Raw genomic sequence first — 135,793 nt, forward strand, 5'->3', positions numbered from 1 at the left:
ATCCCTAAAGCTTCATAAGACACACAGTGGGTACCACCATGATGAAGAGATCCTGTGGTTTTTCTCACCTGCGGCACAAGCAGCAAAGTGCCGACAAAGTCATGGACAATCTTCTGATTAACCCAGTAGCTGCATTCCTGGAGCATCAGTGTCTATTAACACACTTTACATTTACATGCAAGCTGGAATTGGGTTCTAGACTCAGATTCACAGGATTTCCTCCTACATGGAAACATACGGAACTTTGACTAGGAGGAGGAATCCAGGACCATTCTCCCCCAGGTGGCCCTCTCCTAGGCACAGCTTCCAAATAGCATCCCATTACTGTGACACCAAAATGCACCCACAACTTTCCCCAAAGGCCCCTGGGGTGCTTTGTACACCCTCCACTCCTGGGAACCATTATCCTCTAATTGTTATCTGCTAGGTGGTAAGCCCTTTTGAAATCCAATTATATTTGTTTTTCCTTTTAATCAGAGTACAGCTTTGGATATAATCCCAAGAATTAACAGAGATTGTCTCTGAGAAGGAAATTGAAGAATGGAAAGGAAAATCACTTGTCAGTATCTGCCCTTTTATCCTACTTGAGGTTTTTTAAACTATTTTTGAACTCATAGTTGGGTCACAGTCAATTTCCATAATCTCATTATCAAACAGATTCCCACAGCTTTCACATTACATTAAAAATAAACTATTGCTATGGACAGAACGGTGTGATTTCTGAGATTTGTTTCAAATTCCCTAGGGGAGCAAATAGAGGGGAGTAGACATGAAGGTAGATTGGTCTGGAGTGAACTGTTGGAGCCAGTGCTCTTACCCTGTTCTACTTTGGGATCTGGTTGAAAACCTCAATAGTAAACATTTTCTTGAAAATCCATGTATTGAAAAAAAAAATTAGGCCCATATAATTGTCAATTCATCTCTGGGAATTCAGGGTCTCCCCACCCAGACTGCTTACCCCCCATTCCCTTCCCTGCTCCACTTTTCCACAGCACTGATTCCCTTTCAACACAGGACATAATTTACATGTGACGTCTACTGCTCACCATGACTGTGTGCATTACAGTCAGATTCAACACTTCAATAATAAAACTGTTTCATCTTTTCTATGTTTGTGGAGAGGATTCTGGGGAGAGGGTGTTGGCAGGAGATTTTATTTTTAATGATTTCCCCAACAGCGTATAATTGGTTTTCTCTGCCTCCTATTTACCATGTCTCTCCCCTAGAAGGTAAGTCACATGTAGGCAGGAATCCACGTCTAGTTTTACTTCCTGATACTTAAAATTGTATGTATAGCTCACATTTTACTTTTATTGGGTAGAGTTTGTATAGAGGTTAAAAGCAAGGATTTTAGAGGCAGCCTGGCTAGGTCTGAATCCCAGCTGTGTCAGCTACTAGCTGTGTGATCTTGGGTAGGTCACTTGGCTTCAGTTTTCTCACCTGTGAAGTGGGTACATACCATTGTCTACTACCGGATGTTGCTACCCTCACTGGTAGAATAAATGCTCGCTGAAGGTTGGCTGGGGTTATCACTGGTTAGAGCACTCAATCAGAGAATCAAATAGAAATGCATTTGGTTCCTGCTGGAGCCTGCTTTCTCCTGTGAAGTGATCTCAGGGATAGTGATGCCCGTCCCTTAAAGGTGACGGGAATTTTTACAGGCATTAATGGATATGAGGCCTCCTGCCCGGATACCTGACCAAAGTAACAGTAGTTGTTCAGCGCCAAGAGCCTTACAGCTGAGTTAGGGACACTCCAAGGCACTACTGGTGGGGAGTAAGAAGGGTCAACTCTGGAACCTGGCCATCCCTGGAATCTGGCCATCCCCACCTCCACCCTAGTCTATGCGGTTAGATTTACCCTGTAGGCCAAATACAGCCTGAAGGAAGGGGTGTCTGGAGAATAGGAGGATGGGTCTGGGAGGGGCTGGCTTGGTAGTCTGGGCAGTGTAGGGGAGTGGATGGCAGGACAGTAAGAAGGGAGGGGCAGGCAAATAAAAAGGGCTGCGGATGTCATGGGAGCAAGTGAGGCAAAGTGAAGGCCCACCAACGAGGAGATCTGGCTGAGATGCAGGGTTAGGACTTGGGGGTCCGCGAGGCCGCAGAGGGGGTTGGCCGCTGCCTGCGGTGGTGCGCGTGGCGGAGAGGGGCTGAGATAGTCCGCCCGACAAGGATGGGTTGGGAATCTGGGGACTTTAGGGACTTGAGGACCGGGCTGGGGGTGGTGAGGATGGGGAGGCAGCTGGCGGGGTTAAGGCTGACAGTCTTGGGGAGTGAACGGCAAGGGCGGGACTGGCTGTGGCTGCAGGTCCCTGACACCTGGACTCTGAATCTCTCCCACTGGCAGCAGGGGCTGGTGAAGAGAACACGGACGCCTCGGCCTTCACGGGCCATCCCGTCGGGGTCCCCGCGCCAGAGCCGGAACCGGAGGAAGTGATGGGCCTGAGCCAACTGCCCCCGGAGCTGCTCCTGGTGGTGCTGAGCCTCCTGCCCCCGCGCACGCTGCTCGGCCGCTGCCGCCAGGTGTGCCGGCGCTGGCGCGCCCTGGTGGACGCCCCGGGCCTGTGGCTGAAGATCCTGGCCCGGGACCACCGCGCTCTGCGGCCGGTCGTCCGCAGCTGCCTACCGCGCGCTGACGCCGCCAGTGCCTGCCTCCTGGGCCGCTTCTGCGCACGCGGACCCATAGGACGCAATCTCCTCCGAAATCCCAAGAGCAAAAGTGGGGAGCCAGGGAAAGGGGTCCCTCACGGGAGCCGGCGGGAGAGGCTGGAGGGGCGGGGCTGCACGGAACACCCATGAGACTTATTCCTGCTCTGGCAGGATTGGGGGGAGCTCGGACATAAACCTTTTTTATTTAACAGAAGGCTTCCAGAAATGGACTGTACCGGGCGTTCAGGATGGCTGGTCCCTGCAGGATAAAGCCGGGCTCACGTATGTGTTCCCTTTTTTGAGCACCTTTGTGCCCTCCTACAGGGAATGCCCCTACTCCCCAAGGGCCAGGGCGTTGTGAATCCTTGCCTGTTCTCATTCTATCTCTCTCCATCATTCTTAGGTATTGTTACCGGAAGAAAGTGTTGGACCTGGAGGAGGAGGGTCTGTGGCCCGAACTCCTGGATAGTGGCAAGGTTGAGATTTCTGTCTATGACTGGTGAGTGTGATGACAAAAACAGCCCTTTTGCTGAGCGCTGCCCTTTCACAGGTGACTCCATTCAGGCCTCCTAACAACCCCTTAGGATAAAGCAGGTCAGGAAATGACTTAACCACCATCAGAGCTTTAGGAGTTAGCAGAGTGCACTCCCTGAACCCCTCTCCTAGCCCCCAGAGGGAACTGCATTGGAAGATGTCAGATGGGGTCCAATACAGAGCACTTGGGCCCAACTTAGACTTGTCTGTGGATGCTCCTTGCTTTAGGAGGGGGCAATACCAGATCATGGGGTAAGCATTCAGATTCTGGAGCCAGAACTCCCAGGTTCACACCCCAGCTTTGCAGCTTTGTGGCCCTGGGCAAGTCAGTGTGCCTCAGTTTCCCTGTCTTCGTAAGACGGGGTTACATGACAAGCACACAGCCAGTGCTTTGAAGTGTGACTGTTTTAGGAAACCCTCATGATCCATGATCCTGTGGGAAAGTGTCTTTGAAGACCTTGAATTGACAAGCTCAGGAAGGGGAGGCGACTTTCCCTGGTGGCACAGCTAGGGCTTGGCAGGACCTGGCATTAGGTTCATAGCTGTCTGACTCCAGGGCTTGTGGTCTGAAGGGATGGTCTTGAAACTGGGGTCCATTGATGACCGTCCAAGGGATACATGATCCAGATGATTTTAAGGGAGGCAAATTCCAATTCTTCCACAGTTTTATGTTCCCTGTTATAAACTGATCGTCTACCGATGCAGTCTTTGTTGGGAGAATGAAATCATTATGCTTTCCCAATTCCTATGTCACAGTCCTCCTCTAGTTTTATAGAAATAAAGCCCCTCACTATTGCATACAGGCTGTAAAGAGTACTGGTGACACAGGCCAACTGACCATGTGAAATTTTGGCCTTACCAGATTCACTTTCAATCAAGACTTCATAAACTTCCTCTCTCTGAAAGCCCATCTCATTAGGAGATGTATTTATAATCAACTTGTTTTTAACTTAATCCTTTTAGCAAAGAATTATAGCATGTTTGTGTTGCTTTGAGCAATGGTGTGTCTTTTGTAATAGTGATTCCCAAATTTTACCATATATCACCCAGGGCCATTTAAAACTCCCAATGCCTGGGTCACATTCCACACCCATTAAATCTGGGGTGAGAGAGCCAGCCATCAACATCTTTCAGAATTTTACAGCCAACTACAAAGTCAGAGGGCACAATCCCAAGACCACCTTCCAATGGCCAATGTGGGGGGTTCCTGCAACCACCCTCAGGTGTAGTAATTGACTAGAAAGACATAGAACTCACGGAAAACTAGTATACATGTAGTTTATTACAGGGAAAAGGTAGATGAAAATTATCCAAGGGGAAGGTCACTGGGAAGCAAGTCATACTGGTCTTCCTGGAGTAGCTAGCCCCTGTTGTAAGATCATCTGTGTGGGTGTAGCCAGCCACCACCAAATCACATTGGCATGCTCTTCAGTATGACCCAAAGTCCCCAGGCAAACAAAGATACTCCTGTCAGCATAACATTCCAAGGGTCCAGACATTACCTTCAAGAAGCAAGGAGGACAAAGACCATACCTTTGGACAAGGCTAAATCCTTTCCTAAATATTTTCAAGATTCCTGATTATTCCAATCTGCAGCAATCTCTGGGAACCAATAGTAGGTAATAATTCAAACCAAAAGTTTTAACATTTGAGTTTTATGGTCTCGGGAAAATTTTTTTGTGTGTGTGGTGTTGTTGGCAGAGAAAACTGAAGTCAAGGCAGAATATGAGTAAAATATTACATTAGGACAAAGTCCTGTGTGAGAAGTAGAGTGGACGTCCAATACTAAGAAGTGGAGTGATATGAAGTCTCTGTAAAAGAAGATACTTGTTTGTGTATTTGCAGCCCATTACGTATGTTACATCCACAAAGCCCACCCTCAGCATCCGTCATGCCCTTTCCCCATCATTACGGACCCAAGGCTAGGACTATCTGAATTCTGTTACCATAGATGGGTTTTGTCCATTTTCCTTAATATATATGGAGCTGTACAGTAGATAGTTTGTATCTGGCTTGTTTTACCCAATAACATGTTTGTAAATTTAACCATAATTGTAGCTGTAGTTAATTTACTTTCATGGCTGTATAATATTTCATTATGTGAATATTCTATAATTTATCCATTTACCATTGATGAATGTTGACTGGGTGTTTCTTTGAATGTTCTTTTTTTTTTTTCTTTGAATGTTCTTGAATGAACATTCTTTGAATGTTGCTGGGTATCCCATCACCAATTTAGATTCCCCTGGATGCTTTTAAAGGACTGATAAGAAAAATGTATCTTGAAACATCAACATTGCACTTGTTGGAAATGACACCATTTGCCACCACTGAAACATAGAAAGAGAAGTAATATGGGAGGAGGACCCGTGAAGAGCACTGCTCTAGGTCATCACTTTTGAAGAGACTGTGCCTGCAGACCAGCAGGGGAGCTTGTTTAATGCAGATTCATTTTGTATGCAGTGGAGCCAAGCTCCCAAGTGACACTGATGTCGCTAGTCTGGGAACCACAGTATCATTTTGGATTTGTATACATGGGGAGGCCAATCAGGTGGAGGAGGCAAACACCCAAAGAGATGGGGCAGCAGGTCCAGCCTTCAAGGTCTCCCTTCTCCCGCAGGCAGATAGGTCGACAATGGGGCAATAGCTGTACCTATGACCTAAGTATCCAACTTCTAGATGCCAACCAGGCCATTCTGGATCAATTTTCTACTATGCTTTTTCCCATCTGGAATGGGAGACACACTTCCTTCTTTGAGGTGAGTCTCTGATAGGGGTGAGGGGAAAGGAATGTGGGGCTTACAAGGATCAATTTATTGCTCCATAAAAAATTGCCGTAAAATTTAGTGGCTTAATACCAACAGCTGTGATTCTATCACCTCTCCTGGTTTCTGAGTGGGGCTCTGCTGGGAGCTTCTGGCTCCAACTCTCACATGGTTGCATACAGAGACTGGCTGGAGCTGGGGGCAGGGTGGGGTGCAGTGTGCACACAGCAGCTGGTGGTTGGCCAGCATCTCCTGGTTTAGTCTCAGAGCTTGGCCGTGGGACCTCTGTCCGTGGCCTAGTTTGGGCTTCCTCACAGCATGGCGGCTTCAGGCCAGTCAGACTGCTTCCTGGGGGCTCAGGGCTCCCCCATGAGGGTTCTGGAGAAACCAGCAGAAGCTGCATTGCCTTTCTGACCCAGCCTTGGAGGTCACTAGGTGAAAGTTACTCAGCATCATGTCTATCACACTGTTGGTTACAAGCAAACCCGCCCAGATTCAAGGGGAGTGGGGATTAGACACCAACCCTGGATGAGGAGTGGTCTGATTCTAGAAGTACAGGGGGCACTGGAGGAGCTGTCGCAGCCGTCTGTGGAAAATTCCACCTGCCAGAAGGCCCCAACCTCAGCTTTTGAGGGCAAGGCCATGGCACAATGGGACTTACCTCTTTCTCTGCCTACAGGTCAGCCATGTGTTCTCCAACCTCAAGACAGGTGTCCGCTTTGTGTCTTTTGAACATTGGGCCTGTAACTTGGAGGTCTGGCCTGATGAATGTGGAATCTCTGTATTCAGCTCCACTGTGATTGTTCGGTTCTGTGGCTGACTGTGCCTTCCAGGAACTGGTACCATCGGTTGGCCATCTCATTCAATCAAGGGCTTGTACTTTCCTGGCATCCTGGGATCTCCTGGGTCCAGTTGAGGGTGCTACTGGGCCTGTCTTCAGGTTCTGGAAGTTACTAGAAGGGTTCCTCCATCAGATTTAACTGCTGCTGTTTCTCTAAGGCAGCCCCTTGTTCTAGAGTGGAGACCCCCGGGTGAGCACAGGGAAATTCTGGAACTGGAGAGGACTCCTCACCCTCCCTCCAAGGCCCTTCTGGTTCAGCCCCAGTCCCCTCTGCCCTTGTCTCCTCTGTTTCTGCTCAAGAGGCTTTATCGCTGCCTCCCGGGAAGCCTCCTCCTCTCTGACTGGAACCTCCTCCCTATGGCTGAGAGAATTCCCGCCCCCGTGGATGGTGAACTTAACCTCCTGAGGTTTCAAGACTGGGACCAGGACTCACAGCTGAAAGTCACCTACCTCAAAAAATATTTAGAGACAGATGTTTCTGCCCACTCTGTGAAAAGTGAAGTGCTCCCTGAGCCCAGCTGTACCCTGAATTGTATGGTGTATAAAATTCTTTTGTTATTTTGAAATTCTTTTGAAATATGGAGAGAATAAATGAGCAATATTTCTGCCAACCATAGGCATAAATGTATTATTTTGCCAAAAGAGTCAGATCTTTTTAATAGACACACAATGTTACTGCCTTGATGAATACTTGGTTCAGAGTAAGTAGTGTCCCAGTTGAGGAAGAAAAACTCTTACAGAAGAAAGCACGAACAGAAGGTCTTCTCCAGTGGAAAGAGTGAAAGAGAGCCCTATTTCCCAACCCTAAGGGAAGCATCCCACCAAAGGTTATCAATCAGGGTTAAAAGCATTTGGCAGGCGGCAGGTGTGGGTACAGTGTCACAGCGACACCACGTTGTGAGTTTCTAGTCCTGAAGGTGAGAGAACCAGGCACTGGCAGGATCAGCCTGTCCCCACCGTAGTCCAGGGCCATGACCTCACTGCTGCTGGATCCCTAAGAAGTTCCAGGTCTCCTGATGTGATGCAAATGAGGTGTGCTGTGAGGTCCCCACCCTGAACTGCCTTCCCACCTTGCAGACACACCCAGAGGGGGCTGTGTTCTGCCAGGACCATCCAAGGGGACTGTGACAATTGAAACAGACCTAACAGTCATGACCACATGTGATATGTGGTCCTGGAGTAGATACTGGTTTGGACAATTCAGCTCTGGAGGATGTTTTGGGGCCACATGTATGAATTTGAATATGAAGAATGAGATAGGTATTTATAGGAAGCGAAGGGTATAGACCATTGCCAGGAAAAAAAGCCATCATATAATTTTTTTTGATATATATGTACTGTTGTGTGTTATATTGTACAGTATGCATATATGTAGGGGTGTGTATATATATGCCAAATTAAACTCTCCATATATTTATTTAAATATATTTATGTATTTCTTTGTTTCGTATTCCGGATATATGTATTTAGAAGAATAAGAAATAAAGTGTTACGGGGTTACTGCAATGCTGATGGGTGGATAGTGGTGACTTTTGTCCTTCCTGGTTTTGTTTATCTGAATTTCTCATTTTCTACCTGTGTGTTGCTCATAGCTGGATTGGCTGCAGGGTCTTTGAGGTTGTTAAGGACTTGAGCCCAGCTGCTCCCCCGACACCCAAGCTGGTCAATTCCAGGCTGGTGGCACCCTCCGCACATCCCACTGACATAATAGTGAGAGTTGATCCATCCCAGGGACAATCTACAGATCACTGATCTCCCATCCCTGCAGGACCCTCCAAGACATCCCTGTTCATCTCTGGGTCATAATTCTGACTTCAGCCTGGCCAGGAGCAGAGAGGCAAAGAGATGCTAAGTGAAGGCATTAACACACTGGATGTCATTTAACTATCTCCAGAGGTTGTGGCCAAGCCCAACAGCGAGATTCAGGAAAGAATGCAGAATAGAGCTGGGCCATAGACAGATGAGCTGATGCCAATCCAGCTGTGAGCAACCCAGGTAGCGTCACAGACTTCCTCTGATTTCACTGGGGAAATGGTACACGTGTGAGGTGACGTTGCACCCTACCTGGGATGCAGGCCAGGGGACCAGAACTTGGTAGCCTGTGAAGCCACTTTGTTTTGGTAACTATTTTAAAAGGGCCCAGTGGATCTTTTCATAACCAGCAAGTCAGAGCTCCTGTTCCAGACCCAAATCTCTGGCCAAGAATTAACCTCCCCTCACTAGTAACATTTTCCTTTTGAGCATTTTTTAAATATTCAATGGTAAGAAGGCTTACACTAGAGAAAGTTAATTGAACCCACCGAATTAATACATTTGTGTTATGTTTAAGAATCCTCTGGGATAATTGGCAATTAAAACATTTGAAATGTTTAAGAGAATTTGGCATGGGGGAAGTGTGACAAATTTGTCCTATAAATGTAAGCCTTCCAACATAAAGTGCATAATTGAGTAATTCATTATTTTAGACTTGTAATTTTTCACTTAGATGCGAAAGAGAATTTTTTGAAGTGAGTAAACGGTACTAGAATATTTAAAAGATCTTGATAGTCTTGTAATTTATTAGGACAGTGAAGTATGTGAGGTTTGCTTTTTAGAAACTTCTGTTGAGCATCTGAAGAAAATTGAACAATTGAAATTTTTGAAAGCAGAACATTTAAGGAAATTTAATTAACAGATTTTTTTTTCTTTTACTGTTCTCTTTTTTATAATATAAAGGGGTTTTTTTTTGGTTTTGTTTTTGTTTTTTAGTGGAGGTACTGGAGATTGAATCCAGGATCTCATGCATGCTAGGCATGCATTCTACCTCTGAGCTATACCCTCCCCCTTAATTGACTGAGATTCTAAATGGGATGTGAAGCTGTTAAAACTGGAGTTGGTTGAACATTAATCAAAGATCTCCCAGAAAGTGACTGTTAAATTTTACTGGATTTATAAATAGACTAATATTTGGAAGTGGCGGTTTGAAGCTTAAAGAAGACAATATTTTTAATTGGTAGCTTTAACACATTGAAGAATAATTTATTTTGTTTTATTTGTTTGTTTGTTTTTATCTTTTTTCTATTGAAGAATAGTTTAAAACATGAAGTAAATCAGTCTTTTCCATGCACAAATGTCTCCCCAATGACACCAGAACACATGCATGAACACTCTGTCCTTATTTGGTACCTAGAAGCCATCCCCCTCACTGATATAAGTTACTGCCTTCCCCTTTGAGAAACAGTGCTAGACACAGCTAATTGTCCCCCAAATCCACCACCTCTTGGTCCACAGTTGTAGGACAGTCCCCAAAGATCCCTGCCTCCTCGTGTTTATCCTCTGCACAGTCTCCTCTGGAGGATGGGCTGGACCAAGTGACTGGCTTTGAACAAATAGAAAATGGCAAAAGTGATGGGATGTCATTTCTGAGATTAAGCTACAAAAAGACTGTAATTTCTCACTTGTGTGCCCTCTCTCACCCTCTTTCTTGCTTTCTTGCTCAGAGGGAAGCCAAGCTATGAGCTGCCTGGTGAACAGGCCCACATGGCAAGGAACTGGTGTCACTGGCCAGCAGCCAGTGAGTACTGGGGGCTTGACAGCAACCATACCAGGAAGCTTGGAAAAGGATCCTCCCTCTGTTGCTCTGAGATGACTGCAGCTCTGGCCAACACCTTACTTGTAGTTTGGGGAGATACCCTGAGCCAGAGGCACCAGCTTCCTGACCCTATAAAATGTAAGTGTTATTGTTTAAGTCACTATGGTTTTTTTTTTTTTTTGGAGGGGATGACTTGTTACACAGCAGTAGCTAACAAATACAATAGTAATTGACTCTTATTGGGCATAAGACCCTCCAGAAAGAAAACCTATATTTCCCACACTCCCTTGCAGCCAGGCATGGTTATGTAGGGAGTGGTAGTGGTGACAAGCCACCTGACCATACAGACAAGACCAACTCCTGGCAGGAAACAATATCCCTGTCCCTGACTGACTTCATGGGGGCAGAGCTATTTTATCAGCCTGGAGATAAATGAGAACAAAATAAACTTCTTTTGGGGGGGTGGGATGGGGGGAGGTAACTAGGTTTATTTTTATTTGGTTATTATTATTATTTCTTTAATGGAGGTACTGGGGATTGAACCCAGGAGCTCATGCATACTAAGCATGAGCTCTACCATTTGAGCTATACCCTCCCCCCAAAACAAACTTCTGACTTGGATCTCTGTTAGAACAGCTAACTCTCAGCTTTTCCCAACCTCTCACATCACCTTTTTTTTTTTCTAAGTTTTTTTTTAACTGAAGTATAGTTGATTTACAAAATTGTGTTGGTTTCAGGTGTACAGCAGAGTGATTCAGTTATACATCTTTTAATCAATCTTTAATTTTTTTTAATTTTATTTAATTCATTTATTTTTAATGGAGGTACTGGGGATGGAACCCAGGACCTTGTGCATGCTAGGCACATGGCTCTACCACCGAGTTAGACCTTTCCCCTTTCTCTCTCTCTTCAAATTAGCCTCACTCTCATCAATGATAACTAAGACCTTATAGTTCAGTGTGCTTGATATCTGTTTTTAGTTTTTTCTCCCCAAAACTTTACAGTTGTTAATAAATACATATTCTCTCCCATGAGTCATTGGGCAACTCATCACTAGCACACATGTCATTTGTCATATAAATGCTGCTTGTCTCTTTCTTTGCCCCAGGGAGGTATTGCTTATGAAGGAGAGATTCATTCGTTTCTTTTCAAATTCTCTTCTTATGGGTCAGCAACTCTCTGGTAACCCCAGGGCTCCTGGTGCCTCAGCTGGCCAGCATGACAAAAGCTACTGGCTGCCTTTCTTCCTAAGCCTGGATCTTCAAAAGTGATCCAGGTTACAGACAGTTGATACCTGGCAAACGCTGCCTTAGAGAAAACCATGCCCAGCAATCCCCGAGAAGTACGACTTGTGTAGGTGTGACCTGAGCCCAGGGCTCTCAGAGATTCCCCATGGTATGCCTGGCACCAACAGGTAAACCCACTGGCCTTAGTTCTCTGATTCAGCAGGGCCTCTCCTGCTAGGGGCTGGGGGTAGAGGTGGGGGGACAACTTCACATAATTATGGCAGGAAGCGTTTGTGGAGAGGCCACCACAACGAATCAGTTTGCAAGATTCAGTGTACACAAGGCCTTAGGAAACCTCTGCCCAGGGAAGGAGGCATCTGAGGGTAACTGTGGTTCTCATGCTCGGAGACGGGTCAGCCCAGTATGGTGATGAGAATGATGGGCTCCTGGGTCAGATCCCGGCTCCCCCTGCTCTGTGTTGTCTCCACCTGTATCTTAAGGACAGCAATGGTACCTGCCTCCGGGGGTTGCTGGGAGGATTAGATGAGATGTCATTCCTAAAGCCCTTAGCCCAGCACCTGACACAAAAAAGTCATAATTACAGAATGTTATGGTGTGATATCGATTGAAATGATGACTACTATTATAATAAAAGAGCCGTGGGTAAGGCAGAGCCGTGATGTTCTGAAACGAGGTCCTTGCCACGGAAGCTGGACCCCAAGGAGATGAAACCGAAGATGTGAGAGGATGAGGTCTCCTCCATAGGGAACTTCCCCATCTATGTGGTCCTGCTGTGAGTCACTCCTTTTATTTTAGAGAAATTGGATCGCCTATGAAGAGTGGGCATCACGTGTGAATGCTTATGATATGAAAGCACCTGGTTACAGTTTCCACTCCCCGTGTGTAAATAAATAGGCCCAGAAAGATGTAAAAAGACTCTTTGATTGAATGGGACATAAAAATTCTACTTATTAAGAACAAGTTTGGCTCTGGTAACTGACATTTATAGCTAAAAGGCAAAACTACTTGGGAAGTGTGAAAAGACATTTTGTGGAAATAATAGACCTTCATGCCTGTAATAGTCAGCCTCTGTGAATGCTGGTGTCACTGTAAATGATGTCAAACTCTGTTGTCTAGCAAGCAGTAATTATAAGGGAATGATGTCTCCCCAAAATTAAATTAATTAGTGAATTAATAAAAGAACTGTGGCTTGTGGTAGTCCGAATAAATGGCTCCCAAATTATTTAGGTCCTCATGCCTGGAATTTGTAAATGTTATTTACAAACATGGCAAAAGGGGCTTTACGGGGTCTTGAGATGGGAAGATTATCCTCAATTATCCAAGAGGGCCCTCAAAGTGTCCTTATAAGGAGGGAGGCAGAGGGAGATTAGACTGCAGAAAAGTAGAAGGCAGTACGATGAAGGAAACTGAGGTTGGAGTGATGCGACCACAAGCCAAAGGGTGCTGGCAGCTGCTAGAAGCTGGAAGAGGCAAAAAACCCCAGATTCTCCCCTAGAGCCTCCAGAAGGAAGGCAGCCCTGCCAACGTCTTGACTCTAGCCCAATGAAGATGACATTGGACTTCTGACCTCCAGAACTCTAGGAGAAGAAATATGTGTTGTTTTATTTTATTTTTTTATCATTGTTATGCAATTTTATTTTATTTTATTCCCTTTAATCAGTATGTACATATGTATGTATATATGTATTTATTTTATTTTTTAAACTTTTTTATTGAATAATAGTCATTTTACAATGTTGTGTCAAATTCCAGTGTAGAGCACAATTTTTCAGTTATATATGAACATACATATACTCATTGTCACTTTTTTCCCCTGTGAGCTACCACAAGATCTTGTATATATGTCCCTGTGCTATGCAGTATAATCTTGTTTATCTATTCTACATTTTGAAATCCCAGTCTGGCCCTTCCCACCCCCCACCCCCTTGGCAACCACAAGTTTGTTTTCTATGTCTATGAGTCTGTTTCTGTTTTGTATTTATGTTCTCTATTTTTTCTTTTTTAGATTCCACATATGAGAGATCTCATATGGTATTTTTCTTTATCTTTCTGGCTTACTTCACTTAGAATATCATTCTCCAGGAACATCCATGTTGCTGCAAATGGCGTTATGTTGTCGGTTTTTATGGCTGAATAGTATTCCATTGTATAAATATACCACATCTTCTTTATCCAGTCATCTGTTGATGGACATTTAGGCTGTTTCCATGTCTTGGCTATTGTAAATAGTGCTGCTATGAACTTTGGGGTGCAGGTGTCTTTTTGAATTAGGGTTCCTTCTGGATATATGCCCAGGAGCGGGATTCCTGGGTCATGTGGTAAGTCTATTCCTAGTCTTTTGAGGAATCTCCATACTGTTTTCCACTGTGGCTGCACCAAACTGCATTCCCACCAGCAGTGTAGGAGGGTTCCCTTCTCTCCACAGCCTCTCCAGCATTTGTCATTTGTGGACTTTTGAATGATGGCCATAATATGTGTTGTTTTAAACCACTAAATTTGTGGCAGTTTGTTCCAGCGGCCATAGATGATCCTCCAGGGAGATGACGTTGGGGGATTTGCGTGGGGCAGAGGGAGGGAGAGGATGGACACTTGATACTTTGGCGGCCTTACAAACTCCAGGGCCAACTACCCACAGCAATGACGTGGGCACCCACACTTCTACCAGTAAAGAAGCCAACCCGGCCCAGGCTCTGCAGACGCGTTCTCTCTGGGTGGTGTGTGCACTGAGATTACTTTCTTGGTGTTTACTCCATGTGTGTACCCACAGATCTGTGTGTGTGTTTCTGTCTGTATCTGCACCTGAGCACGTGTGCCTATACTTACACCTACATCTTTACCTACCCCTAGACTTATCCTTTTACCTCTGTCTATATTTTTTGTGCCCCACGTTCCCCAAAATGGGTTTTCTGTGTCAGGGAGGAAAAAGTTTTCCTTGACCCTAAGAGGGTCCCCAGCTGGGTCTGAAAATTAAACTGACAAGGACAAGTCAACAGGAGAAAAGCCCATAGCTGATTTAAGTTTTCTGTGACCCAGCCGCCTTCATAAGGAAATGATGCCCCAGAGAGACAAAGATGGGTGGATTCTTATACTCAGTGTGACGAGGAGAGGGTGGGCATGGAGGAACGGAACGGGCTCAGGAGTGTGAGGTGATTGGAGTAAACTTGGGAGAATTAGCAAGTTCTGCTTGTTAGGGTTCTTCTTGTCTCCCTTTGTCCTCAGACATAAGGATGCTCCTTTCCTAAGGTGCGGGGAGGGCACCTCTCACAGAAGGGCTTTATGACGTGTTTTGGGGAAGAAGGGCAAAGCGGGGAGGAGGTCAGGGTGATCACCCTGCTTCTGTTTTCTCAGACTCCTTCAGCTTAAACTATTCAGTCTGCCAAGGGGTTGTATTTGGGGGTAGTGTGTCCTGATCCCCCTCACCTGCAACTTTCCTTTCCCGCTCCGATCTTCCTCTATCTGAAATGTGCTTTCATTTTAACTCTTTGCCATCTAAATCGGCACATCATCCCCATGAAGATGTGTTTCTAAAAACACATTTATTAACTGGTCTCTTAGCCGGCATCACTAAGACGAAGCTGGCCAGGCTTGTTTTTGAGATTTCGTTCCTCCTCCAACAGTTGTCTGCAGTGCCAGGCTCTGGGCTGTGTGCTTGGAAAGGATGATCTCAGGAGCTGTCATCGCACATGCCCACGGGGCCAGGCAGGTCATGTGACAGGTGATGGTTCCAGGCAGAGCAGAATGCGGGTGGGGGACCGTGTAGCCCTCAGAGCAGCCTCTCTGACAGCCCCTCCCTGCATCTGAGAGTGCAGGCCGGGAAATGGAAGCCTTTCCATTTCTAAGAGAAGCTGGGAAATTAGGTTCTTCTGTGACATCACCCCTGCAGTTTTCCAGTGTTTGCAACAAATGCACCATTTTTAAAACACACCACGTGACCAGTAACCACAGGAAAGTGGGCAAAGGTCGATGAACAGACAAATCATGGGAGAAAAGAAATGTAAGTGACTCTTAAACAGAAGAAATGATGATCGACTTTCTCATCAGAAGAGAAATGCAAAGTTAAGACTGGGTGACTTACCATTTTTCACGTCTTAGGCAAAGATTTAAAGCATTAATCTTATTTTATTTTATTTTGGCAGAGCGGGGCAGGTAATCAAGTTTACTCATTTATTTGCTTACTTTTCAAATGGCGGTACTGGGGATTGAACCCAGGACCTCATGCATGCTAAGCATGCGGTCTAGCTCCACCCCAGATTTAAAACATTTGATGACACACTGAACTGGCAAACATGTAGGGGTTGAACATCTCACATCTTGATGGTTGAGAATAAAAGCTGGGGCTGTATAGCACTTCACACCTACTAGGGTGGCCATAATAATAGTAAAAAATGGAAAAGATGTGTTGGCGAGGATGTAGAGAAATTGGAACCGTCATACATTGCTGGTGGGAATGTAAAATGGTGCAGCCACTGTAGGAAACTGATTGGTTGGTTCTCAAAGCATTAAATGTAGAATTACTATAACTGTATGACCCAGCAATTCCATTCCTAGGTTCATACCCCAAAGAACTGGAAACAGGGACTCAAGCAGATACTTGTAGGTGAATGTTCATAGCAACTTTATCTACAATAGCCAAAAAGCAGATACAAACCAAATATCCATTAACTGATGAAGGGATAACCAAAAGGAATTATATCCAGCCAGTGGAATACTATTCAGCCATGAAAAGAATGAAGTATGGATGCACTCTCTTCAAGATGAACTTTGAAAACAGTATGCAGAGTGAAATAAGCCAGACACAAAAGAACAAATACTGTATGATTCTACTATTTCATATGAAATACATAGAATAGGCAAATTCATAGAGACAGAAAGGAGATTAGAGGTCCCCAGCGACTTGGGGTAGGAGGGAGGAAGAATTACTGCTTAATGGGTACAGAGTTTCTGTTTGAAGTGATGAAAAATTGGGGAAATAGAGAACAGTGATGGTTGCAAAGCATTAGGACTGCAACTAATGCCACTTAAAGGGGGCTAAATTGGCAGATTTTGTGTTATATATTTTTTAACACAATAAAAAAATTGGCACAACATTGTAAAATGACTATAACTCAGTAAAAAAAAGTTTAAAAAAAAAAGCTGGGGTTTTATTAAGCCATACTGACAAAAGGCTTCAAATTTAACTGGATAGAAACAGGCCTGCTCAGAACAAAGAGTGACAGCCTGCACTGCCTAAGAAGATGCTCAAAACACATGACTCTGTGGGGGTGGGAGCGTGACCAGGGCCATCAATGAAACCTGTCTGCTAGTTCAGAACCTATCCCGTGGACAGTTCTGAGGAACAACCACTTTGGTGGGCTGCCGTGGTGGGTGTTCCCCCATCTCCTCACTGGTCCTGAATCATTGGCCATCCTGAAACTGACTCCACCTACACCCCAAACCTCAGTAGCCTTGAGGCAGTAACCCTGACTCTTTACGCTGGGTGAGTAAAATCTTACTCCCAGCGGGAAAGAAAACAAATTGCAACAACCATCATAAACAAATTCAAACCCATGGTGTCAGCACATTTGTGACGTGTGTCATCACAAGTAATTAGTTTTATAATCATTATCATATCACACGACTGCCTTGTCTATTTGTCACAGTATTTACAACATTTGCAATCATCTGATATCAGACTTGTGATGGGCTTAAGTGACTGCGTTTGGAAGGAGTGTTCAAATTCAAACGGTTAGGGAAATCTGATATATGAGAATAACTGTTTAACAATTTTATCAAAGAACAAGTTATAACATAGTTAGTATTCTTGTCCATACACAAGCCCCACAGATGTTGGCAAATCCAGCAGCGTGGAAAAATGTCTGCTCGAATATATTACTGGTGAGTCATGGGTAATTCTGCAGTCACTGACGAAATCTTATGCTCATACCTTTTTTTAAGTAGTGTGTTTTTTATTGAGATATAATTTACATAACAAAACAATGAATCATTTTAAAGGGTGTGACTCTGGGATTTCTAGGATATTGACAATGTTGTGTAATCACCACCACTATCTAATTCCAGAATATTATCATCACCCCATTGTCTGCAGTTCCCCCAGCCCCTGGCAACCACTAGTCTACTGTCTGCCTCTGTAAATTTGCTTATTCTGGTCATTCCCAAATAAATGGAATCAGTACAGCATGTGGCCTTAAGTGTGTGGCTCCTTTGACTTATAGTGATTTCAAGGTCCATCCATGTGGTAGAATATATCAGTACTTCATTCCTTTTTCTGGCGAAATAATCCCATTCCAATAATTCCATTGTACAGATACATCATATTCTGTTTATCTGTTCATTCTTTTATGGACATTGAGCTTGTTTCCATCTTTTGGATGCTATGAATAATCCCGCTATAAACACTTGTGTACAAGTTTTTGCATCGACATACATTTTCATTTCCCTATAGTGTCTACCTAGGAGTGGAACTGCAGGTCTTATGGGAACTCTACGTTCAACTTTTTGAGAAACAGGCTGTTGTCCAAAGCAGCTGCACCATTTTACATTTTCCCCAGCAGCAGTGTAGGAGGGTTTCAATTTCCCCCACACCCTCAGCCACATTTGTTATCATTCCTTTTTAAAATTATAGCCGTGCACATATCTTGTGACCCGGCCGAGCCACTTTTAGAAATGTCTACTATGATGACACACATGGTGCACGGCAGTGCTGTTTGAAATAACAAAATATTAGAAATACCGTATAGTTTCATCAGTAAAGGACAAGAGAAAAACATCAGGTACAACCATACAAAAAATAAATAAATAAGGAAGCTCTCTGTAATAATATGGAAAAATCCTCAAAAATATATTAAATGAAAAAAAACATATTTTAAATGATAAAAGCAAAGTGTCAGGGGAAGGGTGTAGCTCAGTGGTAGAGCACATGCTTAGCATGCATGAGTCCTGGGTTCAATCCCCAATACTTCCATTAAACAAACAAACAAACAAACAAACAAACCTTAAAAAAATCTGTTTCACTGGGCTAAAGTCTAGGTGTTGGCAGGACTGATTCCTTCTGGAGGTGCTGAGTGGAGAATCTGTGTCCTTGCCTTTTGCAGCTACTAGTAGGCTTACGGTCCCGTTATTCTGGGTTTGTGGCCCCTTCCTCCATCTTCAGAGCTCCTCACTCGCATCTCTGTTTCTGCCATCACACTGCCCTCCCTCTGACTGACTCCTCCGATCTCCCTTTTATAAGGACCATGGGGACCGTTATTCACAACCCATCCAGATAATGCTGGCTAGTTTCTCCAGCTCAAGGTCCTTAACTCAATCACATCTGCAAAATATTTTTTGGCCACCTTAGATAACATTCACATGTTCCAAGGATAAAGGGTATGGGCATCTTTCAGGGGTCCTTATTCAGCCTACCACAGAGACATCCACACCTGAGAGATTCCAACACGCTTCTGGCAGACAAACCGGGTAGAAGCCTAGGGGCATGAAGCGGGGTGAAGAGGTCACTGCATTCAGGAGAGGGCGGCAGGGAAGAGGGAGCCCAGCACCACCCGGATTGTAGGGAGCAGGCAGGAGTGAGAAAAGATAGCCAAGGCTCCCATAACAGTCTGTCCTTGCTTCCTGCACCTTCACCTCCCCTGTCCCCTAGGGCACAGGCCATCCAAAATTCATGGGCAATAAAACAAGAATCAAAGGGTGGTTCCCTAAAGAGATCCAGCTCTCTGCCAGCCTGCAGTACTAACTAGGCTAGGTGCCGGCTTCTGGAAAAAGCCAGCAGTATTCTGGCACTTGTGGAAGAGGGGAGGGGGAGGGGCAGCCGGAAGTGGGGCTCCTGGCCCCGCCCCCACTCACACGGGAGGCCCGCGGGGCGGCAAGCCCCACACCCGGACACAGAGCTCCCATTCAGGCCGAGGCCGGCGGGGAGAGCAGGCCAATATTTATAACAGGAAGCACGCTCCCCTCACCTCCAGACACCAGCCTCGTCTCTCAGTTGAGAATGGCGAGGAACAAGCAAGCTCACCAGCCGGGAAAAGAAAATCGGCCTCAAGCAAGACAGCGCCCAAAAGAAATGGCCAGATCGGGCCCCAGTCAAGGTGGACACCCTGTGTCTGGTTGTTAGGCCTCTTTGGTCTCTTTTTTGGTTTTTCATGTTGGCTTTTTTGAAGAGTCCCGGTCAGTTATCTTAGGTATAGCCCCAGTGTTCAATACTGATGATTTTATCATTAATAAATAGGTTTAACTCTTTTTTTTTTTTTACAAGAATTCTGCACAGGCAGTTTTGCGGACTTCCTGTAGTGTCACATTAAGAGACCCTTGGAGTCACTCTGCCCCACTACTGGGGATATTGTTTGATCACTTGGTTAAGAGAGTGTCTGCCAAAACCCACCTCCGCCCTCTAGGTAGGTACATTCTTCCCGTCTGTAATGAGTAAGTCATCTGTTGGGTAACAATTCTGGACTGTTCTCCGGCAAACTTTTATCAATGGTTTTAACATCCTTTGATCATCCAAGTATTTTATTGGGGACACCCTGTGTTCTTTCTTGATTCTTTTTTCTTTTAACTTTTCTTTCTTTCTTTCTCTCTCTCTCATTTTTTTTTTTTTGGTGTTCTTTCTAATTTATCTGTAATAAACTGGTATTATGCGTTGAAATAAATTGTTTAGTGCCTGTAAACCTACATAATCTATGCAGTCTGCATCTGGTTCACTGTATCTATTTTGATAACGGTATCAAAAAAAAAAGCATTGCTACAGTTTCCTATCCAGAAACTTTATTCACAAATTAGGCCCCAAACTCTTCAAGCAGTAAGATCTGCCTGAATCGACATCAAGTATTTATAACCATTCCACTAAGTATGTTTTTCTCTCTACACATGCTTTGAAGCAGAGATACCGTGATCATGGAGTGCTGCCCTGACCCTGGCTCGGAGTACTGCGGAACACTATATATAGTGTTACGCATTCTACTGCCTTCTAAAATTAAAAAAAATAAAATAAAAATCCGGAATCCAAGTCATCTAGTCCCAAGCCTTTCAGATAAGAGACTTTGTGTGGGCCTATACTAAAAATGCTACCAATAATACAATAATTTTACAACGTCCAACAGAAAATGCTTCGAAAGGTGGATGGTACCAAAAATGAGAGGTAACATTTGCTGGGCGCTACATGCGCAGGATCTCATGCCGTCCTCACGATGGCGCTGTGGTGCCTTTCTGAGGTTTCCAGCGGAGGGGACCTGGGGAAGCCATGCTGAAACCCTTTCTTGTCTGACCCCCAAGCAAGAACTTGCACCTCGTGCATAGACTCCGTATCTCTGGGCCTCAGTTTCTCAGGAGAGGCATCCATGGAGTAACGCATATAAAGCATTTAGCACAGTGCCTGCGATAAGTGAGAGCTGGGGTAACTGGGACTGGCAACTATTTCCTAGGGTGTGGGAGGCCTGGAGTGCAGAAGACTGGCTCTGGGATGTCTAAGGTCTCAGTCCTTGAGGTCCGTTGGGCAGTCTAGGGCAATCAGAAAAACAAAAACCAAAAAACCAAAAATAACTGTGAAGGCCTAAGGGCGAGGGTCAAGGGAGAAATGGATCGTGGCCCCATCCTTACTATGAATCTCGGATTAATTTCCTGTCTGTAATTTAGGGGAGGGGCGGATTTCTAATGCAGGAGCGCCCAGCGCCGCAAGGGATTACAGGTGGCAGAGAAAGTCGACTTAAGAACAGGCCTGGGCCTCTAAGACACTACTCTGGGGACACAATGTAAATTCGAGAGAATCCCTGTAGACTGAAACTTCTAGTGTTTCACACCAGGCCCAGGGTCAGAGTCACCGCTCAGTCGTTTACTAGTGGTGGACAGATGGTGGGAGATGTTTTGAACGGCGCAGGCGACTGTAGGCAGGTGGCTGCAATAAGAAGGAATGACGGGATTTGGGGGGAGGGGGCAGCTAGGACCGGTCCCAGGGCAGGAGGTGGAACTTGCCCTTTGGAGGTGCCTGCGGTGAGCACCGGGGGACGTGGGTCTCCTGACCCAGGCGGGGCGCCTGAGCAGCAAGTAACTACGTGGAGAAAGCGTAGACTCTCCGAGGAGCGGGCCCCAGATCCCAGAGCTCGGGGGCTGGGTCCCCTCCGCGTCAGCCTTGGGCAGCTGGGCCCTCCCCCCGCCGCCTGCAGCCTCCCAGACCCCGCCCCTCCCTGCCTCTGGCCCGGCGCTGCCGCCCGCCCGCCGGATCTCCCAGCCGCCCGCCCCCGGCGCCAGACTTCAGCCACCACCCCCGGGAGAGGACAGCCTGCCCAGAGCGCCCGTCCCGGGGCTCCCTGGGCCGGGCGGATCCTGGGGAGCCCCCCGACTGCCTCCCAGAGCAGGGTGGGAAGAGGATCCTAGCCCGCTGCCGCCTCCAAGTAGGCCTCCAGGTGAGCGCCGGGACAGGTAGGGACCCAGGCGGACCCGCGCCCTGTTCCCACTCGCAGCTGGGGCGCCCCGGGAACGATTTCCGCCCCATGCCCTGCCGGGAGGGGCATGTCCCGGGAGTCCTGTGCCCCAGAGCCCCTTCGCCAGCCCTCCTCCAGTCGTAGGCTGCTCCAGCCAACTTCTGCCCCTTTAAGTCCATAGTTAAACAAATGAACATTTGAAAGCCTCAGATCGTACGGAGGGGCTTTGGTAAAACTGATCTTCTAAAGCCCACCCACGCCTCTCCGCCCGGCTGCTGGTGCGTGGAGGCCACCATTAATAAATCCCCCTCCAATACGTACCCGATCAACACGTGTTCACAGCAGCGGGTGAAAGGCCAGATTCCTTTTTACCAGTTCTGGATTTTGTTTCCTCTGGCTGGCAGGAAAAAAAAAAAATATGTGAATCAGAAGATCTTAGGGCACCGTTTCTTAATTTAGCAACTTGGGCACAGTATGTTTTTAGCGGCCAATTTCAGTTTTGTTCTAAGTTAACTTTTGCAATGTTCTGTAAAATTTGTTACCGCTCCGTATCTTGTTCCTTCAACATTAGACAGCAGCTCTTTACCCCCTATTTTGAAAACTGCAGTATTACCAATCTACTTTTAAAAGAAATAACACTTTTTTTAATGTCCCAGTAACATAAGAATAAGACACAAATAGGACAAAGACTTGCATGAAATACAACAGTTCTTTAAACAGCGCCTCCCCTAACGCAGCCAATTAAAAATTACGTAATTAAATTACTCTTCAAAAATGGCAAAAGTAACTTGTGATCCGTGGTGCATCATTTTAATCCTTTTTCTGCTTTTTATTCCACTGGTAGTTGCAAATCTTTAAAGCAAACTCTTCCATTGTTACGTCTTAGTTTATCAACTTTTAGACCATGTCTGTTAATCCTTTGCTAAAAATAGTTGGAGACAGCTTTCATCATTTCCACAGTTTCCGTCCTTCCTATATGATCACAACATTCCTTTTCGTTTCTGTAGGCACTTTTGTAACATAAAATAATTTTTGTATACTTGTTTCTTGTTCCATTAAATATATATATATATATATATATATATATATATATATATATATATATATATATATATATATATATATATATATATGTATTATAATCTGCTGATCCCTTTTTGTAAGGCCTGGCTGAGGAATCTGCTTAAAAATAGTCTCAATAAGGGGGGAGGGTATAGCTCAAGTGGTAGAGTGCATGCTTAGCATGCAGGAGGTCCTGGGTTCAATCCCTGGTACCTCCTCTAAAAATAAATAGACATAATTACCTCCCCCCACCAAAAAAATTTCTTAATAAAGGTTTTATATTTTTTAAATGCTAATTTTTCAATCCAATCAAGTTATACATATAGTTCACAAATCAAATAGAAATGAGTCTATCTAATTTTTTTCCTGTGATAAAAGTAATATAATTCCAGGGGGGAGGATCTAGCTCAGTGGTAGAGCATCTGCTTATGAGATCCTGGGTTCAATCCCCAGTACCTCCGTTAAAAATTAAAAAATAAATAAATATAGAAATCGAACTACCTCCCCCCACCAAAAAAAGATTTTAAAAAAGTAATATAATCTCTTTAAGAAAAATGGAAAAGGCAGGGGCAGTGTTTTAGATTAAAAGTGTTTAAAGAGACATGAGCACCCCCAGAAGTGTGTAAGCCCCAACTTTGTTAGGAAGAAACAGCTCCAGAAGACCTTGGGATGATGGGGAAAAGTGTCCATGGACTGAATACTAGAGAGCAGAGTGGATTTCTCTTGGTAGGTTAAGCGGTAGTGTAGACCTATAGAGGTGTCATATGGAACATACACTCATTTAAACTATTTTCTCAACTTTTCTATATGGTGACATTTTTATGGTAAAATCTGAGGAAAATAAACTAAGACAATTTAGAAACTAAGGTTGAAGACTTGCACCGTGGCACAAACCCTGGAGTCCAACACACCAAGGTTCAAATCCCCAGTCTGCCATTTGCTTGCTGGGTAACCTTGGGTTCGTTGCTTCCCTTTTCCAAGCCTCAGTTTCCCCAGCTGAAAAACAGCGCCTACCCCATGGGGTTGCTGGTAAGACTTGTGTGAGATCTTGTACAACACTTCCCACAGGCATAGAGCAGTTAGTGTGTGTTAACAGTAGCTGTTAATATTTTGTGAAGGATTTTTCTTAACTATATAGTCTGCTCACCGGGAATAACTGTTCTTAACATCATAACTGCTACTGGGCCCTTCCTTCTACCTCTTTTTGTCTAGAGGTAGATTTTGAAGTTGGCCTTTTCTTTTCCTATTTTGAATTCGCCCAGTGGCTCTGATCTGGCCAGTGGTGAAATTTTGTGTCCTACTGTGTTTCATCCCATTACTTCCGCAGCACGTCTGCCCTGGGCACACATTCCTGCAGTCGTGGTTTCAGTGGCTGTTTAATTCTGACCGAAGGAGGTATGGGCACAGACTCCCTGTAGCTGGATGTTAACTGCTAATCATTGTCACAAAGTTCACAGTAACAGCTAACACTTGTTGAGGACCAAGCCTTGATCGTGTTTCATTTCCCCATCACCATGAGAGGTGGGAGTTACAAGTCTGCAGTATCTTAGCTAAAACTTTTGGCGTCTGATGCGTTTGGGAGTCCAGACTTTTTGAATATGAGGCAAGCCCTAGGGAACCCATCCTGTACATTACATGAGACCCCCTAGTGGGCTAGGGAGCATCGTGTAATCAGACACACGGATATTTCTTCAGTGAAATGCATGTTCATACCCAGTGGGATAAACAAAACGTTACATCAGCTCCAGTCAGCTCCACCACCAAACAGGTCTGGGAAAGACTTGGTTTTCAGAGCTTTTGGATTTGGGGATTGTGGAGAGGAAACGTGGACCTGCGCACTTCTCCTTTTCTGGAGGGGAAATCTATGCTCAGAGACGGAAAGCCATTTGCCCAAGTTCATGAAGAAGTTGGAGTTAGGGGGGCTGGGGCTATCCCAGGCTGACTGATGTAGAACTGGCAATGTGTCACCTCTCCCCAGTGCCACCTCCTCCACAGGCTGTCACCAGCAGTTCCCCAGACCAATGTCCCTTGCCAGCCTTGTGATGCCCCAGAAATGTCAACACTGCCTCCAGGGAATGAGATGATGCACACAGAGGATCTTCCAGGGCACCTTACACAAAGAAAGCGTTGATAAGTTTGAATTATTAGTTGCATTAAGATGCCGTCAGACTATTTCCGTCTTGGACTTAAATAATCGTGGTGTTCATTGATAGCATTAAGAATTTTTAAATTGCGAGATATAACAATCATACAGAAAAGTACATGAAAAATATATGTACAGTTTAACAAATAATTATAAAGCATGTCACGAGCACACAGGTCAGCAAGGAAAACATTGCCAGCCCCCAGATCTTTCTCTGATTAATAGCCCTCTCCCTCCCCACAGCAGGAACCAGCATTCTGACTTTTTTGATGCTCATGTCCCTGCTTTGCTTTTTTTTTAAATATGGTGTTAGTATCCTGTGTACATTTGTAGATAATATTATTTTAGCCTGTTTATGAACTTTCTAAGAGTAGAACCACTGGTATGAGTATATAACTTATCATCCAAACTAGGAAATTTTGGAAGGAATAGGGGTCACTATTAATAATTACCTTAATTATGCTGGAACACAAAATGTAGACAAGGACTGCCCCTGGCAACCCAGGATGTCAGGTTGTCCTGGGACTCAGTCTAGGTGACTTGTTATAACTGGCATCTTTCACCCAAAACTCCGATTCAGTTTCCTCAGGGCTGTTGTGTTTACTTGTAGTTAAATCCTTCTTATTGCTACGTGGCATTCCATTCTGTGACTGCTTTAATTTATTTATACAACCTACAGCGGATGGGCACCTAGATTCTTTCCAGGCTGGAGCTTTTAGGAGAAAAGCTGTCGTGAATATTCTAGTCTGTGTGTCCTGGCTCTGGGGTCTGAGATGTTGGGTTATAAGAAAAGCACATTTCTGTTTTTCTTTTTTAATTACTTTATTTTGGCAGAGGGGGAGGGGGAGGTAATTAGGTTTATTTATTTTTAGAGGAGGTACTGGGGATTGAACCCAGGACCTTGTGCCTGCACTCACTCGACCACTTGAGCTATACCCCTACCTGCTGCCAAAGGCACAGTTCTAACTTGAGTTAAAAAAAAGCCCAACTAGTTTCCAAAGTGGTGAGACTAATTTATACTTCCCTTAGGAGCGTGTGGGAGTTCTCACTGATGGCATTTTAAGTAAATTATGGTGATATTGCACTGGCTGGTCGATTTTTTTTAAAGTATATTCTTTAATATACATGATGTTCATGATGTTTAAACTAGAATATCCCCCAAATTGAAGTAACTTTGCCTCCTACTTCACCCATGATGTGGCCCAGAAGGCCGCTGAGTGACTGTGAGTGTGATGACAGTGAAATAATAGAGAAATAAGGAAATTCAGTATCATCTGTTACTGTCTGCCATGAAAGATGGTCTTTAATCTACTGTGTGTGTGCGCCATCGATTTTTTAATAATTGTACTTTTTAAAGATCATTTCTTACTTGCCTTGGTAGCTTTAAATTTTATGCTTCGCTTGTATTTTTTTATTCTGGCAACTTCGGATTCCCATGATACTGAGTAAGTGAGAGAAGTTTCAGCTCCCCCTCCCCGCCCCCCACCTTTCATTTCCCATCTTTTGTCAGCTGTACATTTGCTTTCACACTGTCAAGGTTGATTACATCCACAGTCTGTTCTGTTACCATATTTAAGTCTTCCATGCTTTAACTGTAATGTTTGCAGGGTTTTTGGAGGGTTTTTTTTTTTTTTGACAGCTTTATTGTGGTGTAATTTACATACCGTAAAATTCAGCTCTTTTAAGGGTACAATTCAGTGATTTCGTGAGTTTACAGAGTTGTCCAGCCATCACCCCAATTTTAGAGCATTTCTATCACCTCCAAAATATCCCTTCTGCCTATTTGTAGTCATTCCTGTTAACACCCATCCCCAGTCCCAGGGAACTACTAATCTCTCTGTATCTTGAGATATGCCTTTTCTGGATATTGCCTATGAATACATCATACAGTATGTGGTCCTTTGTGTCTGGCGATTTCACTTAGCATACTGTTTTGGGGGGGTCATTCATATTGTAGCATATACAATGCTTCATTCCTTTTATTGTTGAACCGTATTCCATCGTATGGATGTACCACATTGTGTTTATCCACTCAGCCGCTGATGGGCATTTGGATTGTTTCCAAGTATATCACGCTGCTATGCACTTTTGCAGTCAAGTGTTTGTGTGGAAGGATGTTTTCTTTTCTCTTGGGTAGGTAGCCTAGTAATAGAATTGCTGGATTTTATGGAAAGTTTCTGTTTAACTTTTTTTTTAATGTTCAACTTGTAAAGAAATAGCCTGTTTTCCAAAGTGGCTGTACCATTTTACATTCCCACCAGCAACGCGTGAGGATTCCAGTTCCTCCGTGTCCTCTCCAACCTTTTGAATAATAGCTATTCTAGTGGCCATGAAATGGTGTCTTGTTGCGATTTTAATTTGCATGTCCTTAATGACTAATGATGTTGAGCATCTTTTTGTGTACTTATCAATCATTTGTATATCTTCTCTGGTGAAATGTCTAGTCAAAGCTTTTGTCCATTTTTTAATTGGTTTGTTAGTCTTGTTATTGAATTTTAAGTGTTTTTTTCTTTAATATTCTGGATAGAAGTCCTTTATCAGATATATGATCTGCAAATACTTGCTGCCAATCTAAGCTTGTCTTTCCATTTTATTAATGGTGTCTTTAAAAGTGCAAAAGTTTTAAATTTTGATGATGTTTAATTAATCCATTTTTTTATTTTATGAGTCATACTTTTGGTGCTATAGCTAAGAAATCTTTGCCTAACCCAAGATCATGAGATGTTCTCCTATTTTCTTCTAAAATGTTTATAGTTCTAATGCTTAGATTTAGGTCTGTGATTCATTTTGAGTTGATGTCTGTGTATGGTGTGACGTAAAGGCCTAAATTCATCTTTTTGCATGTAGATTTCCCAGCACCATTTGTTGAAAAGACAGCCTTTATGCTAAGAGATCAGATCCTAAATGTTCTCATCACAAAAATAAATGAAAAGATACAAATGCACTTATTTACAAAACAGAAACAGGCTCACAGACATAGAAAACAAACTTATGGCTACTAGCAGGGAAAGGGGGTAAGAAGGAATAAACTGGGAGTTCGAGATCTGCAGATACTAACTATATAAAATAGATAAACAGCAAGTTTCTACTGTATAGCACAGGGAAGTATATTCAATATCTCATAGCAACCTATAATGAAAAAGAATGTGAAAAGGAATATATGTAGATATATATATATGTATGACTGAAACATTATTCTATACACCAGGAATTGATGCAATATTGTAAACTAACTATACTTCAATAAAAAAGGAAAAAAAAGAGAAATGGAGGGGAGGAAGGTACCATTAAATTAAAAGGCATTAGTTCTTGAAAAAAAAGAAATGATAATTCTGTGACATGATAGAAGTGTTAGCTAATGCTAGGGTGGTAATCATATTACAATATATAGATGTATCAAATCAACACATTGTATACTTTAAACTTACATGATGTTATATGCCAATTATATCTCAAAAAGTCTTTTTCCCATGAAAACCAATAAACAGGACTAATGTAAGAAAAATACCTCTAGCCTCCAGGTCAAACAGATTCCTTATACTTTGTCAAATGGACATAATATGGATACAGTTTAGTGCATATCATGTTTGGACCATGACTTTCTTAAACAGTTTTTTGTTTCTTTATTTCTCATAGCTTTATTTTTTCCCTTTTAAAAGAAGGATTTTCCTGTTTCTAACCCATCCAATATATTTCTTGGAATTTTTTTTTCTTCTTGAAGACATTCCTCCTTTTATAGTCTCTTGTTTTGTTTTTTTGTTTTGTTTTGTTTTGGTTTTGGTGGGAGGAGGTAATTGGGTTTTTATTTATTTATTTTTAATGGAGGTACTAGGGATTGAACCCAGGACCTTGTACATGCTGGGCATGCACTCTACCACTGAACTATTCCTCCCCACCTCCTGTTCTTGTTTTGTTTTCAATTTCTTCTCAAATCTAAGCGTACCCAGGACCAGCTGTATAATTTTCAGGGCTCAGTGCAAAATGAAAATATAGGCCCCTTGCCTAAAAACAATTAAGAATTTCAAGATGATGACAGCAGAGCATTAAAACAGGCTTGGAGCCCTTCTAAGTGTGGGACCATGTGTGCCTGCCCAGGTCACAGGTCCATGAAGCCTGAAGCCAGCCCTGAGTGTACTAATTAGGGTTTTTCTTTTCCTTTGTGTTCTTTTGGCCATCTGAGTTGTCTCTGTTTCCTCTGGGGTCAATTCCTTCTTGCTCTGCCCGTTTACCTTAATGCTTCTCTTTCAGGCTGCTAGTTTCCTTCAAGCGTCTAATGATCCTTGCTTGTCCAATCACATTTTCCAACCAACAAGGGTCTGGGTGACTTTTTTTAAAGCAACTGGTATGAGATTTGGGGCTGCCATTAATATAGTGCTGCTTTCCCTCTGGCCTCTTTGTCCTGTTGAAGGGGTGACTGAGAACCTTGTGTTTTGGGGAGGCAGCACTTGTTCATGATGACATGGAGGAAGCCAGTCTTTGCCGGGAGCTCACTCCCAGGTGCCAGAGCGGGGAGGGCTATACTCAGGACCACTCGAAGCCTGCACACCTCCCAGACACACCATGCCATTTTTTCATAGAACAATTATCCAGTATAGTTTTGTTTTTCCTGTGTGTGTTGGGCAGCCAGAGATCTGTGTGGCAAAGCATCGGGGAGGAAAGTGAGGGAGCAGGGTGCAAATAGGCATTGATTTTTCAAAGATGGACTGACCTCTGTCCTCACTCTGCCCTCTCAACTCCTAATCTGTACTTCTACCCTTGACTCTGGGCACAGAGCCTCTGGGGGTCCTTGAGGCTCTGTTGTCCCCACCTTGGGTTCTATCCTAGCCCCTCCACTTCAGTCTGCTTTCTCTTTCAGAAATTTATCGACGTTTCTTTTTTTGGTGGTGGTGTCCCTCCTGTTGACTTTGCTTTTTACTTTCTTTGCTGTACATCGAGAGGATGCCCTTGGAGAGGGAGATCAGACTGCCCAGATCCCCACTGCCACTCCACTTCTGACTGCTGTGTGACCTCGTGTGAGTGGTTTTGCCTCTCTTGGCCTCAGTTTCCTCATGGTGTGAAGATCACCTGGGATAAGACAGAAGCCACAAAAGGCCACCCTCCGTCAGTTCCTGGGGGCTGCAGATCTGTCTCATCTGATCCACACTGTGCTTTAATTTTTTTTTCTTTAAGTGCATTGCTAACATTTAAAAATTGGGTGACTGCATATGAAAAATGCAGATTTCCAGTCTCTTGACAAACTGGAAAATGAGGCCAAACTGGGCCCACCTTCCTCCTTGGCAGTTAATCAGCCCGAGTAAGCACGGGCCCGCGGTCTTGGCCTGGGCTGTTCTCTCCGGTTTGCCCGAGGCTCCACCTCTCCCTGTTTCCTTCCACCCAATCGGCCTCATTTAGGATATGGCCCGTCTCTTGTAGGCGTTTGAACTTGGAATTCCTGGGATTCTGTTTTGAGAGCATCTAGCACAGAACCAGCTGTTATTATTACAAGGCCAGCCAGGGTGTGGTATGGGTGGCCACTCACATCCTGCCCTTTCTCTAATCACCAGGCTTGCATTCACCCAGAAAGAGTCCCTTTAAAAAAAAAAAAATCTACTTGAAGGTTCTTACAGTCTAGTACAGGCCCTGGTTATCAATAGCTCAGTCTGCCTTCTTGAAGGGGAAGGCACACCGAATCTTCGCACATGCAAATAATTCTAAAGAGCAAAGAATGTAGAAGCTTGTCTTATCAATGATTTTTCTTAACCATTTGTTGCAGGTTAGAAACAACACTGGCACCATAGTTCAAGAGTAAAGAATTAAAATTAGTAAGGGAGAATGTCAGTAGAGGGAACTCTCCCAAAGGCATGAAAAGGAAGCCACTCTGTCTAAAATTTTAAAAGACGAACAGTACAAGGTGCTGGCAACTGCAACTCTTGTATGTTATTGATGGGAAGGCAAATGGCACAATCTTGCAGAGAAGACGATTGGCTGTTTTCTTGTAAAGTGAAACACACACTTACCATGTGATCCAAGACTTCCACTCCTAGGTATTTCCTCATGAGAAATGAAAACATACATCCATGCAAACACTTGTACATGAATGTTCACCGACGCTTTATTCATAATAGCCTCAAGCTGGAAACAACCCAAGTGTCCATCACGGTGAGTGGGTAAACAGATTGTGGTTTATCTATTCAACAGAATACCACTCAGCAATAAAAACGAGTGAACTCTTGATGATCCAGGCGACAATGTGGATGAATCACGCAGTGTAGATGCTGAAGGAAAGAAGACACAGGGAGCACATACCATATGCATCCATCAGGGTCCAGTCGGGAGATTGAAACTATCAGTAATTTGAAGGGAGGATGTTTAAGATACAGAATTATTAATCATACATTTTTTACTGTGATAAAGAAGGAGTAAGGTTGATCCGAATTTTGTAACCTTGTTAATTTTCAGGGGAATATTTTTGCAGGGCCAAAAAAAAAAAAAAAAAGAATTAGTAACCATAGCAGGGAATTAGAGTTAGATGGATTAGCTAGTAAGAAATAAAGAGAAAGCTAATGAACATATAAATAGCAAATATAAGGAGCAGCCACTACCCCTAAGATCTAAGAGAGAGAACTTGAGAAAGATGACAGTCCTAGGCTGTCCTTGACAGTCCCAGAAACCCTGATGTGTTTGGAGAACACTTGGACATGGCTCACTAAAGGGTAAAGGAGTCCCTTTGGTGCCGCACCTGTGGAACTTCCTGGAAATCCACCCTCTGGAACCTGCCAGAAATTGGTCCTCTAGAATGCGGAGGGAAAGCCATTCACAAGGGAGTACCTCACTAGAGGCACTCAGCTAGGAAATCCCCTGCGACAGGTGCCAGGGGAAGGTGCTGGCTGAGGGATGCCAGCCACTGGAGAGGCAGGCACACCCCGGGAGCGTGGGGAGAAGCTGCCTGCCAGGAACGAAGACTGGAAGCTGGAAACAAACCCCCTTCCTTCTGCCACGCCTCTCTGGCTCCCTCTACTGGAAAAATTTAACCTATCAGCAGGCAAAAGAAAGACTTAAAGGATCAAACTTCAATTTAACAACTTAGAGCTGTGAGGCAGTAAATTGATAACTATATGATTCCATTTATATGAAACTCTGAAAATGAAAACTCAAATTTATAGTGACAGGAAGCAGATTAGTGGTTGGGGTTCAGGTGAAGGTTGACTGAAGAGGGGTAAACCTTTTAGAGTGACAGAAATGCCCCCTGTCTTGGTTGTGGTGATGGTTGCACAGATGTATACAGTTGTTAAAATTCAAATTGTAAGGGGGGAGTGTATAGCTCAGTGGTAGAGCATGTGCTTAGCATGCATGAGGTCCTGGGTTCAGTCCCCAGAACCTCCATTAAAATTAATAAATACATAAAACCTAATTACTCCTCCCCTCCAAAAAAAATGAAATTATGTTATTTTTTATTTATCAAGAATGACTACTCTGGGGAAAGTGTACTCTAGCGGGAGAGACCACGTGGAGATAGAGAAATGGGGGAGCCCCCAGGAGTTAGACCGAGAGCCGCTGAGAACTGCTCAGCTGAGCCATCAGGGGATGCGGTGCAGGTGCCCATGGGCAGTGGTTGGGGAGGGCTCATTCGCTCCTCCACCTCACACCTGAGATGGGGAGACACATAGCTGGGGCTCCCCAAGCATTTCTACCTTCATGTGGTCTCTCCACCGTGATGACTTCAGGGCAGCCAGTCTTACATGGTGACTCGGGCGGTGGTGTCCTGGAGTGGGCTCGCAACCAGCTGCTGAGAGCAGATGGTGGACTGCTCTTTCCAGCTCCAAGGTTCAGGGTCGTCCTTTTGGTAGCTTGCTCTCAGCCGTTGTAGGTGTATTTACACCACAGAAATCAGCAAATGCTGCAAACTCAGATTCTTTTCCTTTTTTCCCCTGGAGAGCCAGTTGTCAAACGTTTAGAAGCACAGCACTGAAGTGGGGGCTCCTGCATCCCCATAGAGTCAGGCAGAGGCTGTATCCTTTTTGATGACCCAGCCTCCGAAATCCCTTACTGATGTCACTTCTGCGGTGCTCTGAGAGGTGAAGCAGTCCCAAAAGCCTGCCTATGTCAAAGAGAGAGGTATGGACTCCACTTAATGGAGAATGGTCAAGTCCCAGAAGAGCATGTCAGTTGGATATGTTGTTCTAGCCATTTTGGGAAGATACGGTCTGCCATGCATCATGGGTCCCTGGAATTGAATACCAGTAGCATCTCCCAGTCACTGTGACAACCAATAAATACAATAGCCTCCAAACACACACACCCTCCCAGACACCCTGGCAGCAGGCAGTGCCATGCCGTCTGTGTTCCAGTCTGACCCAGCCAGTAGTTGGCATTCAGCCATGTGGACATGGTGGCTACAAGGCACCTCATGGCCCTCAGCAGAGCATCGCAAATAAATGCTTTGTATACCCAGGGCTCATCGGTACATCACTTAAAGGTCCTTGCTCCTCAGTGAAGTCTGGCTGCCTTCACTGTGTGAGGGGACCACCCCCCAGCTCCGGAGATCCCCTGTTCACCAGTGACCGGCACATTCCCAAGGAGAGCCAACCCAGGGGACTACACTCTGGTGAGTGTCACATCCATGCCTGGCAAGCTGGCGAGCTTGCTTGTAAATCACAGCTAATTATTAATGCAACTAACAACCTCCTGGGGCAAAGCACACCTGGTCTCTAAAGCCTGTCTCTACAACTTCAGTCCTCTGTAGTAGGGTCAACAGGGAGTCAAATTTTTTATCATATCCATAGATCACTTGCCTGATTCGTGCTTAATTCTTAACAAGACCTTAATCAATTTGTTTAAAAATAGTAACAGCTGGCATGAACCAAGCACTTACTGGCATTAGATAGCATAGCAAGCATTAGATCATTGAAGCCTCTTAACCCAGGGCAGCCTTGGAGGATGTTTGCTCCATTAAAACACATTGATGGGAATCAGTGCGATGATCAGCTTAAATGCTCAGCACAGCGGTTTAGTAAGGACTCAATAAATGTCACCAGATAAAATATCATAGCTAAATGGTTGCTCGTGATCTTTTTATGATGTATAATAATAATAGCAACTAACATGATTTAGTGTCTAATTTTATATTAATACCACTTTTATTTATGAGACACCAGTGGTTTTTCTTAAGTGCTTTACAAATATTACCTTGTTTCATCTCCCTGTGAAGTAGGTATGGTTAACATCTTCATTTTCAGAAGAGGAAACTGAGGCAGAGAGAGATCAAATGACTTGCCCTTGGTCATATGACTAGCAAGAGACACAGCAGGGACCTGAACCCAGGCTGGCTGGCTCCAGGCACAAAAACTTCCCCTACTTAGGCTGTTGCTGCTGGATGGGAAAATGAAATAAGTTTCTCACTAGGTCTTGAACTAATCCCTGAGTTCTTGTTAAGTAAAGGTGTTTCCCCTTCCCATGCCTCGATTTCTTCATCTGTGCAGCAGGTTTCTGTCGTGGTGATGCATTCGAGTTTGTTCACTTAGCATCTCTTTATTGAACACTTACTATGGGTCAGGCACTGGTGTGGACACTGTAGTGCGCCATATGCAGAAGCAACAACAATTCTTCCCTCTTGGTGATTACTGTGTGGTTGGGGGACAGACAATAAGGAAGATTTACTTAGGTAATTATAGATATTTCTGTGGGGGGAAGTATGTAAGAAGATAATAGGAGTTTTAGAGAAGAATATAGTAAGGAAAGAGGGAAGGAGGAGTAGGGGATGATCATGAGGCCCTGATATTGTAAATAAGGTGACCAGGGAAAGTCTCAGGGAGAAGTTGACACTTTGAGTAAAAATTTGAAGGGAAGTATGGAGGTGAGCAAAGAAATTCTCTGGATCCAGGTGGAGGAAATAGCCTGTGCAAAGGCCCTGAGGTATGGAGACTGGTGTTGCTGGGGCAGAGTGAGTGAGGGAGAGAAGAGGGCAAGGAGGTGATGAGCACAGACTGTATGGGGCTTGTTGGCTGCAGTGAGGACCCTGCCCTGACCCTGAGTGAGGTGGAGCCACAGGAGAGCTCAGCACGGCAGGGACAGCACCTGACTCAGGTGTTCACACCTGACCTGGCTGCTAGTGGGGAATAGATAACTGGGGAATGGAGCAGGGAGACAATGAGGGTCCAGATGAGAGGTGATAAGAGTGGACGAGATCCCCAAGGGAGGGAGTATGGATGGAGAATAGGGGAGGTTCGAAGACTGATCCCTGACACTGTGACATCAGAGGGAGGTAAAAGGAACAGCTGAGGAGCCTGACTAGGAGCCATCAGGCAGATGGGAGTGCTCCAGAGGAGTGTGGTGGCCCAGAGCCAAGTGAAGAGGGGGTCACCCCGCTGTGTCAGGTGCTACTGACAGAGGACTGAACAGTGGCTGTTGGCTCAGCACTGAGCAGAGGTGGAGGAGGTGGTTGTAGGGGGAGGGAGGGGATCATTGGTGACCTTGACATTTCTGGATGGGGAAGGGAAGCAAAGCCTGATTAGAGAAGATTTAAGGGAGAACGGGAGTAGAAAATATGGAGGCAGTGAGTGTAGACAACTTTTTTGAGAAGTTTTACTATAAAGAAGAGCGAAGAGATGGGGCCATAGCTGGAGGTGGGGAGCGGAGTCAAGAAAATTTTCTTTTGTTTTCAGATGAGAGATGGCTCTGTGAGGCTGGAGGATGATCAGGGGACACTGACGGTGCCGCGGAGGGAGTGGAGAACTATGAGACCATTGCCAAGGGTGGGCAGGACGGGTGGGAGCAGTCACAATGGGAAAGAAAGCACGGGGCACAGAGGTGGTAGATGGGGCAGTGGGGAGAAGTTCACCTCTCATCAGTTTTATTTTTTCTGCAAAATAAGAAGCAAGAGGGAGAGCGAAGAGGTGGAAAGAGATGTGATGTATTAGAGGACAGAGAAGAAGGGTGAAGTTGTTATCTACAGAGAGGAAGAGCAAGTAGTTAAGAGAAATGTAATCTGATTGACAGGCAGCGTTAGCGGCATGTTTGAGGGTGAAGTTCACAAACTTGAATTGAGACCAGCCAGTGGAGTTGTGTTGTTTTTAGCTGCTTTATACCGTGTAGGTACAAAGAGGAGGGTATAGCTCAGTGGTAGAGCACATGTTTAACATGCACGAGATCCTGGGTTCAATCCCCAGTACCGCCGATAAAAATAAATAAATAAAACGAATCCACCCCCACCCACCCCCTAAAAAACCCCCAAAATTGTGTGGTAACAGGCCCAGGTAGGTGGAGGGCTAGCTTTAACCAGAGTCATGTGTAGGAGGAAGCCAGAGGAGGCCAAGTGTATGCAAAGAATGTTTTTAATGATTAACCAAGGAATTAAGGCTGGATAGGAAAGAAATGAGGACTCCAGGGGGTGTGGGGCAGTGAAAAAGAGGTAGGGACAAAGGGGAGGTCATAGTGGGTTGGAAGGATTGGTGGGGGGAGGTCTAGGGCACTGGAGGGAGAGAGCTGGAAAGAAGACATGTTGGGAGAAGAATGAGAAGCCTGAGATTGAGGCTCTAAAGGAGGCAGTGGTTGTTGAGACAGGTGTAGCTGTGACTATGGGAGGAAAGGGCCAAGAGGACACACAGCAGGTCAGGGAACAGAGAAGTCGGGTGGCAGAAGGAAGGATCACCCATCTGGATATGGAAATCACTAAGAATGAGTGGTAGTGAGCCTGGAGCTGAAATCATGGCGAAGTGAGGAGTACCGATCTGGGTCAGCAGATGATGCACAAGGTGGCAAATGATCTACTCTGATAATGAAATTGATAGCTGGGAATTTGGGGGAGGAGGAAGGGAGAATGGTCTGGAAGCAGCACCATGGAGCAAGGAGATTTACCCACTTGGAAGGGCCACAGGAGAGCTAGATTCTGGTTAAAAGCAAGAAGGTGACAAGAATGTTTAGTGAAGAGGTTGAGGAAACAGATTTTGCTGAAGACACGTCATGGATTCCAAAGGCCCGAGAGTTGGGACAGGTTGGGGGATGCGGTGGAAATGGTTTCCTCCTGGGTGGGTTTTTTTTTTTTTTTTTTTTTTTTTTTGCAAGTCTTCAGTGTGCATGTAGTCATATATAAAGTGCTTACCCTGACACAAGTGCACCGGCCAGGGATGGAGGCCCTGGTTAGCAGTCCTGGTAAGGTCGTGATCAGGCCAGGGGGAAAGGTGCAGAGAAGCCGGTCGCCTCCGGAGCCAAGTGGCAGGAAGTAGATGCCAGATTTTCGTGGCGTGGCAGTCCCCTTGGATGCTCGTGTGCCTGGTGAGGTCACGGTGAAGCCGCAGGGCACTTGCGTCCTGGGAGGAGAGGAGGAGGGAAGCCAGACTGCCCTGACCCGCCGAACCCTCTCGACCTGCAGGACTCCGGCGGCGGGAGATGGGCGCCCTGCCTTCGCGACAGCGGCTGCCCGCGGACCCGCCCATAGCCTTGGACGCGCTGCCCCCGGAGCTGCTCGTACAGGTGCTGAGCCACGTGCCACCGCGCGCGTTAGTGACGCGCTGCCGCCCAGTGTGCCGCGCCTGGCGCGACGTGGTGGACGGGCCCACCGTGTGGCTGCTACAGCTGGCCCGCGACCGCAGCGCGGAGGGCCGCGCACTCTATGCGGTGGCCCAGCGCTGCCCGCCCAACAGCGAGGACGAGGAGGAGTTCCCGCTCTGCGCACTGGCGCGCTACTGCCTCCGTGCGCCCCTCGGCCGCAACCTCATCTTCAATTCGTGTGGAGAGCGTGGGTGCTGGGGCGGGGCCTAACCGCACGGGGCGGGGGCGGGGCGGGGCCCAGAGCCAAAGGATGGGCAGCGAGGGGGCCAGGAGAGGCAGAGTGAGTGGAGGTGTCCAGGACGGAGGACACAGGGGCGGGGCCGGGGTACTTGGAGGAAAGGGGCCGTGGGCAGTGGAGGGAGTCGAAATGGATGCTCGGGACAGAACAGAGGTAGCCAAGTGGCAGAGCCATGGCAGGAATGACTTTCGCAGCAGCTGTAGACTCCGTGGGCGTGGCTAAAGGGAGGAGCGAGGGGAGGGCTGAGGGAAGCCGATTGGGTGATGGCGGGGGCGGGGCTTGCCTAGCAATATAAGGCTGCCTTGAGCGGCTGTGAGGAGGGGAACTGAGTGAATCGGCGGGACCAGGGTGGGAGGAGCCCCGAGGCTTTGGTAGGAGGGAGTATGGCCTTGGTGGAAGGAGCCCGGGGAGGGGCCAGAATTGAAGCCCAGTAGTTTCAGAGAACTAAGGGAAGAGAACCGGGAACGGGGCTGAGTGAAGCTGAGGAGAAGCTGAGTACATAGGCAGGCCTGAGTGACACGGTCGTTGGGTGGGACCAAAAATGCAGGCTGCTAAATGGGAGGAACTGGGGGCAGGACAGATTAGGTGGTGGCGGGATCTCTGCTGGGCGAGCTGGCAGGTGAATCCCTTGTGTTCAACTCTGTTATATTCCACAGAGGGCTTCAGAGGCTGGGAGGTGGAGCATGGCGGAAATGGCTGGGCGGTGGAAAAGAACCTAACACTGGTGCCCGGCGCTCCTTCCCAGACCTGCTTCGTGACTTCTTTCGAGTGAGTGGCTCTTGATCGCTGGGGCAAGGGCCACGAGTAAGAAAGGGGACCCTACGCCACCGTCTTCACCCTCACCCACCTTCCCCCTCTTCTATCCTCATTCATTTACTCAGTCAGTCAATCAACTAATATTTGCTGAGGACCTGCCAGGTACCAGTCACTGTTTTATATGCCAGAGATACAAGAAAAATTTAGGAAGATCAGGAACCTGCTCTTTTTTATTTCCCTTTTAGATGTAGGGTTAACAGTAAAATAAAAACAACAACATAGCAAACATTTAGAGGGCTTACTGTATGCCAGTGCTTTACATATAATTCCTTTAATCCTGACAACAACCGTATAACACAAATACTATTATTATCTACACCTTTTAATAGGAAATTGAGGCACAGAGGGTAACTAACATCTAGTAAATGGTGGAACTGGGATTTGAACCCAGGTGATCTGACTTTAGAGCTGGTTATGATAAATGCTATGAAGATAGCAAAACAGTCTGAATGATCGGTTGATTCTTTAATCCTCATACCCCATGCCCATTTTCCTTGTCCCCTCCCCCCACAGTCAATTATTCTCATGTGGCATTATCCAGCTTTCTAGTAGTTACCAGTGTGTTTGGCGTGAGGTAATAGATATCTTGTTGCTATTTTAATTTGCATGTTTCAGTTTACTAATAATTAAGCATCTCTTCATGTGTTTGTTAGCTTTTTCATTTCCCTCTTTTGTAAATTGCCTGTTCATATTTTCTATTAAGGTTGAGCTCTTATTCTCATCGATACACAAGAATTCCTTGTATATTCTAGATGTCAGTGCCCTGTCCATCCTGGACATTGCCAAAATCTCCCCGTCTACTATCTGACTGTGGCACGTCTTGACTGTGTCCCTGGTGTTATGTTATTTTCCATGTGATCAAATTCAACTTTTTGCTTTAGAATTCATTTTTGAAATGCTGTTTAAAAAATCCTTCCCTACCCTTAGATCCTAACAGTATTCTCCTATATACTCTCTTCTAGTCAACTCGTAGTTTAATCTTTCACATTTAGAGCTTTAATCTACCTTTGAATGTGATGTTCAGTAAGGATCCAGTTCCCCTCCTCCCCCAATATATTGAGCCAATTTTCCCAACACTATCTACTAAAGAATCCATCCCTTCCTCATGGAATGGCAGTGCCACATTTATTAATTTATGATGTTCCCATATATACGTTGGTCTATCTGTCCTTGTGCACTCTGTTCTGTTCTAGTCAGTTTATCAGTTCTTCTGAAAAAACACTATTTCTGTTATAATGGCACATTGAGATTAGAGGAGATGGACTCTTTACAAAGGTGTAGGCAGAACACGAGATACTGCAGGACCAGGCTAGTAACAGTATGGGGAAGGGACATTACCATCCTAGGCTTGGCAGGGGTAAGAGGAGGAAACAGTTACTGAAACGTGAAGACAGAGAAAGCTGTGAGGAGAGGGCACTATGGGGTTGTGCCTTTTTGTTGAGAGACACAACAGTTCCCTGATGATTCCCTTGGGAGGGAGCCAGCAGAATAAATGTCCTGATCTCACATTCTTCTTCTTCCATCTCCTGCTGGAGCTTCTCATTGGCTGACCCAACAGGAAGCAGAGGGTGAGGGAGACCTGCCCACACAGGCAATGCAAACTTGTTGTCAGAGACCCCAGAGTTCCCTGCTCAGATGTCTAGTGTGTGGCCCTCCGTTTGTACTCATGTCCCGGTCCCCACATATTAGGGGCAGGCCTGCATACGGTCACCTTTCTGGAGCCCAGAGCAGGGTGGAGAATGGTGGAGAGGATCTGAGAGGCCAGTGGGGATGCCCAGCTCATCATACATCTTGTCTGGTAGAGCAACCCTGAGGGGCTGCTTTAGACAAGGTGATCAGGGGAGGCTTCTGGGAGGAGGTGATTTCTGGGCTGTGACTTGAAATATGGGACTCTGCCGCCCTGCCTCCTCCCACCATCCGTCCTTCCCAGATGGTGCTTCAAGAGGCAGCTTGTGGACTTGGTGATGGAGGGGATGTGGCAGGAACTGCTGGACAGCGCCCAGATAGAGATCTGTGTGGCCGACTGGTAAGTGGAGAATGGCGACCTGCCCCCAAGCATCAACGGTGGTAGCAGCAGTTCAGCAGAAGGGGTTCATTTCATGTCCCCACCAACCCCACAGGCTGGCTGGCATTGCTACTGTGCCCCCTTCATAGTGAGGCTGAGAGCAGGGAAAGTGATGATCTCACAGTAGCAGAGCCAGGGAGGGGCGGCGCCTTGGTGAGCCCAGAGTCCCCACTCTGCTCTCTTCCCCACCTTCTTTGCAGCAGGCCCCAGGGTTGTCGGCATAGGGGCCACTGACTGGCTTGACTCAAGTCTGAAACAAGCATCCCCCTCTCCCAGGACAACTCAGCCCTGACCCTAGACCCAAGGCCTGAGAGAGGTTGGGAGCATTGTGCCCTGAGAGTTGAGATGCGGCACTGGCTAGTTTCAGAGCCTGTGGGCTCACGATGAGCCCCCTCCTTTCAAGAGCACCCAGGTTGTTTCCCAAAGTGTTTGGGTGCTTCCTTCAAGATCTTGTTCCTCCACAGAAAATCCAGTTTCTTCTGTGGGGCTCTGGCTCCTCCCCAGAGCTGTGGCCACCCTAGAGCATCCAGATTCCCACACCCACAGGCTCCTCCCCCAGGTTGTGGTTCCTCCTCAGATGTCGTATTCCCACAACACACACCTGACCCAAAGCCTACAGAATCTGACCCAGGAGCACCCAGGCTCCTTCCCCTAGGTTCCCAGGCCTGACCTCATCCTTTTGGGGAAGCCCAGCCCTCAGCCTCCCTCCCTCCCACTGAGAGACCTGAGTAGGTGGCGGGGGCATCAAGGCTCACCACCACCTGGCAGGTGGGGCGCCCGGGAGAACTGTGGCTGCATCTACCGACTCCGGGTCCGCCTCCTGGATGTGTACGAAAACGAAGTGGTCAAGTTTTCGGCCTCGCCCAACCCAGTCCTTCAGTGGACTGAGAGAGGCTGCCGCCAGGTGGGTCCAGACCCTCTTCCACACCACCCCTGACCTGCCCCAAGGCACACCCACCTCCCACCCTGCTCAGATTCTGTTCAATCACTGAGCCCTTATTACAGACCTGTCCCAAGAGTTTCACCCATTAATTCATTTCATTAGCCCAACAGCCTAGTTGTTCAACATACATTTATTGAGCACCTACTGTGTGCTGAGCCTTGCTCTGGTTGCTGGGAATGCAGTGGTAAATCTAAGTCCCTGTTCCATCCCCCTACTTGAGTCGAAGAAACTAAAGCAGGGAGGTTTGGTGACTCGCCCAAAGTCACACTGAAGCGTGCAGGGCCCAAAGCAAGCCCAGGCTGGGTCTTGAGCATAAGTTGTCACCATAATCATACCTCATTTATCAAAGTAACCTTTTTTTGGGGGGGGTCTTCCGGTTTCCACTTCTGATCTCCTCCCACCCACCCCCAGCCCAACACACAGACTCAGCATCTAGAAAGATCCCATTAAAAAGTGAGTCAGATGACACACACACCCCTGCTTGTAGCCCTCCCGTGGCTACATCTCAGAGCAAAAGCCAATGTCCCGTCCTGCCGCTGTCAAAAGGATGGAAGTACAGATTCACGCTGCAACACTAGTGAGGCTTGGAAACACTGTGCTAAGTGGAAAGAGGCCATACACAAAAGCCACATATTGTATGATTCCACCTATATGAAAAGTCCAGAATAAGCAAAGCCATAAAGACAGAAAGCAGACAGATTAGTGGTTGCCAGGGGAGAGGGGAGGGAGGAATTGGAAGTGACAGCTAATGGATTCAAGGTTTTCTTCTGGGGTGATGACAATGTTCCAGAATTAGACAGTGGTGATGGTTGCATAACATTTCAAAAATACCAAAAAACCCACTGAATTGTAGTTTTAAGTGATACATTTTACAGTGAGGTGAATTTTCTCTCTCTCAATTAAAAATAATTGCAAAAGATAAAAAACCCGGAAGTCAAAGCCCTTCCATGGCCCAAAGGGCCCCACATGATCTGCCCCTTACCTCCCAGACCCCATCTCCTACTTCTCCCCTCACCCTGCTCCAGGCACACTGTCACCACGGGACCTTTGCACTGTTTATCTCCCTGAACACTTTTCCTCCAGATCCCCAAAAGGCTCCCCCACTCCAAGTCTCTGCTCAGATGTTATCTCGGTGCAGCTCTTACTGTACAACCCCACCCTCCTGCAGACTTCCCTCTGCCCTTCCCCCATCTGTTTTCAGGGTCCGAGTCTCCTACTAGATGGTCAGCTTCACCAAGGCAGGACCTTTTTGCTGCTTTCTTCACTGCTGTATCCCCCGTACCCAGAGTAGAGCCGGGTACCACTTACTCGGTGTTGGGGAGTATCTGTCGAGGAGCCCTCAGGACCTCAGCCTCTTGCTCTCCTTCCCGACCCAGGTCTCCCACGTCTTCACCAACTTCGGCAAGGGAATCCGCTATGTGTCTTTTGAGCAGTATGGGAGAGACACGCGATCCTGGGTGGGACACTACGGCGCCCTCGTGACCCACTCCAGCGTCAAGGTCAGGATCCGCCTGTCCTAGCTAACCAGCCTGATCTGGCCTCTGGGGACATGCTGCCACCTGCCAGTCACTGATGTCAATCAAGTGCAGCTTTGCAGCCAGGATCCAGAGGATGCCAGGGGACAGTGGCGGTCCCACGTGGACTGTTGCTGGCACACCTCCAGGGAACCCCACTCTCTGCTGCTTCAGCATAGTGACCCACATGCTGTTCAAGAAACCAAGGATCAAACCCAGCTGGCCACTGCTTCCCCAGCTTCTGGGGGTGGGGCTGCAGGGGGCATCAAAGAATAATTTAGAGACCTGTACTTTACCTGCACATTTTTTCTCATGTGTGGATATCAGTTGATAGACTGAGTCAAAAACAAAGGCCAGACCAGGATTTCTAATAGAGGGGGAAAGCTGCCGACAGTCTGGGCCAGTCACTCGTCAGCATGTTTTGGGGGTAAGGCGATTGCTGGCAGGGTGCAGAGGTCAATCGGGGCAATCTGTCCTTGAGGGGACCAACAGGGGCATCAAAGGGAACTCTGTTGCTTTGGGGTTCAGCTGCAGGGCCGCACAACCTCCCCCAGCACTGCCCATCAGCCCCTGGGTCCCATGGCCAGTAAGTAGGGGAGGCCGGACTTGTACCACAATTGGGTTCCAGGGCCTGGTGATAATAGCACAGCTCCCAAACCTTAAAAATCTAACATGGCCAAGCAGGGGATGGCGTGAGGTCAGCATTACCCTCAGTCCCATTTTCCAAGGTAGGAAACTGCAGCCTGAACGGGGAACAAATATACCCAGAGTCATAGAACAACGAAGAGGTGGAGTCAGGATTTGAAGCCAAGTGTGTGTGTCTGAGAATAACGGAGAAGAGTCACACACCCCATCCAATCCTTTCAACACCCTTTCCTTGCCAGCATTACAATTACTGCCACTTTTCTGATGAGGAAGCCTGACAGCGGGGCCTTCTTGCCCAGGCCCTCCCTCCACCTGCAGGAAGGGGAACTGGGCCTCGGTGCTGCCCACCTGAACAGAGTAGCCATCGCACGTGTTAATGCACATAAAGCGTCTAGTTTACTCTTCATCAAATTCAACAAAGGGGATACTGCAGGTGGGACTGTTTTTCCTGGAGGAGGAAACTGAGGCCAGAGGGGATGTCAGTTGCCAAGACCACACGGAGAACGAATACCATACAAGGAGGGTCCAGTCGCAACCATGGGGGTGGTCTGTTTATTAGAACCCCTCGCCAGCAGATGGCAATAAAGCGTCTTGTCCAAGGGTGTTGGGAGAGGGGCGCCTTTTTCTGATTCACACCCAAGACTACTATGGGGTTAAGGGTGGCTCTGACGGAAGAGGTGGCCGAGGTTTGAGCCAGGACCAGCTACTTCTAGAGCTGGGCCAGCTCCCCGAGGATGCTGCCGTTCTGCGTGAACACCCACCCGCCGTGTCCCTCGCAGTCACTTCTTCTTCTGCACGTGGCCGCAGTCGTACTTGCCGCGCACGATAGTGAGCTTGACGCCGGGCAGGTCCTGCGTGCGGCCGCCCTGCACCAGCACGACGTGGTGCTCCTGCAGGTTGTGGCCCTCTCCCGGGATGAAGCAGACGGCCTCACGGCCCGTGCTGAGCCGCACGCGGCAGCACTTGCGGTTGGCCGAGTTGGGCTTCTTGGGCTTGCGGATGAAAGTGCGCAGGACCACGCCCTTCAGCTGCGGACGGCCCTCCGTGGGGCCCAATTTCCGAGGAGGAAACTTCGGAGGCCCCTTGCGGTGTATCTGGTTCAGGGTGGCCATGGGGCGCGTGGCCCAGGTCTGGGGGACCAGGGCTAGTCCTGGAGAGACACAACCGGAGAGCAGAGTGGGGTCCGTTATCCCAGTGAATAGATAATAGCATCAGCCACTCCGTTTTGGTGTTCTGCGGACCGGTGCAGGCACATCGCGAGGATGCATGTGTGTACATCTAGCGGTACTCACGGGTAAGAGTAATAACAGTTCCCTCACGTGTCAGGTTCTATTTTAAGCATTTTACATGGATTAACTCATTTTATTCTGCAGAGAACATTTATTTATTTTAATGTTATTTAAACATAATAAACACAAACAGGCTCACACTGCGCGCTGTACTGTTCTATGCACCATACCTGCATTAACTCATGCCGCCCCACAGTGCCCCTAGGGGGTATCCCTGGGTCTCCTACTATCGCACCTCACCCCACTCCCATCCCCGTGAGCAGATCCTGTCAACGGAACCTTCAAAACTGATCAGAATCCCTCTTTTCTTCCCCCGCTCCCCCACTAGATCCACCCTGGTCCTGTCCACCCTCGTCTCCCAAGCCTTCCTCCTCCTACTGTGTGCTCCCCACATGCAGCCAGAGGGGCCCTGTGGACACCTGGGTCAGATCACACACCCCCCACCCCCCTGCTCAGAGCCCTCCTGTGGCTCCATCTCAGTCAGGGCAAGAGCCAAATCCCCATGCCCACCCCCTGCCCCAGCCAGGGGCCCATGAGGCCCCACAGGGTCCGCCCCTTACTTCTCTGACCTCATCTCCCCACTCACCTCCTTGCTCTCCTGGCTCTAGCCTGTGTCCACAAACACACCAACAGAAAAGGAGAGCAGTGTGGCTGCTGGTTGGGGAAAGGGGACGGAATAGGTTTCTACGGCAGACGACAGCACTTGCTTGTGGACAGTAAGTAGGATGTAAGAAAGCTCAGAGATAACTGAATTCTCTTCCAGACATTCATGGAGCACTTACTGAGTCCTGGCCCCAGAAACGGAGGCACAGTGGTGATTGAGACAGCCCTGGGCTGTACCCCCGTGGAGATCCCAGACCAGGGCCTTGATTTCTTTCTTTTTTCAATGGAGGTACTGGGAATTAAACCCAGAACTTTGTGCATGCTAAGCATGCGCTCTACCACTGAGCTATATCCTCCCCCCAGAGAGCTGGGCTTTGAGGTGCATCCTCTCTCTCTGCCACTAGCACGGATGCCCTCTCCCACCCAAACTTCACATTCCCCTCCATATCCAGGGCAGGTCCTGGCTTTGCTCTCCATTTCCATGTGTCTTTATGCCTCAAGTTACAGCAGAATCCTCAAAGGGAAGGAGATGTTCCTAGAAGTGTCTTCCTAGTGGTGTGCCCTCGAGCAAGACTGTTCATGTCTCAGTGCCTCAGTGTCCTCATCTGTCTGGTGGGCACCATAATCACATCTCCCTCCTGTGTGAGGCTCCCATGAGATATGCATGTCAAGCTAGCCCAGATCCCCCAAGCAGGGCGCAGGTCTGTCTTGTCCAGCCCTGTGACCCTTGGTGAGTGTCAAAAAGAAGATGTTTGATAAAGGTTTCCAGAGTGACTAAGTGAGTGGAATATTTCACAAAGGGCATGGCCCATGAAAAGCATTTGATGTTTGTGGGGGAAAAAATAGGTTCATAAAGTGTCCCACGCAATGCCTGGCATGTACTAGGCTCTCGAAAAATATCAGTTGAATGAACGACTCCAACGTCTTGCCTGGATGTCTCACCCACAGGAAGTATTTAACATTATTTGCTGAAGATATAACCTACCCAAACTCCTGATACCCACCTGACGCACAGTAGCCCTCAATAAAACTACTTCCCACCTCTTGCACTTGCAACCCCAGCTCCGCCAAAACCCACTGTGTATCCATTCCCGATTTAAAACCCTGATTCCCTCGGGGCCATGGCAGAGGGACACAAGTCCGGTGGGGGGGGGAGGTTAACCCTCACCCAGCCTCGTCTCTGCCGTCCAAGCCCTCCACTTACCATAATTTAGGGACGTGCTGAGGCCACGGAGAAGGCCGGACCATGACATCCCGCCGTCCGCAGCGTCCCTGCGTTAGGGGTAAGAGACTCAGAAAGGAGCAGGAGGGAAAAGCGGCTGTCGTTGGGGAAGGGTCCAGATTCTCCCCATCCCGCTCTCGGAGCCTTCTGGTTACATCTAAGGAATTTCCTGACCGCGTCACCACAACCCCTAACGCTGCCTACAGAAAGTCCCTCTGTAAGTTTAGCCTCGCTAAGTAGGCTCTCGGGAACCCAACCGCCCCCGCCCACGTACAGGAGGTACAAGGAAACTGAGGGGAGGCCGGGGAAAGTTTAGAGAAGGCAAGAGCACTGTCGACCTCACCGACCCCAGCAGGGTCCGTAGACACGCGGAATTGGGCCTCTAGCCGGGTGTGGGGATTATCCCGGCAGGGATTGGCTGGTTCTGCCTCTCGCGTACACTAAAGGGGCGGGGAACAGGCGACGATTGGGCAAGTATAGTGTCAATCTCGAACAACTGTTCTCACTGAACTGGCTTTTTTTTTTTTTTTTTTTAATGCATAGAAGGGGATCACCCCCTTCCAGGGTCTGATTGGCTCTTTCCGAGCACAATAGCGGCTTTGCAACTGGTCTAAACGCGTAGTGGGCGGGACGAAGGGTGCGTAACTCTTTGTCCCCCTTCCAAGATGGCTGCATCCGTAGTGCGGCGCTTGTGTCTTCTGGTGGCTGGTCGAGGCCTGCAGTTCCGGGGAGGCTGCACCTGCAACCAGAGCCCAAGGAGGAGTTTCGCTACGGAGAGAAGAGACCGGAACCTCCTGTACGAGCACGCGCGCGAAGGCTACAGCGCGCTCCCTCAGCTAGACATGGAGCCGTTGTGCGCATACCCGGAAGAGGCCGCGCGCGCCCTGGAGCACCGGAAGGGGGAGCTACGGGCAGAAGATCTGCCCGCTATCGTGAGTGCGCTTGCGCCGGCCGGCGGTCGCGGGGTCGGGTAGCTTTGCCTATTGGCTGGTTGCTTCACCAACAGAGTAGGCTTGTAAGATACTCTTCAGCAGGGGGCGGTCTTACCGCAGGAATTTTTGCTCCTTCCCAGGTTTACCAATGCGTTGTCCTTGACACCCATGTACGTGCCCGTTATCCACGGAGTGCTAAGGCCGTAGTGTCTAGAAACCCATAATGCTCCTGTTCCATAAAGTTTGCTGGGTACCCATTCTGCGCTAGGATCTGCCAATGTCCTATGTCCTTCAACCTCATGCCAGGCGTACCCTAAGGCCACAAAGGAAAACGGGGAACAGGCATGTGAATCAGAGGTGAGGGGGGCCTCTTGCCTTTGGAGAGTGAGAGGTGGAGTTCTGCACCTACCCCACAGGTAGCAGGCAGGTAAATTGTGTTATTTAATGAATGAATGTTCTACTGAACAGATATTTAGGGAGCGTCTATATTATGTTCCAGGTGGCCTCTGGTGGCTGGTTGAAAATAAGGCAGTGAATAGTAATAATAGTAGTAGGGGGCAGTAGGGTGAGGATCCAGCCAGAAGATGTAGGGGACAGTGGCCACCTCATACCTTTCCTCTGGTGTCTACCCCCAGATCTCTACGTGGCAGGAGCTGAGGCAGCTGCGGGAGCAGATCCGGAGCCTGGAGGAGGAGAAGGGGGCTGTGACTGAGGCAGTGCGGGCCTTGCTGGTGAACAGGGGTCCTGGGGTGGGAGGGGTTGGCGGTGGGATGCCCCTGGCTGCAGGTAACAGGAAACCCAATTTCAGGAATTTGAAGGATGGGGACGCTTATTATCTCACAAAACAAGCCATTCAGGGTCCCCTCCAGCATCCCCAGCCCTGGTTCTTTCCCTCTGTCTCCACCTGGGACTTCACTGTGCTGACCTGTTTCCCCTCTTGCAGTTCTAAGGTGGCTGCTGTGGTTCGCCATCTCTTGGCATGACTGCTGGAGACAGAAAAGGAAACTTATTCAGCTTGAGTGCCTTTTCCAAGAGCAGGGAGACCTTTCCTGAGGCATCCAGCACAGTCCCCTCATGTCTCATGGGCTCAGACACCCCACACCCACACCAGTCAAGGGCAGGAGGCAGGGCCCGTGTTCCCTGAAATACAGGAGGGTGAACTGAGTCAGAGGTCTTAGGTTAGAAGGAGGAAAGAGGGCAGACGGTCTGGAGTTGGACAGCCAACTGCTTTTGCCACAGAGGGCTGACAGACAATCGTCCTCATCCCCTCAGACGTTTATACAGCCGTCACTGTGTGCCAGGTGCTGTTCCAGGTGCCCTCCTTACTCTCAGGCTCACAGCTCTGTAAGGAACAGTACCGACCCGGATCTACAGCCGAGGAAACTGAGGCCTCAGGACGTTAAAACATGCCTAAGTCTCACAGCTGGGAAGTAGGAGAGGTGGGGTTTGCACCCAGACATTTGGGCTGCTTTTCACCACTCTGCCCGAAGGCCTCCCCCCACCCCCTAATTACACCTCCCAGTGACCTACTGTGTCTTGCCAGGCCCTAGGCTACACACATCACAGGCGGGCAGGCGGCAAAAACAACAGAATTGATCACAGTGAATGTTCAGTGAGCACTGGCTCATCTTCTCGGGGAAGCCATGCAGCAGCCCTGCTGGGGAGCTCCTATTATCAGCGCATTTCACAGACTGGGATACTGAGGCTCAGAGAAAGGAAGAGGTTTGCCTAAGGGCACACAGCCAGTAGACACCCAACATTCAAACCCAGATCTGTCTGATTCCCTCTGGTACTCAGGACCGTAGAAGGTTCCAAGTATCAGAGGTCCTTAGTCTCAGGCGTCCAAATACTTGCTCAGACTTTACCTTTCCCGGCCTCAGTTTTCTCATCTACAAAACGGGGATCACAGTGATGCCAACCTCACGGAGTGATGAAGAAATAGGATGAGTGAGAGCCTTCTACACAGGGCCAGGCAGGATATTTGGAGCTGCAGGCGTGATTATCTTATCTCCTGTTAGCTTTGCTGACAGAGAAACTGAGGCACAGAGTGGAAGAGGGTCTAGCCAGGTACTGGCAGAGCAAGGAATTCAGATCCCCTGGCCGTGACCTTTCATCCTTCCTTTTTCTCCCCCATCTCACCCCAACTTCATCAACCTAATCACCCTTCATTCTCTTTTCCACCAGGTGAATCAGGACAACAGTCAAGTGGAGCAGGTACTACAGGGAGTTGATATCCTGTCCCAGTGGGGGGTGGGCAGTGAGGATACCATATCAGTCATGAATTCTCCATTGTATGTGGTAGAAAACATAGCTCAAATAGGATTAAGGAAAAAAACAACAGGCTCTATTGATTCATGAAACTAAAAATGCTGGCTTCAGGTACAGCTGGATCTAGGTGCTAGCTTCATATTTGGTTCTTCTTATTCCCAGACCAGCTTTCTCCCATTGGGAGAAGGGCAGGCAGGGTTTGGTGCAGAAAGAACCGTTCACATAAGTTCGGCTTGGGTCTTCTGTCTGTGTTTGAGCCAATCACGATGGCCAAGGCAAGGGAATGTTCTAGGAGGCCAGGCCAGAGACATATACCCATGGACATGCCACATGGTGATAAGGGGAGGTTCCCAAAAGGAAATTCAGTATGTTGAGCCAAAAGAAGAAGCAGTGAACATCCACCCCAAAGGCTGTGGTAGCCAGGATCAAGGTCAAACTGGCCGAGGGAACCCACTCTCTCCTGAGCTGAGCGCACTTGCCCCACTCCCAGGACCCGCAATATCAGAGTCTGCGGGCACACGGCCGGGAGATCCGGAAGCAGCTCACGCTCCTGTACCCCAAGGAGGCCCAGCTTGAGGAGCAGTTCTACCTGCGGGCGCTGAGGCTGCCCAACCAAACCCACCCAGATGTGGTGAGTGCCGTGCTGGGCGGCCGGGGAGGCCAGGAGCCCGCCTAGTGCCACCTTCGCGGTGACGCCCGGCCCACTGTCTCCCTGCAGCCCGTCGGGGATGAGAGCCAGGCCCGAGTGCTCCATGTAGTCGGAGACAAGCCAGGTGGGCCATAGCTCAGGTGCCAGGGGGGTGGAGGGGAGGGGAAGGGTGCAGGCTGGGGTCTGGACAGAAGCTGGAGCCCAGAGAGCTCCTAGTGCTGCAGGAGGCGGCCTGGCTGGGCTTTAGCTGTCTCTGCAGGCAGTTCTCAGTTTTCATTCTCTCTCCCCTCACCTCATCCCCTCATCAGGCTTTCTTACTTGTCTTTGTGTATGTGTGTGTGTGTGTTTCATGGGCATGTGCAACCACACACTTGTAAGTATCTGTCTCTTCCTCTCCCCTCTCTACCTCCCTGTATCTACTCTCTCTCCTTTCTTTGTCTCTCTAATCCTCTTCCTCTCTGTCCCTGTTCCCTGTCTCTCTCTCCCTCTTACCCTGTTGCTTTCCATCCACATACAGCTTTCTCTTTCCAACCCCGGGGCCACCTGGAAATAGCCGAGAAACTCGACATCATCCGTCAGAAGTGAGCCCCCCTCCTGGCCCCCACTGCCCAGCCCCCCACCCCCACCCCAACAGCTGGCTGCCGGCTCTGCCTCACCGGGCTCTGCATGGGATATGGAACTGCCAAGGCCTCGCCCGGCATGAATGTTTGATGCCTGGCCCCTCGCCTGGCAGCTGGGCCTCTGCCCTGGGGTGCTTGGGTCTCCCCTCCCCCCACCAGTCCTGGCCCACGTGCCCTACCCTGTCTTCCCCTGTCTCTCAGGCGTCTGTCCCATGTGTCTGGCCACCGCTCCTATTACCTGCGAGGGGCTGGGGCCCTCCTGCAGCACGGCCTGGTCAACTTCACACTCAACAAGCTCATCCGCCGGGTATGGGCCAGGATTGGAGGGCTGCCTGGTGGGGGTGGCATGGAAGCTGCGCTCTGAAGGCTCAAGGTGGAGAGGAGGGGGTGACCTCCACTCCAGTCACTGTTTTCAGAGCTTTACATGTATTATTGGCATATTGAATTCTTAGGGCGATTTTCTGAGCTGAGTGCTGTTATTGCCTCTTTTAGGGATGGAGACATTGAGGCCTGGAGAAGGGAGTATCTAGCCAGGGTCTCCCAGCTAGTATGTGGAGCTGGCCCTGGAGCCTGAGTTTGTAACCACCGTCTCTCACTGTCTGCCTGCGGTGTAGAGGGAGTGTTGGGGAAATACAGCATCTGTTGAAACTGGAGGGGTGGACAAGGGCCAGATGCACGTGACATTGTCCATGGTGAGGGACACAGGCATTTCCTGAGGGCACTGGGGAGCTACAGGCAGCTTTCAGCAGGGGAGGGACATGTTCAGATCTATACTTTGGATCTACACCTCTGGCTGCCTGTAGTATGTGTGAGTGAGGAAACCATGAAGAACCAGCAGAGAGGGCCCCAGTGACAGGGACACCAGGACTCTGGGGCCAGCTTCAAGCCCACTACTTGGGCCTGCCTCAATTTCCTGGGAAGTGAAATGGACTTTGGAGTGACAAGGGGGAGCCAGCATCCTTTCTTCAGGCCTGAGCTTGGGATCCGGTGGGGGTCCTGGCTGTTTTCTTTACCCCTTCCCTCCTTCCTCACAGGGCTTCACCCCCATGACAGTGCCAGACCTTCTGCGAGGAGCCGTGTTTGTGAGTGAGGATTCTGTTCCCCACGTCCCGCTGTTTGTCAGGCCCCAGTCTGGGGGCCTCACACAGGGACACCAGGCTGTCTTCCCTTAGGAAACTGCCCTGGGGCTGGGTTGAGGGGGTCAGGCCATAATAGGGAGCCTAGGGTGATTCCAGAGGCTTCCAGGGGAGGAGCAGGGGTTGTGACTGCAAAATGGGGGCCACCAAAGTTACCTGCCCTCTGACCTCTGTGGCCTGGCCTCTTCCCCAGGAAGGCTGTGGGATGACACCAAATGCCAACCCATCCCAAATTTATAACATCGACCCCTCCCGCTTTGAGGACCTCAACCTGGCCGGGACAGCAGAAGTAGGGCTTGCAGGTGAGTGCCTACCTGGGGGCAAGACCCGGGTGAGGATACCTCCAGTGTCTGCAGAGCAGGATGGATTGGAAGGGGACAGCCAGAGCATCCTGGGAGATGACAGCTCCCTGCCCAGGATAGCTCAGCGACCCCAGGGCCAACATGTACAGTTGTGTAGGTTGTTTACTGCACAACAGTACAGTGAGGATCCAGCCATATATCCTGACATGAGGTGTGTCCACCAGAGGGGATACCTTTTCTAATTCTCACAAAGGTTTCCTGTGGATGGATGATGGCCCTGGCTGACCCATCTTGTCTCCCTCTGCTTGTCCCCAGGCTACTTCATGGACCACTCTGTGGCCTTCAGGGACCTGCCAATCAGGTGATGCCCAGTTCCTTTAGACCTTGTCCCCACTTGTGACATTCCCTCTCCCCTCACTGACCCCACCTACCCCATCCCCGCAGGATGGTCTGTTCTAGTACCTGCTACCGGGCGGAAACAGACACAGGGAAGGAGCCGTGGGGGCTGTATCGAGTGCACCACTTCACCAAGGTCAGTGTAGCTAGGACTACGGAGGGGGTGGTCACCCCAGCAGCCTAGGGCCTTCTGACTCCTGTGCCCTCGTCCTGCCCCAGGTGGAGATGTTTGGGGTGACAGGCCCTGGGCTGGAGCAGAGCTCACAGCTGCTGGAGGAGTTCCTGTCCCTTCAGATGGAGATATTGACAGAGCTGGGCTTGCACTTCCGGTGTGGAGAGGGGTTGGGGTGGAGGCTGAGGTGGGTGGTGATGGGGAGGGAGGCGGGAAGGAGTGAAGGTTGGCTAAGTGCTCTCCCATCTTGCAAATCCTCACCACCTCCTCTCCCTCTGACGTCTTTTGCCTGTGTTGGGTAGACAGACATTCCTTATATAACCCTGTCAATCTGTAAAATGCTGTGTGAGGTTATAATGGCAGTGTATGCGGCACAGCGTACTCCAGCGTCAAGACCAGGCCCCTTCCCTCCTGTTGCTCCCGGTCCCTAGCGTGCTGCCTCAGCTGTCTGGTCCAAGATGGCTTTTCACCATCCAGTGGGAAGGGGAAGTGGGGGGAGCACACCCCTTCCCTTTAAGGGATGACTGGACGTCGCAAGTCCCTCCTCTCTCACCATCAGTCACACGTAGCTTTAAAGACAGGCTGAGAAATGAGGATTTTTTTCTGGGTGACCCATTACAAAATCCTGGGGGCACACTTGTTATAGAAGGAAGAAAGGCAGTGGTGAACAGCCCGGATACTCCACCATGTGCCCTTCCTCCCCACCTCCATCAACCTCTTCTCTGCCTCCCCCTCCTCATACCCGCCTCTCCATCACCACCTCCTGCCTCACCTCCCCCTTTGCCACTATCATCTCTTTATCTCCCATTTTCCTCTTTTTGGCCACCTCCTTCTCCATCGCCTCCATTTCCTCCTCTTCCTCCCCCTCACTCCTCCTCCTCCAACACCTCTCACCCGCTGCCCTTCACCATGTCTTCCTCCTGGGCGCAGGGTCCTGGACATGCCCACTCAGGAACTGGGCCTGCCCGCCTACCGCAAGTTCGACATTGAGGCCTGGATGCCAGGCCGTGGCCGCTTTGGCGAGGTGAGCCCCCACCGTCCAGCCCACCCCAGTGGGGCCGTGGGGTGGGAAAGAGGATGACCCTGCCCCCCACGGCCCATCCTCTCAGCCCGCCCCACCCCCATGCCCAGGTCACCAGTGCTTCCAACTGCACAGACTTCCAGAGCCGCCGTCTCCACATCATGTTCCAGACGGAGGCTGGGGAGCTGCAGTTCGCCCACACGGTCAGCCCGCACACCTTCGCCCACCCTCCCCAGTGCCCCCCCTCCCCGAGACCCACCACCTCAGCCCCTCCCCAGGCTGGACCGACTGGTGCCTGGGTCTGAGCAGGTACCTCTTCCAGGTGAATGCCACGGCCTGTGCTGTCCCCCGTGTCCTCATCGCGCTCCTGGAGAGCAATCAGCAAAAGGTGCGGGGGTGGGAGGATGGCCCCCAGAGAGGTGGAGGCTGGAGGGCTGGGCAGGGCAGTGGCCTGAGGCCTGTTCTCTCCCCAGGATGGCTCGGTGCTCGTGCCCCCTGCCCTCCAGCCCTACCTTGGCACCGATCAGATCACGACCCCCACCCACGTGCCTCTCCAGTATATCGGCCCCAACCAGCCCCAGAAGCCCAGGCTCCCGGGCCATCCTGCCTCCCGCTGAGGACTCATCCTCATTGACCACCAGGGTTGTCGCTGCTTCCTGGAGCTTGGGGGCCCCTGGACCCCAGGGTCCACCTCTTCTACTTCCCTTCTTCCCCAGGATCAGTCAGACTCTTGTCGTTGGGGGTCCCAGCCTGCACTAGGATACAGGATGTCTGGGGACTCAGAAGTTCTAGGGATGGGGGAAAAAGAGGGAGAGGAGGCCTCCATTCCTCCTTCCTTCTTCTCTCCCTCAGAGAAAGGCCCCAATAAACGGTCAGAACAAAGGCCTTTGTGGATCTGTGAGCAAGGGAGATGGTGTGGCCAGCTTGCGGGGATGCTGGGCATTTGCTCAGAGTGCTGAGTCATCCAGGGGTATGTGGCTGCAGGGATCATGCTGGAAGTGTCCGGCACCCCCCAGAGCATGTAGAGGGGAGCTTGGGGGCCACCGAGGGAACTGAGAGGATGCCAAGTCCTCTCCCCTTACTCTGGGACAAGTGGAATCTCGTGCTGACCCCAGTGTCAACCGCACATCTCGGTCCCCAGGTCCAAGTAAGGATCTGGTAGGCAGCCCAAACTTGGTGACACCAGAAGTTGGTCTTCCCCAGGTGTGCCCATCTCAGTCCATGGTACTGCTTTCCCAGCTCCTCGGGCCGCAGCCCTGCCAGTCATCCTCAGCTCTTACATCCATATCTAGTCCTTCAGCAAACCCTGGCAGCTCCTCCTTCAGAATATTTCCAGAACCTGCCTTTGCTCTCTCGTCCCCGGCCTCTCCCCAGTCCTGTCCATCATTATCTCCCATTTGGAGTTGTGGCAAACTCTCCCTACTCCCTGTCCCCCCACAAAGTGAGAGGGACCCTGTGGACACCTGTCCCCCCTCCCCTGCTCAGAGCCATCCTGTGGCTCCACCTCACTCAGGGGAAGAGACATAGTTGTCACCATGGGCCACAGGGCCCCACGTGACCTGCCTCCTGCCTTCATCTTCAACCCACCTCTCTGTCGTCCTCTGACCACCCAGCAACCTGCCTTGCTGTCCTAGCACTCAAACTCAGATCTTTGCACTTGCTAGTCCCCTCCCTGGCTACTCTTCCCCCAGATCTTGTGTGATTGTCTCCATCTTATCACTCAGGCCTTAGCCCAAATGTCATCTCCTCAGGGAGGACTTCCCCACCACCCTGGCCAAAGTGAAAACCCCAGCACTCAGTATCTCCACTGCTGCGCTCATGCAATGCACCACAGACGATTCCTCCTTCCCCACGTAACGGGTCTTTACTTGAGTATTATCTGCCTCCCGCTTCTCAGATGTCCATTCTGAGAGGCCAGGGAAGTTTGCCTATAGCCCAGGGTGAGGAAGAGGACTGGGCATACAATGGGTACTCAGTAAAAATGACTGGAATGAAGGTGCTCAGATCTGTGCAGTTCCCAGTGCCGGGGTGCTGCCTAAGTTAACTTAGACACAAGTTAATTTATTCAATCCTCACCATCAAGCTGTGGAGTAAGTTGTCACCAGCTCTTTTTCACAAGTAAGGAACAGGTCTTAAGATTAAGCAGTTGTCCCAGGGCTGCACGCTGGTAATGGTGGAGCTGGGACTCAGGTGGAGCCCAGCTACAACCCTGAGGAAGTAGATTTATGAAACCCATTTTCCAGATGAGAAAACTGGGGCCAAGGAAGGGAAGGAGTTGCCTGAGGTTAGTCTGTAAGTGGCTGCCTCTGAATTCTAACCCAGATCCGCCTCCCAGTGGGGTGTTAAGCGTATCAAACCCTGGTTTCTCTGGGAAGAGAAGCCCCCACCCAACATGCTGGAGCCCAGGGTCTGGAAGCTGGAGGACTGGGGGATGGGGCATGAATAATTTAAGGGTCTCTGGCAGGTTGCTGCCCCACAGCTGTTTCCCTGCCGCGGGCAGGGAGGGGGTGGCAGTGATGTCACTTCCTCTCCCCTGTGGGGCCACTGGGGCGATGGGTTATAAGGAGCTGCCGCCCCAGCCCGCACAGCGCCAAGGACCCTGGTCCGGACACCCCACCATGCAGCGCCACAGGCCCACCTCCATGCTGCTGCTGCCTTCCCTGCTAGTGCTGCTGCTCAGGGCAGGTGAGCACCAGAAACCAGGGCGACTTCAGCAGCCAGCCTGGGGAGCAGGGACTCGGGTGACCAGGGGCAGGGATGGTGCACCCAGCGCGGTCAGACTAGAGACTTCATGGGCCAAGTGTCCAGGTGGAGATGATGCAGCTGGGCTGGGGAAGGGGACGTACCCACAGGTCCCTGGACGACCTCGGAGCTGGAGTCAGCACCGGGGACAGCGCCTGGGGTCTGAGCCCAGCACCCATGTCCTTCTTCCACAGCCACCGCAGCTCCCCTGGCACCAAGACCCTCCAAGGAGGAGGTGAGGAATGTGGCCCCCTTGCCCAGCCTCATCTCCCTGGGGCCCTGGCCCTCTCTGCCGAGCCCCCTCCATGATCCTTGTCTCTCCTCCAAACCAGCTGCTCTCATTCTCCCCATCTGCCCTGCCCTCAACCTCCCCTCTGACCCTTCACCCCCAGCTGACCCGCTGTCTGGCAGAGGTGGTCACAGAAGTGCTGATGCTGGGCCAGGCCAACCGAGGCCCCTGCACGGCTCTCCTCCACAAAGGTAAGGAGGGCCCAGGCCCCCTCCTAGGAACAGCCACCCCACCAGGGTTTGACCCAGGGCTGCCTGGAGGAAGGGGTGTCCTCTTCTCATCCTGGAGCCCCATCATCTGGGCTGGCACGGCACTGCCCAGTGTGTCCAGAGAGAAGGAGCCCGCCCCCCCCCAGCCCCACCCTTGGGGCTCCCTGCAGAGGTACAGGATAGGGACGGAGACTGTCTCCTGGCACCTGGCCCTCCTCTCCCAGTTTTGGGCAGTCCCCCTGTAGGAACTCGGGCAGGCCCCAGAACTTTCCAGGTCTGCTTCCTGATTGGCTGCACAGAGAACATCCTTTCTTTCCACTAGAAATGTGTGAGACAGAGCCCTACGGCTGTGGGCCCGCCGAGGAGAAAGGCCTGCTGGTTGGGGATTTTAAAAAGCAAGAGGCTGTGAAAACAAGGTCCAGCCAGGAGGTGAGGGACGAGGAAGAGGACGAGGCAGCAGAAAGGACCCACAAGTCCGAGTTGCACAAACAGGCCATCCGCGAGCAGCTCCACAGCCAGCTCTGCCAGGAGGAGGAGGAGGAGAAGAGGAGGGGGCCTGTGGAGACCTTTGAGGGCCTGTGGAAGCAGCATCGAGGAGGTGGCGGGGGCCCCGGGAAGCAAGTGGCAGAGCAGACCAGTGACGAGACGGCTCAGTTCGAGGCAGAGGAGAAGGGGGTGCAGGTGCTGGGCGGGGGCCGCAGCCTGTGGCAGGGGGCTGAGGCGGGTGAAGGAGAGAGGCACGAGGACTCTCCGCACCGCCACCATCTCCACCAGCCAGCAGCTGAGCCCAAGCAGGAGAAGGAAGAGGCTTGGGACAGGGAGGTGAGTGGAGGAGGCAGTGGGGGAGTGGGGTGGACCAGACGCCAGTGGACTTAGTACCAAACAGCTACCAGTGTTGGGCCATAAACAGCAAGGCCCACCCCGAATGGGTCATTGTGACCAGGACTGACACCAGGACTAGGCAGCAACATCTAAGCAGGGTCTCTACTTGACCAGGGTGGCCCCTGTTACTGCACAGAAGCGTCCGAGTTAGCCACCATTGCTAGTCTGTAACCAGCAAGTTGGCCACTGTGAAGAGAGGCTACTGTGAAGAGAGGCTGCTGTGCCTGGTTCACTGGGATACAGGTGGACACCATTGCTGGGCCATGGAAAGTAAAGATGTCACCGTGATCGGTGGCAGTTACTAAAGTGGCCATCACTTCACGAATGGGTGGAGGCATCCAAGTTGAGCACCTTGGCTAGTCCTCCGTCTGCTGCTGTTGGCCGGGGCAGACACCATGGGTCATGTTAGCTGACCTAACTCTTTCAGGCTTGTGGCAACCAGTATGGTCACCATCACAGCCCATGATGGCTAGGATGACCACAGTTGGCTGCCACTGTGGGCGACCACTGAGGTGGCCCACTTTTGAGGGTGGGTGCTGAGCACAACATTTCTGACCCCACCAGGAGCATGATGTGGAGCGGCTGGAGCATGTGAGAGATGAGCTGAAGAAGGCAACGGAGATGCTGGGCGAAGAGCTCAGGAGGGAGGGCTGACCCCGGACCTCAGGTCCTCCTTCCCGACACACCCTACGGCTCAGGCCTGTTGACCCCCAACACAACACCCCCCCACAACCTGGCGCCTGACTCTGCTCCCCAATCTGCCTGAGAGGGGAGAAGGGTGTGCCTTGGAACCAGGCCTTGAGGGGCCAAGTCTGAGCTCAGACTGACTCAGGAAACAGCCCTGACACCGTCTAACCCACTCCAACCCTCCCGAGTGAATAAAGCACGAAGAAAACCACTGGGGCTTACTGCGCAGCACTTGAGTTTGGAGGGACGGGAGCTCAGGAGTAATCTCGATCTACACACTGGTTGTCAGAACTGGGATTTTATTAAACTGGAAACTCTATTAACAATTAAGTCAGATGGGGTCGTCAGGGAGTGGTTTTGAGGCTGGGGTGGGAGGTAGCTGGTTTGGCCTCCGGCCACTGTGGACCACGATGTCGTCGTATTCATCCTGGGGGCAGAAGGGGTCAGGCAGAGGGGCTCAGGCGGCTGCCACCTTGCCCACTGCCCAAGTTCTTCCACCTACCCTGAGAACTGGCTGTTGCCTTGAAGCCCGAGTTCCTCGCTCCTGCTTCAACCTCGCCACTCCTAGTTCTCAAACCACCACTTTCAAGGTCGCCTGCGTTCTCCCAGCACTACTGCCTGGGCCCCAGCCCTGCTGCCTCTCCAGTCCTTCAGCCACCGAGGTCTCCCCCTCCACCCCTTCCCCCAGCCTTTCCCACTTTCCTCAACCCCCACCGCTCAACATCAGCCCCTGCCCACGGCAGTGTCTCTGCTGCCCGGGTCTCCAGGGAAACCTCCTCACCGCAGGCTCAGGTCTTTCCCCGCTGCTGCCAGTGTTCAAATCACTGCTGCCCAAGGTCATATTCCCGCAGCCTGAGTTCTCCAACTCTTGTTCTCCAAAACAACTCCCCTTGCTGCCGCCTGCTGCTGCCCGTGCTTCCCAACCACTACAACCGAGGTGTTTTCTCTACCTCTGCCTGAGTTCTCCCTCTGCCGTTGTCTTAATTTCTCAACCACCACTGCCTGGGTTCTCCCCGCCACCCCTGTCTAGGTCTCCCTTGGCCGCTGCCTGATACCACTTGCACTGCTGCCTGAGTTCTCTAATCACAGCAGCCCAATATCAGTACCATTTCTTTAATTTCTCTTTTCCCCCTTCCCACCTGCCCATTTACCCTGACCCCCCCAGCTGGGCCTCCCCGTCTGTCCTCCTGACTCACGCCCTCGTCCCCGCTGTCACTGTCGCTGTCGCTACTGCTGCTGCAGGGGCCGGGCTTATCCTCGTCCTCGGGCTCAGGGGCTCCGTGTGCCCGGAGGAGGCGGGCAAGGATGGGGTTGGGCCGAAGCGTGGCGCTGCCGAGTGGGGTGCGGCCACCATACATGCGGGCAGCAGGGTCGGCACCGGCCTTCAGGAGAAGCTCTAGCACATCAGCTGCTTGGGCCTCCACTGCCAAGTGCAAGGGGCTTCGGCCACACGTGGGCTCCTGAGGAGTGCAGCAGAGAGGTCAGAGAAGACCCCGCCCCAATCTGGGGGACACCGCCCACCCTGCCACACCTTCTCCCTGGAGTGCCTCACCGGTTTGTTGAGGTCAGCTCCGGCCTCTCGGAGCAGTCGGACCATCTCTGCATCTTTGTGGATGACGGCCACATGGAGTGGGGTGTGGCCTGAGGACAGAGTGACTAATGTCAGATGACAGGGGTGAGGGGCCTGGGCCCCCAGTGCCACGATCCTGGGGATGGGCCTTGTGGCCTCAGGGTGATGGAGTTTGGGGTCTGGCTCCTGAATTCCTAGGTATACCCAGGAGGCCCCCGAATCCCAAATGCCTAAGTCTCAGGCAGTGCCAGGGCTGGGTCGTGGGATGTTTGGGGCCTATGAGTGAAGAGCCGGAGGGCTGTGGACAAGATGCCTGGATCTTGGGCCAGGAGACCTGAGTCTCTGGTCTCACTTTACATAGAACCAGAACCCCAAATTCCTGGGTCCTGAGTAGCTGAAGGGCCTGTACCTTAGGGGGTGGGGTGGGCCCTGAACACTGCGCCCTGGATGACGTCAGTTCCTTTGTGGTGTGGCCTGGTCCCAAGTAGTTGGGCTTAGAGATGAGGGAGCTGAGACTCATATGCCAGGGTCCTGGGTAGACAGGGTCTTTTTCCCCAGGAGGCCTGGCTGAGGAGGGCTGTCCCTGAACCCCAATGTCAATCTCTGGGAACCCAGGCTGCCAGAGTCTCATAGAGGTCCTGGGCCTTGAATTCCCTCATCCTGGGTGAGCTGGGACCTGTGGTTCTCAGTAATCTGGGGCCTGAGCAGGAGTCCTTGGTCCTGCTGCCTGGGTCCCTGGGGCCTTGGTGTTATTTCCTAAGGGCTTTGAGCCCAGAGCCAGGTGCTTACGCCCTGCCTGGGAGCCCGGCCCTTCCCCGTGACTGAGGACCCTCACCCTCATAGTTTTCAGCCTCCAGCTGCAACTTCCAGTCCTCTTCACTCTCATCCTCTTCCTTCTCCAAGTCAGGTTCAGAGTACAAGGCAACAGGGCTATGGTTGGCGTCAGGAGTATGGTCAGAGCCCTGGGTGAGGTAGGTGTTGGGGACTCCCCTGGGGCGCTGGGGGCGAGGCTGGAGCAGCACGCGAGCACAGGCATGTGACCCGACGCGGCAGGCCAGGTGCAGTGCCGTGTGTCCCCCACGCTCTGCCACCAGTAACCCGGCACCTGCCATGTACAACTTCTCCACTGTGGATGCCTCCCCCAGGATGGCTGCCAGATGCAGGGCTGTCTGTAGGAGCAGAAGGCAGGGGTTAGGGGGTCACACTGAGAATCCTGGCTCCCAAGCCCAACACCGTCCACAGGCGGCTCACCTGGCCCAGGTCATTCTGCAGATCCAAGTACTCAGTGCCAGCCGCAAAGCCTAGGAGGAAATCCAGGAAGGGCTCATGCTGATGAATTACTGCCAAGTGCAATGCCCTGAGGACAAGGACAGCAGTCAGAAGACAGCAGTCAAGTACTCTTACATGTATTCATTCAACAAACGTGGAGCACCTACTGTGTACTAGGCATTATGAGCACAGTTCTAGAACCCATTGTCAGGAGTCTGGAGGGTCTGGTCAGAGTTAATTCAGCAAATTTGTTTAATTAATGCTTATTAAGTAGGACTTCTACTTCCTCCCAAGATGAAGTAACATGGACCAGATTTCACTCCCATCTGAATCCACCAAAAACTCAGACAAAATACAGTATGTGAAACAACAGTTCTCAAGTTACTAGATGTCATGCAATGAATGACAGTGACCCTGAAGGACAGGCAGCAAGCTCGCTGGGCCCTTCATTGACTGCCACAGTTTACTGTCTTGAGAGTTTCCAAGCCATGATGCAGAGAGGGAGAACCCAGGCAGATTGCCTGAGGTGAGGAGACAGAGTTGAGTCTTGGGAGAGCAGAGCAGCTGGAGTCACAGGACAGGGAACCAGAGAGGAGAGAGCTGCACAGGAAGAGACCCTGGAGATTAACAGAGGGGCCTCCGGAGTATTAAGGAGAATACTGGTCAGTGCATGAGTGTAAGGAAACCACCCTAGCCTGGGGGAATACCATCCAAAAGGATTAGAGAGAGAAGCCCCAGTGCTCTTACAGGGCGAGGACTAGAAAAACCCCTACTTCACAGGATAATGGGTAGAATACTCAGAAAGGACTTGCCTCAGCAGTGGGAATAATAAGCTCTAGATCAGGTGGGTGCTCAGGACCCACCTAACAAATCATAAAAGCAAAACCCAAAAGGATCAAACTACTTACGAGTAATTTAACTGCACCCCAGAACAACACTCAAGCATATTTATAGGAATACCAAACTAGCCAACCTAACAAGGTAAAAACCCACAATGTCTGGCATCTAATCAAAGACTATCATGCATGCAGAGAAACAGGAAAACATGATCCATAATGAGAATAATCAATCAATTGACAATGACCTAGATGGTAGAATTATAAATCAAGGACATTAAAACAGTTCATTACAACTGTATCTCATACCTTCAACAAGTAGAGACATAGATGATAAAAGGAAAAGACTCAAACTGAACTCCTAGAAATAAAAACTACAACACGTGAAATGAAAAATACACTGGATGGGATTAACAACAGATGAGACACTGCAGAAGAAAAGATTAATGAACCTGAAGACTTCACCATAGCAACTATCCAGAACAAAACACAAAGAGAATATTTTAAAATGGAAAGGACACCAGTTAGCTATTGGACAACTTCGAGCAGCCTAATATCTTTGTAACTAAAGTTCCTAAAGGAGGAGAGGGATAGAAAAAATATTTGAAGAAATCATGTCTGGAAATTTTTCCAAATTTGATGAAAACTATAAACCCATGGCTCCAAGAAGCTCAATGACTCTCAAGAATGAGAAATATGAAAAAAAAACTACACCAAGGCTCATCATAAAAAATCTGTTCAAAGCCAACAATGAAGGTGAATTTATTGTCTTTAATAAATTAAATTATTGTCTGTTCAAAGTAGCCAGAGGAAAAGACACCTTAAGTACAGTGAAATAAAAATAAGGAGGACAGCAGACTTCACACAGGAAATAATCCAAGAGAACACAATGGAGCAACAACTTAAAAGTACTCAAAGATGGACCATCAATTTAAGAGTTCTTTAACCCAGCAAAAATATCCTTCAAAAACAAAGACAAAATAAAGATGCTTTCAACTATACAATAGCCGAAGGAACTCATCACCAGCAGACCCACATCACAAGAAATGTTCAAGGAAACCTGTGAGCAAAAGGAAAATGATATCAAATGGAACTATGAATCCATACAAAAGAATAAAGAACAGTGAGAATAATAACTATATGGGTAAGTACATAAGATTTTCTTTCCTGGGGGGTGGGAGATAACTCAGTGGTAGAGCACACGCTTGGCGTGCACAAGGTCTTGGGTTCAATCCCCAGTGCCTCCATTAAGGGGGAAAAATTAAATTAAATTAAAAAGATTTTGTTTCTTACTATGTAAATCTCTTTAGAAGACAATTTTTAAAAAAGAATTGACTGCTTAAGCAAAAAAATAAGAACAATGTCTGGTGGAGTTTGTAACACATGTCAGTAAAATCTATGACCACAATAGCGTAAAGGCCAGGAAGAAACAAAAGAAAATATACTATTCTAAAGTTCTTTTACACTATAAGAAGTGGTATAATATCACTTGAAGATAGACCATAAAAAGTTAAAGTGGTGCCCTATAAGCCCTAAAGCAGGAGTCAGCAAATTTTTTTCTGTGAAAGGCCAGATAAATATTTCAGGCTTTGTGGATGATGTGGTCTCTCTTTTATCTACTCAGCTCTGCTGTCAGGATGCAAGAGCAGCCATTGGAGATATGTAAATGAGTGGGCATGGCTGGATTCCAAAAGAACTTACTTTATCGAGTCTGAAATTTGAGTTTCATATAATTTTCACTTGCCACAATATATTATTCTTCTTTTAATTTTTTCCAACCATTTACAGATGTAACAACCATTCTTAGCTCCCAGCCAGACAAAAGCAGGTAGTTGGCCAGATTTTGCCTGGAGGCCATCGTTTGCCAACCTCTGTCTTTCAGAGCAACCACTAAAATAAAAAACAAGGGGGAGGGTATAGCTCAGTGGTAAAGTATATGTCTAGCATGCAGGAGGTCCTGGGTTCAATCCCCAGTACCTCCATTAAAAAAAAGAAGTAAATCAATAAATAAACCTAATCACCTCCTCCTTTCAAAAAAAATTTAAAAGGATTCAAGTTATACAATGTTCTCTGTCCATAATGGAATTAAATTTAAAAACCAGTGAAAGGAAGATATCTGGAATATCTGGAAACTAAATAACATACTTCTGAATAATCCACCAGCCAAAGAAGAAATCAAAAGACAAGTTATTTTTATTGTTGTGGGGGAGGCAATTAGGTTTATTTTTTATTTATTTAATTATTTAATTAATTATTTATTTAATGGAGATACTGGGGAATGAACCCAGGACCTTGTGCATGCTAAGTAAGCATGTGTTCGACCGCCGAGCTATACCCTCCCCATTCTCTTTTCTTTTGGCTGCTTGGGGGGGGGGGGTCCGGTTTATTTATTTACTTATTTAAATGGCAGTACTGGGGATTGAGGTACCCAGGACCTCATGCATGCTAAGCATACACTCTACCACCCCCTCAAAAGAGAAATTAAGAGGTACACTGGATTAAGTGAAAATAAAAACACAGCACTTCAGCACATCATACTGCTAAAGCACTACTCCAGGAAATCTATAGCTTGAAACACCTAAACTAGAAAAATAGAAAAGGTCTCAAATCAAATGACCTCTGCTTCCACCTGAAGAAACTAGAAAAAGAAGAAAAAATCAAACCCAAAGTAAGCAGAAGGAAATAATGAAAGAACAGAGATCAACAAAACAGAAGGCAAAAAAATTTTCTAAATTAAAGATAAAAAACAAAAAACAAAAACACCAATAGAGAAAATAAATGAAACCACAGCTGACTCTTTGAGACCAGTGTTTCTTGAGCGCCTCCTATGGGTCAGGGACAGTTCGGTCACTGGGGATACGGCAGTAAACACCACACAAAAACCCCAGGTACATTCCCTCACTTGGGTCTTTACAACATTGTTCCTTCTACCTGGAATGCTCTCCCCAGACCATCTACTTGTCTCACTTTTTTGCTTTATTTTTCTCAAAAGAACTTACTCTCTTCTGACATTCCATTTTTCTGTCTTTCTTAATTTTTTTTTCATTTTCTGTCTTTGTTTCTTCCTGTCTTTTCTTCTCTCTCTTACTTTGTGTCTATGTATCTTTCTGTTTCTTTCTTTCCTTCTCTCTCTTTTTTTACCTCCCGCCCTTCCTCCATTTCTTTCTGTCTATAAAACCCCTTTAGAATGTATGCTCCACAGGGCCTAAGTTTTTGTGTTTTCTCCACTGCCTTATCACCAGCATCTAAAACAGGGCCTGGAACGTTGTAGATGTTGGGTAAATATTTATTTAACAGATGACTCCCTGCTGTCACGAAGTTTATATTTTCTCTTTGAATGTAAGATTTGAAGATTAGCGTTCAGAAAGTGGGATCTTAGAGTCAAAAACCAAGTATTAATTTCGGAAATCAACATCTAAGGAGCTAAGGATCAAAGATCATATTTGGAAGTTAAACGTCAGGAAGAGCCTGCCTGAACCACTGTCCTAACAGAGGTCTCAGGATTGGGGTCAGGAAGTTCAGATCGAGTTTTGGATGTGGCATCCATCAATGGATGTGGAACAATGAAAACCAGAGTTCCACAAAAGAAGGTCAGAAATTATTGGGTTAGGATCAAAACTAGATAGGAAATTGGTTTTATCAAAGGTTAGACTTGGGTTAGAGGTCAGGAAGTCAAGCATTGGAAGACAGATTTAGAAGTGAGAGGTTGGGAAGTCAGGATCCGAGATTAATAGGGAATCAGATGTGGGATCCTAGGGCCCGGCTTGGCCGACTAAGGTTCACTCACGTGTCGCCATCCTCAGTGACGAAGCCGAAGACGAGGGGCGCCCACGACAGCCCCGGGCCCAGCTCCGCGCCTAGTCCCGGTCCTCCGGGGGCCGCTGCATCCGGACCCAGAGAGCCCAGACCGCTGTCGCACCATTCGTCGGCGTCCGCAGCTTTCCCCAAGCACGCGACCCCGGCCATGGCCCCCGAAGCCTCAGGGGCCCCCAGCGGCTGCCCGCCTGTCTGGGCTCTGCCTGGAATTCCGGCACTTCCGCCCTGCGGGGAATTCCCCAACACTCCCCCCTGACTCATCCAATCAGAGTGGGCTAAATTGTACACGCCCCGCCCCCATATCACACCATGACCAATCAGAGTATTCAGATGGGCAGCGGCTCTCTACCCTTTCCCACATTTTCCGGGCGCCCTTTACCAACATGGCTGTGGGCACAGGGCACTCTGGGAATCGTAGTACGGCCTTTGCGTGTCTTCCTTACCTCAGAGGGGCGCGCTCTAGTCGCCGTGGGAAATCTTGTATGCGGCCGCGATGGCTGCTGGGAGTTGTAGTTCTCCGCCCTATCTCGGCCCCCTCCTGTTTCCGGTGCCGTCACGGGACAGAGCAGTCGGTGACAGTCCCGAGGGCCCCCGCCCCGCGCCCATGGCCGAGCCGGATCGTGAGTCGGGGGCCCCAATGGGAGGGTCGGGCCGCGCTGGGGCCTCACTGAGGGCTGCAGGCCCCGGGGCCCGAGGGCGGGCGTGGTGGGGTAGGAGATAGGGGGTATTTGGGGGGGAATGGGATTCGGGGGGCTGTCGCCAAGTGATCCAGATTGCTAGATTGGTGAGTTTCTGGGTCGCGAGGTTTTAAGGGTTCATTTGCCACGTCCCACAAGTTTCTAATGATCGCGTGTTTCTCGCACCTTAGTTGCTAAAGACCCTCGTTGCTAGGGACTTAGGATGCCGCGGTCCCAGTTGCTAAGGGTACCTGGTGGTTAGTGGCAACTGTAGGATGCTAGGGGACCCCTCGTGTCCCCTATCTCTTTCTTCCTCTCCTAAACCTACCATCCCCCGCACCACCTCTTCTCCCAAACCCGCCTCCAGGCGGAGTATCTCTTATCTTCTCTCCTTTTCTACGCTTCACTCTGCTTGTAAACCTAATCCTCCCTGCACACACTCACACACTACCATGTCCTTCCTGACTCCTCCTAAGTCTCCTTCTATGCCCTGTATGCTTTACTTTTTCCTCCCTCTCCTAACTTTTCCTGGCCCAGCCTCTCTGTCCCTCACTAACTAACTCAACTCTCGGCACTCGCCATTCTAAGATCTGCTTTTCCCCCATCCCTTCCCTCCCTCTACTTGATTTTTACCCCCACCCCAGTATAACTAAGTTGGTGGGTCTTTTGCCTGCCTCTGCCCTGCTGCTTTGAAGCCCTTCATTCCCTCTTAACCACTCCCTTCACCGTAACCTTAACGACGTCTGCTCCCCCTCCTCCCCCAGCCTCTGACCCTGTGGAGACCCAGGCAGGGAAGGTGCAGGAGGCTCAGGTGAGATGGGGGAGAGGGCGGAGGGAAGGAGAGAAATGGACTTCTCACACCCCACACCCCACAGCCCACACAGGGGGGAGGTGGCAGAGGGGAGACAGATTCCCCCAGGGTCCTCAGCTCCCTGCCCCAGTCCCTCACCCCACCTCTGGGTTCAGCCTCCCTGGGAATGGTGGATTCTGGGTACTGCCAGGGAAGGGTGTGCAGCCTCAACCCCAGGCCAACCCTCCCAAACTTTCCTCTCTCCTTGCCCTCCCTCTATCCCTTCTGAACCTCATTTGAGCTAGGCATGGGAGAGATTTGGTCCCTGAACTCACAGATCTCATGGAGAAGTGACCCTACAGGGTGATAATGAAAAGTTGCTCAGGGCACTTTGGGAGCCCAGAGTAAACTTTGTAGGGTCATAGAGATTTCAGCCAGGCCCCTCCCTGGAGGAATCTACAGGCTGATCTAGGAGTCAGGTTGAGATACAGACCCATGGTAGTAAGTGTAGAAAAACTTAGAATTTTCTTCAGCAAGGTGAGAAATGGTGTCCCATGCAGAAGGTACAGCTTGTGCAAACCCTATGGGTCATGAAAGAGTGTGCTGGGTTCAGTAGTGGTCAGATAATTATATTCATGATTAGCATTTTTTGAGCACTTAACTGCAGCTGGGTACCCTGGTTAATGCTCCGCAAGCGTCGTTTCATTTCATTTCATCTTCCTGGCATCCCTGTTAGGAGTGAGGCCTATTCTGGCCGTTTTAGAGATGTGAAATTTGAAGCAGCTGTTAAGCGACTTGTCCTCTCTCCCTTGGCTAGAAGAGCAGGGGTGGGTTTGCAACCCACCCTGCACCCAGCACATTGCCTTGCAGACACTTCATTTCAGTCTCACAGAGGCCTGACCAGCACCTCCAGCTCCCCCTCAGGCCTAGTTGTTCCCACGTGCTGGGCAGGGCCCTCAAATCCTTCTACAGAGCCTCACTGTCCGCAACCTGAAAGCGTGCCAGCGCACCCACAGACACAGGATTGCGGTTCAGATGGAGGGCAGGGCAGAGGCTGTGATACCAGCATCCTGTAGATGCTCGGCAGAGCCACATGGAGGGTGGAAGAGCTTCCCGTCAGGCCGGGCTTCTCCTTCGCCTGGCTCCCAAAGCACGACCACTGTCAGAGAAAAAGGTTTCATGGGAAAAAGGGATCCTCAGTCCCAAAGAGAGAGATTCAGGGATGTAAACTACAGCATTGTCTGTGATAGGGCAAAACTGGAAACTGCCCAAACGGCTGACAGTTACTGACAGTTGACAGGTTAAATGAACTCTGGTGCCTCCTTACAATGCAACACTATGTAGCTGTTTAGAAGAACGAGGTGGGTCCGTGGGATATTGTTCTGTGCAAAATGCAAGGTGCAGCATCAGACTGTGGTATGACCCATTTCTGGAGAAACAGAAGAGGTCTGGAGTAATTACTGTTGTACTGTTAATAGTGGTTCTCTTGAAGTAGGGGGTTGGGGGGCAAGGGAATTATGAGGCAAGTGCCCGCAAGTTATACACTGTCTAATGGTCAAGCTTTTTGTTCAGCTCATACAATCTTAAAGTAACAAAAGGCTTTACATATGTTTGTAAGGGAGGTTCCTATTCAGAGACGTTTGGAACCAGAGTAGTGAGTGATGGCGGAAAGGGGTGTTGGAGGGGTTTGAGGCAGGAGAGTGAGTTGGTGAGGACTGTGTTTTTCTGAGGGCCATTGCAGGGCCCAGGCCTGGTCCAGGACACAGTAGATGTTCATTTGTTCCATTCTGCATGGTTCTGGAACCCCTACCCAGTGCCAGACCCTAGTCTTGGTGCTGGGGATTCAAAGGGGACTAGGAAAAATCCCCGCCTTTTTGGAGCTGCCACCGAAGTGGACTTTGGATGTTTGGGATCAGATTAGACCGGAGAAGCCGAAGACTTTCGAAGGCAGGGAAGCGGGCCAACCCAGACAGGCCATTGTGCAGAGGGCAGTGGAGTAGATCAGAGGTGGAGACTGAGCCTAGGGAGGAGGCCAGGACAGGGCCCCTGGGGGGAGCACCTGGACCAGGTGGAGTCCTGGAGAGGGACTACATCAGGGCAGGAGAGCAGGGGAAGGAGGCGGAAGCCACACTGAGATGGGGCTGGGAAGAAGCAGCATGTCTAGGGGAGATGCTGAGGCCAGTTTAGGTCACTGTTTGGGAGTGAGGGGCTGGAGGTCATTTAGGGGGAGACATCCAGGAGGCTGCAGAAACCCTGGATCTGGGGACAGAGGGGTGGCATCATCAGTGACTAGGCCGAGACCTCTGCGTGGATGAGGCAGCCAACCCAGGGAAGGTGGATGGAGAAGGTTGGGAGGGCCCAGGACAGAGTCCCAGACCTGCGATCTGGCTGAGGGGAGGAGTCAATAAAGGAGATGGAGGGGTTGGAAAGGTGGAGTTGGGAGACTGAGGCAGGAGGGTGAGGACCGAGGGTTTCTACCAGCATTATTCACAGTAGTGACTTAGATGAGGAGGGCTGCTTGGGTGGCAGGCCCACACTACAGGGGACAAGAGGACGTGGACACAAGGGGGTGACGATGGCCATAGCCAGCCCCCTGGGCTGTTCTGAGCACCTCACAGAGGTGAACTCACTTCATGGCACAGTAGCCCTCAGAGGTGGGGTGATAAGGAACGCCAAGTCACTCCCAGGAGACAGCGCTCCTCGCAAGTAGCAGGACCGGGTTTCTACCACAGGCAGCCTGTCCCAGAGCCCACACCCTGGCCCCCAGTGCCCGCTGTCCCCTACCACCCCTCCCTTCCTGGGGCCCACCTCCCAGCCTTTTCCCTAAACCCAAGTGTCACCCTTCCCCTGACTTCTTTCCCTCCCTAACCCTGCTGCTGGGGCCTGGTCACCCCACCCCCACCCCTTCCAGGACTCGGATTCAGACACTGAGGGAGGAGCGGCCGGCGGTGAGGAAGCAGAGAGTGAGTATCTTCCTTGGGCACACAGTTCTGGGGGCCAGTTTAGGGCCGGGATCTGGATGCTCACCTCCACCTGGGGTGATCTTCAAAGTGTGTAGTAATGAATGCAGTGCCAGCACCTGGAGGCCCCTGACCAGGCCAGGCAATGAGCCTTGAGTCTTGAGCAGGTGGGGGATCCCGGAGCTGGGGCAGGGATACTCGGGGCCTCTGTGCACCCCAACCGAATGCCCACCCAGCTGCTGTCTCTCTTCTTTTTTGGCCAGTGGACTTCCTGCGGAATTTCTTCTCCCAGACACTGGGCCTAGGCACCCAGAAGGAGCGTCTGCTGGATGAACTAACCCTGGAAGGGGTGGCCCGCTATATGCAGAGCGAGCGCTGTAAGTCCCCTACCTACATGGGGCCCCCTGCCCCAGCCTGGTCCCCAGTGACTCCTCAGCCCCAACCAGTCACAACTTTCATCTGCAAGTGACAAGAAACCCAACTCCAGCTGGCTTATGCCCCCCAAGGAGTATGTTGACTCTGTAACTAAAACCCCCGCTTTAAGCAGGGCCAGATTCAGGGGCTTCTGTGCTGTTGTCAAAAATCTTAAACCTCTCCAGTGCTGCTCTTCTCTGTGTTGGGGTGAAGGTGGCATCTGGCAGCTGCAAAGCAAGTTCCACCAGCCTAGCAGCTCCCACTGAAGAGACCATCTTTCTCCCAGTGGTTCCAGCCAAAGAGCCGAGGTTGGCTCCGGTTGGCCCAGGTTGGGTCACATTCCTGCCCTTGAACCAATCACCACATCTCTGACTGAGCAAGCCTGTGTGATAGAATTAAGATGCTATTAATAGTAACTACCTCATCGGGTTATGAGGGGGTCAATAAATGAATAGATGTAAATGCCTGGAACAGGGCCTGGAGCATAGCAAGAGCTATGTAAGTCTTCTCTGTGATGATTCTTACAAGAGGCTTGTCTCGGGGGTGGTGGGCAGGTGCCCCTTTACTGGGTCACTATGTAATTTATATTTCTTGCTGGGAGTTGAGGTCACCAGAGTCTGAGAAACGGAGCCCTTGGCAGTCCTCAACTAGAACAATCGACCCTTTGAGGGTCCTGAACAGCCTTTTGTTGAGGACGTCTTCTCCGGTTTCCCTGGCCTCCAGCTGCTGCCGTCTCCCTCCTCTGGCAGCCAGGCCCGCCACCCCGAGCCCCCCTCTCCCGGGACAGGCTGGCGGCTGTCTGCAGCCATCTTCTGGCCTGAGTGGGCCCCAAAGAGAACACAGCGGCTACAAAGCTTTCGTTCCTTCCGTCCTCCTGCACCTGGGTTTTAGGATAATTGGCTCATGAGGGTGCCTAGGAGGGGATTGTAGTAAGTGATAACAGTTCATCAAGCTCTCACTGTCTGCCAGGCACTAGGCAAAGCACTTGACAGGCGTCCTCTCGTTTGATCTTCATATGATACTTGTGAGGTCATCACAGGAGTCATCTGGACAGAGAAGGCACAGAGAGGCTGTGACTTCATGCGGGGTCACACAGCTGGCAAGAGACAGAGTCACAGCTCAACCCCAGGCTGCCTGAATCCAGAGCACACACTCCCTTCCACATGGCCCCTGCGAAGTGTCATCCTAAGACGAAGCCAAGGGCTGAGGCGGTGGCAGGCCGCAGCCCTTGTCACCCTTGCTGTCTGCCTTTGCACAGAACACCCCAGAGGCATCCAGTTCACGAGGACTCACACTTGTGTCTGTCCATCAGTGGACGGACAGTTGCCAGGGTACCATGTGGCAGGGCGGCCAGCCAGCCAGCCCCTGAAGAGGCAACTGTGCTATTTCTGCACAGCCCCGTGTGCTTGTGAAATGAATCCACCTCCTATCTCATCTTTCCTTCTTCTTTTCTGAAAGCTGGTGACAATGGGGCAACAAAGATCATCTAGGTACACGAATCGTGGGTCTAAAGAAGTTGAGTACAATTGACTTAAAGAATAATCAGTGTCGGACACTGACCTAAGCTTCATACGAATGAATTCATTCTCTCAATAGCCCTGCGAGGCCAGTGCTGTAATTATGCCCATTTTACAAAGCAAGAAGCTGAAGCCTGGAGTGGGGATCTGAACTAAGACACCCCCTGCCCCCACGCAGGTGTGCGGGAGAGCCCGGAATGCAAGCCCTCATCCGCTCTGCTGCTCACCAGGTGTGGGCGGGCTGAGAGCGGTGAATCTTTGGCCTCCACCTGAAAATTACCAGACTTTGGTGGCTGATGTGTATTTGATTACGGAGGGAAGGATGTTTAGAATATGCTAGAAATAGATGGCCATCCAAGATTGTGTCCACAAGATGAGGGGTGGCCAGGGATTTTTTTCACAATAACCTGCAGCTCTTCCAGGGAAACCCCTGTCCCTGCCCACTCACTGAGATCTCATGCATTTTTGTCCAGTTCTAGCTAGGAGAAATTTCTCTCCGTGCGGCCTTCTCTTGAGTCTTTCCACATTGGTATAATTTCAAACCATGGATTCTTTGACCCCATACTGGCTCTTCCACCAGTGGACTGTGTGGCGTCCTCCCCCTATCTGAGCCTCAGGTTCCTCTTCTGTAAAATGGGGTGTTAACAGCACCGGCCTTGAGATGGGTGGGAGGACTATTCATGGATCTGAAGTGCTTGCCCCAGGGCCCAGCATGGAGTAACTGGCTTCAGGGGCTGGGATGGGTGGTGTTACCTGGGTACTAAGCAAACCATGTCATGTGATACATAAACTCTCCTCCAGGTCGAAGGGTCATCTGTTTGGTGGGAGCTGGAATCTCCACATGTAAGTGCCCCCCTCCCTGTATAGCTGCCCCCTGACTGGGGTGCTGCTTTGAGGGGCTGGGGAGGAGCTGTGCGTGGGTCCTCACTTGGGAGGGTTGGTGTGGTAGAGACGGGGCCGAGATCCCTGATCAGTTGCCCCCTGCCCCTCCTCCGCTAGCTGCGGGCATCCCTGACTTCCGCTCCCCAACCACGGGCCTCTATGCCAACCTGGAGAAGTACCATCTTCCCTACCCAGAGGCCATCTTTGAGATCAGCTACTTCAAGGTGCGTGTCCTGCAGGGAGGAACGTCTGTAATGATGGGAATGGGGCCACCTGGCCCCAGCTCTCATCTCACCAGGAGCATCTGGGCGCCTACCTGCCCTCTGGCTCTCTCTCCCACAGAAACATCCAGAGCCGTTCTTTACCCTCGCCAAGGAACTCTATCCAGGGCAGTTCAAGGTGAGCTCTTTTTCACAGGGGTGATGGGCAGGGGCAGAGGAGGAGGAGGGAGGGACAGGAAGGAGGGAGGCTGGGAGACAGCAGGCATGGGAAGGCCCCTTCTGGGGCCCTTCAGACAAATATCATATAACCATTAAGTACATGGGCTCCGGGCCCAGTCTGCCTATGTCCAAGTCCTGGTCCTTCATTTACTGCTCTTGTGTCCTCAAGCCTCAGTTTTTCCATCTGTAAAATGAAGCTGGTAATAGTGCATGAAAAGGGTTGTTGTGAGGCTTAAATGAGTTAACCACCCGGGTAAGAGCCCAGACTCAAGCCTGGCTGCTCTTGTGCTCATCCCAACTCCACATCTTACCAGCTGTGTGACTGGCAAGACAGTTGACCTCCCTGTGCCTCAGTTCCCTCATCTGTGAAATGGGGATAACGATGGTCTGCGCCTCACGAGGTCCATGGGGATGATTCCGTGAGGGAAAACAGGCATGATGCCTTGAACAGTTCTGGCACGTGGCACGCGTGGTGTCCTCTGCTGTCCTCAGCCTTGCTATGATTGCTCCCCTCCAGCCAACCATCTGTCACTACTTCATCCGCCTGCTGAAGGAGAAAGGGCTGCTTCTGCGCTGCTACACGCAGGTAGGCAGGGCCATGGGCATCCGGGGAGGAAGAGGGTGAGCTGGATGTGGCCGGTACCCTGGTGCCTAAGAGTTCAGGGCACCAGAGAATGAGACTGCTTCTCTGTCACATGACTGGCAGTGAGTCACTTTCCCTCTCTCAGCCTCAGTTTCCCCTTTCTATAAAGCAGAGGCCAGAACAGCTTCGCCCCCTCGGGTCTGTGGCTGTGAACTCCCCTCAGGGCCATCCCATGTGGGCTGAGGGACGACCCCTTCTCTGAGAAGACACAATTTTGCAGATTTCATATTTGTTAGGGTTTTCCAGCAGATGACACCAAAGTGACTTGGCCTAACGCAATCAGGACACCCTGGCAATTTTCCAGCTGGTGGGTATAGAGTCTTAAGGAAGGGATACCTTTTTATCATTTGCACAAAGGCCTCAGATGTACCAGGGGGCTCAACCACGTCAAGTGCTCAACCAGGGGCCTCGCCCCAGGGTTCTCAGGCAAGGACGGCTCCCATTGTGGGTTTCTGAATTAGTCCGTGAAACTTCTGGGGCCTCGCACCCCTGATTGTGAAAAACGTTTGCCCTTCTACCTTTCTTTTAGGAACATGTATTGAAATTACATGCTGTAGCATGGCGGTGATATCATTCATGCTCTAATTCCCAAAATTATAAAATAGAGAACACATGAAATAAAGTGAAATAAAGCGGTGTTGGAATAGCTTGTGCACCTGGCAGTTAGGAGCCTGCAGCCCCAGACACTGCCACCAGGGGGAGGATGAATTCTTTTTAGGTTCTTAAATGGGGACCCGCGCTCTCACCTAAGGTGGGTGGTGGCAGCCAGGGAAGGGATGGCCTCCTCCTTCCAGGAGGAGCCCCAGCTCAGGATAAACCTGGCCTTTCTTCCCAGAGAGTCAGTTCTAGCCACAGGACGTGGCTCAGGCTTGATGCAAATGGCTCACCTGAAGCCAAGCGCCTTCTGCGTGTGCTGTCATAAAATCCTCACCACGGCCCTGCTGGCAAACCTGTTTGTCAGTTTCTGTGACAGTGTTTACTGAGTGCCAACCCTGTGCGGGCCCTGCAGGCAGCGAATGCAGCAGACATCCCTGCCCTCCTGGAGCTGACGCTCTAGTGTGGGGAGAGACGGGGGACAAGCTGGATGAGTGGTATCTCCAGTCTGTCAGGTGGTGAGAGGCCTAGGGAGCATGATTGAGCAGGAAAGGGGAATCAGAAGCTGTGTGTATGTGGGTGTGTCTCTGTGTGTGGGTGCGAGGAGTGCTGTGTTGTTGTAAACAAGGTGTCAGGGAAGGCCTCACTGAGAAGGGGGACTTTTTTTTATTCGTATTTTTTATTGAAGCGTAGTTGATTTACAGTGTTAGTTTCAGGTGTACGGGAAAGTGATTCAGTCATACATAAATATACATGATTTTTTTTCCAGATTCTTTTAGACGGGGAACATTTAAACAAAGACCTGTAGGAGGGGAAGGAGGGAGCCATGGGATTATCTGGGGTGGTTGGGAAGTGCATCCAGGCAAAGGGAACAGCCAGTGCAAAGGTCCTGAGGTTAGACTGTATTTGGCATGATCAAGAAGTTGGATCTGAGTGAGCGAGGAGGACAGTGGTAGGAGAAGATGGAGGAGACAAGGTCAGGGAGGTGACAGCTCAGGGAGGTTACAGGGGTGGACCGTATGGGGCCTTGGGGGACACAGAGAGGGCTCTGTCCTTTACCCTGAGTGAGATGGAGCACTGCAAGGCTCTGAGCAGGGCAGGGACATGACCTGACCCAAGTGTTCACAAGGTCCCTCTGGCTGAGCATGGGGGCCAGACTGCGGGGGCGGGCTGGGGAGATTGGTACAGAGACCAGGGAAGAGGTTGCTGTGATGGTCTAAGCAGGAAAGGATGGAGGCCAGGCCAGGGAGGGAGCTGTCGATGAGGAGACGTGGGCAGGTTATGATCCCATTTTGAAGATGGAGTTAACAGGACTTGCCAATGATTCGTGAGAGAGAGGCGTAAAGGACAAGGACCACCGGAGAGCTCTCAGCCTGAGCACTTGCTGCTTTTTACTGAGATGGTGGGACGTGTCGGTGTGGGGGGCAGAGGAAGAGTTCAGTTTAAGGCCCGTTGAGGGTGAGATGCCCTGTGGACAACCACGTGGAGATGTGGGCAGACAGCTGGACACTGGAGTCTGGACTGAGCTGGAGAACAGCATGTAAACGATGTTTACACTCTCCAGACAAGATGAGATGAGATCACGGGGGTCTCAGCATAAGAAACCCAGGCCCAGGATGCAGTGGCCCATCAGGGTTGCTCAGAATGCTGCTTCCCAGCTCTGTTGGGGACGAAACCCCCGCCCCTAACCACGAAAGCCTACCAGCTGCGTGCTATTTTTAAACAAACGCCAACACGAATCTGCTCCGGGGTCTGTATAAAATGCTGCAGCATTTCCACACTCCTTGCAATACTTACTGCATGGATTTAACTACCCATATGTAGTCAAAATGGCATATTACATGAAATAGACAGAGGTGTAAAGAATTTTTCCACCCTCACGTTTCACGAAACCATTTGGTTTTTTTTCCCCCAAACTTGTCACCCTCTTTTTCAACCTCAACTACTTTAAGTCACTGACCCAGTTTTCTGGAACACATTGTCTTCACTTGTTTCTGAATTGTGACGATGCAGCACTTTTGAAGCTTTGCACGATGCTATTTTTATCTCAAGACACAAGTATCCATTCAAACCCGAGAACAGTTGTCTCCTTCATTCAAGTCACTGTGAGCTCCGCAGCAAAACGGTTTACAGTTCTTTTCAATCGGTATCTATGGCATTGACATTACCCACGGGGTTTGGACTTGGCTATCTTTCACTTCAGCCTGTATCCACACCCCCGTAGCCACCTCACACTTCTTAAAATCATGTCCATCGGAGACGCAATGTTTTGAAAACATAAGTGAACCCAGGTTTAAAAATCAATAGGTTGCACTGAAAATCCACAGACTTCAGGCTCCTCTTAAAAGTTGGGAAGAGCTGGCTGCACCCTGGGCGGCTTTCCCAGAGGAGAGTGGTTGGCCGAGGCTGAGTGGCTGCTGCCCACCTTACGTAGAGACCACCTCCTCGGGGTCCCATTTCCTGCCCGACGCCAGGGTCAGCCATCAGTCGCTGTGCATCGCCCTGAGTTCATCGCTGCTTGTCCTTCGTGGAGAACTTCTTGGGGCATGTTCCCCAGCCCCAGCTTCCCTCCCCGGGGGCTACTGCTGTTCCCTGCTTCTTGGGCCTCCTTTGAAGATATTCTGTACTTAAGCAAGCAAATACACAAATTCACATATTTCTTTTGCCACATCCTGGATACACTGCCTCTTCGTGCTCTGGCCTTCTGATATCTTGAAGAGATTACTTCATATCAGTATTTACAGGTCAGCCATGTTTATCTTTGTGGTTTCTCCATCAAAAGTGGCTTCAAAGGGTAACACGGAGGCATTTAGGTGGACCTTTGATGCGCCATTTAGGTATCAGCACACATACTGCTTACCCATGTGTGAGGGTGTCGGTAGACTGAGTCAAGTTACAAAGGCAAAACTGGCGTTTCTAGTGGGCAGGGGGAGCTGCAGGGAGTCTGGGAAAAGTGATCCTTGCCCGCATGTTCTGGGGATAAACTGATTGCTGGCAGGGAGCAGAGAGGGCAGTCGGGCCTATCTGCCTTTGAAAGGGGTCCCTTTCTTTTGTTGATGGTGTCTCCAGGAAACCTTGTCTGGTCAGCTTGGGCTGCACGTGACCGGCCACCCCTGGAACGTCTGTGTCCTCCATCACTGATCTCAGCAGCATTTCCCATGGGCAAACGATAGGATTGAGAAAGCACAAATGTCTTTGTTGAAGAGAAGAATATTCTCTCCTATTTAATAAGGAAAGTCTCTCCGTCTTAAAAGAATACAAGTTAGCATACTGTCTATGCCACAGACCAGAGCAAGATCCCTGACTGTTAAATGGAAAAACAGTGTGATTACAACCAAAGAAACCCTCCAGGTTCATTTATTTTATGTTAATGCCTGGCTGGGGCTGCCATGTACAGCTGTGCAGGTTGGAGCCTGCAGAAGGATGCTGTATCTGCGTTGGCAGCGGAGACACTGGAGATGTGTCCATTTATTTCAACACATTTCTGGCAGGTGCCATGAGAGTGGTTGGTTCTAACAAAACAAATTTTCAGCAAAGCGATCCAGATTTACAGAAAAATGCCAGGGCTGGTTGGTGGCGGTTGGTCTTGGCTCATAGACATCTGAGTTTGGGCCCCTGCCTTTAAGCATCCATGACTTTTAGCTTTTCAGTGGCACCATCAGAATGGACAGAAGAGTTTTAGACACACCCTCCCTTTGCCTCTCCCTCCCTCCTTTCTTGCCCCTTCTCACTTGCTTCTCTTGGCTTCCAGCTCTGCTTTCTGCCCCCGAGGGGCGTGGCTCACTCCTGACCCTCTTCCCTCCATCTCTCCCTGCAGAACATAGACACACTGGAGCGAGTGGCGGGACTGGAGCCCGAGGACCTGGTGGAGGCCCACGGCACCTTCTATACGTCGCACTGCATCAGCCCCGTCTGCCAGCAGGAGTACATGCTAAGCTGGATGAAAGGTGAGGGGCTGGAAGTCATCCACGACAGCGGGCCTCCCGGTCTCCAGGCACAGACACCAGTCCTGTCCTGCACAGCTCTGTGGCTCTTTTTAATAGATAATGGCAAAGATTTGAGGTGGTGGTGGGGGTTCATTTCCCCCAGCCCCGCCTCACAGCCCGGTTATAACAGATGCAAACGCTAGACACAGAGATGTGCATTAGCCCACAGGCCCGCATGGTTATGCAGCCACGAAACTGTGTGGTTATGAAGCCCTTGCTCTTTGTCCCTTGAGTGCTCTGACCCTGTCTGACATGAAGGGCTCATCAAAGGCAATGCGACTACATTCTAAGAAGAACAGAGTGTCTGATAGAACTTTCTGAGGTGAGCAAAGTGTTCCGTGTCTGCACTGTCCAAAATGGCCGCCACTTGTGGGGGAGGGTGTAGCTCAGTGGTAGAGCGCTTGCCTGGCATGCACGAGGTCTGCGGTTCAATCCCTAGTACCTCCACTAAAATAAATAAATAAACCTAATCACCTCCCCCACCCCCCAGAAAAGAAAAAAAGAGCAAAATGCAGTCACTTGCTACACGGGGCCATTGAGCGCTTAAAATGTGGCTAATGTGACTGAGGAATTGAATTGTTAATTTTCCTTCATGTTTATTAATTAAAATTTAAAAGCCACATGTGGCTCTAAGCACCAGATTGGACAGCCCTGTGCTCGAGGCACAGGATTCAACTGGCCCCCCAAGCCAGATTCAGGCGAGCAGTCTCTGGAGTATGAAGCTGAACACTGCCCCAGCTAGGAATGAAGGCTGGGGCTGTCCCTAAGGGTGCAGCCTCCAGGGCTGGCTGAGGTCAGCATCTCTGTTCATGTGAAGGCAAAGTGTCCAAAAAAAAAAAAAAAGAGAGAGAGAGAGAAAAAAATTGCAGCCAATCTACATTTCTTGAACACCAGGGAGAGCCTGTTTCTGACATCTTTTGTGCTGATTAAGAAGCCACTTATTTCACTCGTGGAAGCCCATTTCTGACCTTCTTTATGCTGGTTTCACAAAGCCTCTGGTGTCCGTGTGAGATAAGGACAGCTGCAGCGCTTAGAGCAGGGCCTCTGGAGTGTGGCCCTTCTGAGAAAATCCCAGCTGACCGCCCCTGGGGCGAGGATGGCTGAATAGCCCAACAGCAGGCAGCTGGGGGCCATGTACAATTGACATTACCTCATTCTGTTTTACCAGCATAAGCCTCACCCACAAAATATCATGCTGTCAATGCAGAAATAGTCTAAAGTAAACTACAGACCTTAAAACAGTGCTCTGTAAATATTCGTTGAAGGAATGAGTGAATAGTTGAATGAGCCAGCTAGGATTCTGTGGGTTGCAAGTGACAGAATGCTTTCAGGCTTCCTTAATCAATAAGCAGTGAGGACGAGGATTATCATAAGCACGTGTGTACATGGCGGGGGTGGGGGATCTGCCACAGAGCCCAAGGGTGGGAAGCAGCTGGGCCTAAGGCTTTGTCCCCGTCTCAGGATCATCTGCATAATTCTTCCTTCTTTCTCCACCACCAGACCTGGGACCTACCAGGCCTTTCTGAGCCACGATGAAGTAGGGCTGCCCTCAAAAACCCACTGGAAGAGAGCTTCACTCTCGAGTCCAGATTCCACAGGTTGGGGGGTGGTTGGGGGAACCCAGTTGCCCCTATTGGGGGCAAGTTTTTTACCTATTTGTGGTTTCATTTAATAGCTATAGCCTGGTGCTGGGAGCCACCCCAGGAATCCTAGGGGTCAGAGGGGAGGGGCAGCTCTCTAAGAAAGGAGGTCCTTCCTGAGCAGGGCCAGCACCCCAGTGGGCTCCCCGCCTCCCTCTGTGACTGAGACATGTTTGTGTTGACAGTGAAGGAAGGGGTTGGGGGTGGGGGGCAGTTCAACTACAGTCCGGGCACATAGCCCCTCACCCCCTTCTCTCCCTCCTTCCCCACGCCCAGAGAAGATCTTCTCGGAGGTGACCCCCAAGTGTGAGAAATGTCAGAGCGTGGTGAAGCCTGGTAAGCCTTGGGGCCAGGGACCAACCGTAGATCTTAGAATCGTAGATCAGGGCTGGGACCCCTGCCCCCACTCGCCCCTTCCTGAGGAGGCTGTGCTCCCCATCCACCCCCATCCCGCCACCCTCTCTCCCCACCATCAGTGCCCGGAAGCTGCCCCAGGGAGAGTGGGTTCCAGGGCTCCAAGCCTTTCCCCACTGCCCTGCCCTCCCACCCCAGCCCTCAGGTCTGCCTTCTGCCCCTACCTGTTCTCTCTCTCCCTCCCTGCCTTTGTCTTGCTGTTTTTCACTCCCTTTCTGTCTCTGTGTCTGTCTATCCGTCTGTCTCCACCTCAGACATCGTGTTCTTCGGCGAGAACCTCCCAGCGCGTTTCTTCTCCTGCATGCAGTCAGTAAGTGTCCCCACCCAGTCCCGCCCTAGGGAAGGTCGCTTCCCCAACTAGCTGCGGGTGGGCTTGCGGTGGGGGACAGGGGACAGCAGCCCAGCCAGGCTGTGCGGCCCCTGAGCCCTCACTGGTCACTCCCTCTTTGCAGGACTTCCTGAAGGTCGACCTCCTCATCATCATGGGCACCTCCCTGCAGGTGCAGCCCTTTGCCTCCCTCATTGGCAAGTAGGTCGGGGGTCAGGGCCGTGGGGAGCTGCTGGGGATGAGGGTGGGGAGCCAGGACAGGCCCTCACCACTCAGCTCACCATCCCCCAGGGCGCCCCTCTCCACCCCACGCCTGCTTATCAACAAGGAGAAGACCGGCCAGGTGAGTCCTTTCACCTGTACCCTCTGCCCTCACTCGGGCCCCATGCGGCCTCTCCCGGCTTCCTCGCAAACCAGGACACAGGTGGCTGGGGAATCCCAGTACTTTGGACCCCTCAGCTCAGACCTAGGGATTCTGGAATCCACAGGGGTCAGATTCCAGGCTGCCCCGACTCTAGGATGCCACAGGCCCCTGGGTCATTCACCGTTTTGAGGGAGCGACAGGACCCCAGCTCAAAGCAGCGTAAGCCAAAACAGGAGTGTTGGGCTTCCCAGGATTGAAGAGGCCCGCAGCAGTGCCCTGGGGAGTCACCTGCTCCCTCTCTTGGCTCCCTTTTCCTGAAGTGGCCTCACTCCCAGGGAGGGGCTCCCTCCTGCTGACGGATGTTTCCTCTAACAGGCAAGAACTGCCCTGTGTCAGACACTGTTGTTCTAAGCATTTTCACTGTATTATTAACCCACCGACAATACAGCCCTCGGAGTGGCTTTGCTGATTACCCCCACTCCACAGAGAAGGAGACTGAGGCTCAGAGAGGTCAGGCCACTTGAACAAAGTCACAGAGCTGGGATACAAACCCAGGCCACCTGGCTCCAGGGTCTGTGCTCTTAGCTCCCCACACCCCGACCCCACCCCCTCCCCCGCAGACTGACCCCTTCCTGGGGATGATGATGGGCCTTGGAGGAGGCATGGACTTCGACTCCAAGAAGGCCTACAGGTGAGGCCCGGCTGTGGTGGGGGGGTGGAGCCTGCAAGGGGCAGGGCCAAGGTGGGAGGGAGGGCATGAAGGTACTGGGACAGGGCAGAGCCAGTGGGGTTCTGGGACAAGTCTGGGAGCCTGACTCTCCCCCACCCGCAGGGATGTGGCCTGGCTGGGTGACTGCGACCAGGGCTGCCTGGCCCTTGCCGACCTCCTCGGATGGAAAGTGAGGCACCTGAGCCACCCCGGCCCACCCCGAGCCCAGTCCCTGAACCCCCGCCCCACAGGTCCTATGACCCTCTGACACATGGTGACCTCTGATGTCTGTGAACTTTGCCCCCTGCAGAAGGAGCTGGAGGACCTTGTACGGAAGGAGCATGCCAGCATAGATGCCCAGTCGGGGTTGGGGACACCCAACCCCACCACCTCAGCTTCCCCCAAGAAGTCTCCGCCTCCCGCCAAGGATGAGGCCAGGACCAAGGAGGGAGAGAAACCTCAGTGACAGCTGTGTCTCCCAGGCAGGATGCCCAGCTTTAGAACAGCTGAGCCCCAATCAGCCCTGGCCCCCTCTAACTTACAGCTCTTTTCTGGGGAGCTCAGAACATTTCCTCAATCTCTTAACTACTCTCTCCCAAAACTGGGGTCCCAGCACCCCTGACCCCAGCAAATCTCTTAACATTTTAGGGGCTGAGGCTTGGGCAGCCTGCCTCTAACAGCCCATAGCCTCTAACCACCCCCAGGGCTGAGGATCAGCCGCCCCTAATCTCTAACTGCTCAGAGGCCAGGGGTGCCTTCAAACGTCTAACTGTCCCAGGACAAGGGCCCCAGGACCCCCCCACACTCTCTACTGCTCCCAGGGACCCAGGGCAAGTAGATGAAATCTAACCTACCCTGGGTGGTGGTGTGTGCCCTCCAAACAGAACTCCCACCCAGTGGTGGGGAATCTGAGCCTCGAGGCCTCCCAAGACTCTGCCTCCAGCTCCCAAAGTGGGTGCTGGGTCTCCTCACTCAGGACCCACTTCCCATGCGGGGGTGGGCAGATGGTGTTGCTTATTAGAGACAAATTAAAAACAAAAACAACTAACAATCAGCTGTCTGGCCTCGCTGTTATTTTCTGCGGGTGCACAGGGAAATGGTTCGAGGAAGGGGGTTAGATCTTGGGCCACTAAGGAAACCAGAACATTGACAGGCTCTTAAGAGAAACAGAGTAAAGAGTGCCAAGGGAGGATTCCTGGGGCGTGGGCATCTCCCAGCTCTTACCCCTGGACTCCCAGACTGCCAGGGTCCCTTCTTCCAAAGCCGGGTCGCCTAAGGCCTAAGCCCCCGGAAAGAAGAAGGAAGGTTGACTTCAGATACACCCCAGCCCCGCCTCTTCCCCCCACCGCCACCAGCTCAGCTTCCTCTCTCTGTGAGGAACACTTTCACTTCCTGCTACTCCAGGCCTCCCCTATGAGAACAGGTAGGGGCCCCCAGGGACCAAGCAGCTGGCATCGTCACCCTCCACTGCCTCCCTTTGGTAGCCAGCAGCTACCCCCATCCTGCCCTACCCAGCACCATCCTTGTCCCCCTCTCCTGAGACCCAGGTAAGCATCTGCCTCCCTCCCTGCACCCCTCCTGCCTGCTCTGCCCTGGACACCTGCTCTCTGTTCCCCTCTTCCTAATACCCTGGGCTTCCGGTCAGTGGCCTGATTGATTTGCTTAGCTATTTATTACCCATCCCCTACAGGGAAGCCCCTGGGAGCAGAGGCCTGTTCTATCCATCACCCTTTCCCCAGGTACCTTATTCTGGGCCTGCACTCAATATTTGTTGGATGGATGGATGGATGGATGGATGGATGGATGGATGGATGGATGGGCTTGGGACTGCTGCCGGGAAAATATTTTAAAATGCCCACCTCAGTGGGTAACCCACTGTAGGACTCTCTACCAGGTTAAAAGCGGGGGTCCAATGGATAGATGGATAGAGAGCTGGATGTGTGAAAAAGGAAAAAGTAAAATGTCAATAGTAGAATCTAGGTAGTGGGTACATGGATGTTCCCTGTAAAATCATTTCCATTTTCTCAATGTTTGAAATTTTTCATATTTTTCATAATAAAATGTTAGGAGAAGATACCCGGGGGCCCATCTGTGGTCTGGGAAGGGAGGAGGAGGGCCTGCTGTATAACACTGGTCACATTTACAGGGTACCTCCTATGGGCAGAGCCCTTTTCCAGACACTGGGTTTTGGCAAGGGTTGCTGTTTAGCTGGTCCACATTCATACAGCTGCCTTGGATGTTAAAATCTGAAATACTACCCTACCACTTGGTAAATAGCTGTCATTTTGAGTTCTCTCCCTCCCTTCTCCACTCCGACACCCTGGCCTCCCCACCACGCAGCAACTCAAGAATTAACACCTAGCATAGCCAGGGGTCTCAAGCCCATTCTGATTGGTCAGGGTCTTGGCCAAATGGGTTGTAAATACTTTGAATATTACCCCTGGACTGGAGCAGCCTTGAGCCTTACCTTCCTCCCTGCCAGAGGCCAGACTATGGCCAACTGGCCGCCTGCATCCTGAGGATGGCCCAGCCGGAGGACAAAGCCTCAGCAGGCCCCACAGACTGGGAAAGGTGAGGGCTGCTGGAGTTGAATCCATCTCCTGCCCTGGATTCAGAAGCCCCTTCCATCCAATTCTCCTCCCCCGCACACACACACAGGACCCAGAACCCATCTCTGACCCTTTGCCCCTGGGCTGCCCCTTCCTGTACCTCTGACTCCACCTCAGTGTCCAACTGCCCGCCTCTGACGCCTGGTCTCCTGGTCCCTGCATGTCCCAGATTGGTCCCATCACAGGCAAATAGAGCAGGTGAGACACCCCTAGGGATCCTCAGGACCCCGGAGACACTCCTTCGCCTGCAGAGGACATGGGGGGTGTGGCAGATCCCAGGGCTGGATGCCCAGGATGCAAAAGCCCTTCTGAAGCTGTGGCCACCAGGGGTAAGTAGTCACAGCCAGGGACCCTCTCCGATCCTCCCCATGACACCCTGAATCAGTCAGGACCCTGCTGCTCACTAGTGACAAACACAACACAAAGCAGGCAAACTGAAAGTCTACTTCTTGATTCAAATGACTGAAAAGCCCAGAAGTAGAAGTAATTTCAGGAATGTCTGGATCCTGAGCAGCAGATAACTTACACATTTCTCTCCATCCCATTTCTTGGCTTTGCTTTATTTAAACTGCAGGGAATTCTAAAAGTTTGGGGCTGCAAGTAAACACTTGTTCTATAGCAGCTTAGCTAAATAGGCATTTATCTTTCTGACATAACCAGAAAGGCAGCTGCGGGCTCTAGCTGTGTGACAGTAAGGTCAGCTTCTCTGCAATTCTCCTGCACTTTCCTCAGGGTCACCTAGGGGCTGCCCTAGGCCCAAGTACACATGTGCATTCCAGGCAGGAGGAAGGAAGACGGGAGGCACCAGTCCTATCTGTTTCTTTTACCAGGCAAAACAAAAACCTTCACAATTGACTCAGAATATATGGATGGGGCCCAGGTAGCGATATTTATAAAAGCTCACCTGGGAGTTATATAGTCAGAGGTGAGAACCACTGCCTACATCAATCATGATCTACATTCTATGGCTGGGTTTATTAATGCCCTGAATAAAGCTGGAGTTCTGCAAGAAATAGGGAGTAAATTTGGATATGGCAACTAACATGTCTACCACAGTTTCATCCTCAGGGGAGCTCTCTCCATGTGGTGACAGAGATGGCTGGCCCCATCTCAGAGCTACATCTCACCAGCTTAGCAACCCCAGTGTAAAAAAAGGCCTCTTTCCAAAGAGCGCGAGCAAACATCCTATGGAAGACTTCCATTGGCTGAGCTTGGGTCACACGCCCATCTTAGAACCAATCAGTCATCAGAGAACACTGCCATCCTATTGGCTAGGTCAGGTCATGGACCCATCCCTAGGACTTGGGGGGAGTTAGTCCCACCCACAGGACTGAGAGTAGAGAGTGGGTTTCTCTAAAAGAAATTTGGGGTGTAGAACCCAAAACAAAGGAAATGGATGCTAGACAGGTAAAAGTAACAGACTTCCGCACAAATCGTCTTCAAGCTGAACTTTGCCTCCATTCCTCAGAGTTTCCTGGTCATAGGACATGACCCCAGCCAGGTCCTGGTGTTGAGGACAGGATCTTCACCAGGGGAAGTCAACACATACCGGATCCGGAAACTTCCTGGAGGTGAGGTGTCTACTCCCCCAACCCCAAGTTTCTAATCCATAGCAAATTTATCACCAAGATTGGTCAGTTTTAATTCTAAAATATCTCCTGAATCTTCCTAATCCTCTCCACCTCCATCTCCCTAGTCCTAGGCACCATCACCTCTTTCCCAGACAATTGTAGTAGCCTCCTCTCTGGTCTCCTGCTCCCACTCTTTCCTTGCTGAACAATCCATTCTGAACACTGCACCAGAGTGGTATCCTCAGACATTAATCAGATGTCATACATTCCTGCCCCAAACCCTGCAAAGGACATACAACGTCTTTAGATAAACTTCAAACATCGCATCATGGCCTATAAGGTGCTGTATGATCGGCCCCTGCTCACCTCTCCATCTACTGCCCTTCATTCACTCTGCATCAGTCACACTGTTCTCTTCTCTGTTCCTTGAGCAAGCTAAATATGTCCCAAATTCAGGGCCTTGGTATTTGTTCTCCCTGCATGAATGCTCTTCCTTGATTGGTTGATTTAGTCTCCATCCTTTAAGCCTTTCTGGAAATGTAACCTTCCTTGACCACCACAGCTAATGGTCACCCTAGGCGCTTTCAGTTACTCCATTTGCATTCATAGCACTCAATGCATCATACACTCATCTTTGTTTGTTTACTCATTTATTTTTGTCTCCCTCCACTAAAAGGTAAGCTACAGGAAGGCAGTGAATGTATTTGCCTTTTGACAATTGTATCCCCAGTGCCTTAAAATGAATAATGCACAATAAATGTTTTAATGGATGAATCCTATTTGGTGACATAAGTGGGATGCAAGCATAAAGACACAGGAAATGATGGGGACAGCAAGGGGTAGAAATTTCTCTGTTCTGAAGATCCTTGGGGACTGCAGGACTTGGGAAGAGAGAGTCTCAGAGAAAAAGAGGCTGCTACTCCTCGAGTTTTCTAACTTATTCCTCCTTGCCCTCTCCTCCAAGGTGTGTCTCTGGAATCCTCTAACCTCTGCATGCCAGACCTACCCCATCTCCTGGCCTTCCTATCAGCCAGCAGGTACAGGTCACCCATCAGAAGGGCTAAGGGGGAATCCTGCCCTACGATATCTCACCCACATTGTGGCTCCTCCTTATATTTTCTAGGGATGTTTTGCCCAGAACACTGCTCTTGCCCCCTCTCACTCTAGAGCCTGTGGACCAGCACACAGGTAAGGCATGATTCTCTAATGGGGAAAGAGGCCAACTCTTCACCTCTTTGATCCAAAAGGATGGTACCTGGGGACCAGATTACAGGGTTTGAGGGAAGAGAAAGAGTCGGGTGTGGGGGGAAGGGTGCAGCACTCAACTCCTGGGCCAACTGAGGAGGTGCCAGGGACCAAGCTTCAATTCCTCCAGTGATGAGGCTGTAAATTAAGTCTCCTGGTGACCTGCAGGAACTAAGGCTGGCCCCTTGGACACGTGGGCCACCTCAGTTCTGCTGGCCCACAGACACTCCGCAGACTGGCAGCAGCCAACTCAGCACCTCAGGGAGGGTGCTCTTCGTGGTGAACAAGCTCTACCTGGAGACCCACAGAACGTGGGGGATGGAGCAGATGCCCCCAGAGACACCTTCAGAGACTGCTGAGAGACCTGGTCCAGGTTAGATGAGCAGGGCCCTGGGCTCCTGAGGGATGAAGGAGCTACTGCCACTGTTCTGTGGGACCCAACCTTCTCCTCACCTCAGCCCCCAGGAACCCAGCCCCTCACCGGGTCTCCTGGGTGGAAGGCCCACTCAGCCCAGAAGTACATCATCCGGGGCCACCTCTGGCCAGCCTGGTGGAGGAGAAAGATGAAGAGGAAGGACCTGAGGATGTGCTCACCCATCACATCCGGGTTCTAGCCAGGACCCGAAGCAGCTACGTGGCCAGGCAGTTCCGAGACCTTCGGGCACGCCTCATCTCAGGTGCTGGGGGTCCCCACAGGCCTGGGGACCCTGTCACAGAGCTGCTTCAGGATGTGCGGCACCTCCTTACAGACCTCCAGGATCACTTAGCAAAGGACCCTGATGTCAGGGCTGTCTTTAAGAGCAGGGGCCCTGCGGCCCCCCAGAAGGACGAGGACCTTGGTAATGAGGGAATTTGGGGCTAGGTTCACGTTTGCCACCTCTTGGCGCTGCATAGGTGTTCACATCCAACTTCTTTCTCGCCATCCGTGTGCACACCTATTTCCTTTTCTACTCACACACCCTTTCCGACCTGTAGTAACATCCATTCTATTCACCATTGTCCATCTCACACGTGGGTGACAGTCATACTTCTCCCACGAGCGTGTTCACACCCAGACTCCCTCTTCCACATGTGTTCACAACCATGTCTACACATGAGGGTGGCCAGGAGCTAGGAGGGGATGGTGGTCAGCCAGGGTGGGTCTGTGGAGAGAGAGGGTGGGCGTGGGTCAGCCTGGCGGCCCTCCCTTCACCCACCTCAACTCCGGCAGGCACCGCAGTGGAGGCGGCCTTGTGCCGGGCAGTACTGGCACCGCTGAAGCCTGCCCTGTGGACTCGACTCCGCACGCTCCGCGCCCCAGAGCTTCGGCAACTGAGGCGGCGACAAATAGCCCTGCGGGCAGGGGCGGGGCCTCCAGGCGCTCAAGGGGCGGGGCGTGAGGGGCGGAGCCCCGCCCCCGCCCTACGGAGCCGCATCCATGCGCGCCTAGCGCACCTCCACGCAGCCTGCGCCCCACGCCGCAAGGTGTCGCTCCTGCTGGCGGTGTGCAGTGACGTCTACGCGGGCCTGGCTCGGGGTGAGAACCAAGGTAAAAGTGGAATCTTGAGTCTACCTGGATGTGGAGTGACTTGAGGGTTGCGGGGAGCTAGGTAGGAGGCGCCCGTGCACACGTCGAAGGGAGAAAATGGCATGCTCTAGCGGGGGGCGTCAGCGCGGGCCGGGGGATCTAGTAAGCGACGCTTGCATGCCAGGCAAAGTGGAAGGGCAGCCAGCACTCGCGGTCCTGGGGATTGGATGGAAGGTGTCTGCACGCCCCCACCCACTCCATAGCGTGTCCTCCATCTTTCCTAGAGCCCTTGGGGGCCGACGCCTTCCTGCCAGCACTGACAGAGGAACTGATCTGGAGTCCAGACATTGGGGAGACGCAGCTAGACGTGGAGTTTCTCATGGAGCTCTTGGATCCGGACCAGCTACGGGGAGAAGGTGAGCCCTGAGCCCCAGAACGCTGAGACCCGACAGGGGGCGCCGTAGGGCCGCCCGCTCCCCGAACAGCTCGCCCTGCAGCAGGAGGGAAGGCTGGCAACCTGCAGTGGGGCTTCGGGCGGCCAGGGAAGTTGAGAGGGCTGCGCTGACCTCCCCTTCTTGCCCCTAGCGGGGTACTACCTGACCACGTGGTTTGGAGCGCTGTACCACATTGCCCACTACCAGCCCGATGCGGGCCGCGCGCCCCAGGGGCTCAGCTCTGAGGCCCGGGCCTCCCTGCGCCAGTGGCACCGCAGGCGAACGCTCCACAGACAGAGCCACGCCGGACCCCAGGTGATCACTACGGGCTCTCTGGACTGCGGGTGGAGAGGAGGGCTGGACCTGTTGCCTTTCTGATTCAGGCTCTGCTTTTCCCCACAGGCCGAGCTGCCCTTTGAGGAACCGTGGGCGGCGATGACTTTGCAAGAGACCAGTGATGATTAGGGATCTCAAACCTTTCTGCTCCCCAAGCAAGATTCGCGAGGCACCTAGGAAGGCACCAACTTCTGACACCTGTGGTTTAGAGGCAGCAAGAAGGAAGAGGGACCACTGAGCCTTTGCATTTGGCTAGTCTTGCTTCCTGGAATGCTCTTCCCGAATACCCATACTGCTCCTTCCCTCCCTTCCTCAGGTCCTTAGGCAGATGTCACCTTCTCAGTGAGGCTCTCTCCCAGACACCCCTGCCTAAAACTGCAGGTTCTCTGGCTTGACTTTCCCTGTGGCAGACAGAATGATGCCCCCCACCAAAATGTTCACTTCTTAAGCCCCAGAATCTGTGAATATGTTACCTTACTTGTAAAAGGGATTTATACATGTGATTAAATTAAGGATCTTAAGATGGGGAGATTATCCTGGTTTCAGGTGGGTTCGATATAATCCTCAGGCTCCTTATAAGAGGGAGGCAGGAAAGTCAGAAGAAGAGGGAGAGATATGATTTTGCACACAGAGGTCAGAGAGATGTGACCAGGAATCAAAGCATGAAGACACCCTCTAGAAACTGAAAAAGACAAGGAATTAATTTTCCCCTGGAATCTCCAGAAGGAACTCAGACCCTTAAGGCATATTTTGGACATCTGACCTTTAGAACCACAAGATAATAGTATTTTTTAAGCCACTAAGCAGCGCTAGGAATGTAGTATATTCCCTTACCCTGACCTTTTTTTTTTCCCATAGAAACTCTCACTTCCTAAAATACCATGTAATATACTTATTTATTGTGTTCATTGTTCATAATCTTCTCCTTCCCCTTAGAACAGCACTGTAAAATAGAAATAGATATAATTCTAAGCATTCTCCGTAGCCTCATTTAAAAGTGACTAAAAAGAAACAAGGGAAATTAACTTTAATAGCATATCTGATTTACCCCAATATATCACTTCAACATCTAATCAGTATTTTAAAATTAGTGAGAAACTGAACATTCTTTGCGTGTGTGTGCTAAATCTTCAAAATCCAGTGTGTATTTTGTCCTTCAGTGTATCTTAATTTGGACTAGCCCCATCACAAGTGTTCAATAGCCACCCAGGGTGTGTAGCTATTATTTGAGACAGTGCAGTCTTAGAATGTCAGCTCCAGAAGGCTAGATATTCCTGTTTTGTTCATAGCTGTATCCTCAGTGCTTAGACAAATACCCAGAACACAGTAGGCCTTCAGTAAATACTTGCTGACTGATTCAATGAACAAAGCTTCTGTGGTAGGCTGCAAATGGCTCCCCCACAGATATTCATGTCCTAATCTCTAGAATCCATGAATATTACCTTATTTGGAAAAGAGTCTTTGCAGATGTTATCAAATTAGGGATCTTAAAATGGAGAGATTATTGGGCTGGTAGGGGGAGGATTCTAAATGCAATCACATGTGTCCTTTTAAAAGGAAGACAGAGGAAAATTTAGCACAAACAGGAGAAGGTGATGTGAAGACAGGAGAGATTTGAAGACCTTGGCCTAGCAGATTGGAGGGATGTGGCCATAAGCCAAGGAATGTCAGCAGCCACCAGACACTGGAAGAGGCAAGGAACAGAGTCTCAATGAAGGCATGAACCTTGATTTCAGCCCAGTGGTACCAATTTCTGACTTCTGGCCTCCAGAACTGTAGGAGAATAAATTTCCGTTGTCTTAAGCCACCGAGATTGTGAATCCTTTGTTATAGTGGCCATAGGAAACCTAACAGTTTCTCAGCACTTAATGTTAAAAAGAAAAATAAGAGTAGAGTTAATACCCAACTCATCTCATTCTAGCAACAAGGACATTCTACTAGAAAAATAGGAAAATGGAGAGATGCATTGCCATTAAAATTTTCAATTTTCCATTTTCCATTTTATAATGACTGAAATGCTATCATTTTAGATGTCAACTGAAAAATGGGCCAGGGACTAGAGTTTTTTCGTGATTGCTTTTGAAAGCCAAAAAGCTTGAGGATGGCTGTGTTGGGCAGTGAAGCAGGAAACAGGGACTAGGGGGGAGCTGCAGGATACAACCTCTGAGCTTCTATTCCAGAACTGAGGGAGGTGGAGAAGGGTTGATAGCTCAGTGGCAGAGTGCATGCTTAGCAGGCACAAAGTGCTGGGTTCAATCCCTAGTACCTCAAGTTGAAAAAAGAAAAGAACTGAGAGAGGTGGCCAGACCCAGGAGATGTGAAGAGGTCTTCTCAAAGCGTTGATCTCCAGGGTCAGCAGGGCATCAAGAATCTCACTGATTTATTATATGTTTCTGTATGTACGGATTTTTTGTTTATTTTTAAAGTGTAGTAAAAGCCATCTAAAATGTTTCATGTATTTTTAAAGTGTAGTAAAAACCCTCTTAACTATTTTTAAGTGTGCAGTTCAGTAGTGTTAATTATATTCACACAGCGGTGTGTAATAGGTCTCTGGAATTTTTTTCATCTTGTAAATCTGAAACTATACCCATCAAACACAGTCTCATTTCCCCTTTCCCCCAGCACCAGGCAACCACCATTCTACTTTCTGTTTCCATGATTTTGGCAACTCTAGATATCTCCTATGAGTGAACTCAAACAGCATTTGTGTCTTGGGGAACTAGCTTATTTCACTAAATGGAAAGTCCTCAAGTTTCATTCATGTTGTAGCACGGGACAGGACTTCTATATTTTAAGGGAGGAAGGTATATAGCTTAGTGGTAGAGTGCCTAGCATACACAAGGTCCTGGGTTCAATCCCCACTACCACAGTTCATACATACATACATACATACATACACCTAATTACCTCCCCCCAACAAAAAAAATTAAAGAAAGGTAAAATTTAAAATTTTCCATCTTTTAAAAGACTAAATAATATTCTGTTGTATGTATATACCACATTGTGTTCATCCAGTCATCCTTCTGTGGACAATTGGGTTGCTTCCACCTCTTGGCTATTGTGCATAATGCTGCAGTAAACAAGGAGGTGCAAATATCTTTTTGAGATCTTGCTTATCTTTTTTTGGATGTATACCCAGAAGCAAAATGGCCAGACCATATGGTAATTCTATGTTTAATTTTTACAACAGTTTTTAATTTAATTTAATTTTTTAACAGCTTACCTCTAAGCTGTTTTCCTTAGCACCTGCACCATTTTACATTCCCACCAACAGTGCCCAAAGGTTCTAGTTTTTCCACATCCTTGTCAACACCTGTTCTCTGGTTTTTTGGTAGTAGCCATCCTAACATGTGTGAAGTGATAACTCTTGTAGTTTTGATTTGCACTTTCCTAATGATTAGTAATGTTGAGCATCTTTTCACATGCTTGTTGGCCATTTGTGTATCTTCTTTGGAGAGTCTTCTATTCAAGTCCTTTGCCCATTTTTAAACTGGGTCATTCGTTTTTTTGTTGTTGTTGAGTTGTAAACTCTCTTTATAGTCTGCGTAAGTATGTCTTGTGGACAGTCCCACTTCCTGGATTTGTCTGGTGATTCCCCATGATTAGACTCCAGTCCTGCAGTTAAATGTAGAAAACTCTGTAGAAGATGCTGTGTCCTTCTCCGTACATCACATCAGGGGACCCCATGATCAGTGATGCTAAGTTTGCTTTTTGAGTTAAGGAGTATATTACTTTGACCAGGCTGCCATAACAGAATAGCACAGACTGGGTGGTTAAAGAACAGAAATTTGTTTTCTCACAGTTCTGGAGGCTGGAAGTCTGTTAAGATGTGGGCAGGGTGGATTTCATCCTGAGGCCTCTCTCCTGGGCTTGTAGACAGCCATCTTCTCTCTTTGCTTCACGTCATCTTTCTTTTGTGTGTGTCCACGTCCTCATCTCCTCTTCATATAAGGATGTCGCTCATGTTGCATTAGGACCCACCCATCCGACTTCATTTTCACTTGATCACCTCTTAAAGACCTTTCCTCCATATACAGTCACTCTCTAGGGTACAGGGGGTTAGGACTTCAACATATGAATTTGGGGAGACACAGTTTAGCCCTTAATAGGAAGTGACTGCCAGATCTTTTCCCCTTTGAATTATGATGTTATCTGCGGGTGGTACCTTGAGACCCTGTGAGTAACCTGTCCCCCAGCAATATTTAACCCAAGGCTTTCAGCACCTATTCCTGATCCTTGCTGAATCATTGGATTTAATTGTACTATTATATATTTGTACTATTTATTTGTACTATTATATACTATTATATAGTACAAATAAATTTATATTATGTTCTAGTACTAATTATATTCTATTCTTTTTAAAATTTCGTTGGTTATTTTTTAATATTTTTAAATATTTTAATTTTTGTAATTAATTTATTTTGTTTGTTTTGTGGGGTGGGTAATTAGGTTTATTTATTTATTTTTAATTTTTAACAGAGGCACTAGGGATTAAACCTAGGACCTTGTGCATGCTAGGCACGCACTCTACCACTGAGCTGTACCCTCCCCACTAGATTCTATGTTCTAATTCTATATCTAAATAGAATTATTATATTCTAATACTAAACTAAGTATATTCCAGTCTCTTTATGGCAATTGATACTGGTTTTCCACTTCCTGGAGTGAAATGACATTTCCTGTATAAATTGAATTGGAAAAAAAAATACAGTGTTGAATTGGGAAAAAAAATACAGTGAGGTGATTTTTAAAAAATTATTAAGTAGCCAAGTGTACAGGTGATGCATGGATATGTGGCGAAGTTTGGGTCAGTGAAAACAAATGGCTGATGTCTGGGGTATCCCTGGCTGAGGACACTGGGGTCACTCGAGGCCTCTTGTTCACTCTGGAGCTCTGGGCTTTGTCCTGGACGCCTCCTCTTGGGCTCCCACTCCCATGATGTCCCACACAGGCCACAGCATCTCCCTGAAACCCACTCCTCCTTCTAGTCCCATCTCAGGGAGCCCTCATGATCCCCAGAGCCCCAAGCCCCATCCTGGGCCCTCCCTCTCCCCGCTCCCACCCACCCTCCTGATCCTGAGTTCCCTTCTTAACCCACAGTTTTACCATTTCCCCAGGTTACATGGGCCATCTCGCTCTGGGCGAAAGCCTGATTCTTTCCCCAGGACCTCGAGGCCCACAAGGCCCCACACGACCTTCCAGACACTCATCTCCTCCCACTTACCCCCTCACTCCATCCTCACGGTCCTCCTCAGTATTCCCCATGCCTACCACAGGACTTTTGCCCGGCTTTCCTCTGCCTAGAACATCTTTCCCAAATGTATGAATGTTTGACTCCCTCGCCTCTTGTAGGGTTTTGCTAAGTGTCACCTTTTCTGTGAAAAGCATCACCTTCCTGCCTGTTTTATTTTTACCCTGATACTACATCTCAATGGTTCTCAACAGCAACTTGTTAAAAATGCAAATTCTGGAAATAAACCCTCGCAGATATGGTCAAATGACTTTCAACAAGGGTGTCCATATCATTCAATGGGGAAAGGACAATCTTTTCAATGAATGGTGTTGGGAAAATTGGATGGATATTCACGTGCAAAAGAATGAAGCTGGACCCTTATCTAAAACTCACCTAAAATGGACCAAAGTCCTAAATGTGGGAACTATAATTATAAAACTCTTAGAAGAAAATATAGGAGGAACGCTTCATGATGTTGGATTTGGCAATGTTTTCTTGGACATGACACCAAAAGAACAGGCAACAAAAGAAAAAAAAATTGGACTGCATCAAAATTAAAAACTGTACATCAAAGGAAACAATCAACAGAGTGAAAAGTCAACCCACAGGATGGGAGAAAATATTTGCAAGTCATAAAGGGTTAATATCCAGAAGACATACAGAATTCCTAAAACTCCGCAACAACAACAAACCACCCCCCAAACAATCTAATTTTTAAGTGAGCAGAGGACTGAAATAGATACTTCTCCAAAAAAAGATATGTGGGGGGAGGACATAGCTCAGTGGTAAAACACCTGCTTAGTATGCATGAGGTCCTGGGTTCAATCCCCAGTACCTCTTAAAAAAAAAATAAAAGATATGCAAACGGAGAATAAGCACATGAAAAGATAATAAACATCACTAATCATTAGGGAAATGCAAATCAAAGCCACAAGAAGCCACCATTTCATGCCATCAAGAAACACTGTATGTTATACCTATTTACTCTCTGGGTTCCCCCCGCCTGCCCCGCCCAGCATAGATAACAGCTAATGCTTAGTGGCTCACGCTTGGAGGAGGTCATTAAAAGGCCGTGACTGCCAGCTGACCCGAGAGCTGGACCCTGGCATTCAGAGGCTCCTCATCCCCTCTCTTGTCCTTGGAATGTACACTGCCCACCGTTCCTACAGTGGGAGCTGTTCCAAGGACACAGCCTTAGGAGACTGAGGTGTTATTGAGATCATCTGGATAGAGTACGCAACTGAGCCCACTTAAAACTTTGAAGAATCTGGTAGGGGGTGTGGAGATCTACTGAACTTGTAACTGCCCAAGACAAGCCTTGTACATAAGTCCCCTTGCTTATTAAACCTGCCACCCACCAGTCTGGAGTGGTCTGCCTCTTTTCTGGGTCTCTCCTTGCCCTCTGTGTACTGGGCCAGTTTGCGAACCAACAATGCCACAACCTTAGCAGGTAAAGAATATGTCATCAGCATCCCCCTTTTTACAGAGTAAGGCTCAGAGATAAGGGGTCTCGCCCTGGCCACACAGCTAGGAAATGGCAGAGCCAGGAATTGGACCAGGCCATCTGCCTCTGGAGCACATGTGTGCTCTGAACCTCGACACCAAATCGCCTGGACTAAGAGAGGATCTAAGTCAAACCTCAGCTCCCGAGAGTGGGAATTTCGTGTGTCTTCTTCACTGCTGAATCCCCAGTGCCTAGAACAGAGCCTGGCCCAGGGCAATACCCAATAAATATTTGTTGCATGAAGAAATAAAAGAATTAAAGTAAATATTACATTTTCAACCATTGTATCATCATCATCATCATTACTAGTTAGAGTAGTGGGACTTCTTGGTACAACTACTGTGGCAAATAGCTTGGCAGTTTCTTAAAAAGGTAATTAAGTACTGTATGATCCAGACATTCCACTCCTAGGTATATACTCTAGAAAAAATGAAAACGTATGTCCGCACAAAGACTTACACATCAACGTTCATAGCACCTTTACTGGTAATTGCCCAAAACTGGAAACAGCCCAGATGCCCATCAGCAGGTGACTCAATAAATAAATTATGGTGACTTGATAAATGAGCTATTCCATGCAATGGAATAGTACTAAGAAATAAAAAGAATGAATTCTTGTTAAATAGGTATGAATCTCAAAATAATTATATTGAATGAAAAAAGCCAGACAAGAGAGTACATACTACATCACTTAATTCTAGAAAATGGAAACCAACCAGTACTGATGGAAAGCAGACCAGTGGTTGTCTGGGGATGTGTGTGTGGAGGGGTGAGGGGTGGGGGGTTTCTCAAGAGTCATGAGGAAATTTGGAGATGATGGAGATGTTCATTACTTTATGGTCATTGTCTTGATTATGGTGGTGGTTTCACAGGTTTATTAAGTTAAAGCTCATCAACTATATACTATGTATAGTGTCTTTTTTTTTAATTGGAAGTACTGGGGATTGAACCCATGCCTCATGCATGCTAAGCAGGCACTCTACCGCTGAGCTATAGTCTCCCTCCTGTTTTTCTTTTATTTTAAATTTTTAAAAAATGGATATATGGGTTCTTAAATGTCAGATATACCTCAATAAAGCTGGGGGTGGGGGAAAGTCACAACTGTGTAATGCAACTGAGAATTTTTCCTCTACCATTAGCCCCTGAAGGCATCTGAGTTTTCAATCTGAGGCCCAACTGACCGTGAAACTATTTCCACTTAGACCCCTGAAGAGGCTGGGAAAAAAAAAGAAAGAAAGGAAGAAAAGAAAGCTGGCCTATTCCTGCTTTTGGGACTTGTCCCATTTCTCTCCCGAGCCCCAGAGGGGACCAATTTCTTGCATAAGGGAAGAGAAAAATGACAATATGCAAAGGGTGAAAAAAAGAAGCCTAGCAGGTGGGTAGATGGCTGGCTGCCCCAGTCACAGGTGGGAAGGCGGAATGGGCAGTGAAGATGCAGAAGGAGGGTGGATGTGGTGGGAGGGTGGCTGTGGGTCTCTCAGGAAGCAAGAAGAAAGTCACTGCTGAGAGTGAGGATGAGGAAGGAGCTGTTGGAGGTTTGAGGAGGAGAGCTGATTGATCATCTGGGAGAGTCAAGGGACCAGAGACATAGGCAAATTTGTTAGGCAGCATTGCGCCTCCATTCCAAGTCGGTGGGGATGAATTTAAGGTGAGACTAGTTAGCGTGGTTGGGTATTTTTCTCCATCCACACTCATCTGCACAGGTGCAGGCATGTGATCAATGGAGCCTTAGATTTAACAAGGATTGCGGTTTTGCTAGATGAACAGGGTGGAGATGGAGGAAGTGGGTTAAGAATATGCATAAGGAGTGATGATAGTGGTTGGTCAAGGAATTTAATCCGTGTGAAGGCATGAGGGGGCTGAGGGGACATGGAAACATGGTAGAGCTAAGGGATACTGGAGCAGACCTTCTGAAGGGAATGAACTAGAAAGACAGGTAACAGGTAGAGAGTGAGATGCATGAAACAGGTTCTAAAGAGGCTGTGGTTATTGAGACAAGGTCTAGGTGTGACCATGGTGAGGGAGGGGCTGGAGAAGGACAAGGTCACTGGAGGGGCGGACGTCTAGGAACCAAGAGGCCAAGATGGTCGAGGATCATCTCCCTATATATGGAAACCACTAAGAACAATCATATATAAATATATATATTATATATATATAATGGTAGTCTCACTTTTAATAAGACAAATACAAAATAAATGTTAAAATGTAAATTAAAACCAGTTTTACCAGGGGGAAGGTTTTGGTCTGTGGTAGAGTGCAGGCCTAGTATGCACAAGGTCCTGGATTCAATCCTCAGTACCTCCAATAAACAAATAAATAAACAAACCTAATTACCCCCCTCAAAAACAAACAAACAAACAAACAGTTTTATCCCTTAGACTGACAAGTGTAAAAAATTTTTGCAGTGTTTTTGAAATAGAGGGGAAACAGATATTTTTATATTTTAAATAGTGGGGAAACAGTAATGCTGGGAACTCAAATTGTTACAGTGTTTAAGGGAGGGTAATTTGATGAACTCGTACATCATGCAAAATGCACCAACTGGCAGTTCTTTTAGCAATCAACAACAAAAAGATAACTAAAACCCTATCTGTTTGAGAGAAATCAGAATAGAAAGTACAAAACATTCAGAGCTGTAGGATGCAGCTAAATCAGTGTGGAGAGGGAAATTCACAGCCTCAAATGCCCATATTGGAGAAGAAGAAAAACTGAGTTAATGAGCTTATCCAGTTAAAGAAGTTTTGAAAAAGAATGCAGAAGAAACCCAAAGAAAGAAGGAAATAATAACCAATAATAACCATAACAATAAAAAGCCATTAATTCAATAAAATGAACATAGCCCTTGAGAAAGCACTTCTAGGCATTTATGCCACAGATGTATTTCCATATGTGGAAAATACCGTGTGTACTAGGTTGGTCACTGCAGCATGATTTGTGGTAGCAGAAGCCTGGGAGCAACCTCAATGGCCATCCAAAAAACAGATTATGGGATATCCATCTAAGGAAAATTACTCAGACATTAACATGAATGACACCCTCTCATATACTTCTGGTAGGGAACGTACAGTAGAGATACTTTGGAAAACAATTTGGCTTTAACCAGTAATGTTGAAGGAAGATGTACCCAGCCGTCCTACTACTGAAAACTCCCCCACGTGCACAAGAAGACGACACCAGCAGAGTCAAAGCAGCATTTTTTTTTCCTTTTTTTCCCACAGTCACCTCCAGCACTTTCTTACAAAATAAAAGGCACCAGTAATAGGAATATAATTATGCTTACAGTGCGAATACAGAGAGGGAAAAAGGCTCGCTTTAAAGTATTTGAAAATCACTGTGTGAAACTCACTGTGTGTAGTTGTTGTTTCTGGACATCTAGGCCATGGCTGAGGCACTGACATTAATGAGTCAGAAAGGTCTCAACTTCCTAACTGTCTCACTGTGTTTTCTAATTTCACCTCTCTGTACTTTTAAAATCACACAGCTCTAATTCACTGCTGTTTATCAGGGAGGTAGGTTAGGGAGACCAGCCAGTAAGTCAGAAAGGACTTGGGTCTTTCAGGCTGTGTCCAGTGGGAGCTAGGACACTAGAGAAATGTGTCACATTCAGGAAACTTTTTTCTGTTCTTTTGCTGTTTCTTTTATAGTAGAAGAAATAGACAACCAGCACAAGAAGGAGTGATGGTTACTGTATTCCCTCCTAGCATTTGTTTAAAAATATCAAAGTGGGAGAAGTCTATAAGGGATCAATGCAGCAATAGAGTCTAAAAAAAGGCTCTTCCAGAAGTCCCACTCCTGAGTATATATCTGGAGGGAACTCTAATTCGAAAAGATACATAAATCCCAGTGTTCTTAGGAGCACTGTTTACAATAGCCAAGACATGGAAGAAACCTAAATGTCCATCAACAGATGACTGGATAAAGAAGATGTGGTATATTTATACAATGGAATACTACTCAGTGATAAAAAATAATAAAATAATGCCATTTGCAGCAACATGGATGGACCTGGATATTGCCATTCTAAGTGAAGTAAGCCAGAAAGAGAAAGAAAGATATCATATGATATTACTCATATGTGGAATCTAAAAAAAAAAAAAATAGAAAAGAAAAGAAAAGAAAGAACAGAACACTAATGAACTCATCTACAAAACAGAAACAGATTCACAGACTTGGTAAACAATCTTATGGTTACCAAGCAAAGTGGGGTAGGAAGGGATAAATTTGGGAGTTTGAGATTTGCAAATGATAACCTCTCTACATAAAAATAGATTTAAAAAATTTCTTCTGTATAGCACATGGACGTATATTCAATATCTTATAATAAGCTTTAATGAAAAAGAACATGAAAACGAATATATGTATATATATGCAAGACTGGGACATTATGCTGTACACCAGAAACTGACACATTGTAACTGACTATACTTCAATTTAAAAAAAATAATAAAATAAAAGAAGGCCCTTCCTGGGGAATCACAGTATCTCTAAATTATCATGGAGGAATGAAGTGGCTTCTGTGGAAGGAAAGCTGTGGGCTGACAGCACGGGCCCTTCTCAGCTTTGGTCGTGGCTAACCTCTGTCCCAAATCCCACTCAGCCTTTACCATGGAGTCTAGAGAAGAGACTAAGCCTTTTTTTTTTTTATAACAAAATATTCAGGAACCACTCAAATGCCCACCATTGGTAGAATCAATAAATCATGGTATGTCCGTACTGTGAAAAGAGCATACAGCAATGAGTTAACTAATGAATTCTTACTATCACAGATGAGTTTCAGAAATATCATACAAACAATATGATTCCATTTTTATTAGGGCCTCAGACTGGGAAAAGTAAACAAGATTGTTTTGAAATACATAAAACCATAACAAAAAGCAAGGACATTATAAAGACAAAATTCAGGAGAATGGTTAAGTTTGAGGGCAGAGACAGCATTGCAATTCAAGAGGGACCGTTCATGTTTTCTTTGTTAAGCTAAGTGGCAGGATCTCAGGGTATTTTATTACAATTTTAAAGCAATGCTTTGGTTTAGATATATTGTCCGATAAAATGTTTAGGAACAAAAACACAAAATGAGGCAGCTCTTTATATATGAATACAAAATGATCTTCAAAACAAGGGCAAAAAGCAGAAATATTTGTATGAAATGTGAAAAAAAGTGTATTTAAGTATTTGCTGGTATGGATCTAAGTTAGCTCTGGAAGGACACTCAGGAATTGGTAGCAGTAGTTGGCTCAGGGAGGGCAAAGGGGGTGAGGAGGCAGGGAGAGTGTTCATATATGTTGCTTTATGCTGTCTGATGTTTGCACCATGTCCATGTGTTATCTTATTAATATATTTCAGTTTAAAAAATTGGTAGTGTTTTTCAAATTTATGGTTACCCAAGAGAAGAGGGGAGACAAATTAGGGGTATGGGATTAGCAGATACAAATTATTATACATAAAATAGATACTGGAGCCAGATCAGGGTCCTCCCCTGCTCAGGAACCCTCTTGTGGCCTCGCCTTAGAATGAAAGTCAAAGTCCACCCCATGACCCATGAGGACCCTCACAGACTGCCCTCTCCCCCTTTTTTGATGGCATTACTTACCGTTTACCCCCTCCCTCACTCTACTCCAGCCACAAAGGCCTCCAGCAATTTCTGGGACACACCGAGCACATTTCACCTCAGGGCCTTTGCACTGGCTGTTCCCTCTGCTTGGAATGCTCTTCCCCCAGTATCCACATGTCCTCCACTCTCCCTGCTTCTGAGCTTTGCTAAAATGTCACCTTCTCAGTGAAGCTTCCCCTGAATACCCTTTAGAGCAGAGCAAACTGCCCTCGTGTACTCCTCATCCTCTTTCCCTGTTGATGACTTTTTACTTAGGTACTGTGCCTCTCTTTCACTGGACTGTAACTCCCCAGAGGGAGGGAGGGAACTTTTCCATATCTTGGTCACCATTTTATCCCAGGTGCCCCAAATAAACATCTGTTGAATGAATGAATGATCCCAGGGTAGGGCTTTAGAGGGGTTAAAACATTCCCACTTCTGGCCCCCAAAGAGCCCAGATTCTAGTGAGAAGACAGAAATTAAACAACTAGATATTTTCACATGGCAATAAGGCAAAGAGGCGATATATGGTAAGCTGTGATTATGACTGTGTATGGGGGTTAATTAGACTGGGCTGCTCAGGTGACATTTGTGCCAAAGTCTGTGTGATGAGGACCAAAGATCTGGGAGAAGAATATTCTAGGCAGACCAAACAGCCAGTGCAATGTCAGGAATGAGCTTTGAGTATTTGATGAGCAGAAGGAAAACCAGTGTTTTTGCCAGGTAGAGAACAAGTAGAAAGGCTTAGGGATGGATTTAGTTGGGCCCACAATGGTCAGATTATGCTTAAGGAGGGAAGGACTCGCTTTTTCAGAGGCTGCCCAGCTGTGGTGAATTTCAGCCGGTCTTTCCCGTCTCTGGGCCTCAACTGTACCCCATCTGTGAAACAGAGGTAGACCTGGGGTTCCCCTCTGCTTCCGGACATTCTCACTACCTCTCGAGACCAGCCAGCGAGGAATGTGCTATTACCAACCTCCTACTGGATGAGGAAACAGGCTCCAGGATGGCAACTCACTTTCCCAAGGCCACAGAACTAGTAGGTGAAGCCTCCATATTTGAACGCTGGCAGTCTGACCCCACGGCCCATGCTCACTTCCAAGGGATATTGCAGCTGCCATAATCATTACAGGTACAGCAGTGCATTGGTTATGAGTCTTTGGTGGCAGAGGAATCCTGCTATGCCACTTAAAAGCTGTGGGATCCTGGGTTGGTCGCTTGCGTCCCCTGAGCCCATTTCTCCATCTAAACAATGTGCAGCCCAACATTTACCTCAACCGACAGAACACTTGGCCGACCAGGAGTAATGAGGTATGATTCCCAAACAACTGCGCGACTTTCTGAGAAGGATGGGGGCGGGTGTGGAGGGGGTTTAGGGAAAAGGGACGCGGAGTCTACTCATTCCTTTTTCGCGTGGTCTCCTCCATTCAAACGCGGAGCAACTCTCGGTCTACCCCCAACACCCCCCTACATTTTTTTTCCGGGCTGGAAAGAGGTCGTGGTCCCTTTAAGGCCCGCCCCTCCCTCCCCCAAAACTTCCCAGTGTCTGCTCTCTTTTCGATCTCGGACGGCCGGCCAGGCTCGCCGCCGAACTGGTAGGGGCTGGGGGCGAGAGGCTGGGGAGGGGTGCGGGGTGGGGGGTGATCCTCAGGAGGCGCCGCCCCGCCGCCGCCGCCGCCGCCGCGGCCGGAGCGCAAGGAGTGGGGGGAGGGGCTGAGGCCGGGAGCACTGAGGTGCAGATAACGGGGCCGCCCGGTCGCCCGCCTTGGGCGTGCTTGGGCAGGTAAGCGGCCCGGAACGTGCAGCGCGGGAGACGGTTCCGCCGCGTCCTGTCGGCTCGCGCCGGCGCGAGGGGCGTCGGGGCCGGGCGCGGGGGCGGGGAGGGGAGGGGCCCCTCTCTTCCCCTCCCCCCACCGCATTTCTCTGACGTCCGGACCTTGCGACCCCGCCCTTCAGTGGGACCCGCCCCGCCTTGCGACTGTCGCACCGATCACGTGTTGGAGGCGCTGCGCCGACCTCCAGTCTCCGCTCTGCTGCCCTCTTTGGACCTTCTCTGGCTAATGGAGAGCTGATTTAGATCTCTATCAGCCCACCCTTAACTTTCTTATCTCCCCAAACCCGCGGACCTACCAGGCCAGTCCCATTCTCTTAGTGCCACTGACCCCACTTCAAACTTAGTTTCCACGAGGACTTCTATCTCAGGAATCCCTTTTCACCCGAGTGGAAAGGTTCCCAGAGCATCTCGGGGGCATCCCCCGCATTTCCCACGACTCTCTTCACTTTTTAAACGCAGCGTGCCCCCAGCAGGCTGCCCCGTAACGTTAGAGCCCTTAGGGCGGGATCCTACGTCAGCCCCTGGCCCCGCTCCCAGGTTCTGGCTATTGGGGGTCGTTGGACCCTAGAGACTGAGGATGTTCTGGGTGGAGTGGGCGTACCCGCCTTGACGGGAACAAGGGCCCGCCGGAAACTTAGAACACCATACTACTCTCCTTTACATACAGAGTGCTCGCACTGTGCCGGGAGCTTGTCAATCTCACTAAGGCCTAGACAGGGACTACCGCTCCCTTGCCCACCCAGGACTTACATGCTACGGGAAGAGACAGTTACCAAACTGTGACAACCCAGGGTAGTAAGGGCTGTCGCGTGAAAACCATTGGTTGAGTGATCAGGGGTTATCATGGGGGAACCCGGAGTGTCAGAGCTGGTAGGGACCAGGAATGCTTTTCAGTGAACTGAGCACGGACGAGAGAAATTTATTCCTTAGTTCCGGCCAGGAGGGGTAGTGAAAAAAGTATTCTGGGTGGAAGGGCCTGCCTGGGCAAAGGTTGAGAGGTGCGCGAAAGATCCTTCCCTTTCTGCAAACTCAAAGGAGTTATTGTGGCTGAATTTAGAGATGGAGTGGTGAAAGGACGCTCGTGAACTGGAAAGGGTCAGAAGATAGTCGGCAGCAGCGAATGGTTTTGTAGTGAGGGAAAGGGTCCGCCTGGGTTAAAAGAAAAATTCCTCTGGTATTGTGAAGATTAGAGATGGAGAGGAATAGGATATAATGGTGGGGACAGAGCTGCACTGGTAGTTACCCCTCTAACTTAGTCTACCCTTCGGGCGCTGCTCACTGCAGTTACTCAACAAATCTCAGGGTACTGTAGGCCTTCGCTCCTTCAGAGGATCGCCCCGCCTCCGGAGGCGCCTTAAAGCATATTCGCGCATGCGTTTTAGCCTCCGATCCTTTGCTAGGCTGCGCCAAAGAGCGCCAACGGACCTGGGAGGGGCTCCCCTTTTTCAGCCAATCAAGGACAACCAGTGGTCTTACCGTCTGGAGAGAGGACTCTTTCCACTCTCCATTGACTAATCGAGTGGAGATGCAGAGGATGGACATCTGCAGTAACCAGTGTAGAAAGCCAGAGGGGAGGGGCTTCCTTGTCTTCTTGCCTAGAAGCGCCGGAAGGTAGTCGCTATGACTGGAAGACTAAGGGCTTTCGGTTTGATGGGTTAGCGAGAAAACCAATGAAAGTGGGAAGGAGGCAGGGTTTTCAGGACAGTGGGGAGAGCCGCTCCAATCAGGTACTCCTAAGGGGGCCAGGCAGTGCCAGAAATCCGACCTATCAAGTTGCAGTTTATTTTAAAGCGGCGGGATTGGCGAAATGACTGGCAGAAAGCGCTCGCCTATAAGAAGTGTCCCAGACAAACGAGGGCGGGCACTCCCGCAGAACGGCGTGGACTTTACCCAATAGGCGTGCAAGGCGTGCGGAGGCTTCCCCTCCCCCCGCGGCGGGACCAGTGGCTCCCCCTATCGGGTGGGGGCGGCGGGTGACGGGCGTGTCCCTCCCCCAATGAGAGGCGGGGGGAGGCGGGTTCTGCGCCGCCATGTCGCGGAGGCTGCTGCCCCGGGCGGAGAAGCGGCGTCGGCGGCTGGAGCAGAGGCAGCAGCCGGACGAGCAGCGGAGGCGGTCCGGAGCGATGGTGAAGATGGCGGCGGCGGGCGGCGGAGGCGGCGGTGGCCGCTACTACGGCGGCGGCAGCGAGGGCGGCCGGGCCCCTAAGCGGCTCAAGACTGACAACGCCGGCGACCAGCATGGAGGCGGTGGCGGCGGCGGTGGAGGAGCCGGGGCGGCGGGCGGCGGCGGCGGGGTGAGGCCAGGGCCCTAGGCGCTGGAGACGGCTGGGAAGGGAGGGGAAATTTTCCACCTTGAGGGTATTTATTTTGGGTATGGGGGCCTGTGCGCACGCGCCCAGGCCCTTGCGTCTTGGACGGGGTGGAGGAGGGGCAGGCGTTGGGCAAATGGCGGGGTTTGCGCGAGGACAGGCATTTGCGCGTGCGCGCTACTGAGAGCCGGGTGTTGGGGGGGGCGAAGGAAACTGCTCGCGCTGCGGGTGGCTCACTGCGCAGGCGCCGCGGGCTGCAAGTGGGGGCCGGGCACGCGGCCGGGCATTTTTCCCTTCTCGTTTTCTTCTCTGGCCCCATGCGCAGGCGCACTTCTCCTGCCCGGGCCTCGTGGGCGGTTGGCCTTGGGGGGGGCACCGCGTGAGCGGGAACGGGTGGGTGGTGGCCTTTTCCGCCCCTGAGTGGGGAATTTTGTTCGATCGCTGTTAAATCGTAGCGTCATGGTTTGTTTCAATACAGAAATTGTTTTACTTGAAGATACTTCGCCAGACTAGTCCCCCATTTTTGTGGGCATTGAAAACCGGAAGAAAGTCTTGTGAAAGGGTTTTTTATCTGTTTGGAGATTGAGCCAAGCTTGGGAGTCATCACAAGTTTGCTTACCATTTCCGGGGGTTAATTGGGTGCAGTCGGTTTGATGAACCAAAATGTTCCCAGGGGGTGGGTATCTTGGAAGGGATTCAGCCTCTTTAGTCTCCTACACCGAAGAGACTACCAGTTGATACTTCTGGCTTGGAGCCCATTCCCTCCTCCCTGAAGGTTCCCGAAGTCCTTTCCTGTTAAGCCATTTGCAGAGTTTTTCAGGGTTTAGCCGCGCTCTGTAACTGATTTATTGCCATTTTAATCCATGCCAGGCCTTGTTGCACGCATCTTAAAAGTATTTTAACTGAATTAATACTCCTGTATGAGATGGGGAATGATGTTATTCCCTACTTACAGAGGTGAGGTAGAATCGTTTAGGTCATATAGCTAGTGTCAGAAGGGGCTGGGATTACAACTCAGGGCTGTGGAACTCCAGATCACTGAGCTGGTAACCATCAGGCAGATGTGCCCCGTGTGGTTTGTGTGGTTCATTCCTGAAATAGAATCCAACTCTGCCCCCCACCATGGTCTTCTGCCTGGCGGTTCTCAGTCTGTAGGCTGGGCTCAGAGCCCATGAGAGGTTGAGAAAGTTTACTTTCTCTTGATTCCCAGAGGCTGCTGTCTGTGGGTGGAAAGATAGTTCCCCTGAGAAGAGAACTGTCTTGGTTTTTAGTGATACGGGTTGGAGTTTCTGTTTTTTTCTGAAAGATTTTCCTTGCTTAGTTTTTCTTTAAGTCTGACCTAAGTAGTGTTTTTCCAACACAGATTTTGGTGGGAAGGTAATTGAAGACTGGAGGCAGTCAAGACTGTCCTGGCTGCCACAGCTTCTGAGGCACCTGCTAGACCTGGGGTATGAGTGGTGGGAGCAGCAGTGCTTGGTTGGGCGGTGATGGTAGCTTCCTCCACTAGGGGAAGGGCAAAGAAGCTGGGGTGTTTGCAAAGGGAATGTCCTGGTTCGGACTGCAGCAGAGAATTGTTTGAGCCCTCACTGCCAGTGGTATCCCCTCCAAGCCACTCTTTTCCCACATTTTCTTGACCAGTGGGAAGAGAAATGTAAGATGGGACTTGCCTGGTCCTCTGCTCCGCTAGCCCAGAGTCTTTTGGGGGTGAATGATTGAATTGCTGCCCTGTATGTCCTTCCTGGGTGACACTCAGGTATTTTATCTGACTGGGTTCTCAACAGCACAGAGGCCAGTGGGCCACTATCTTCTACAGCAGACGATGAGATCTTGCTTTTGCTTCCTTTCCTTAGGAGAACTACGATGACCCGCACAAAACCCCTGCCTCCCCAGTTGTCCACATCAGGGGCCTGATTGACGGCGTGGTGGAAGCTGACCTTGTGGAGGCCTTGCAGGAATTTGGACCCATCAGGTATTCAGCTTAGAGGTCAGGGGTTGGGTGTTCAACTCCTTGGTGTCCTGTGTGTCACTGGATTTCTTGTTGGAAGTGATTTGGCCATTTCGGTCTGGGATCCTTTAGCTAGGTCCTGGGGCTCCTCTACTCCTAGGGTTAGCCATCGTACTTTGGGTCAGTTACAGGAAGTTCTGTGGTTTTTTTTCCTCCTTCCTTTCTTTCTCTGCCTTGTAGTTTTGAGTATTTGACATACACTGGGTAATGAGAATACAGTAGTGAACAGAACTGCCCTAACTCCTCTCAGACAGTTGGCCTGCTCAGAGTGGTCAGCACTGTGATAGGGGAACCCAGGAGTCTGGGGGAGGCTTATGACTCAGGTGAGGGCTTGGAGGGGAAGGCTTCCCAAAGAAGGTGAGGCCAAAGCTGCACACACCTCTTTTGCCTGTTGTGCTACTTACGGCAAGGGGTGTTCAGGTCAGGAAACCATGTTAGGGCACAGAGAAGTCCAGAGGCCAGAGAGGGGTCAGCTCACAGAAGACTGAGGCTGCCCTCTGACTCTTGTTTTCATCACCCTGAGAAGACTGCAATCCGTGTTCTCTCTGCCAGCTATGTGGTGGTAATGCCTAAAAAGAGACAAGCATTGGTGGAGTTTGAAGATGTGTTGGGGGCTTGCAACGCTGTGAACTACGCAGCTGACAACCAGATCTACATTGCTGGCCACCCAGCTTTTGTCAATTACTCTACCAGCCAGAAGATCTCCCGCCCCGGGGACTCTGATGACTCCCGGAGCGTCAACAGTGTACTTCTCTTTACCATCCTGAACCCCATCTATTCCATTACAACGGTGCGTGCCAACGGGTATTTGGGTTCTTCTATGAAATCCCCTCCTTCCTTTTTTCCCTGAGCCAGTCTGGCCTGCAAGTGCTCCTTCATCTTGTCCATCTTTGCTTTCACAGGATGTTCTTTACACTATCTGTAATCCTTGTGGCCCTGTTCAGAGAATTGTCATTTTCCGGAAGAATGGAGTCCAGGCCATGGTGGAATATCCTTTGCTGGGAAATGAGTTTTATTTGGGGTGGGGTGTCACAGGGTTCAGCTGGGTCCATACTTTGAACCAGCATGTGTCTGTTGAATGCCTGCCACTTGCCAGGTGTCTTCATAGAGCCCAAGGCATGATGGGAAGGATGGTTAATAAACAACTAATCAAACGTAAACTGTTGACCCTTGAACAAGATGGATTTGAATTTCATGGTCCATTTAACACCTGGATTTCACTTTCTAAATATGTAGTACAGTGCTATACCATCTGTGGTTGTTTGAATACTTGGATTTTTCAACTGCACAGAGGGTTGGCACCCCTAATAAACATGCGCACAGGTAACACCTTGTGTTCAAGGGTCAACTGTGGTGTGAAAGTGCAGAGTTAAAGTGAAGGGAAAGAACGGCACTTGGAGATACGGGGTATGGAGTTTACAGGGGATCTGGGACCATTTCTGAGGAGATGATACTCTGTTTCCATGAGAAACTAGGGACATATTCAGGCTGAGGAACCCGCCTCTGCAAAGGTAAGGTCCTTAGATGAGCAGCATCTTAGTGTTGGAGAAAGCAGACATCCTGACAACTGAAGAGTAGTTGACTAGGGGAGAGGTTTAAGACGTTGGGAGGGATTGGTAGAGCGTCCTGGATGTGGGGTGAAGCTTGGGTCAGAGTGCAGTGGGAAGCCACTGGTGGATTATTGGGGCAGGAGTATAATCTCGTTGACATCTCAGTTCAGGCTTACACAGCATGAGAGGGAGAGGATCAGGCTAAAGGAGAAGGTGCCTGCCACCCCTGTGCTGGTGGCAGTGGGAGTACAGGTCACGGGGGATCTCTGGCCAGTGCCTGCTCACCCAGGGCAGCACTCCAGCTGTCTACATAGGAGTGGCTGTGGTCAGTGAAATAATCCTGGAGCCCACCTGGAACAGTTTTTGGGTGCTACCTTTCCACCCTCATCCCTCTCCGGGACAACTTAGAAGCTCTTTGCAGAGAGCTTTTGGGATAAGACTTTCCTTAACTTTACTCACATTTGATTCTGTGCAGAGTGCTCAGCGGGCCAAGGCCTCACTCAATGGGGCTGACATCTACTCGGGCTGTTGCACTCTGAAGATCGAATATGCGAAGGTGGGTCTGGGAAATGGCTGCCTCTTGTCAGCTTCCCAGGGGAGCCTAGGGCCTGGCTGATCTCAAGCTTTGTCTTGTCCCTGCAGCCTACACGCTTGAACGTGTTCAAGAACGATCAGGATACTTGGGACTATACAAACCCCAACCTCAGTGGACAAGGTAATCCTGACGGCCACTTTGTTCTAAACACACCCACCCGCCTTGCCTTCACTTGACTAGTGCAGTTCATAGACCTGGGATCAGGGTTATGTAATGCCATTGGGCTCCCTGTGGACATGGGAGGGCCTTGGGGTCAGCTCTCGGAAAAGACACTCCAGTGGGAGAGGGTGAATGAGGGGCCTCAGTAGGTCCCAGCTGCTGCTTGTGGCCCCCTTTGCGGCCAAGGGTGCACCATCAAGGCAGAGGTCTGGGTGGGGTGGGGAGCCGGGCCTCACTGAGCACAGGGCGTGGCGATGGCTTCTAAACCAGTAGCAGCTCCCAGAAGGGTTTTGCTGCTTCCATTCTAGGAGCCTGCTTAGGGTCACTGACTCTCCGTTCTCACTGGGCCAGGTGTGGTCCGTTTGCTCTCCACTATTGAGAGGGGCTGCTTGTTTGCGGGGACAGGTTGGGGAGGTGATGAGGGCTCCCGGGCCCTTGCAGCAGAGCCTTTGAGCAAGTTGACCTTGTGGAGGTGAGACACCCTGGATTGCGACAGGGCGGACAAGCCTCACCTCACTTGTAGAGGGGATGCATCATCTCTGCAGGGGGCCCAAATGGACAGCCCTCTTCCTAGAACCTGTCAAGAATGGTTTGCCTTGGATAGGAGGGAGAGGTGGAGGATTGCCTTTGAAAAACAGCGGCACCCCCTCAGCAAGACCGTCCATCTCTGTTTCTGTCTTGGTCTGATACGTCGGACTAGGCCATGGGCTGAGGGAGGAGGCTGGTTGATGACATCTCACAGGCCCTGGGAAGCCAGAGGCCTCCCGTTCCTAGGCAGGCCTGTCTTGCTCACCCTTGCAGCTGGGAAGCAGTGGGCAGGGTGGGCTAGACTCTTACCCAGGACCCTCAAAATGGGCGCTGTGGGGCTGGCTGCCCCCTCCAGAGGTCAGAGGCAAATTGGTGACCAGTGAATGTACCAGAGCGGGCAATGGCATTACATGACTGCTAACAGAAACATGGCAACCAACCATTTCTTCTCCAAGGAACATAAATAGAAGATGTGCAGACCGGCAGGGGCTAGTGCAGGGGCTGGCTATGCATTGGTTTTGATGCCTCTCAGCTTTGGCTGCCCCCGGGCTGGGGGTCAAAAAACGAGAGCTGATGAGGTGACCTGGAGTGAGGGCGGTGCTTCGCCACCCCCTTGGGAACCAGACTTCAGCGGCTCTGCCTCTGCACATTGGTCACCAACACACAGGGTAGAAACCACTAGCTCTTCCTGGAGAGAACAGAACATGCAGCCTCCACCACGTCCCCAGAAACAGCCGCAGACTTGAGCTCACTACATCAAGAACACCACACCGCGCTCCAAGGAACAACTACAAGCACAGAGACAGAGGCAGACAGAGACAAAGAGAGAAAGAGACGCAACATGGCAGCAGACACTGCTTTCTTATTAAACATTAAAAAAAAAGTCAAAATCCAAGCAAACTTGAACCCGAAAATGTACACAGAAGTAGGAAACACAGAGAACAGAGCTCTCCCAGCCAGCCAGCGGCGCTCTTTTCGGAGAACGTTTCATAGACTGAAGTAGATTCCATGGGCCTCCAAGACAATAGGATCCTCTCCATTCCTCGCCATGTGGGTTTGGTTTTTTTGTTCTTTGTTTTTAAGTCCTTTGCTTTGGGGAGGGCCTTTTTTTTTTTTTTTTTTCTGTTTTGATATTTTTATTTTTTCTGCAGTCACCGGCTGCCAACATAATCTGCACCAACTGGAGATCAGAAACCAAAAAAAAAAAACCAAAACAAAACCACAGCAACAACAACAACAAAATCAAAAAACCAAAACAGACCTAAAACCAGACAGCCAAACAGCTCAGAGGTACACAGTTACCGGCTGGCGGGTAACTGGGCGCGCTCCCAAGGCCAAAAGCGCGGGCATAGTGGGGCCACTGGCACACCTCATAACCAGGAGACACGCACACGGAGCGCTACACAGCCAGAAGCACCGCACTGCAGCACACAATGTGAGGAGGTGACAACACGGAGGGACACTACCCACTGCATACACGTTTATTTTCCACTTTTCTGATATCTTCTGAGGACAGAACATCTGTGAGCCATTTTGATTTAATCAAAGCATTGACTTTTAAAGCAATTAAAAAAAAAGTTGTAGCGGATGTGTACCGTGACTTGTATTTATGACTGTAAAACCATGTGATGCAGGGTCGCAGTGTATGTTTGATGGGACGCCATCTTTCAGAACTGTGCTAACTCACTGTTGAAGCGTCCAATGGTAAGAGAAAATACAGATTTGTTTTTTGTGACAAATGGACATTGTACTCTGTACTTCTGCTGTAAGTAGCCCTTTTCCATCTTTGTAATGACTGTTGAAAAACAAAACCCAGGCCGGGTGGCAGGAAAGGGCATTGTTCCTGAGCCCTGAGTTTTGGAGTCAGCCAGGCCTGGGTTCAAATCTCGGCTCAGCCGCTAACTTGCTCTGTGACCTTGGGCCAAAGTGTCTTTTAACGGCTCAGTTAAAAGTTAACTGTTCAGTTTTCTTATCTGTAAAACGGGGTGAAATAGTACCTACCTCATAGGGTTGTTGTGAGGAATTTTAAGAACCGGTGATGTCTGTCTGTAAAGTGCTTAGCACAGTGTCTGCCACTCAAGTGCTAAGTTAATGGTAGCGATTTCTGCACTGCAGCTGGGGTCGGGGCGGGGGTGGATCTGCGCCATTGTCCGGGTCTGAGAATGTTGATGCCTTGTACATGACTGCTCATTTGAACGGATTCTGATGTTGCCCTGTTTGTCCTCTCCTACAGTCCCTCTCCTCGGGTTGGACGTCTGGGTGGGAGGGTGATTGGGACCGGGACTGAGAAAGAAGAGACCTAGAGAGTAGGGCCTAGACTTCCTAGAACCTTGGGGCTTCGTGGACCCAGTTTTATCTTTCTGCCCTTCCCGAGGTCACTTTCTGCCTGTTAAATCCTCTCCTTTCATTGGGAGTTATTTTAGAAAGCTGTCCCTGGTCCCCATATCAGCTTCCATAGTAGCTGCAAGTTGCCCGAAGCGCCCAAAAGCTGGGCTTCCCGCCAGAGCCCAGGCAAGGTGAGAGGCCCAGAATCAGGCCTCATCCTTCAGAGAACAGAAAACAGCCTGCTTGGAATGGGTGGGGGGAGACCAGGAAATTCCAGCCTTGAAGCTTGGGCTTCATGCCCACCCTGGGTCTGGCCACAGGAAGGAGGCCCCAGCAGCTCTTGTGAGGAAGGAAGGGCCAGTTCCCGGGCTTGCAGGAGTTGAGGGACATTGAGATTAGCTTCTAGTCAGGAGGGAGAGAGATGCCCCTTTTTCCAGGCTAGGCTCTAACTATATTCTCTGTCTACAGGTGACCCTGGCAGCAACCCTAACAAACGCCAGAGGCAGCCCCCTCTCCTGGGAGATCACCCCGCAGAATATGGTGAGGGCAGGGGGTTCCCCTCCGTGGACTCCCGTGGCTCATGTGCCCCTGCCCGCCGTCCGACGCGCAAATTCTCACCCGTCCTCCCTCTCTTTCCTTCCCACCCCCCAGGAGGGCCCCACGGTGGGTACCACAGCCATTACCATGATGAGGGCTACGGGCCCCCCCCACCTCACTACGAAGGGAGAAGGATGGGCCCACCAGTGGGGGGTCACCGCCGGGGCCCAAGTCGCTACGGCCCCCAGTATGGGCACCCCCCACCCCCTCCCCCACCACCCGAGTATGGCCCCCACGCCGACAGCCCTGTGCTCATGGTCTATGGCTTGGATCAATCTAAGATGAACTGTGACCGGGTCTTCAATGTCTTCTGCTTGTATGGCAATGTGGAGAAGGTGAGCTGCCGCTAGGTCCACTGCTTTCCTTGTAGACCTGGCAGGCCCGGGGGACGCCTTGACCTTCTGGCCCCCAGTGAGCCAGGATGGGAAAGGAGCCTCTTTAGGAGCAGGCTGGTCCAGAGAGGGTAACTTGCTTAATTAGATGACTGGCTGCAGACAGATTTTGTTTGGTCTTCACTGTATATGTGGTTGTTTGATTTGTTTTTTAAATTTTCCATGTTTAAGAGCCAAGACTATCACATAGGTACTGATACTGAACATAAGCATTATGACTTATAAGTTTTACCCATCTTAGTAAAATATGTGTAAGGGTTTTTTTCTGGAACACTTGCAGTGATTTGGCAACACTGGGCCTTCCTGCCTTGCTTGGGGATGGGGCTGCCTGGTGATTGTCCACCTCAGACTGGGTGATTCTTGCTTCTGTCATACCCATCTGGATCCTGGAAGCCTTTGAGTTTGCAGCCCCTGGCTTGGCTCAATAATAGTAGCAGCTTGTACATGTCAGGGGTTCTTCCTCTGCCAGACACTGTTAAAAGCACTTTACATGTTGTAAATTGTTTAATTATTAGAAGAATCCTTGAGATAAGCAGGGGAAATGAAAGCGTGGTGGGGAGCAGATAACTCTGCCAGGCTCGCATGCCTTTATGTGGAAGCAGGACTCAGAGTTATATTGCCTGGCTTCAGAGCTGACACTCCTTTTTAATATTTTTATAACAACCCATATGATCGTGACTCAGAAATCTTTATATATGTCTGTAACAGACATTGATAGAAATAGCTGCTTTTATCCCCCACTATACCTGCTTTTCTGTTGTGCTTCATTAAATGACCCTCTCATAGGTCATGTCTTAGTTAGGAAAGCACTACCTCATCTCTGCTGCCCGACATGGGCTGAGCACTTGCTGTGAGCCATGCAAGCTTCTCTTTTCTTCTGATTCCCTATTCAGAAGTGAGGACATGGAAGCCTAGATCCAGAGCAGGAGTTCACTTGCTTTTAACTCACTTAGAAGGGGCAGGAGGAGAGGTCTCTGGCAGCTGGGCAGTGGTACTGACCACGGCTGCTCTCCTCAAGGTGAAATTCATGAAAAGCAAGCCAGGGGCCGCCATGGTGGAGATGGCTGACGGCTATGCTGTGGACCGGGCCATCACCCACCTCAACAACAACTTCATGTTTGGGCAGAGGCTGAATGTCTGGTAGGTGCCCGGTCTTTGTGGGCTCGGGCGGGTTGGAGAGGGACTGAGGAGAGAAGGTGAGGGGAAGGGGGCCCACTTAGGACAGGTTTCAGCAGAGGAGCACGGTGCTGCCAGGAGCTTGTCCAGGCTGGTGTTGGGTGTGGTGGGTGTGCTCCCTGGTGCTTTTCTGAAGCAGTGGGAGAAAGTGTCGGTCTGTCCTCAGCTTTGGAGCAGATGCTCCCCTCCCCGAGGCCTACAGTGCTATCAAGAGAGGCGGCCACCATGGTGTGGGGGACAGCTGGGGGTCTGATGGAGGGCTCCCCTTCCCTCCTACAGTGTCTCCAAGCAACCAGCCATCATGCCCGGTCAGTCATACGGGCTAGAAGACGGGTCCTCCAGTTACAAAGACTTCAGTGAATCGAGGAACAACCGGTTCTCCACTCCAGAGCAGGCAGCCAAGAACCGCATCCAGCACCCTAGCAACGTGCTGCACTTCTTCAATGCCCCTCTGGAGGTGACTGAAGAGAATTTCTTCGAGGTAAGTGCCACGGAGTCCCTCCCTCCGCGCAGCCATCTGAGGAAGCCATTCAGTTTAGTTTGTAAGAAATAGCTATTGAGCGTCTGCTCTGCTGGCCCTGAGCTGGGTGCTAGGGACACAGCAGGGATCGAGTCAGGCTCAGAATGGCCCCGTGCTTCTAGCAGCAGTGGCATTTGCCATGCAGCCTGCATTTTTGACAAGCTAGGATGGCTGCTCATTTGTTGTGGAAGATTTCCTCCTCTCTGTCTTGGTGATAGGATGGTAATTGGAGTCCAGTCTCAAAGCATCAGTGCTGTCAAGCCCTCTGGTGCCTAGATAACATTAGAAGGGAGGGTCCTGTTAAGGTGCTGTTGGAGGGAACCAGGGCAGCCTGGGGGAGGGGAGGAAGTCTGACTGCAGAGTTGGACTTTGGGCCTTAGTCTGACCTGAGATGTTGCTCCTGGGTTCAGTAAACATTTACCCAGGGCCAACACAACACCCAAATAATAGCTGAAGAAATGTAAAAAGCAGTTTCCTGGGTTTTGACAATATAATAGTTACAAGTGATGCTTCTCAACCTTCTGGGGGGTCACAGGGACACCTTAGAGTGTGTGATAAAAGTTTAGAAGCTGTCCAGAAAAACCCACTCAGTTGTAGTCTGCATTCCGCCACGCGGCACTCACTCATTGTCTGTGTTGCAGATCTGCGATGAGCTGGGAGTGAAGCGGCCATCTTCTGTGAAAGTGTTCACAGGCAAAAGTGAGCAGTCAGCTTCCCTGCCCTCCTCCCCTATTCCTGAATTATAGATGGGCGGCTCCCTGGTTCCTGCCCAGATCAATCTAAAACCTTTGTTTTCCCATCAGGTGAGCGCAGCTCTTCTGGGCTGCTGGAATGGGAGTCCAAGAGCGATGCCCTGGAGACTCTGGGCTTCCTGAACCATTACCAGATGAAAAACCCAAGTGAGTATCTGTGTGTCCTGCGGTCACCCCCGTTGTGGCCTGATAGGTTGGCTTGCTTTAAGCTAGAGCCATCCTTCCTGCCATCAAGATAGGGCCCCAGAGGTTTCCTCATTGTAGCTGACACAGGCAGGTGGGACCTGGTTGCCAGGAGAGCCATGGGAGGGCCAGGCTGGCTGCTTGTGCCACCCACTCTGCCAGCTTGGGAGTTGCTCAGGCTTGTCCTCCCGGGAGCTGACATTCTCTGTGCGTCAGAGGCCGGCTCACATAGTACCCAGGAAGGGGGCTGTACTAGCCAGCAGGTAACATTTGCCCACCCGGTTCCTGGGCAGGCCTAAATGGGATCCTCCGGGGGGACCGGAGAAAGAGAAGGAGAAAAGCCTTGTGTATTTGGCTTGGTTTTGAATCTCAAAACAAAACTGGCAGTGACCAGTTAGCCCCTTGCAATTGAACTGCGGAAAAACGGAGCTGGGCAAAACCAGAGGAACTGGGTGGGGGGAACCTCCAGTGAGGGGCCCAATCACACCTCTCTCCTCTTTTGCAGATGGGCCATACCCTTACACCCTGAAGTTGTGTTTCTCCACCGCTCAGCACGCCTCCTAATTAGGTGCCTACGAAGAGTCCCATCTGAGCAGGAAAACATTTTCTTTCCTTTATGCTGTTTTTTCCCCCCTTTTTTTTTTTTTTTTTTGCAAATGTCCTGTATTCCTTTTTTTTAATGCTAGGTTAGTAGAAGCTTAACCATAATGGAAATCCTGGAAGTCTGAAGGGGGAGGGGAAGGGGAACTGGCATCTCCCAAGATTAACCTTCACTTTTTAAAAATTACTGTACATGTGATTTTTTTTTTCCTGTTCATATATTTGTGCTGCCCATGTACTCTTGGCACATTTCAATAAAATTGTTTGCAAAATAAACAGCACTTTCTGGGATTCCAGGGTGTGTCTGCTTCCCTCCCACTCAGTCTTCTGAAGAGAGGCAGGCAGGCCAGGACACCATGGCAGACCTAGCCCTGAGAGGAGCATGTTGGGCCAGGGGCTGCCTACTAGGAATGATGCTAGGAATTAGAGTCCTAAGGAAAATCTGTGGAGAGTCACTTTTTGAAAGTAAATAATGTTTAAGTAAACAGTGTTGAAAAATAAAAAAATTCAAGAGATCAAAAAAAAATAGTGCCTTAATCTTCCAAAGTAAATAACCTGCCTTTCTAAGGTTGGAAAATCTCAGATAAAAATGAGTCTTCTCCCCAGTACCTTCAAAACAAATTCTGGTGACTCCCCCCACCCCTATAAGGGAAGTTCTATCTGGATTGTGTGTTTTAACAAAATGCTTTGTACTGTATGATGCTCTATCATATCATACAGGGCAACCTCTTTATCTTTACTTCGAGTATCTCCTGTGGATGTGTCATAATTTACTTGGTTCTGAAGGTAATTTCTAATTATTTGCCTGCTGCAAACAGTACTAGTGTGCATATCTTGATAGAAATGTGTTAGCCAGCTTCCCTGATTACTGATGTGGGGGTAAATTACTAGCAGTGGAATTGCTGGATTAAAGGATATAGTTAATTACAGCATGATAGCTATTCCCCAGCCTTGGTAGATGGGAACTTATGTGGTTGGGGCTGGGCGTGGGCAGGACAACATCCTGGTAGGGAACCTGCCTTGAGGATATTGACTCACTGGAGGGAAGAGAGCCTGTAGAGAGAAGTTAAAAAGTCTGGTGACTTGTGTATGTGTGCTTTGAAAAAAAAAAAAAAAAAAAACCTTGGGAATTCCCTATGAAGTTTCCAAACATTAACTAGTCTATTAAAGGCATTTATCAGATGAAACTGCTTAAGGGGACACTGCAAACAACCTCTGGACAAGAAGAAACTAGTCACCTTACAGCCATAAACTTAAATCTACTAGGATTTGTTTTAAAGTTAAGGGGTGAAAAGTTAATTACTCTCCTTGGTCTCCCAGCATCCAGTTTTCATCCTTTGAGCTACGAGTCTCCTTCCAGGAACTATGCATATCCAGTACTCTGTACATAGAGCAATCTACAGCCCTTTTGGCACCAACCAAATTTAATGTTCTACGTCTTTAATTTTTTTTTTCATATCTTGGTATCTACACAGTGGTTTCAGGAGTTTCCCATTGTGTAGATAACCGGTTCTCTGTTGAGTCACTGATTCTGTTTTCCAAAAGAGCCAACCCATCTGACACATTAAGAAGGCAAGGTATTCATTCCCTACAATCCCAGTGCCCAGAGACATCTGTTCACCTTCTTGAAGATTTCCCTAAAGAGTATACTTAAGCAGTTCTACAGCACTATTTACACCCTTGGGCTAACTGGCTTTTTCTAAAGTGATTTTGTTTTTGAAAAATTATTTTAAGAACGTGCAAGGGACACAAATACTCCTGAAGCCCACAGACCTTGAACTAGGCTTATGCTCCCCAGTAGTTTCCTTCTTCGTACAAGGGAAAATAGTGTGACCCCGCGGTGGTGTGAGGATTCAGATTATACCGTGAGTGCTTAGTTTTAGCCAGTCTATATTTTCACTCCCTTACATGGATAAACTTTGTAACTAGTTTCCTTTTTAGTTACTTCGGTGCAAGTGCTTGATTACAAACTTGCAGGGCTGCAGTTATTCTGCCAATGTGCCCTTGGATACTCGGCTAGATCCAACTTCTCCACCATTATGAAACGGCTATGGTGAACTTTGTACAGGAATGTCCCAACAGTGGATTAGGCCATGTTCCCACTCGGCCAAAGGGCCCTTGTGCACTGAAGTTACTGCCACGCCCTGCGAAACAGGAAGGCAAGTTCCGGTTGCCCTTAGTAAAGATGGTGGGAATCGGGACGTCACCGCTGTAGGGCTAAAGCTTCAATGCCCTCATCTAACATGGCGGCCTTTGGTGCCCGCCCCCTTAGCTTCGTCTCTTCCGGTTACTGGTAACGACTTGCGATGGCAGCGGCGGTGGTGGCACCTCACAGATTCCGCGACCTGTTGACCCGGCGTGAGTCACCTCTTGACCTTTGGGGGTCGGTGGAGCTGTCGTGCTGTCAAAGCGACCGCAGGACGGGGCAGGGTTCGACCCCTAATTAACTCGGGGTTCTATGTGCTCCCATCCAAAGTGTCTTACAGTCAGGTCGCTGACGGCTCAGTGTCCCCAATCCGCGGTCAGGCCCACGATCACAGGTCTGAAGTGGTCCTCATACTGAGGCCACTGATAAGTACACACTAATCTTAAAGTCTGTATCTCCCTAAACCGAGCCCTCTAACAGGCCTGTTACCCAGTGTAGTGTAACTGACGTGAGATGTGTACTCTGCTTTTGAAGGTGTTGTGCCTCCAATCTGGGGTCATCAAAGTCTCTTCCTTTGTCTCCCCAGGATTGACAGGCCTTAACCGCCTGGGTCTCAGCCCTAGCCTTCATCTCATGGGCTCCTCTGCACAAGATGAGGCCTCCAGAGCAGCTCTCAAGGAAGCCCCAGACCACAGCTATGAGTCCCTTCGGGTGACTGCTCCCCAGAAACACATTCTGCATGTGCAATTAAACCGACCAGAGAAGAGAAATGCCATGAACAAGGCTTTCTGGAGGTCTGGCCTGCAGATCCTGGAGGCCTGTGTGCCAGAGGAGGCAGGGGTTGAGGGATTGGGCAGGGTTGGACCTGAGGGCAGAAGATTCCCACCCCAGACACAGCCCTTGCCCCCTTTCCCCTCCATAGGGAGATGGTGGTTTGTTTCAACAAGATTGTGGACGACGATGACTGTCGGGCCGTGGTGATCTCTGGCGCAGGAAAAATGTTCACTGCAGGTACCAGATGCTCTCCACACCTGTTACCGGATGGAGGGACCCCTAAATTAGGAAGCCCACCAAAGTGTGGGTTCTTGCCGCTGGCTGTGGAAGAATTTGCACAGCAGAGGCAGAGGGACGAAGTGAACAGCTGCTTTATTGCTCAGAAGGGGAAATGGAAGGAAGGTGCTCTAGCAGGGAGAAGGTAAAAAAAAAAGCACTTGAGCAAAGAAGGGAGGGGCGCTCGAGCGAGGAGCGAGGAGCAGGGAGCTGTCAGCCAAGATGGGCAGTAGACACACCTCCAGCCTGGGTAGGGGTCACGTGGATTTTTATGGGAGGCTTCTGCCATCATGTCCTTCTTTCAGGTGTGGTGGAGCCACTCAGTCCTTGTTTGAGTTTTTCAGTCCTTGTATGGGCTTTTTCAATTGTTGTCATGGCAACCGTCAACTGTTATGGCACTGGTGGGTGTGTCATTTAGCATTCTAATATATTACAATGAGTGTATTTAATGAGGCTCAAGGTTCCACTGGAAGTCAGATCCTCCACCATCTTGGACTGGGTGGGTTCTAACCAGTTCTTGTTTCTTCTCTGTAGCTGCCTCCTGAGACTTAGATAAGAGTAATTGGTTTCTCTTTTAGGGAGGGGCAGGGGTATGATCCTGGGGGGCTATAGCCTTGGTAACAAAAGGAAAGTTGCTTTTAATCAGAATGCATGCAATCTAGTGGACCCAGTCTTCCCCTCTCCAAAAACCATCTCCAAAGGTTCTGTTCAGCCATGAAACTTTTAAAGGGAAATGAAGGAATAATCTTAGTTAACCGTTGAGATAGGTGGTCAGAATCATTGACAGCCCCCATTGCTTGCAGGCTTGTCCTAATCAACTGCTTCAGCCTGCTCTTCTGACTCAGGGAGGCCTGAGAGACTTCAGCTTTTCTATAAACAAGAGTGAGGGCGGGCACAGGGTCCTACTCCCCTTCACAGGCACCTCTGCCAGTCTCCCCTGCTCCTGGGATTAGAGCAATGCTTCGTAATTAGGATTTTAAGCAGCTTCTAACTTGCACTTTAATCATTTTCAAATACAGAAATTAATCCAGCAGAACATGACAGGATGATGGGCTCTGAATTCTAGGTTTTCATCCTGAATATATGTCCTTGTCCAAGGCCCTTAACCGCTCAGAGTCTGTTTTTTGTTTTTTGGGGTTTTTTGGTGTGTTAGTCAGGTGTGTCATAATAATCATGCTTTCATACAGTTCATTCAACACACATGAACTGATTTCCAGTTACATCTCTGTTAGATCTTTTCATTGTCCCACAGTTCTGTTCTTCAGACTGGATACTTTCCATTGACTAGATTCATTGTCATCTTTATCCTGCTGTTAAGCCCATCCAGTGATTTTTTAAAATTTCAGATACCGGCACACCTTGAAGATATTGTGGGTTCAGTTCCAGAACACCGCAGTAAAGCAATTATCACAATAAAGCAAGTCCCATGAATTTTTTTTGTTTCCCATTGCATATAAAAGTTATGTTTACACTACGCTGTAGTCTATTAAGTGTGAAATAGCATTATGTCAAAGAAAATACATACCTTAATTTAAAAATACTTTATTGCTAAAAAAATGTTAACCGTCTGACAATACAGAATGGCCACAAACCTTCCATTTGTAAAACAACGAAACAAAAACCTGCAGTGTCTGCGAAGCACAATAAAATGAGGTGTGCCTGTATTGTAGTTTTCAGTTCTCAAATTTCTGTTTGGCTCTTTTTTATATTTTCCATTTCTCTGCTGAAGTTTTATATCTTTTAATCATTTTTCTTTGTGCCATTAGAGTAGGGTTTTTTAAATTTATTTTATTTTATTTATTTGGGGGGGGGTAATTAGGTTTACTTATTTATTTTTAGAGGAGGTACTGGGGATTCAACCCAGGACCTTGTGCATGTTAAGCATGTGCTCTACCACTTGAGCTACACCTTCCCCCAACTAGTATAGTTATAATGGCTGCTTTAAAATCTTTGTCTCAATTCCAGCATCTGGGTCACTTTGGGGTCAATCTCTGTTTATCATCTTTTCTCTTTAGATAAAAATGGGTCTCATTTTCCTGTTTCCTTGTTTTTGGAGCAACTTTGGACTGTATCCTGGTTATTGGGATATGAGAGGAAGATGTAGAAACTCTGGATCCCATTATGTAATTCCAGAGTGTTGCATTTTCTGTTTTAGCAGTTGGAATCAGTTTTGAAATCTTTTGCTGGGCTGCTTGGATGGTTAATGGGTCAGTGAGAGATTTGGGCAGAGTTCATACACAGAATTTGGATTCCCATCTCTGGCTCTCTGCTTTCTGGAATTTTCCACTCTTACTTTCCAGCAGCTGAAATCCCCCTAGGGATTCTGTCCTCTGATTTTTCAAGCACTTCTTCAGCCTGCCCTTGGGCTAACAGGTAACTCAAGTGGTGCTGGTCCCTTCCAGAATCTGCCAGGTGCCTTCAGTTCATTGGATCTTGTCCAATCAGAGCACATAGTTGTCATCCATAGCAGAGTCCCTACAGAAGTAAAAGGTCACATACACTGATTTCTGCATAGGGCCCAGCCAGTGCGGGGGACCCAGGGGTGACTGAGAAAGCCCCTCCACTCAGTGGGGAGGACAGTAAACAATATGCTTCTTTCTGTTAACATCTTCCCATGTCCCTTGTGTTCTTTCTATGACTCTCTCTCTCCTTCATTCCTTTCTTCATTCCTTCCACACTCAGTGAGGTCACTCCAGTGCCAGCCCCCTCCCGGGGTGCCACGGACCCAGAGACAGGAAGCAGCCCCTGTTTCTGACCCCTCGCCCTCAGGAAGTGCAAATGAGGGTTCCTGGGTAGCTGTGCCAAGCCTGGGGCCCTCTTTCAGCTTCCAGCTGATTGTGACTGTCTCATCCCATTTTTGACCGGAAGGCCAGAAAGAAAAGTCTCAATTTAATTAGTAGAGTCAATGATAGAATGAAACTACTAATTAAAAAAAAAAGAACTAGCCCACACTTACCAACATTTGCCGAGGGTCTGAGCACCTCACACATATTAATTAATTCTCACCACAACCCTGGGAGACAAGTTCAGTCATCATCCCCATTGGCTAGGTGAGGAAACAGACCCAGAGAGAGGAAGAAACTTACCCAGTTCTCACAGCTGGGATGTTTGAACTCGGGCTGCCCGGCTGCAGAATCCTCGCTCTTCACTGCTGAGTGACTCTGACCCAGGTGTCTGGCAGCTGGTGCAAGGGGTGCCTGGCCCGAGTAGCCAGCCACCTCCCACCTCTTCCACCTGCGCATGCCTTCACCTTTCTGTGGGTTCCTCATCTGAAGAAAATGGGGGTGCTGTCAGCACCCACCTCATCAGGTAGCCATGAGGATTAAACAAGTTAATACGCACAGAACATTAGTTCGGGTGAAACTTTTATTAATGGAGCTGTTATTTTTTATGATTATGAAGAACTTAATTGCGATTATGAATGACATCTAAAACCTTCAGAGGTTCACAGGGTACTAAGGGGACTTCTCTGGAATGAGTTCTGACTCTGGAAGGGGACACCCTGTACCATGGGCTGGGGCTTTCCATTCAAAGGGGTTGCAGACACCAATGTCTGCGGATCCAGGTAGGGCGGATAAACCAGAAAAGCCAGTGGGAGGAAGTGTCGCAAGTTGCCAAGCTGGGCTTGTTCTGGGAGTAAGCAGGGCTCCCAATGAGTCATCCAAGCTGCTCAGACCTGGTGTGGAAGCCAGCAGATGCCCACAGGCTGACGCAGGAGGTTCTGGTCTCTGCTAAGATGGAGTATATAATACTAGTAGCTGTTGTGATGCCGTCACCTGCCAGGCACTGCTCACAGCACCTCTGGGCTCTGTGTCCTTGAATCTTTGCAGCCCCATCAGCTCTCGGGAGGGTTTTTCAGAGCAGAAGCCCAAGATCCAGAAGATGGAGTGACCTGGCCAAGGTCACACAAGGAAGTTCCGTCTTATACATATTTAACTTGCACAAATTCAGCTCTACCCTGAGTCAACACTCCTCCTGTCTCATTCATTTAAACAAACTGTGGAGGAAACAAAGCCTCAGAGAGTCAGGGGTGTGGCCAAACAGAGGAATCATTTTTCAGGTTTGATTTTTCAGCGTTGAAATGAGAATGATTAACCTCAGGAGGAAGAAAATTCTGCTCAGAACCATTCCGTAGCTCCATCTCACTCAAAGTCAGAGCCAAAGTCCGCCTCTTGGCCCACAAGGCCCCACAAGTCCCCACAAGGGTCTGCCTCTGTCACCTCTCTAAACTTGGCTCTTCCTCCTTCCCTCCCCATCCCCCTGCTCACTCTCCTCTGGCGCCTCCTCCTTGGTCCTCACACAGACCAGGGGCGTTCCTACAGCAGGGACTTTGAGCTGGCTGTTCCTGACATTTAGAACCCTCATGCCAGTTACTCCCTACAGCTCCCTCCCTCTCATCCTTCAGATCTTTACTCAAATGTCACTTTTTCAGTGAGAGGGTCCCTGACCCCCCAGTTAATATGGCAACAGCCTTCTACTGTGTACACACGTGCACACACACAAACACACACACGCACTCCATTCCACCTCCCTCTAACTTTCTTTCAGTACTTAGCACCACCTGACAGAATGTAATTTCTTATTCATTTGTTTCCCCCACAGAAGGGCAGCTCCACGGGCACAGGGATTGTCATCTGTATTGTTCGCTTATTGAGCGCCTACTGTGTACTAGGCCCTGTTAGGCACTGGGGATACAGTGATGGGCAAAAAGGTAAAAACTGCTACCCCCCCCCCATGGCGCTCACATCCCAGAAAGGCACTAAATGAGATAAGCTCACAATTATGTGATAACAAGAGGGCTGTGGAGGAGATAAGGCAGAGGAAGGAGCTGGAGGGTGATGGGCTGCTATTTAGCCGGGGTGTCCAGAGCTGGCGGCGACCATTGGACTGTGGCCTGAACAGTGTGATGGAGTCCATCACTGGGGAAGGACTGTTCTAGGCAGAGGGAGTAGTAGGCACTAAAGGCCCTGGGAAGGGAATGTGTTGTGTTGTTGGAACAGCTGTTGGAGGCCTGTGTGCCTGTTGGAAATCGTGCTCCTGCAGGGCTGGTAAGGTCTTGGCAAAAGAAAACCTTGTACTTTTTTCTAAGTAAGAGGGATGGGAGGGAAGAGGAGAGGGCCCTGAGGCTGCGTGTGGGGAACAGACTGAGGGCAGAGGACAGAGTGGGGAGACTGGAAGAGATGGTGCTAGCCAGACTAGGGGTCATGGAGAATGATTAGTGGAGGAAAGGTCAGATTTGGGATTGTCTTGAAGCGGGAGCTGCAAAAATGGCTCAATTTCTGGTCTTCCTGCCTCCGGAAACAGGACCACCTTTGACACAGTTGCTCATACCAAAACCTTGACCTGCAGGCCATCTGGCATCATCAGGAAAAGCATGGCCCCAGGAGCCAGCTATGTGATTCTGGGTTTGAAATCACAGTTCCATTACTCACAAACCAGTGTGACCTTGAGCAAGTGACTTAAGCTCCCTGGGCCTCGATTTCTCCTGGGGGAAAACGGAGATAGTAACAGGACCTACCTCAGAGTCATCGTGAGGCTACAGTGAGGGATGACTCAACACCTGTTAGCTTGTTTTGACTTCACACCCCATAAGCAATCCCTCCAGAAGTCTTGTGTGAGTTGCTTTCTCCACTGGTGGTTTGCCTGGGCTCTGACCTCTAGTTGCGGCAATAGGTGGGACCTGGGAGACTAGGTGACCCTCCTCATGTCTCCCCACCAGGGATCGATCTCATGGACATGGCTTCAGAACTCTTTAAACCACAAGGAACTGATGTGGCCCGCAACAGCTGGCAGCTCCGTAGCCTCATCACCAGATACCAAGAGACTTTCAGTGTCATTGAGAAGGTGACTCTAGGGGGGTTGCAGGGCATCCCTCCTGCCCGCCGCTCCTGGACCAGCCTTGACCCTGCTCCTCCTGTCCCCCCTCCAGTGCCCTAAGCCAGTGATTGCTGCCACCCACGGGGGCTGCATTGGTGGAGGTGAGTCTGCTGCCACCCATCACCCATCCAGCCAATGGCTCCCAGCCTCAGATCTGTTGCTAGTTAGACTTTGCCCCAAGGTGCACCCCCATGGCCTGGGAGAAGGGGTTGGTCCTTGTGGTTAGTGTCCCTGACCTCTACCTCCCAGGCGTGGATCTCATCACTGCCTGTGACATCCGGTACTGTGCCCAGGATGCCTTCTTCCAGGTGAAGGTGAGTCACCCTCCCAAACTCCTGCTTCCTGGGGTCCTGCTTAGAGCTGGGAAATGAGTGGCAGAGCCAGGTGGGAGCAGGGGTAGAGCAGGGAAAGAGCAAGCTAAGGGAGTTGGAGGGACCCTGGAGGGCTTCATGGAAGAGTTGGTCAGAATTGAACCTTAAATAGTAACACGTGGCTATACAGGAAGTCAAGGGTGGGCCATGCAGTCCAGGTGAAGTGAGGAGTGAGTAAAGGTCTGGGGGCAGGGATGAGGCTGAGGGTGCTGCTGGCGTCAGTGCTGGAGTACAGGCGGGAGGCAGGATGGAGCTCATGGATGGAGGGGGGTTGGAGCAGGCTTCCATCTGGAGGTAGACGTGGCTGACTTCAAATAATTGGGAGGGCAGAGGAATTGGAGGGTGGGCTCTATTCTAGACCAAAGAAACCTACATGGGCAAAAGTATGTGGATAGGAATGAAACAGGGTGTTTGGTGTGGGAAGGAGTCTCTGAGGTGGGTGTGGAGTAGGACCTCTGTAGTAAGTGTAGACTCTCTCTGGCATTAGGTTTGCATGGGGGCAATATTGGGCAGAAACCAAAGCACTGACAAGATTGCTCTCCCCAGGAGGTGGACGTGGGTTTGGCAGCAGATGTAGGAACCCTGCAGCGACTGCCCAGAGTCATCGGGAACCAGAGGTGGGCGAAGGGAGCCTGGGTGAGGGGACCGCAGAGCATCTCCGGGGCCTGGGATGACTGCAGTCCCCTGACATGCCCTGCCCTCTTGCAGCCTGGTCAACGAGCTGGCCTTCACTGCCCGCAAGATGATGGCTGACGAGGCCCTGAACAGTGGGTTGGTCAGGTAAGGGCTGAGTTCCGCTCTGGATAAGAGTTCAGGGACAGCCAGACCTGAGTGAGGCTCTCTAAATCCCCATATACGTCACGCAAGATTTCAAGTGGCCTCCTCTCTCTGGGTGGGCTACAGTCTAATGCACTGCTCTGATTGGGCCATTTCACTGGAGTGTCTTCCGCTTGCTACTGTGATTGGCCACTTCTTCATCCATGGGAGGAAGGAGAGGGCACTTCTCAGATGGCCCGATTCCTAATTCCTTTCATTTCCAGTCGGGTCTTCCCGGACAAGGAGGTCATGCTTGACGCAGCCTTCGCCCTGGCATCTGAGATTTCCAGCAGGAGCCCCGTGGCGGTGCAGGGCACCAAAATCAACCTGATCTACTCCCGCGACCATTCCGTGACAGACGGCCTCAACTTCATGGTGAGGCTCTTCATCCGACCAGTCACAGCCCTTCTCTGATCCCAGAGCGACCAGTCAGGGCACAGCGGCTCTCTGGGCCCTTGTCTTCTGATTGGTGTGCTGCTATTTCCCTCCCATTTTTCCATTGGTCTAATTAAAATCTTTCTGCATCCATTCTATTACCCGCTGCTCTCTTTATCCAGAAATCCTGGAACATGAGCATGCTGCAAACAGAGGACGTCATTAAATCTGTACAGGCCTTAGTGGAGAAGAAGGACCTGAAGACCGTCACCTTCTCCAAGCTCTGAGAGGCCTCTCGTCCCAGGTCTTCACCCAGGGTCTGACCTCGTGCCACTGTTTCCTCATTCACGGAGAGGATTAGTGAACATGGTCACCTCGCTGTTTTCTCCTCCTAGTTTATAACTTAATGATATTGATTTCCTCCCACCTTGTCTTCACCGCACTAGCAATAAATCAATGTTAAGAACCCGGTGTCCTTATTGGAGAGAGAGGAGAGGCAGAAAGGGGGTAACATGATGCACCTGGGGGCTCCAAGGACCACAGTTGTGCTGAAGATTGGGGATAGAGATTTGACTGATAGGAATAGGAGCCATGCAGGTGATGACCATTCAGAATGGCAGTGGGTAGGTCAGGGTCAATAGAAAGTCACATGGCTCCCTCTGGGCTGTAAGGCTACAGATGGTCTCCCTGCCTTCTCTAGGCTTGAGGGTGGTGTTCACTCTCCCCTATCTGGCACCTGGGATCCAGTGCTGGAGTCTGGCTACAGTTCCATTGCTACCCAATCTGGGCTAACTGCCTCATTTCTTTAAGCTTTGGGTTTTCTTACCCATGTGTAATCCCAACCTCCTGGATTTATGTTTGGAATAAGGGCAAGAGACCAAACATTACCTTAGTGTCTTCTATATGCCAGTCCTGTTCTGGGTATTTCTTGACTGGATGATTCCTTTCAAGGACCCTGTGGGGTTGATAACTATTAATATCTTCATTTTACAGATGTGCAAATGGGTAAACTGAGGTTTAGGCACTGATTCAGTATCAAACAGCGGAAGAGTGGCAGAGGAAGGAACCCAAAACCTCTGGCCTCAGAGATCAGTGATTTAAACCACTATATATACAATATAATGCACGTGGTAGAGGCATGTAGTAGGCATGCAATAAATTTAGGTCTTTTCAGTTTCTGGGATCAAGAGCTCCCAGTTCCTCCCTGATTTCACTTTCTTCCATTGCCCATCTGTCTGAACCACTCCTTTTAGCCTTGCCCTGCCCAACCCTCCTGGCTTCACCCTCCCTCTGCTAACAAAGGTCAAGGCAGGCATTTGTAGGCTCTGATAAGGCCCTGGAAGGGCCAAAGTTCGCCAGCACTTCCTCTTTGCAGAAGGGCTTAGAGGAGGGGGCTCTGAGTTGAGTCCCCCAGGCCTGGCCCAGATCATCTGGGTTCTGGCTGGTTACCAGTAAGGCTGGTAAGAGAAGGGAGACGAGATGCCCTAGAAGATGTGAGCCGGGGATGCCCAGAAGAGGGACCCCATAGATCCTGCCCTGCCAGCCACTCCCTTATCCTCAGGTATAAAAGCCACCTACCACTTGCCATCAGCCATCATTCCCCACTCCTGCAGCTCTTCTCACAGGAGGAGCCACCAGCCCAGCCTCTCGAGATGGCCTTTGTCCCTGCACCGGGCTACCAGCCCACCTACAACCCGGTGAGATACCCCAGGACCTGACTTAGCTCCACCCTGATCCCTAGGCACAATTTACCCTCACCCTGATTCTCAGAGGCGCCCACCCAACCCTTGGCATGATTTACCCAATACTGGCCCTGGGGCTTGACTTAATCCCACCCTGATGCTCAGGCTACTTAATGCCCATATCTAACTCCCCCCTCTTCATCTGCATGTTGATCCCTCACCCCTTGGCTTCCTCTCCCTTGCTTAAGGGAGTTGGGGTGGAGGGGCTCCTGGATGAGGAGTGAAGGCTGCAATGGCCTTCGAGGCCCCTCACCTGGCCCCTTCTGCAGACGCTGCCCTACCACAACCCCATCCCAGGTGGTCTCAGGGTCGGAATGTCTGTTTACATCCAAGGAATGGCTAGCCAGCACATGAAGAGGTAAGACTCTCCCCCACACCATGCTAGGCTGGGAGGGGGCTACAAACAGGGGGCTTCCAACCCTCATGTAGGAAGCCTTCTTCCCTCCCTCCACCCTAGTTTGTCAGAGACCTGGTCTGGGCAGTCCGAGGCATGGTGACTAGATTAGGAGTGGGGGCCCTGGGAGCTGGGAGGTGTCAGGGAGATGCACCATGATATATGACCCCAGAGGTGAGACACTGGATTGGACTGATAGGTGTGATAGCATGAATGAAGATCACAGGCTCAGAGCCAGTCCGCCTGAGTTCACAACCTAGCTCTGTCACTTACCCACTGTGTGATGGAAAGCTCACCGTGCTTTAGTTTGTCATCTGTAAAATGGGATTGTTTTGAAGATTCAGTGTGTAAAACATGTAGAGCCCTCAAGTAAGTGGTATAATAACACTTAGCTTTTATGATCTTAAAATGGTGATAATAATTGAACTGACCTCATAGGACTGTTGTTTCTTTGTCCATTGCTTTTTTGCCCACTGAGCTCTGACTCTGTGCCTAGACACGGGGGACAGAGCAGTCAACAGGACAAAGATCCCTGCCCTTGTGGAGCTGACATCCTAGTAGAGGAGACAGATTTTAAAAAAAATAAGTCAAATATATAATATGTCAGATGATGTTAAGTACTCTGGAGATTAATAAGGAGGGAAGGGAAATAGGGAGTCAATGGGGGTGGGGGAAATGTGGCATTGTCTCTTTAAATAAGGTGGCCAGGAAAAGGTTCCTGGGAAGGGAAATTTTCAGCAAAGACCTGAAGGAGGTGAGGGAGGAAGCCTGGGGTGTATTTGAGGGAAGGGGATTCTAGGCCAAAAGAACAGTCAGTGCAAAGGCCCTGAGGCAGGTGTGTGCCTGCCCCAAGGATTTGGGGGATGCTGGTGTGAGGACAGTGCTCCGATTTGGGTTTTCACAAGGTCCCTCTGGCTGCACATGGGGAATGGCCTGCAGGAGGCTGGGGGGCGGGCAGAGAGACCTGAACTGATAAATGTCTAGTTGGGATAAACACAGGCGTCCCAGTAGTAGTTCTATCTGAAGTTGGGTGTGGGGAGGGGGTCCCTTATTGGAAAGAGAGTGAGAGAAGGGGTGGTGCTGGGAATCTGCTGCCTGGACTAAGGGGCACAACTTACCCCTCCACTCTCGGGTCAATAGTGCCAAGGTCACAGCCCCCCACCTTCCACCCCCTCACCTTCCCTCCCCACTCCCCCCAACCCCCCACCCTCCACCCTAGCAGGGACCCTGGAACAGGTTGGGACACACAGGGCTTCCCAGAGGAAGCTGGCGCTTGCGGGGGAGTGGGAGGCAGGGGAACAGCCCTTCGTGTCCCGCCAGGTTCTCTGTGAACTTCGTGGTGGGCCAGGGCCCTGGGGCGGACGTGGCCTTCCACTTCAACCCCCGCTTTGATGGCTGGGACAAGGTGGTCTTCAACACGCAGCAGGACGGCAAGTGGGGCAAGGAGGAGAGGAAAATGAGCATGCCCTTCAGCAAGGGCGCCGCCTTCGAGCTGGTGTTCATGATCTTGCCGGAGCACTACAAGGTCGGAGCCGCGAGGGCGGGGCCTCCCTCCTCCCTCTCCCCTCCCCCGCCCCATCCCTCCCGCTGCCTCCTCCTTACCCTGCCCTCCTTCCTTCCTGCCTCAATTTTTTCTTTTCTTTTCCTCCTCTCCTGCCTAGTGAAAAAAATTCTCCCATGCCTTTTTCTCATTCCCATTCCTCCACCGGGGAGAGCCTACTAATACATTTCACATATATCATCTCATTACTCCGTGTTCTTGCGAAATGCGTATTTTTGCTCTTTCTTGCCAAAAACTCCAAACACACAGGGAAGTACAGAGTTCTGGGAAGCCCTCAGCTCCTCGGCCTGTCCACCTCCCACTGCCCCTCCCGTGTTAGTTAAAAGCAAATCCCAGATATCATATCATTTCATTCACAAAATATTTCCGTTTTTAAGAACACAGTCACGATGCCAGGCTCAGACATAAACAATGAACAGGTCTTAGCACCTTCACACACCCAGTCAGCGATCCAGGCATATCACAAATGCCATAATCTTAATTGTTTTCACAATTTGTGTGTTTGAATCAGGGTCCAGAAAAGACCCACACAGCGTAATTGATTACTATTATGGGAGGATTTGGGATGTGTTATAATTTTTTTTTTAATGTCCATCTTTTTTGGGGCGGTGGATGGGAGGTAGTTAGGTTTATTTATTTATTTTTATTTTTAAAAATTGTTCTCGCTATTTTAGGTCATTTAAATTTCCATATACTTTTTTTATTTTTGTTTTTTGTTGGGAAAGGTAATTAGATTTATTATTATTTTTTATTTTAATAAAGGTACTGGGAGTTGAACCCAAGGCCTTGTGCATGCTAAGCCCGCGCTCTACCCCTGAGCTATACCCTCCCCCAGATGTGTTAGTGGAGTGTGACCCAAGTACAGAAAGGTGCCCGCCATGCATCCACAACTTCCGGTTTTTTCACAGTGAGAATGCACTGGGTAACCAGCTCCTAGATCCAGAAACAGAACCCCTCTAGCCCCAGAAGCCCCCTCATGGCCCTCCCAGTCCCTCCAGCCCCAGGGGTGGTCTTTATCCTTATCTGTTGTTCTGGCTCTGTTTCTGTGCCTTTGTTTTTTTAGGTATGTGTGTTCTTCATGCTGTGCCTTCTGTTTTTTCCATGCACCTTGTCTGTGTTAGAGCCCCCATGTTGCGCTGTCACATTTGGTCTGGCCCTTCTGATGCCTATGGGGGACTCCCTGTGTCCGTGCTCCAAGTTCTCTCCATCCCCCACTTCCGGCTCCGCACAAATGACACTGCAGCGGAAACCCTGTGCACATTCATCTCCCCACCCCGCCCCACCCCGCCCACCAGCCCAGGTAAGGAATCTCCTGGAGGGAAATTGCAGGGTGGGAGAACCTACCTGGACATTACCTGCCCTCATATGGGTACGCGGTTTCTAACCTCATCACCAGAGGTTAACATCATGGCTTGAGCTGGGCACAGTCAGGTTCAAGTCTGGGCTTTGCCACTCCCCCTGTGTGACCTTGAACTTGTCACTCTAGGGCCCGGAACCTGCTTTCTTGAACGATAGAGACAGTGCCTTTTCTTGCCTCACGGAGCTGTTGTAGGAAGCTTGTGATCCAGTGGAGCTGGCTCCCAGCCCCATGCCCACTGCTTAGCATTATAAATAGAACCGTGCTGGCTTAAAGTAGGCTGAGATGTGATTACAAGGCAAGGCTCTACCCAGGATTTTGACACACCTTCTCCACAATCCCAGAGTGAGCCCCCATTTTACAGATGCAGAAACAAAGGCTCAGAGAAGTGAATAACTTACCTGAGGTCACACAGCCAAGATACGTCAGAACAAGACCTCAAACCCAACTCATTTGGTGCTAAAACCAGGACTCTGACTCGATTTTCTCTCAGTCTCCATCTCCAGACTAAATTCTCTCTTCTCTCCCAGTCACCAGTCTGTGAGCTGTCTTTTTACCCTCAGCTTGACCACTGACCAGGGGATTCAAGATTCCTGACTCTGAGGTTATCCCAGCTCACTCTCAAGACTTTTGACCCCAAGTCCCTGTTTCCCATTTCCTCTTTCTACCTTCCCAAGGTCATGGTTGCTGACTCTGACCTTACCTCTGCCCTCCAGGTGGTGGTGAATGGGAACCCCTTCTATGAGTATGGGCACCGGCTCCCAGTGCAGACGGTCACCCACCTGCAAGTGGATGGAGACCTGGAACTCCAATCAATCAACTTCATCGGGGGCCACCCTGCCCCATTCCAGGTGTGTGGCATTTCCCTCTCTTATTTGTTTGCTTTCTTCCTTAATTCATCCCCACAGTCATTTATTTCCTGAGCACCTGCTCTGTGCCCATCCCTTTGCTGGGTGATGCCATGAACCCAGCGGTGACCAAGACAGTCCACTGGGAAGATGGATGTGTTGCCAGATGGTATTGGCCACAGGTCATCAGTGCAGGCATGGGGGACACACAGGAGGTCTGGAGAGTCTTAAGGAAGGGCTTTCTGGAGGAGAAGTGGGTGTCTAAGCTGAGTCAAGAAATGAAGATACACAGGAACAAAAACCACAGGAGCAGCAAACATGTTCCTGAGAAGTTGCCTGACATCATTAGTCAGCTGGAAACTCACTGAAAATCACAGGGAGCCACCACTACACACCCGCCAGAAGGGCTGTAATGAAAAAGGCACATAGTATCAGTTGTTGGTGAGGCTGTGGACTGGCCAACAC

General features: G+C 49.6%; 11 protein-coding genes across 24 annotated transcripts in view; 9 read left to right on the forward strand and 2 right to left on the reverse strand.

The window, feature by feature from the left end:
* Positions 1-2,014: 2,014 nt before the first annotated feature.
* Positions 2,015-6,767, forward strand: LOC116665955 (F-box only protein 27-like). The gene is made up of 6 exons (XM_032487405.1): positions 2,015-2,024; positions 2,347-2,718; positions 2,861-2,930; positions 3,052-3,147; positions 5,803-5,941; positions 6,573-6,767. The coding sequence occupies exons 1-6, from the start codon at positions 2,015-2,017 to the stop codon at positions 6,765-6,767; spliced, it is 882 nt and encodes a 293-aa protein (XP_032343296.1).
* A 15,102-nt stretch (positions 6,768-21,869) lies between these two features.
* On the forward strand, positions 21,870-44,566 carry LOC106731097 (F-box only protein 17). 3 transcript variants are annotated; one of them, XM_032486074.1, is made up of 6 exons: positions 21,870-21,997; positions 37,567-37,932; positions 38,640-38,751; positions 40,730-40,825; positions 41,633-41,768; positions 43,184-44,566. In XM_032486074.1, exons 2-6 carry the CDS (start codon positions 37,584-37,586, stop codon positions 43,325-43,327), a joined length of 837 nt encoding a protein of 278 aa, XP_032341965.1. In that variant the 5' UTR covers positions 21,870-21,997; positions 37,567-37,583; the 3' UTR covers positions 43,328-44,566. The 3 variants fall into 3 exon arrangements, with proteins under 3 accessions (XP_032341965.1, XP_032341966.1, XP_032341967.1); XM_032486075.1 differs by having other exon boundaries at positions 21,883-22,013; XM_032486076.1 differs by lacking the exon at positions 21,870-21,997 and adding an exon at positions 33,673-33,804.
* Positions 21,892-55,458, forward strand: SARS2 (seryl-tRNA synthetase 2, mitochondrial). Of its 3 annotated transcripts, none has more exons than XM_032486070.1 (17): positions 21,892-21,997; positions 47,746-48,012; positions 48,648-48,743; positions 50,197-50,226; positions 50,771-50,911; positions 50,999-51,053; positions 51,447-51,510; positions 51,751-51,856; positions 52,584-52,631; positions 52,879-52,987; positions 53,303-53,348; positions 53,432-53,519; positions 53,603-53,712; positions 54,486-54,579; positions 54,687-54,779; positions 54,899-54,964; positions 55,050-55,458. In XM_032486070.1, the coding sequence occupies exons 2-17, from the start codon at positions 47,746-47,748 to the stop codon at positions 55,191-55,193; spliced, it is 1,557 nt and encodes a 518-aa protein (XP_032341961.1). In that variant the 5' UTR covers positions 21,892-21,997; the 3' UTR covers positions 55,194-55,458. The 3 variants fall into 3 exon arrangements, with proteins under 3 accessions (XP_032341961.1, XP_032341960.1, XP_032341962.1); XM_032486069.1 differs by lacking the exon at positions 21,892-21,997 and adding an exon at positions 33,678-33,804; XM_032486071.1 differs by lacking the exon at positions 21,892-21,997 and adding an exon at positions 50,392-50,472 and having other exon boundaries at positions 50,822-50,911.
* On the reverse strand, positions 44,491-47,508 carry MRPS12 (mitochondrial ribosomal protein S12). 4 transcript variants are annotated; one of them, XM_006194972.3, is made up of 3 exons: positions 47,428-47,508; positions 47,063-47,130; positions 44,491-45,116 (listed from the first exon to the last, which is right to left on the reverse strand). In XM_006194972.3, exons 2-3 carry the CDS (start codon positions 47,109-47,111, stop codon positions 44,746-44,748), a joined length of 420 nt encoding a protein of 139 aa, XP_006195034.1. In that variant the 5' UTR covers positions 47,112-47,130; positions 47,428-47,508; the 3' UTR covers positions 44,491-44,745. The 4 variants fall into 4 exon arrangements, with proteins under 4 accessions (XP_006195034.1, XP_032341968.1, XP_032341969.1 ...); XM_032486077.1 differs by having other exon boundaries at positions 47,424-47,508; XM_032486078.1 differs by having other exon boundaries at positions 47,419-47,492.
* Positions 55,430-59,596, forward strand: CCER2 (coiled-coil glutamate rich protein 2). 3 transcript variants are annotated; one of them, XM_032486073.1, is made up of 6 exons: positions 55,430-55,546; positions 57,156-57,261; positions 57,513-57,553; positions 57,651-57,798; positions 58,139-58,638; positions 59,263-59,596. In XM_032486073.1, the coding sequence occupies exons 1-6, from the start codon at positions 55,487-55,489 to the stop codon at positions 59,350-59,352; spliced, it is 945 nt and encodes a 314-aa protein (XP_032341964.1). In that variant the 5' UTR covers positions 55,430-55,486; the 3' UTR covers positions 59,353-59,596. The 3 variants fall into 3 exon arrangements, with proteins under 3 accessions (XP_032341964.1, XP_032341963.1, XP_006195033.3); XM_032486072.1 differs by lacking the exon at positions 55,430-55,546 and having other exon boundaries at positions 55,614-57,261; XM_006194971.3 differs by lacking the exon at positions 55,430-55,546 and having other exon boundaries at positions 55,614-57,261; positions 57,711-57,798.
* A 71-nt stretch (positions 59,597-59,667) lies between these two features.
* Positions 59,668-67,102, reverse strand: NFKBIB (NFKB inhibitor beta). The gene is made up of 6 exons (XM_006194970.3): positions 66,848-67,102; positions 62,207-62,312; positions 61,791-62,124; positions 60,938-61,026; positions 60,582-60,845; positions 59,668-59,812 (listed from the first exon to the last, which is right to left on the reverse strand). The coding sequence occupies exons 1-6, from the start codon at positions 67,024-67,026 to the stop codon at positions 59,717-59,719; spliced, it is 1,068 nt and encodes a 355-aa protein (XP_006195032.1). The 5' UTR covers positions 67,027-67,102; the 3' UTR covers positions 59,668-59,716.
* A 264-nt stretch (positions 67,103-67,366) lies between these two features.
* Positions 67,367-84,285, forward strand: SIRT2 (sirtuin 2). Of its 2 annotated transcripts, XM_032486081.1 has the most exons (16): positions 67,389-67,496; positions 68,318-68,364; positions 71,255-71,306; positions 71,567-71,680; positions 74,036-74,077; positions 74,234-74,340; positions 74,459-74,515; positions 75,074-75,142; positions 79,611-79,740; positions 81,696-81,755; positions 82,088-82,143; positions 82,286-82,362; positions 82,453-82,504; positions 83,146-83,216; positions 83,358-83,424; positions 83,545-84,285. In XM_032486081.1, exons 1-16 carry the CDS (start codon positions 67,481-67,483, stop codon positions 83,698-83,700), a joined length of 1,173 nt encoding a protein of 390 aa, XP_032341972.1. In that variant the 5' UTR covers positions 67,389-67,480; the 3' UTR covers positions 83,701-84,285. The 2 variants fall into 2 exon arrangements, with proteins under 2 accessions (XP_032341973.1, XP_032341972.1); XM_032486082.1 differs by lacking the exon at positions 68,318-68,364 and having other exon boundaries at positions 67,367-67,496; positions 83,545-84,251.
* RINL (Ras and Rab interactor like) lies at positions 84,286-93,426 on the forward strand. 3 transcript variants are annotated; one of them, XM_006194968.3, is made up of 13 exons: positions 84,286-84,781; positions 84,925-84,973; positions 85,717-85,805; positions 86,013-86,172; positions 87,312-87,414; positions 88,379-88,451; positions 88,538-88,602; positions 88,883-89,032; positions 89,118-89,498; positions 89,870-90,187; positions 90,451-90,582; positions 90,752-90,915; positions 91,003-93,426. In XM_006194968.3, exons 1-13 carry the CDS (start codon positions 84,648-84,650, stop codon positions 91,063-91,065), a joined length of 1,881 nt encoding a protein of 626 aa, XP_006195030.3. In that variant the 5' UTR covers positions 84,286-84,647; the 3' UTR covers positions 91,066-93,426. The 3 variants fall into 3 exon arrangements, with proteins under 3 accessions (XP_006195030.3, XP_032341970.1, XP_032341971.1); XM_032486079.1 differs by lacking the exons at positions 84,925-84,973; positions 85,717-85,805; XM_032486080.1 differs by lacking the exons at positions 84,925-84,973; positions 85,717-85,805; positions 86,013-86,172 and having other exon boundaries at positions 84,646-84,781.
* An 11,378-nt stretch (positions 93,427-104,804) lies between these two features.
* HNRNPL (heterogeneous nuclear ribonucleoprotein L) lies at positions 104,805-119,082 on the forward strand. Of its 2 annotated transcripts, none has more exons than XM_032486084.1 (13): positions 104,805-104,861; positions 109,260-109,378; positions 109,967-110,204; positions 110,317-110,402; positions 111,424-111,520; positions 111,607-111,679; positions 115,040-115,111; positions 115,223-115,503; positions 116,579-116,700; positions 117,016-117,217; positions 117,898-117,955; positions 118,060-118,155; positions 118,697-119,082. In XM_032486084.1, exons 3-13 carry the CDS (start codon positions 109,980-109,982, stop codon positions 118,753-118,755), a joined length of 1,371 nt encoding a protein of 456 aa, XP_032341975.1. In that variant the 5' UTR covers positions 104,805-104,861; positions 109,260-109,378; positions 109,967-109,979; the 3' UTR covers positions 118,756-119,082. The 2 variants fall into 2 exon arrangements, with proteins under 2 accessions (XP_032341975.1, XP_032341974.1); XM_032486083.1 differs by lacking the exon at positions 104,805-104,861 and adding an exon at positions 107,115-107,394.
* Positions 119,083-120,988: 1,906 nt separating this feature from the next.
* ECH1 (enoyl-CoA hydratase 1) lies at positions 120,989-129,892 on the forward strand. The gene is made up of 10 exons (XM_006194966.3): positions 120,989-121,149; positions 121,524-121,731; positions 121,860-121,948; positions 127,707-127,831; positions 127,917-127,965; positions 128,114-128,178; positions 128,782-128,852; positions 128,944-129,015; positions 129,276-129,426; positions 129,609-129,892. The coding sequence occupies exons 1-10, from the start codon at positions 121,098-121,100 to the stop codon at positions 129,711-129,713; spliced, it is 987 nt and encodes a 328-aa protein (XP_006195028.1). The 5' UTR covers positions 120,989-121,097; the 3' UTR covers positions 129,714-129,892.
* Positions 129,893-130,380: 488 nt separating this feature from the next.
* LGALS4 (galectin 4) overlaps positions 130,381-135,793 on the forward strand; it is a 7,991-nt gene continuing 2,578 nt past the window's right edge. Inside the window, exons 1-4 of the mRNA XM_032486085.1 lie at positions 130,381-131,123; positions 131,438-131,526; positions 132,883-133,087; positions 135,197-135,331. Coding sequence (XP_032341976.1) covers positions 131,079-131,123; positions 131,438-131,526; positions 132,883-133,087; positions 135,197-135,331 — 474 coding nt within the window. The 5' untranslated portion in view covers positions 130,381-131,078. The remainder of the gene's footprint in view (positions 131,124-131,437; positions 131,527-132,882; positions 133,088-135,196; positions 135,332-135,793) is intronic.

Source organism: Camelus ferus, chromosome 9 (assembly GCF_009834535.1).
Source record: "Camelus ferus isolate YT-003-E chromosome 9, BCGSAC_Cfer_1.0, whole genome shotgun sequence".
Classification (NCBI taxonomy): Eukaryota; Metazoa; Chordata; class Mammalia; order Artiodactyla; family Camelidae; genus Camelus; species Camelus ferus.

Excerpts from the sequence above, each read along its gene's own strand:
- LOC116665955 (XM_032487405.1), top strand. Across the intron at positions 2,931-3,051 it reads CAGGATAAAGCCGGGCTCAC|GTATTGTTACCGGAAGAAAG; the intron begins GTATGTGTTCCC and ends CATCATTCTTAG. Across the intron at positions 5,942-6,572 it reads GACACACTTCCTTCTTTGAG|CTTTTGAGGGCAAGGCCATG; the intron begins GTGAGTCTCTGA and ends CCCCAACCTCAG.
- LOC106731097 (XM_032486074.1), top strand. The coding sequence starts at position 37,584 with ATGGGCGCCCTGCCTTCGCGACAGCGGCTGCCCGCGGACCCGCCCATA. Across the intron at positions 38,752-40,729 it reads TGCTTCGTGACTTCTTTCGA|ATGGTGCTTCAAGAGGCAGC; the intron begins GTGAGTGGCTCT and ends CGTCCTTCCCAG. Across the intron at positions 41,769-43,183 it reads CTGAGAGAGGCTGCCGCCAG|GTCTCCCACGTCTTCACCAA; the intron begins GTGGGTCCAGAC and ends TTCCCGACCCAG.
- MRPS12 (XM_006194972.3), bottom strand. The coding sequence starts at position 47,111 with ATGTCATGGTCCGGCCTTCTCCGTGGCCTCAGCACGTCCCTAAATTAT. Across the intron at positions 45,117-47,062 it reads CAGCACGTCCCTAAATTATG|GACTAGCCCTGGTCCCCCAG; the intron begins GTAAGTGGAGGG and ends GTGTCTCTCCAG.
- SARS2 (XM_032486071.1), top strand. The coding sequence starts at position 47,746 with ATGGCTGCATCCGTAGTGCGGCGCTTGTGTCTTCTGGTGGCTGGTCGA. Across the intron at positions 52,988-53,302 it reads AGCAGAAGTAGGGCTTGCAG|GCTACTTCATGGACCACTCT; the intron begins GTGAGTGCCTAC and ends GCTTGTCCCCAG. Across the intron at positions 53,520-53,602 it reads GAGTGCACCACTTCACCAAG|GTGGAGATGTTTGGGGTGAC; the intron begins GTCAGTGTAGCT and ends GTCCTGCCCCAG.
- CCER2 (XM_032486072.1), top strand. The coding sequence starts at position 56,802 with ATGAAACCCATTTTCCAGATGAGAAAACTGGGGCCAAGGAAGGGAAGG. Across the intron at positions 57,262-57,512 it reads AGTGCTGCTGCTCAGGGCAG|CCACCGCAGCTCCCCTGGCA; the intron begins GTGAGCACCAGA and ends CTTCTTCCACAG. Across the intron at positions 58,639-59,262 it reads AAGAGGCTTGGGACAGGGAG|GAGCATGATGTGGAGCGGCT; the intron begins GTGAGTGGAGGA and ends TGACCCCACCAG.
- NFKBIB (XM_006194970.3), bottom strand. The coding sequence starts at position 67,026 with ATGGCCGGGGTCGCGTGCTTGGGGAAAGCTGCGGACGCCGACGAATGG. Across the intron at positions 60,846-60,937 it reads GAGCTGACCTCAACAAACCG|GAGCCCACGTGTGGCCGAAG; the intron begins GTGAGGCACTCC and ends TGCACTCCTCAG. Across the intron at positions 59,813-60,581 it reads GTGACAGCGGGGACGAGGGC|GATGAATACGACGACATCGT; the intron begins GTGAGTCAGGAG and ends TTCTGCCCCCAG.
- SIRT2 (XM_032486081.1), top strand. Across the intron at positions 75,143-79,610 it reads TTCTGCGCTGCTACACGCAG|AACATAGACACACTGGAGCG; the intron begins GTAGGCAGGGCC and ends CTCTCCCTGCAG. Across the intron at positions 82,363-82,452 it reads TTTGCCTCCCTCATTGGCAA|GGCGCCCCTCTCCACCCCAC; the intron begins GTAGGTCGGGGG and ends ACCATCCCCCAG.
- RINL (XM_006194968.3), top strand. The coding sequence starts at position 84,648 with ATGAGAACAGGTAGGGGCCCCCAGGGACCAAGCAGCTGGCATCGTCAC. Across the intron at positions 85,806-86,012 it reads GGCCCCACAGACTGGGAAAG|ATTGGTCCCATCACAGGCAA; the intron begins GTGAGGGCTGCT and ends TGCATGTCCCAG. Across the intron at positions 90,188-90,450 it reads GGCTCGGGGTGAGAACCAAG|AGCCCTTGGGGGCCGACGCC; the intron begins GTAAAAGTGGAA and ends CATCTTTCCTAG.
- HNRNPL (XM_032486083.1), top strand. The coding sequence starts at position 107,131 with ATGTCGCGGAGGCTGCTGCCCCGGGCGGAGAAGCGGCGTCGGCGGCTG. Across the intron at positions 116,701-117,015 it reads GGGCAGAGGCTGAATGTCTG|TGTCTCCAAGCAACCAGCCA; the intron begins GTAGGTGCCCGG and ends TCCCTCCTACAG. Across the intron at positions 117,956-118,059 it reads GAAAGTGTTCACAGGCAAAA|GTGAGCGCAGCTCTTCTGGG; the intron begins GTGAGCAGTCAG and ends TTTTCCCATCAG.
- ECH1 (XM_006194966.3), top strand. The coding sequence starts at position 121,098 with ATGGCAGCGGCGGTGGTGGCACCTCACAGATTCCGCGACCTGTTGACC. Across the intron at positions 121,150-121,523 it reads CCGCGACCTGTTGACCCGGC|GATTGACAGGCCTTAACCGC; the intron begins GTGAGTCACCTC and ends TTGTCTCCCCAG. Across the intron at positions 127,966-128,113 it reads CGGGGGCTGCATTGGTGGAG|GCGTGGATCTCATCACTGCC; the intron begins GTGAGTCTGCTG and ends TCTACCTCCCAG.